This window comes from Hyperolius riggenbachi, chromosome 11 (genome assembly GCF_040937935.1).
Source record: "Hyperolius riggenbachi isolate aHypRig1 chromosome 11, aHypRig1.pri, whole genome shotgun sequence".
Classification (NCBI taxonomy): Eukaryota; Metazoa; Chordata; class Amphibia; order Anura; family Hyperoliidae; genus Hyperolius; species Hyperolius riggenbachi.
In genome coordinates, this window is record NC_090656.1 from 241,676,391 (window position 1) to 241,820,569 (window position 144,179).

Consider the following 144,179-nt stretch of genomic DNA (forward strand, 5'->3'; position numbering starts at 1 on the left):
GGGCCTCTTAGTGTAATAGCAATCAGTGTGTGACGGCTGGGGTGGGAGAGATGGGTGAGGGGTCTCTTAGTGTAATAGCAATCAGTGTGCGACGGCTGGGGTGGGAGGGATGGGGGAGGGGCCTCTTAGTGTAATAGCAATCAGTGTGTGACGGCTGGGGTGGGAGGGATGGAGGGGCCTCTTAGTGTAATAGCAAGTAGTGTGTGACGGCTGGGGTGGGAGGGATGGGAGGGGCCTCTTAGTGTAATAGCAATCAGTGTGTGACGGCTGGGGTGGGAGGGATGGGAGGGGCCTCTTAGTGTAATAGCAATCAGTGTGTGACGGCTGGGGTGGGAGGGATGGGGAGGAGCCTCTTAGTGTAATAGCAATCAGTGTGTGACGGCTGGGGTGGGAGGGATGAGGGAGGGGCCTCTTAGTGTAATAGCAATCAGTGTGTGACGGCTGGGGTGGGAGGGATGGGGAGGGACCTCTTAGTGTAATAGCAATCAGTGTGTGACGGCTGGGGTGGGAGGGATGGGGAGGCGCCTCTTAGTGTAATAGCAATCAGTGTGTGACGGTGGGGGTGGGAGGGATGGAGGGGCCTCTTAGTGTAATAGCAATCAGTGTGTGACGGCTGGGGTGGGAGGGATGGAGGGGCCTCTTAGTGTAATAGCAAACAGTGTGTGACGGCTGGAGTGGGAGAGATGGGTGAGGGGTCTCTTAGTGTAATAGCAATCAGTGTGCGACGGCTGGGGTGGGAGGGATGGGGGAGGGGCCTCTTAGTGTAATAGCAATCAGTGTGTGACGGCTGGGGTGGGAGGGATGGAGGGGCCTCTTAGTGTAATAGCAAGTAGTGTGTGACGGCTGGGGTGGGAGGGATGGGAGGGGCCTCTTAGTGTAATAGCAATCAGTGTGTGACGGCTGGGGTGGGAGGGATGGGAGGGGCCTCTTAGTGTAATAGCAATCAGTGTGTGACGGCTGGGGTGGGAGGGATGGGGAGGAGCCTCTTAGTGTAATAGCAATCAGTGTGTGACGGCTGGGGTGGGAGGGATGAGGGAGGGGCCTCTTAGTGTAATAGCAATCAGTGTGTGATGGCTGGGGTGGGAGGGATGGGGAGGGGCCTCTTAGTGTAATAGTAATCAGTGTGTGACGGCTGGGGTGGGAGGGATGGAGGAGGGGCCTCTTAGTGTAATAGCAATCAGTGTGTGACAGCTGGGGTGGGGAGGGATGGGGGAGGGGCCTCTTAGTGTAATAGCAATCAGTGTGTGACGGCTGGGGTGGGAGGGATGGAGGAGGGGCCTCTTAGTCTAATAGCAATCAGTGTGTGATGGCTGGGGTGGGAGGGATGGAGGGGCGCACTTTGGTGTCTCAGCCTTGGGTGCTGGAGGACCTTGTCCCGGCTCTGGTAGCCACAATATCCTTGCCTGTGAAGCCATGTGTATGCAACGCAATGATGGCTGCATACGTTTCTTTGCTGGTCACTATGGTTAACAATGGAAGATCAATGATTTCAAGCATCACCCTCCTTTTAACATGTCAAGACTACCATTTAAACCCAATCAGCCTGACACAATGATCTCCAGCCTTGTGCTCATCAACATTCTCACCTGAGTTAACAAGACGATTACTGAAATGAACTCAGCAGGTCCTTTAATGACACCAATGAAATGCAGTGGAAAGGTTTTTTGGGATTCAGTTAATTTTCACGGCAAAGAAGGACTATGCCATTCATCTGAACACTTCATAACATTCTGGAGTATATGCAAATTGCTATTATAAAACTTAAGCACCAACTTTTCTCATTTCCAATATACAGTCTCAAAACTTTTGGCCAGGACTGAATATATATATATATATATATATATATATATACTGTGGGGAGGGGCTTGTGTAATGATGCATGGGACACTGTGGGGAGGGGCTTGTGTGTAATGATGCATGGGACACTGTGGGGAGGGGCTTGTGTAATGATGCACGGCATACTGTGGGGCGGGGCTTGTGTGTAATGATGCATGGGACACTGTGGGGAGGAGGGGCTTGTGTGTAATGATGCATGGGACACTGTGGGGAGGAGGGGCTTGTGTGTAATGATGCATGGGACACTGTGGGGAGGAGGGGCTTGTGTGTAATGATGCATGGGACACTGTGGGGAGGAGGGGCTTGTGTGTAATGATGCATGGGACACTGTGTGGAGGGGCTTGTGTAATGATGCATGGGATACTGTGGGGAGGAGGGGCTTGTGTGTAATGATGCATGGGACACTGTGGGGAGGAGGGGCTTGTGTGTAATGATGCATGGGACACTGTGGGGAGGAGGGGCTTGTGTGTAATGATGCATGGGACACTGCGGGGAGGAGGGGCTTGTGTGTAATGATGCATGGGACAATGCGGGGAGGAGGGGCTTGTGTGTAATGATGCATGAGACACTGTGGGGAGGAGGGGCTTGTGTGTAATGATGCATGGAACACTGTGGGGAGGAGGGGCTTGTGTGTAATGATGCATGGGACAATGCGGGGAGGAGGGGCTTGTGTGTAATGATGCATGGGACACTGTGGGGAGGAGGGGCTTGTGTGTAATGATGTGCAGGATAGTGTGGGGTGGGGCTTGTAATGAGAGACTCCTAGAGAGTTTTGTCACAAGCCACACCTCCGGCTAGAAACAGCACGGTGCAACCAAGGTGATATAACACACAACACCAGAAGCATCTTACCTACCTTCATTACTCGTGGGCTCCAGATGAATCTGCAGGATAAAATGCAAGAATAATAATCAGTAATTCTATGGAAATAAAATCTCACAAACAAGGACAATCAATCTATTCCGCAGTAAGGAGGATGGAAGATGAAGCATGTGACTGAAATGATCATGTGACTGATCCATAAAACTGCCCATACGTTCATATCAGGTGTCTCTCAGGCATTGCCGACAGTATGAACATCGTTAATGTAGTATAAGCCCCCTTGTAGGACTCGTGTCTAGGGCCGCCTTCAGGGCATCACAGGTGGGACTGCAGTATGGGGCCCGAGTGAGTCTGGGGCCTGGAAAACAATGCCACAAACATTGGCCCAGCCCCCAAGTCTGTCACAGAATCTACAGACAGTCAGTGGGTTGGCTGATTTTGCATTGGGATTTTTTTGTGTGATTTTGCCACGCTTGTGTTTTGCCATTGATTTCAGTGAATGAGCATCGCCTCGCAATGGGGGTTCACTTTAAACATGGGGGGGGGGGAGAGGGTGGCCTAGCAGGTTTTCCCAGGACAGAGCCCAGAAATTTCTGATGGCAGTTCTGCTTGTGTCCACTAGGGGTGATTTACAGCACTTCAGATGGGGAATGGCAGTTTACTGAAATCGATAGGATACCTCTAAATTCACGTGCGGGGAAAAAAGCGGACTGTCGGCATGCATGCCAATCCCCATAGCCCTGCAGGACATACATAAATTCTGCATCAATCTGCTTTATTGGTATGCAACTGATTGAATTTCCTGGCTGTATGCTTAAAATCTAAATTCTGCATCAATCTGCTTAATTATAAGTGTTAATAATTGGGGCTTCTTCCTGTGTTACCATTTGCCTACTTCATTTCATTAGTCACAATTTGCATATCTTTAGACTGGCCCTGCCCCTGTGTGGCTAGAGACTAGTGTCTAGTATATTCACAGCTGCAATCAGTCTGCTTGTTAGCATCAATCTAGTCAGGGATATATTAGTAGATCATATAGTCAGCATGACCTTGGTCAGCAGGGTATAAATTTAAAGGGTACTTTAGACAAACCGAATTATACCAGAATTGAGCCAGAAGGGAACAGAAGTGAACTAGCACAGAACTCTGGGCTGTTGTTCATCTGCTGACTTTCTACACCCTGCATAGAAGTACCTTCAATACCACATTGAATATACACCAGCTAAATTTAAGCACTGCACACCCGCTTACCAAACTACTAATGGTTTCACCGTGCCTCACCAACCACACTACTGCTGATCTTCGCTAACTGCTCCACTGCTGAACTCCCTATCAGCTGATCCATCGCCGACCTCCAGACAAGCTACGTCATTACCAACCAGACACCCCATCTACCAATCACACACAGCTGGATTTGTTTTTGTTTTTTTGCCATCATTGATGTTCTGCCAACTTCACTGCTGATCTCCTGTGGACTACTCCTTACCAGATTGATTATTGATGCAACTTTGCTGAACCCCTTCAGCCACATCATTGGTGACATTTATCTCATCTTGGTCTAACTGCTGTCCCCCTGTCTATGCTTCCACTCTCCACACCCCATCCTACCTTATCCCATCAGTACAAAATGTTCCCTCCTACTCACTCCCTTACCCCTCCACCATTTCCAAGCTATCTCCCTCCCCATCTCGCTCTCCCCCATCACCACATGCTCTACCTCCACCTCCTTCTACACCTTGTCCCACTTCTGTTTCCCCGCACCCTCTCCCCTTTTGTCCTTAGACTCCCTTTTGGCCCTCAACCCCCATGCACCTCCCTTCCCTCCCCCCCAAACTCTACCCACACACCCCCTCGGCATAACCTTATTCCTATCCATCCTACCCCTAGGCATTCGCTCCGTGTTTCCTGTGGCCTCTGGAATGCCAGGTCCACCCGCAATAAGCTGCTCTCTGGAACTCGCTCCCTCCAGCCACCTTTAATACCTTCACACAAGCTCTCAAGACTCACCCTTTCATGCTTGCATACCCCCCTACACCAGCACCATAATATGTTCTGTTAGACACCCTCTTGCAGACACACCTATTGTCTCCACCCCACCCTTTAGATTGTAAGCCTCTGGCAGGGCCCTCTCTTTAGTGTTTCCAGCTTGATTATGCAATCTTACTGACAATCACCCCTCTTGTGGACTAGAACAGTCTCTAATTTGACCTATGACACTGTATTATCAAATCATTTGCATGATCTTGTTTTGTTGTGAGTTTCCTGTATGTCCTACCTTGTATGTTAACCCTTTTATCTATTGTGCAGCGCTGCGTAATATGTTGGCGCTATATAAATACAATAAATAATAATAATAATGCGTCGCGTCCTTCCCTCAGAGCGATTGCCTGAGACGCATGCAGGCTACAGTGGAAACGGGCCCTCCCTCAGTCATAACACAATTTACACACCATCTGTTAATTCGCATTTCGCATAACAATAGCTGAGCTATGGCAACGCAGCTTACATAGCCGTCTGTGGCAGTGCCCGGTGTACCCATCATGCTGTGCACCCTTCCACACACTGCGCTCCATCAGGTAACACAATCCATCTCGCCTCAATGGTGGTCGTTTACTGACATTATTGTCACGCACCACCAAAGATCCGATTGGATTTCAGTCAAGTTCAGATTAATATTTTCATCCAAAACAAATGGAGAGAAACTTTTTTTTTTTTTTTTACAGATTAAATCACATCTGTGATGTTTTTTCCTAGGTGATATTATTTAAGTTGCAGACTTGCAAAAGTTGTTTTGAACAGAAAATGAAAATTATCTCCTAAGAGAAAACTCAGGAAAAAAAAGTGAATTGTATCAGGCCCAATAGCCTCAATTCTAGGAGGGTTTTCAAACAAATTACCTCATGTGAGGTAATTTACCTCATGCGGTAATGACATTTAGCAATTCTGGTAGACTTTAGTGGAAGCGGGAAAAAAGGGCGCAGGCAGCTAGTGGACAAAAAGGGCGCCGCCATTCACTCTCATAATAAATAACGTTTAATGGGTGCCGAGCAGGAAAAAAGGGCGCCGGAGTTAAATAAAGTTTACAAACGGCGCCCGGAGATTTTTAATGATTTATAACTGAACTTGTGGTGATTTAAGTTTATAAAATGCACCAGTGCCGAATAACGTTTATAAAAATACTAAACCTATTTATCTTATTTAACTAATTAAAACATTATTTAAAGTTTTATCCCTTACTGTTTGTAAAACATTATTATCCACATAATAAAGCGATCAGTAAGGGGGGTCTTAGGGTTAGGCACCACCAGGGGGGTCTTAGGTTTAGGCACTATCAGGGGGGGTCTTAGGGTTAGGCACCACCAGGGGGGTCTTAGGGTTAGGCACCACCAGGGGGGTCTTAGGGTTAGGCACCACCAGGGGGGTCTTAGGGTTAGGCACCACCAGGGAGGTCTTAGGTTTAGGCACCACCAGGGGGTCTTAGGGTTAGGCAACCCCAGGGGGGTCTTAGGTTTAGGCACCACCAGGGGGGTCTTAGGGTTAGGCACCACCAGGGGGGTCTTAGGGTTAGGCACCACCAGGGGGGTCTAGGGGTTAGGGATAGGTACAGGGAGGGTTCTGTTTGAGAGTAGGCTTAGGTATAGTTTTAGTAAAATTTTAGTAATACTTACTAATGTTTTACAACACTTATTACGAACGTAGTTATATTTATATCATCGTTATAAATATTATTTTCAGATATTATTATAAGAACAAACCATAAATGAAGGTTATTCACAATAATATATAATTATAACAATTAAACATATATTATCGTTTTTTTTAATAAACGTAATTATAAGTTTCACTTTTGAAACAGGGAAGATTAACGTTTTCACAATTGCCGATTTCATAAACATTATTTAATGATTTATAATTTTGTAAAACATTATTTGTAAACGAAATATAGCACACTATTTTTATAAACGCTATTAATGATTAATTATTAATTAGCGTTTACACCCCGCCCTTTTTGTCCAGGCGCCCTTTTTGTACGTACGCGATTTTAGTCATGTTTTACCTCATGCGGTAAATTATGAGGTAATTTGCATTAATTTTATCGAAAATAGCTATTCTCATGGAAATTAGGGGGCATATTAGCACATAATTTACAGATCTGCGTAAGACCTGCCTGTTCCTGGAGGTAAAGTCAATTTGTATGCATTTTACAGTTTTTAGTGGAGTTCCTATTCAGGCTGTGTATTAGAAAAGAACAGTAGAAATAAAAGTCCAAATATTTACTGGATTTTTTTTTATAGGGGATGCCTATAAATACATTTTTCATAGGTTGCTTCATAATTAAATACACCTCCTCCCCCCCCCCCCCCCCCCCCCAACAAAACAAAAAAAAAACCTACAAATCTTCCAAAGACTATCCTAACTTATGGAAGACAATTAACCATTTCAGCCCGCGGGTATTTTTCACTTTATGCATCCGAGCAATTTTCACCTCCTATTCATTCGCCAATAACTTTATCACTAATTATCACAATGGTTTGATCTATATCTTCTTTTTTCCGCCACCAATCAGGCTTTATTTGGGTGTTACATTTTGCTAAGAATTTTTTTTTTCTAAATGTAATTTCACAGGAATATTTTGAAAAAATTGAAAAAAATCATTATTTCTCAGTTTAGGCCATTATAGCTTTAAAATAATACACGCTACCATAATTAAAACCTATGTATTTTATTTGCCCATTTGTCCAGGTTATTACACCATTTCAATTATGTCCCTATCACAATGTATGGCGCCAATATTTTATTTGGAAATAAAGGTGCATTTTTTCAGTTTTGCGTCCATCACTATTTAAAAGCTAATAATTAAAAAAATTATTGTAATATCCCCTAGTCCACATGCATATTAAAAAAAGTTCAGACCCTTAGGTAACTATGAGCCTGATTCACAAAGCGGTGCAAACTGTTTGCACACCAGTGAAAAGCCCTTTATCACGCCTAAACTCAGTTTAGGCGTGATAAGAAGAAACTCGCGTGAAATTCCCGCGCAATGCGCCCATTAAACCCTATGGGTGCTGTGCGCGGAATTGCGCAAAACTTTGCGCGCGGGACTTTGCGCGCGATCACCAGCACAAAGCGGTGCTAACTCAGTGGTGCAAAGGTTATCACTCCTTGGGCTTGATTCACAAAGCGGTGCTAACCCAGTTAGAGACTTTAGGCATGATAACCATTGCACCACGCTGGTGAAAAGCCAGTTTAGGTGTGATAAGTTTAGGCATGATAAGTTTAGGTGTGATAAGTTTAGGCATGATAAGTTTAGATAAGTTTAGATCGCTTGCAAAGTCCCGCACGCAAAGCAGCGCCATTAAACTTTATACAAAGTGCACCAGACTTTGCTAGCGTAAAACTTTTGATCAGCTGTGCATTGCGGTGCTAACGCAGTTGGCGCTTAAACTTATCACGCCTAAACTTATCACACCTAAACTTATCATGCCTAAACTTATCACGCCTAAACTTATCACGCCTAAACTTATCACACCTAAACTTATCACGCCTAAACTTATCACACCTAAACTTATCACGCCTAAACTTATCACACCTAAACTTATCATGCCTAAACTTATCATACCTAAACTTATCACGCCTAAACTTATCACACCTAAACTTATCACACCTAAACTTATCATGCCTAAACTGAGTTTAGGCATGATAAAGGGCTTTTCACCAGGGTGCTAACTGTTAGCACCGCTTTGTGAATCAGGCCCCTAAAGTCTTTTAGGCGTGATAACTTGGTTATCACCGCTTTGTGAATCAGGCCCTATTTGTTTGTTTGTTCTTTTGTTTTTTTTTATTGTAATTTTTTTTTTCATAAAAAAAAATTATTTGGGTAATTTTTGGTGTGAGAGGTAAACAGTTGAATTCAAATGTACTAATGTGTGTTTATTTCATTAAAAAATGTATATAGATGCAGTTTTACTATTTGGCCACAAGATGGTCACAGTCCCCAAAACATTTTTTAGTCCTGGAAGCGAACGCTCTCGCTTCCAGAAGCATAAGGAGGATGGGAAACTTTTTTTTTATCAGAAATATGGTGGCTTCTGATAAGAAGCTGTCAGTCTTTCTACCGGTGACTTAGATCAATGAATGAGAACCATGTTCCCATTCATTGATCACCGGGCTAACGGAGGGCAACACGGGTGCGCGCGGGAGCACAAGCGATTGCACATGGGAGTGCGCAGCAGCACTACTGCAGCCGCCTGGACGTGGCAATCACATCCACGCGGCATAAATGGTTAAAGACTACTATTATTTATTTACTGCATGCTTACCGCTGAAATACCTCATGTTTTACCTCATGTTCGGAAATGGAGAAAAATCTTTCAGAATTGCTATATGAACAGGAAAATACCTCATGAGGTATTTTACCTACAAAAAAATATTTACCTCACATAGCTACCAGGATTAAGATCATGTATTATCTATTATTACCATCAATAGTGTTAGAGGTGGAAGAAGACGCGAGACATGATGAATCGCAACAAGCTGCTCTGACATTTAGTAGATTTGATTGAAGGACCATTATCGCGAAAAAAAGTAGGCAGTTAAAATCTGACAGAACCGACAGGCTTTGGGTCAGTCCATTTTCTCATGGGGGATTCTCAGGGCTTTCTTTGTTTTCAACAGCATTTCCTGAACAGCAGTGGCACAGTCTCTAACTGACAAAATAGTGTGCAAGTGATTAGGGAGGCTGGCTGGTATCTATTTTGGCAGTTAGGCCCCCTGCACACTGCATGTGATTCTGATTCTGATTTTTAGTCGTTTTTTACATCCGATTCCGATTTTTAATCGTTACTGCATGCTGCATTTTTTTCTGTCTTTTTCTGTTGATGGCATTCAGGGAAAATAGGAATCAGATTTTGAAAATCGGAATCTGATTCGCTAATCAGATTTGCAGTGTGCTGGGAGCCTTAAAGAGAATCTGTATTGTTAAAATCGCACAAAAGTAAACATACCAGTGCGTTAGGGGACATCTCCTATTACCCTCTGTCACAATTTCGCCGCTCCTCGCCGCATTAAAAGTGGTTAAAAACAGTTTTAAAAAGTTTGTTTATAAACAAACAAAATGGCCACCAAAACAGGAAGTAGGTTGATGTACAGTATGTCCACACATAGAAAATACATTCATACACAAGCAGGCTGTATACACCCTTCCTTTTGAATCTCAAGAGATCATTTGTGTGTTTCTTTCCCCCATGCACTGAAGTTTCAGGCTGCTCGTTTCTTCCTGCAAACAGCTTTGCCCTTGTCTGTAATTCCTCAATATGTGAAAGCCCAGCCAGCTCAGAGGACGATTTATCCAGCTTGTAAAAGATAAGAGAGAAGAGAGAAGCTGCCCTAATCTAAATAATACACAGGCAGTGTGCATAGAGGGGCCTGGAAGGGGGAGTTCATAGCAGAACCACAACATTGAAGAACTTGGCAGCCTTCCAGACACAGGCTGACAAGTCTGACAGGGGAAAGATACATTGATTTATTACAGAGACTGTGATAGCAGAAAATGCTGCAGTAAGCCAGAACACATTAGAATATCGTTTGGAACGTGTAGGATGATAAAAAACAGGATGCAATTTTTGTTACGGAGTCTCTTTAAACTGCTATTCTGGAAATGCTGTTGAAAACAAAGAAAACCCAAAGAATCCCCCATGAGGAGATGGACTGGCTCAAAACCTGTCGGTTCCGTCAGATTTTACCTGCCTACTTTTTTCGTGATAATGGTCCTTTCATAAAACCACAATACTGACAGAGGTAATATACCACTCTGATTCATTGTGATATCGCTGCAATTCTCCAGACACTTATCATCATACTTCTAATAACTGAGCAATTATCTCTAGTCCACATACAAACATGAGAGGATGCTTAGATGCAGAGATGGATTAGGATGTAATGTGGCCCTGGGCAAGCTAGTAGAGTTTGGGCCCCTCTTGTGGTCCTTTTGGTGAGCTGAAGTGGAGAGAGGTCAGAGAAGGTAGCGGGTGGGCCCCTGACACCTGCTACACCCTGAGCACCTGCCTAGCTTGCCTGGTGGACGATCCTGCTCTACCTAAATGTACAGCAGTCCAGAAATATATCTACAAGGCAAAGTATTGGCAAGTGAGAAGGAACACACAATTCTATCACGCCTTTGCCATAGCCCTGAAAATGACTTAGCTTCTCCCAACTGCAAGAGGCACTGGAGCTGATTCCACAAGACAGGTGAGAAGCGGAGCCAATCCCAAGAGCACAAAACAAAATAGAAAGTTTCTATGAGGGGACAAAAAGGGAACCAGAGGGGAGAGGTATATGGAGGCTGCCATATTTATTTCCTTTTAAGCAATACCAGTTGCCTGGCAGCCCTGCTGGTCTATTTGGCTGCAGTAGTGTCTGAATCTCACCAGCAACAAGCATGCAGCTAATCTTGTCAGATCTGACAATAATGTCAGAAACACCCGATCTGCTGCACGCTTGTTGTTTTTGCAGTTGAAACAAAATCTACTATAGTAGTCAATGTAATGAGCCCTAAACTATGTTCTGGGCTGCAGATGCAAGCTTCAGTGGAAACTGTTTACAGATAGGAGCTTTAGTTTCTATAAGTTCTTCATAGAATCTGCCTATCATCTACGAAAATACATTTTATAGATGACACTAGATCTCCTCCATGTATCCAGGGCCGGCGCTACCATAGAGGCAAAGGAGGCAGCTGCCCCAGGGCCCCAGAGCTTGTAGGGGCCCCCAGTGGCTACAAGAGGAAAAAAAACATTTTTCAAATCGGCCTTATAGTTTTTGAGAAAATCGATTTTTAAAGTTTCAAAGAAAAAAAAATACACATTTAAAAACCTGCCGACTTTAATGGTTAATAGCAAATCCACCTTAAATGCTAGAAACCCTAAATTTGCAGGATATGTTAAGGAGATCATTAGGAATAAGAGGAAAAAACAATTTTTCAAAAATACCTTATAGTTTTTGAGAAAATCGATTTTAAAGTTTCGAAGGAAAAAAGTATACTTTTAAATGCGGTAAATGTCACTTTTAGTAGCAACGGTAGTGTCATTTTACATGCATCAAACGAAAGCGCAATAAATTTCCTGACGGGGTTTCCAGGGGGTCTATACGCAGCCGCAACGCTTTGGCCAGGGATCGCCATACAGCCGCAATATAGCTGTATGAAGATCCCTGGCATTTTTTTCTATTTTCCCAATTTTTTTTTTATGTTTAGAGTGTGGGAATTTTTTTTTTTTTAATTATGTGGGGTCCCCCCTCCTGAAACTTTTTAACCCCTTGTCCCCCATGCAGGCTGGGATAGCCAGAATGTGGAGCTCCGACCGATTGGGACTTCACACCCTGACTATACCAGCTGCAAAAAAGGTCCCCTAATGCCGATTTTTGTTCCGGGGGAAAATGTTGGGGGGACCCCTAGGTTTATTTTGCCCTGGGGCCCCATTGTTGCTTAAACCGGCCCTGCATGTATCAGAGGAAGCAACGTCGGGGGGTTCCCCTTTCCACACGTGGAGGACTTGACCGAAAGTTACCAATTTAATGAGCAGATTGATAAAAAATGTACTACAGACTATGAATATGGGCCCAAAGGCGCTACTACTGGGTATAACATCTGATAAAGTACCACATGCAAAACAATAGCTAACGCTTTGACGCACATCACTGGCTGTGAAGTGCCTGAGTTTGGAGCCGCTATGGCACTAGTGCTATAGTCCGTGGCATGCATGATGGGTAATACGGGTGCCGGCGATCACTGGACCCCGAGTTGTTACGACTCGGAGAGGAAATAGTATTTAAAGGCACCAGGAATTTGAGTGGCAGCTGAGTCAGCCTTGTCTTAATAGCCAATTAACTAGCCTTAAATTTATATAAAAAAGGATGGGAGGGGGCCTTTACAAAGTCCATCTGACACCCTTTTGGTCCACCTATGCAATGTAATATTTTGGGCATTCTGCCTTGGGCCTGGTACTGGAGTATGACCTGTACCCCCCGATGGTTGCCCTGCAAAGTACAATGATGCCAAGACAGCTCTGATCTCTACTTACCTGTACAGGAACCCCAACACAAGCATGGACCAGAGCAGCCAACAGAACTAAAGAGATTCTTCTCGTGGCCATCCTGATGGAGATACAGTGGCCTGCGGTATGATACGCTCTATCTACACTGGGCACAGCCTGCTCTCCTATGACAGACTCAACACCTATGGCCACGTTTATATCCCCGGCTTAGACAGGATCCAATCAGCTTGTAGGACAGTCCTGCTATGCTTCAGGGTACGTCCGGGGCAGGTGCTATCAGATGAGGAGGCTGAGCTGAGAACGTCGGCTGTAATCATGGCTGGTGGCCCTTTATCTTCTAAACGTGGAACAAATTTCCATTTTCCACCACTGATGATAATTGCCACTTCCATTGGTAGACACATCACGGCCTTCATCACAATAAATGATAGCCTTTGAGTTTTAGATTCATATCTGTACTAATTTGGATTTGTAATTTATTGTACGATTGTTTATGTATAAATATTCTGTGTCTTAATTTAAGTTGTTAAGATGATTGTTAATAATACTAGCATAATTCTGAGTGAGTAGTCTTTCCTCTGAAGGGCAGCTACACATTTAGACGCACCAGCATGGCATGGAAGAATGGCATATTAAGAGTGGCATGGAAGAGTGGCATGGAAGAACGGCAGGGCATGGGTTACAGCACTGTGCACCCTTTTATGCTTTGCGCTTGCCCCACCCATCATGTGACATCACGTATGCGCCCCTCCGTCAGTTCTCTGCCCCCCTGCATAGCGACAGAACGCATCGTCCGCCTGTTGGCTGGCTACGCATCTGTACAGCCTTGTCCCAGAGATGGCTCTTGAGGGATCGGTTTTCGATATCTCTTGGGTGACATCCATCCTGCGCGTGTACAGGCCTTAACTCTCACTGATAATTAATTACAGTCTAAATGTAGCCATGCATCTAGCAATGATGGGAAGATTCAACTAAGAGACAGATCTCTCTGTGATCGAATCTGATTAGACAGAGATCAGGCCGATTCCCGATCAATTTCATTTTGAAATTGATCCAGAATCAGCCCTGTGAGGCCTTATCTGCAACCTGGTCGGCCCGACGCTGTCCCCTAATGTTCATTGTGCTCCGCTCCCCCTGGTGCAGTATACATTACCTGTCCGTGTCCGCTGCTTGTTCCCAGCTCTGTCCGCCATCCATACGCGCACCTCACATACACACGTGCCCACGTTACTGCGGCAACCACATGGGGCACTTGTATGGGCGGAAGATGGAGCTCGGAACAAGCAGTGGAGCCAGTAGCAGCCACTGACTAGTGTTGTCCGGATCATGAACGATTCGGATCTTTGATCCGAATCTATATTGTGAGTCGAATCATCCGAATCATCAAAATGAGTGATTCGGATCCGAAAAGGGGCGGGCCAGGAGCGACACGCCCCCTCTCAGCGGGCAGCGGGGTCCTGGAAGCAGAGCAGAGATGGATCGCTCTGTTGGAGGGAAGCCAGCCTTGCAGGGACAGGTAGAGGAGAGAGAGGGGACATGGGTGCCACTGCCAGATATGTGTAGAGCACACATACTGGCTGCAATGTGCTGCTCATTATAGGCTGTCTGTTCCGTAGTTGTGCACAGTGATCACATGGGAAGCTTTTGGCTCAGCTCAGCACAGCTCAGTAACTTTGCAGGCACTGTGATTGAAAGGCAATATGATCCTCCTGCACTCAGCACTAATCAGCTGCACTTCACTTCTGGGAATGCTTTGCGGAATGCTTTCTTTCACTGCGAGGTTTGCTTTCAAAGTACACAGATGAACATATAGGTGAAATACATGTAAAGCATGATTGCAGCATGTGGGTGTTGTGTGCAAACATTTCTGCTCTCTGCTCGTCCCTCCTCCCTTCTCTGTCCACTCCCTGCCCTCTGTCCATCTTCTCCCCTTCTCTCTGTGTGTCCACCCCCTCCCCTTCTCCTGTCCACAGCAGGGAAAGACCTGTCCTGCTAGTCATCTCACCCCCGAATGCTTCGGTAGTAAAATGATCCGAGATTCGGATCAAAGATCCGGATCTCTTCAATGATCCGATTCGAATCATCCGGATCATTGAAAAGATCCGAACTTCCCATCTCTACCACTGACAGGTAATGTATAGGGCACTGGAGGGCACATTGAACATTACGGGGGACAGCGTCAGGGCAGGGTTTTGTTTCATTCTTGTCTCGATATCGTTTCACGTTACCGACGCGCACCCGACCGACAACGACGGCCCTACATCTCGCAGTAGGTCCGAGCGATATCGACATGCTGCAAGACGGCGGGCACATCTTGCCAGCAACTGTTGACTAAACAAATGAGGAGGAGTCTTGACCTTCCCTGTCCTGTCAATAAATGGATGGCTTATGATGCACATCAGCTTAGAGTGTTGGAAACATCAAAATATAACCCACCAGCTCCTTGTAAACGGTGTCTGGTCAGTCTGTGAGGTAAAATCCCATTCTGGATCAGAGAAAGTGCAAAGCTCTTGCCTGTAGGGCCTCCATGGTTGAGTTCTCAGCCGGTTCCCAATACATTTATATCTTGCTTTGTTTTCTGTGGTGGTTCATGTCGGTTAGAGCTGGACCCATAGCAGCGCTTTCAGACGCTCTTTGGAATCGCCAGTGACTACTAGAGCGCGAGGCTAATGAAAAGCAATCAGGAAGACAGGAGGGATTACCCCAAATCACAACAGCGGGTCCTGCAGCATTTCTGTGATTTCCTCAAAGCGATCACATTCAATCGAAATTATGGGCAAAATCGCAATCACTCCGGGAATCACTCTTATGCCTCATTAACTTTGCGTTCCGATTGTGTAAGCGTTCGCGTCGGACGTTTTTTGAAGCAATTCTTTTCTCTTCCTGGTGATCTCTGTGCGTTGGACATTTTTGGTAAGCATTTTTGTAGGCATTTTTGCAGCGCGATTATGTTTTTTTTGCTTCCTGACCTTTATCAGGAAGTGAACTCTTTGATCCGGAAAAGAATAAATACAATGGGCTCGATTCAGTAAATGGTGCTAACCCAGTTAGCACGCCTAAAGCCTAAAGGCTTTGGGCGTGCTAACTAGGGTGCTAAGTAGTTAGCACAAACGAACTACTTAGCACCGTAGTTAGCACATGCAGTTAGCACATGCAAACGACTTAGCACCGTAGTTAGGACATGCAAACTACTACTTAGCACCGTGCTAACTAGGGTGCTAAGCTCCATGGTTAGATACCCCTGGTCTTGCTAATTATGATCTTGTAAAAAATAGAATATTTGGAAATGTAAATTCAATCTGAGCTCTATATATTATGTGACAATCATTATATTATTGTTAACATTACCTCTCATCTTCCACAGTGATAATTGATGCTGAAGCTACTGTTGGAAAAGTTAGGAGGCGCACTGCTACACTGCATATTCTGTCTAGAGTTGGGCCGAAACGGTTCGCCGGCGAACGTGGTTCGCGCGAACGTAGGTGGTTCGCGTGCGGGTACCGCACGCGAACCTTTTGCGGAAGAAGTTCGGTTCGCCCTATAATGCACTGAGGGTCAACTTTGACCCTCTACATCACAGTCAGCAGGCCCAGTGTAGCCAATTAGGCTACACTAGCCCCTGGAGCCCCACCCCCCCCCCCCCCCCCCTTATATAAGGCAGGCAGCGGCGGCCATTACGGCCACTCGTGTGCCTGCATTAGTGAGAGTAGGGCGAGCTGCTGCAGACTGTCTCTCATAGGGAAAGATTAGTTAGGCTTAACTTCTTCCTGGCTGCATACCTGTTCTGTTCAGTGAGCCCTCAGCCCACTGCATATCTGTACTGTGATCCTGCCACTGCATACCTGTTCAGTGATCCTGCCACTGCATACCTGTTCAGTGATCCTGCCACTGCATACCTGTTCTGTTCAGTGAGCCCTCAGCCCACTGCATACCTGTACTGTGATCCTGCCACTGCATACCTGTTCAGTGATCCTGCCACTGCATACCTGTTCTGTTCAGTGAGCCCTCAGCCCACTGCATACCTGTACTGTGATCCTGCCACTCCATACCTGTTCAGTGATCCTGCCACTGCATACCTGTTCTGTGAACCCGCCACTGTATACCTGTTCTGTTCAGTGGACCCGCCACTGTATACCTGTTCTGTTCAGTGGACCCGCCACTGTATACCTGTTCTGTTCAGTGGACCCGCCACTGTATACCTGTTCAGTGAACCCGCCACTGCATACCTGTTGTGTTCAGTGAACCTGCCACTGCATACCTGTTCTGTGAACCCGCCACTGTATACCTGTTCTGTTCAGTGGACCCGAGACTGTATACCTGTTCAGTGAACCCGCCACTGTATACCTGTTCTGTTCAGTGGACCCGCCACTGTATACCTGTTCTGTTCAGTGGACCCGCCACTGTACACCTGTTCTGTTCAGTGGACCCGCCACTGTATACCTGTTTAGTGAACCCGCCACTGCATACCTGTTCTGTTCAGTGGACCCGCCACTGTATACCTGTTTAGTGAACACGCCACTGCATACCTATTGTGTTCAGTGATCCTGCCACTGCATACCTGTTCTGTGAACCCGCCACTGTATACCTGTTCTGTTCAGTGGACCCGCCACTGTATACCTGTTCTGTTCAGTGGACCCGCCACTGTATACCTGTTCTGTTCAGTGGACCCGCCACTGTATACCTGTTTAGTGAACACGCCACTGCATACCTATTGTGTTCAGTGATCCTGCCACTGCATACCTGTTCTGTGAACCCGCCACTGTATACCTGTTCTGTTCAGTGGACCCGCCACTGTATACCTGTTCTGTGAACCCGCCACTGTATACCTGTTCTGTTCAGTGAACCCGCCACTGTATACCTGTTCTGTTCAGTGGACCCGCCACTGTATACCTGTTCTGTTCAGTGGACCCGCCACTGTATACCTGTTCTGTTCAGTGGACCCGCCACTGTATACCTGTTCAGTGAACCCGCCACTGTATACCTGTTCTGTTCAGTGGACCCGCCACTGTATACCTGTTTAGTGAACACGCCACTGCATACCTATTGTGTTCAGTGATTCTGCCACTGCATACCTGTTCTGTGAACCCGCCACTGTATACCTGTTCTGTTCAGTGGACCCGCCACTGTATACCTGTTCAGTGAACCCGCCACTGTATACCTGTTCTGTTCAGTGGACCCGCCACTGTATACCTGTTTAGTGAACACGCCACTGCATACCTATTGTGTTCAGTGATCCTGCCACTGCATACCTGTTCTGTGAACCCGCCACTGTATACCTGTTCTGTTCAGTGGACCCGCCACTGTATACCTGATCTGTGAACCCGCCACTGTATACCTGTTCTGTTCAGTGGACCCGCCACTGTATACCTGTTCTGTTCAGTGGACCCGCCACTGTACACCTGTTCTGTTCAGTGGACCCGCCACTGTATACCTGTTTAGTGAACACGCCACTGCATACCTATTGTGTTCAGTGATCCTGCCACTGCATACCTGTTCTGTGAACCCGCCACTGTATACCTGTTCTGTTCAGTGGACCCGCCACTGTATACCTGTTCTGTTCAGTGGACCCGCCACTGTATACCTGTTCTGTTCAGTGGACCCGCCACTGTATACCTGTTCAGTGAACCCGCCACTGCATACCTGTTGTGTTCAGTGAACCCGCCACTGCATACCTGTTGTGTTCAGTGAACCCGCCACTGTATACCTGTTCTGTGAACCCGCCACTGTATACCTGTTCTGTTCAGTGGACCCGCCACTGTATACCTGTTCTGTTCAGTGGACCCGCCACTGTATACCTGTTTAGTGAACACGCCACTGCATACCTATTGTGTTCAGTGATCCTGCCACTGCATACCTGTTCTGTGAACCCGCCACTGTATACCTGTTCTGTTCAGTGGACCCGCCACTGTATACCTGTTCAGTGAACCCGCCACTGCATACCTGTTGTGTTCAGTGAACCTGCCACTGTATACCTGTACTGTTCAGTGAACCCACCGCATCAGTGCGCATACCTGTGCAGTTAAGTGAACCCACCTACCTACGTGAGTGCACGCAGTGTGATATACCACTCCGTGCATACCCGATATGGACAAAACAGGTAGAGGAAGAGGAAGAGGTAGTGGCAGAGGCAGAGGAAGGCCACCCGGCAGGTCTGCGCGAGGTCGTGTAAATGTAATTTCGTGTGGACCTGGCCCACAGTACAGTGCTCGGAAGAAGGCACGTCCCATCACCTCCCAAGATTGTCAGGACGTGGTTGAGTATTTAGCGACACAGAACACCTCATCTTGCTCAGCCACCAGCGCTACTACTAGCACCACTTCCGCTGCATTTGACACTTCGCAAGAATTATTTAGTGTTGAAATCACTGATGCACAGCCATTGTTGTTACAGCCAGATGAATTTTCACCAGCTAATATGTCTGAGTTACGCGGCAACACTATGGATGTAACGTGTCAGGAGGATGAAGGACCTACTGATGGTGCAAGTTTGGATTTGTCTGAGGCAAGCGAAGCTGGGCAGGATGACTACGATGATGACGGTAATAGGGATCCTCTGTATGTTCCCAATAGAGGAGATGAAGAGGGGGACAGTTCAGAGGGGGAGTCAGAGAGTAGTAGGAGGAGAGAAGTTGCTGAAAGAAGCTGGGGCAGCTCTTCGTCAGAAACAGCTGGTGGCAGAGTCCGGCACCATGTATCGCCACCTATGTACAGCCAGCCAACTTGCCCTTCAGCATCAGCTGCTGAGGTCCCCATAGTGCCCACATCCCAGGGTGGCTCAGCGGTGTGGAAATTTTTTAATGTGTGTGCCTCAGATCGGACCAAAGCCATCTGTTCGCTCTGCCAACAAAAATTGAGCCGTGGAAAGGCCAACACTCACGTAGGGACAAGTGCCTTACGAAGGAACCTGGAGAAAAGGCACAAACAGCAATGGGATGGCCACCTGAGCAAAAGCAGCAGCAGCACACAAAAGAAAAGTCACCCTCCTTCTCCTCTTCCTCCTTCAGGTGCATCATCTGCTTCTGCCGCTTTCTCCCTTGCACCTTCACAGGCACCCTCCTCCACTCCGCCTCTGCCCTTGAGCGGTTCCTGCTCCTCTGCCCACAGCAGCAGTCAGGTGTCCGTGAAGGAAATGTTTGAGCGGAAGAAGCCACTTTTGGCCAGTCACCCCCTTGCCCGGCGTCTGACAGCTGGCGTGGCGGAACTGTTAGCTCGCCAGCTGTTACCATACCGGCTGGTGGACTCTGAGGCCTTCCGTAAATTTGTGGCCATCAGAACACCGCAGTGGAAGATGCCAGGCCGCACTTATTTTTCGAGAAAGGCCATACCCCAACTGCAGAGGCAAGTGGTGTCATCTCTTGCGAAGAGCGTTGGGTCAAGGGTACACCTGACCACGGATGGCTGGTCTGCCAAGCACGGGCAGGGCCGCTACATTACCTACACAGCCCATTGGGTGAACCTGGTGGTGAACGATGGCAAGCAGAAAGCGGCGGACCAAATTGTGACACCTCCACGGCTTGCAGGCAGGCCTCCTGCCACCTCCTCTCCTCCTGCTACATGCTCTTCGCTGTCCTCCTCCTCCTCCTTGGCTGAGTGGCAGTTCTCCTCTCCAGCTACACAGCCCCAGCTCCGCAGGGCCTATGCTGCATGCCAGGTACGACGGTGTCACGCCATCTTAGACATGGCTTGTCTCAAAGCGGAGAGTCACACTGGAGCAGCTCTCCTGGCTGCTCTTAAGAAACAGGTGGATGAGTGGCTGACCCCGCACCACCTGGAGATAGGCAACGTGGTGTGCGACAACGGCAGCAATCTGCTTGCCGCTTTGCATATGGGGAAGCTGACACACATACCCTGCATGGCACATGTCATGAATCTAGTGGTTCAAAGATTTGTGGCAAAGTACCCTGGCTTAGCGGATGTCCTGAAGCAGGCCAGGAAGTTCTGTGGGCATTTGAGGCGCTCTTACACAGCCATGGCACGATTTGCAGAAATTCAGCGTAAAAACAACATGCCGGTGAGACGCCTCATTTGCGATAGCCCCACTCGCTGGAACTCGACCCTGCTCATGTTCTCCCGCCTGCTAGAACAGAAGAAAGCCGTCACCCAGTACCTCTACAACTGGAGTAGAACGAAACAGTCTGGGAAGATGGGGATGTTCTGGCCCGACAACTGGACACTGATGAAAAATGCATGCAGGCTCATGCGGCCGTTTGAGGAGGTGACCAACCTGGTGAGCCGCAGTGAGGGCACCATCAGCGACTTAATTCCCTACGCGTACTTCTTGGAGCGTGCTGTGCGTAGAGTGGTGGATGAAGCTGCGAATGAGCGTGACCAGGAACCGTTACGGCAGGAACAGGCATGGGACCAATTTTCATCAGACCCAGCTGTTTCCTCAACACCTGCGGCAGCACAGAGGGGGGAGGAGGAGGAAGAAGAGAGGTCGTGTGCAGAAGACGAGTCAGACTCAGAGGATGATGAGCAAGGTGTTTCTTTGGGGGAGGAGGAGGAGGAGGAGGAGGGGACAGCGGCAGGAGAACAACCGCAGCAGGCGTCGCAGGGGGCTTGTGCTGCTCAACCTTCCCGTGGTATTGTTCGCGGCTGGGGGGAGGAGGTTGACTTACCTGAGTCACTGAGGAAGAGCAAGAGGAGATGGAGGGTACTGGATCCGACTTTGTGCAGATGTCGTCTTTTATGCTGTCCTGCCTGTTGAGGGACCCCCGTATAAAAAACCTCAAGGGGAATGAGCTGTACTGGGTGTCCACACTACTAGACCCTCGGTACAGGCACAAAGTGGCGGACCTGTTACCAACTCACCGGAAGGTGGAAAGGATGCAGCACATGCAGAACCAGCTGTCAACTATGCTTTACAATGCCTTTAAGGGTGATGTGACAGCACAACGCCAGCAAGGTACCACTGCCACTAATCCTCCTCCCGTGTCCACGCAGTCAAAGACAGGACGCTCCAGCGATCTCATGGTGATGTCGGACATGCGGACGTTCTTTAGTCCAACGCCTCGCCGTAGCCCTTCCGGATCCACCCTCCACCAACGCCTGGAACGGCAGGTAGCCGACTACCTGGCCTTAAGTGTGGATGTAGACACTGCTGTGAACAGCGATGAGGAACCCTTGAACTACTGGGTGCGCAGGCTTGACCTGTGGCCAGAGCTGTCCCAATTTGCCATCCAACTTCTCTCCTGCCCTGCCGCAAGCGTCCTGTCAGAAAGGACCTTCAGCGCAGCTGGAGGCATTGTCACAGAGAAGAGAAGTCGCCTAAGTCACAAAAGTGTTAAGTACCTCACCTTTATCAAAATGAATGAGGCATGGATCCCGGAGGGCTGCTGCCCGCCCCAAGACTAAGTCAGTCCCCGCACACACAGCATCTCTGCCTGCACACCGTGTGACTGGCTGCCTGGCCTGCCCCAAAAAGACTAAGTCGCTCCCAGTCCCTCCACACAGCATGTCTGCCTGCAGGCCGCTTCACTACCTTCTCCGCCACCACCAACAGGGTCCGGGACTCCAGGCGGATTGCTGAATTTTTTAGGCCGCTGCTAGCAGCGGCCGCTGTAATAATTTTTATGGTGCGTGTACATGACTGCCTAATTTTTCTGGCTGCACTGAGGGCAGCTGCAACAACAAAAGAAAAGGCATGTACATGCACCCATTCCCCTTCGTGATCATTACCTTGCCGTGGTGAAGGGGCTTGCGTATCACAATGAAGCAATGACCGGCGCCTAGATGAGTGTCTCGGGGGGCACACAAAAGATAATAAGGTGGTTGCTTCATTGTGGTCAGACCAAATTTGATCAGCTGGACAGTCACTGTTCTGTCATTCAGCTACATCAGCCAGGCCGACCATATGGGCTGTAAAGCCACCAAAACCTGCACTCTCGCCATGGTGCGCACCAGTCCAGCACGGCCGTCACTAGTACAAACAGCTGTTTGCGGTGCGTTACACGGTGAGTTTGGTGTGTCAGTGTGAAGCAGTACCTTAATTACACTACCTGATTGATGTATACACATGCAAGATGTTTTAAAGCACTTTAGGCCTGTCATTTAGCATTCAATGTGATTTCTGCCCTTAAAACGCTGCTTTGCGTCAAATCCAGATTTTTCCCGGGGACTTTTGGCGTGTATCCCACTCCGCCATGCCCCCCTCCAGGTGTTAGACCCCTTGAAACATCTTTTCCATCACTTTTGTGGCCAGCATAATTATTTTTTTTTTTCAAAGTTCGCATCCCCATTGAAGTCTATTGCGGTTCGCGAACTTTAACGCGAACCGAACGTTCCGCGAAAGTTCGCGAACCCGGTTCGCGAACCTAAAATCGGAGGTTCGGCCCAACTCTAATTCTGTCATATGTTCCTTTTCTTTGTTGAATAAACACTGATTTTTTTAAAAAAAACTAGGGTGCTAAGTAGTTTACATGTGCTAACTACGGTGCTAAGTAATTTACATGTGCTAACTACGGTGCTAAGTAGTTTGCATGTGCTAACTACTTAGCTATGTGCTAACTACTTAACTATTTTTCAAAATCGCAGGCGCTTAAAAAAATCCAGAAATGCCTCCATTGTGAATGAGCCCAAACTGCAGATAAAATGTATCTCAACGGCATTGCCTAGTATTTCCCATTTTCTGAAAAATTGCATCTGGAAATTTTCTGCATTTGAAATTTGGACGGCAGATCTCCTTATTTTCAATGTGTGCAATTCGTGTTTCGATGGATTATTTGTACGAAAATGTTCCTTTTGCATGAACTATGCGAAGTTGAAGTGAATCCGACTTCTGATTTTTCTTGCATTTTTGCATTTTTGATTACACACATCAAAGGGTTGATTGACTAAACCGTGCTATGACAAATAGCACGCCTTATCAGAGACAGCATGCCTTATCAATGATAACACACCTTATAAAAGTTAACATGCCTTATCAGAGTAGCATAGCGAGCGCTACGAACTTATGCCTGCTAATTGGCAATGGCATTCGTCCTGCCCTTAGACCCTGTGGATTTGTAGCGCTCGCTATACTACTCTGATAAGGCATGTTGTCCTTGATAAGATGTGCTATCTCTGATAAGGTGGGAAGTCCTGATTGTAAAAAATGGACTCTAGGGCAGAGTGTTGTGCCAGTAGGCCTAGACCTTTGGCTTGAGTCCTCCAAACCCAAAGAGAGTTAGCTATTATAGGCAAGCTAGAAATGTTCGGGAGTAGAGGGTTCTTTGTCCACATGAGGGCTGAGATGGGAAAAGGGCTAATCAGGGCAGCTTCTAGATCTACCAAGCGTACAGATCCCCGCTGGGCTTACCACTGTGTAATCTGAGCTGACCTAGCTGTGTGGTGATAGTGCATTAGCTGTGCTGCCCCAAACCCCTCTTGTGATATGTCTCTGGCCAGGAATTTATAACTAAACCTCGGAGGCCTCTCGTTCCAGATAAATCTGGTTTTATGAGATTGTATGGAATTTACGTCTGCAGGGAGAACACAGATAGGGAGGGATTGATATAAGTGTAGTATCTTAGGGAGAAGTCATTTCCATTGCTGCTATATGACTAGACATACAAATGTTTGAGTGCACCAGCTGTCCAATAGTTTGTGCAGCGAAGTAAACATTGGGAAGTAGTTGGCTTTGTATAATTGACAAGAAGTTTTAAATCAGGATGATACCATTTATAATTGACTTATAGATGGCATCGCCTTAACCATTTGACCACTACAGGTGGTGTTCTCCTTATGGGCCAGAGCAATTTACACATTTCAGGGCTCCTCCCATTAATTTACCAATAACGATATCACTACTTATCACACCAAAATGATCTATATCTTGTTTTTTTGCCACCGATTAGGTTTTCTTTGGGTGGTCATTTTTTATAAAAATTATTTTATCCTATATGCATCTTAACAGGATTAATAAGAAAAAATGTAAAAGAAAAAAAAATACATTATTTTTCAGGTTTCAGCCATTATAGTTTTAAAATAAATAATGCTACATAATTAAAATCCACACATTTCATTTGCCCATTTGTCCCGGCTATTGCAACATTTAAATTATATCCCTAGTACAATGTGTGGCAACAATATTTTATTTGGAAATAAAGGTGTATTTTTTCATTTTTTATTTCGTTTATGCTATAACACTAACTCTATGCCCTTATATAGAAAAGTAACAGCAATATATCCTCATGACATACATAATAAAAAAAAGTGAGTCCCTACGGTAACTATTTATTCATTTTCTTGAATGCCACTTTTTTCCCCATTGTTTTACTTTGGTAACTATGGGGGGAGGGGTGTAAGGGGTTAATTAATGTAGGATTTATTTCTTTCCATGTAGGTAGTATGTATGTAGTGTGGCTTTTTATTTTTTGGCCACTAGATGTCCCCCGACTATATTCCGGTGTACTGGGAACTGAGTACAGCAGCGAGGTCCGTATATCTACGCCCCTATGGAGCTAAGATGAAGTCTCAAGGGGCGCAGATGTACTGTACCCAAATGCATAAGTGCTTCTTTTAAATATTTTTATCTGGACTGTTTGAATTTAAATCCAAATGAAGAGGAAAGGGCCCGTTGCTGGGATGCAGTCATATGGAACGAGAGGGCCTCCGACATCAGATGGATTTTCATGTAAATCAACTTTATTGGTATTCATGGAAAACATTGCAGTGCAAAATTTTACATATGAGCATATATAAAAAATTGCAAAAAGTGCATGAAAGTTAATTCAAAAAGAATGCAGAAAACGCAAATCCAGAATCGTGCATGCGAAAAATCGCATAGATAAAATGCAACAAATGTGAATAGCCCACTACTCTTGCTTTGCAGATTTTATTGCTGTAGTGCTGCCTCTTATCTCGTGAGGCTTTCGTAGATGAGCTGGAGTGACTGTTGTGTGTACCAGAATCCTGAGAATAGATACAGGTTATAAATGTTTGTTACAGTTTGTGCAATATTCTGCCATTTGGAACTACTTCTGTTGTATTTGTGACAGCCAATGTTATTATGATGTTACTGTTATTTACGAGCAAAAAACAAAGAAAGAAAATAACTAAATAAGGCCCGGTTCACATTAGCGTTCCCTGTCCGGATGTTCCTGATCTGATCCGGACCGTATACTGTACAAACGGAACGTACGTTCCGCATAGTAATGCAAAGTCTATGCGGACGTTCACACGTGTCCGTTCCGTACAGTACGGAGCCGGACCGGATCCGGACTCCGGACACTTTTCCAACATGTGCTATTTTTTGGGTCCGGATCTCCGGCCCACGCACCCGGACCGGAGCCGGACCTGAGCCTGACAGCACCATCCGGAACACAGAAACCAATGGGGAACGGAAGGCACAGAACACACTGCCTACAAACACCTGACGTTCTACCCCACTTCCTATGCGTATCCAAGCGGACATTTCGGATGGGGACACATGGGCCAAGCATGTCTGGAGTGGAGCAGCAGTGACAGACGTGCTGGAGCTGTTTGGCAGTATGTCGAGAGGTGGAGGTGAGGCCTACAGCGGAGGAACCTGATTCTTCAGGTGCACCAGGTGCACCTTCTGCTGACCCCAACATTTTTTTATTTAAATTTCACTATTTTTTGCCCACGGATCCGGATGGCAGCCTGATGCATGCCTGATACAAACGGACCGGATCCGGATCGGAACCGTACGGTTCTGATCAGGTCCTGGTCCGATCAGGATCCGGTCCGTTTACTTGCCAAAACGCAAGTGTGAACGGGGCCTAAAAGAAATAACTATGAAAGCAACAACAAACTAATAACGTAAAAGGCAGTAATGACCTTATAAATAACGACCTTATTTAACAAGGCCTGCGGAAGAACTAAGGCTATAGGAAACATGCAATTTAAACGCAGGAGAAGGAGGAGAAGATTATGGAGAAAGTTACATAGAATGAGTGGAGTTAGTTTGGCTGATTACAGAGGCCACACCAAATGCATGACAACAATAATAGTAAATATAGTAATAATAATAATAAGGTGGCTGGTGTGAGATGAGCGTTCAGTAGTAGGATCAGCCATGGTAATAGCTCAGCACATGTATTATATACACTGATCCCATTCACCACGCAGCTAGACAGGGAGGGGACAGATAGGCGGGTTCAAATGATGAGATTGCTGAGACAGGTGCACAAACGCCTGACCTGTCCAGTCACCTGTGCACACGGCTACATTCTATTCAATACCCCCGCAGGTCTAAACTGATTGCACATAACAATAAGGATGAGAACAGATGTCATATTTCCTTTTGTGTAAAGATTATCCCTGAATTTACTCTTGGGCCAGTTCACACTGTACAGTTGGCCTCAGGTCTGGAACCCACTAGCAGCACTTTTCTGATCGCTTTGTGATGTGAAAAGCTCTTGCTAATGTAATGCTTTGGGCAGAGCTGGGACACCAAAGTGCGCCCCTCCATCCCTCCAACCCCAGCCGTCACACACTGATTGCTATTAGACTAAGAGGAGCCCCAGGGGCCCCAACACCTTAATCTCTAGTTATCTGGCTTGCAGTCACTGCCATGTATCCCCTTCTCTTATTTCTCTCTGCTTCAGACGCAATAGGGAAATGATAGAGGGTCTTAGGGTTAGGCAACACTGCAGGGAGAGTCTTAGGGTTAGGCAACACCTTGGGGAGGGTCTTAGGGTTAGCCACCACCGCGGGGAAGGTCTTAGGGTTTGGCAACACCATGGGGAGGGTCTTGGGGTTAGGCAACACCTCAGGGAGGGTCTTAGGGTTAGCCACCACCGCGGGGAAGGTCTTAGGGTTTGGCAACACTATGGGGAGGGTCTTGGGGTTAGGCAACACCTCGGGGAGGGTCTTAGGGTTAGGCACTACCACGGGAAAGGTCTTAAAGTTAGGCACCACCGCAGGGAGGGTCGTAGGGTTAGGCACCACCACGGGGAGGGTTCTGTGTGAGAGAAGGGGGGTTTGGTTTAGGTATAGTAAAATATTGGTAAACATTACTGATCTTTTACTATCGGAATCGTGCAGTAGAATATCGCTAATTGTAGTGTTATTCTACTGCCTGCAATCCTCTGCACCTTTTTTTTTCCAGGCACCTTTATTTCAAGTATGCACCATTGTCTGAGTTTTGGAGGCTCAAGTGGTTTTAATGTTTAGGCTGATCAGTGTCTCTTCCTGGAATAGGATGATTCAGCCCTGGGCAGCTCTGCAGTGTTTGCAGGGAGAGGGGAAGCCCATGGCAGGCAGGAAGTGATGATGCAGGCTCTGGGGGGATCTGTTGCACTCTGAGGTGTCCCCCCCCCCCCCTGTAGGGCCATGTCTGGCTGCTGTACTAGATGGGGATCAGCTCTGCAGTGTTTGCAGGGAGAGTAGAAGCCCATTGCAGGCAGGAAGTGATGATCCAGGCTCTGGGGGGATCTACTGCTCTCCGGGGTCCCCCTCCCCAGGGCCATGTCTGGCTGCAGTACTGGATGGGGATCAGCTCTGCAGTGTTTTGCAGGGAAAGTGAAAGCAGTCAGTGCACATGGCAGGCAGGAAGTGATGATCTGTATGGAGTAGGTGCCAGGCTGGCTGGGGGGATCTGCTGCTCTCTGCATCCCCCCTGTAGGGCAGAGTCTGTCTGGCTGATGCAGAGTGTGTGGTGTTTGCACTTTGCAGGGGGAGTGGAAGCACATGGCAGGCAGGAAGTGATGATGTGTATGGAGGAGGTGCCAGGCTGGCTGGGGAATGCACAGCCTAGGAAGTGTCCCCATGATGTCACAGCCTGTCCCTCTTGTGTCTGTCTATCAGCAATCACACAGCTCCTGCTGTTCCCCTGCCTGTCCTGCTGCTGCCACCATGGGCAGGAAGGTGACACTGGCCACCTGCACCCTCAACCAGTGGGCTCTGGACTATGAGGGCAACCTGCAGAGAATATTGCACAGTAAGTCACAGAGTGCCCAGCAAGCTCCTGGTGAACCACAACTCCCAGCGTGTCTCCTGTCACCTTGTCCTGACATCTGATACTGTGTTTACTTCTCCCTCCTGTGTTACAACCTTGTGTCAGTTCATTATTTTTATTGAAACATTGTATTTATGTTGCAGACTTTCCCACTGCTATATAAATAGACTATGACTATGGTAGGATTAGATTGTGAGCTCCTCTGAGGACAGTCAGTGACATGACTATGTACTCTGTAATGTGCTGCAGAAGATGTCAGTGCTATATAAATACATAATAATAATATGGTAGGACATTAGACTAGGACTATGGTAGGATTAGATTGTGAGCTCCTCTGAGGACAGTCAGTGACATGACTATGTACTCTGTAATGAGCTGCAGAAGATGCCAGTGCTATATAAATACATAATAATAATAATATGGTAGGACATTAGACTAGGACTATGGTAGGATTAGATTGTGAGCTCCTCTGAGGACAGTCAGTGACATGACTATGTACTCTGTAATGTGCTGCAGAAGATGTCAGTGCTATATAAATACATAATAATAATATGGTAGGGCATTAGACTATGACTATGGTAGGAATAGAGTGTGAGCTCCTCTGAGGACAGTCAGTGACATGGCTATGTACTCTGTAATGTGCAGCAATAAATGTCAGTGCTATATAAATACATAATAATAATATGGTAGGACATTAGACTATGAGTATGGTGGGATTAGAGTGTGAGCTCCTCTGAGGACAGTCAGTGACATGACTATGTACTCTGTAATGTGCTGCAGAAGATGTCAGTGCTATATAAATACACAATAATAATATGGTAGGACATTAGACTATGACTATGGTAGGATTAGATTGTGAGCTCCTCTGAGGACAGTCAGTGACATGACTATGTACTCTGTAATGTGCTGCAGAAGATGTCAGTGCTATATAAATACATAATAATAATATGGTAGGACATTAGACTAGGACTATGGTAGGATTAGATTGTGTGCCCTTCTGAGGACAGTCAGTGACATGACTATGTACTCTGTAATGAGCTGCAGAAGATGTCAGTGCTATATAAATACATAATAATAATATGGTAGGACATTAGACTAGGACTATGGTAGGATTAGATTGTGTGCTCCTCTGAGGACAGTCAGTGACATGACTATGTACTCTGTAATGTGCTGCAGGAGATGTCAGTGCTATATAAATACATAATAATAATATGGTAGGACATTAGACTATGACTATGGTAGGATTAGATTGTGAGCTCCTCTGAGGACAGTCAGTGACATTGCTATGTACTCTGTAATGTGCTGCAGAAGATGTCAGTGCTATATAAATACATAATAATAATATGGTAGGACATTAGACTATGACTATGGTAGGATTAGATTGTGAGGTTCCTCTGAGGACAGTCAGTGACATGACTATGTACTCTGTAATGTGCTGCAGAAGATGTCAGTGCTATATAAATACATAATAATAATATGGTAGGGCATTAGACTATGACTATGGTAGGATTAGAGTGTGAGCTCCTCTGAGGACAGTCAGTGACATGGCTATGTACTCTGTAATGTGCAGCAATAAATGTCAGTGCTATATAAATACATAATAATAATATGGTAGGACATTAGACTATGAGTATGGTGGGATTAGAGTGTGAGCTCCTCTGAGGACAGTCAGTGACATGACTATGTACTCTGTAATGTGCTGCAGAAGATGTCAGTGCTATATAAATACATAATAATAATATGGTAGGGCATTAGACTATGACTATGGTAGGATTAGAGTGTAAGCTCCTCTGAGGACAGTCAGTGACATGACTATGTACTCTGTAATGTGCTGCAGAAGATGTCAGTGCCATATAAATACATAATAATAATATGGTAGGACATTAGACTATGACTATGGTAGGATTAGATTGTGAGCTCCTGTCAGGACAGTCAGTGACATGACTATGTACTCTGTAATGTGGTGCAGAAGATGTCAGTGCTATATAAATACATAATAATAATATGGTAGTGCATTAGACTATGACTATGGTAGGATTAGAGTGTAAGCTCCTCTGAGGACAGTCAGTGACATGACTATGTACTCTGTAATGTGCTGCAGGAGATGTCAGTGCTGTATAAATACACAATAATAATATGGTAGGACGTTAGACTATGACTATGGTAGGATTAGAGTGTGAGCTCCTCTGAGGACAGTCAGTGACATGACTATGTACTCTGTAATGTGCTGCAGAAGATGTCAGTGCCATATAAATACATAATAATAATATGGTAGGACATTAGACTAAGACTATGGTAGAATTAGAGTGTGAGCTCCTCTGAGGACAGTCAGTGACATGACTATGTACTCTGTAATGTGCTGCAGAAGATGTCAGTGCTATATAAATACATAATTATAATAATATGGTAGGACATTAGACTATGACTATGGTAGGATTAGAGTGTGAGCTCCTCTGAGGACAGTCAGTGGCATGACTATGTACTCAGTAATGTGCTGCAGGAGATGTCAGTGCTATATAAATACATAATAATAATATGGTAGGACATTAGACTATGACTATGGTAGGATTAGAGTGTGAGCTCCTCTGAGGACAGTCAGTGACATGACTATGTACTCTGTAATGTGCTGCAGAAGATGTCAGTGCTATATAAATACATAATAATAATATGGTAGGACATTAGACTATGACTATGGTAGGATTAGACTGTGAGCTCCTCTGAGGACAGTCAGTGACATGACTATGTGCTCTGTAATGTGCTGCAGGAGATGTCAGTGCTATATAAATACATAATAATAATATGGTAGGACATTACACTATGACTATGGTAGGATTAGAGTGTGAGCTCCTCTGAGGACAGTCAGTGACATGACTATGTACTCTGTAATGTGCTGCAGAAGATATCAGTGCTATATAAATACATAATAATAATATGGTATAATATGGTAGGACATTAGACTATGACTATGGTAGGATTAGAGTGTGAGCTCCTCTGAGGACAGTCAGTGACATGACTATGTACTCTGTAATGTGCTGCAGAAGATGTCAGTGCTATATAAATACATAATAATAATAATATGGTAGGACGTTATACTATGACTATGGTAGGATTAGAGTGAGAGCTCCTCTGAGGACAGTCAGTAACATGACTATGTGCTCTGTACAGTGCTACAGAGGATGTCAGTGCTATATAAATACATAATAATAATATGGTAGGACATTACACTATGACTATGGTAGGATTAGAGTGTGAGCTCCTCTGAGGACAGTCAGTGACATGACTATGTACTCTGTAATGTGCTGCAGGAGATGTCAGTGCTATATAAATACATAATAATAATATGGTAGGACATTAGACTATGACTATGGTGGGATTAGAGTGTGAGCTCCTCTGAGGACAGCCAGTGACATGACTATGTACTCTGTACAGTGCTGCAGAAGATGTCAGTCCTATATAAATACATAATAATAATAATATGGTAGGACGTTATACTATGACTATGGTAGGATTAGAGTGAGAGCTCCTCTGAGGACAGTCAGTAACATGACTATGTACTCTGTACAGTGCTACAGAGGATGTCAGTGCTATATAAATACATAATAATAATATGGTAGGACATTACACTATGACTATGGTAGGATTAGAGTGTGAGCTCCTCTGAGGACAGTCAGTGACATGACTATGTACTCTGTAATGTGCTGCAGGAGATGTCATGTGCTATATAAATACATAATAATAATATGGTAGGACATTACACTATGACTATGGTAGGATTAGAGTGTGAGCTCCTCTAAGGACAGTCAGTGACATGACTATGTACTCTGTAATGTGCTGCAGGAGATGTCAGTGCTATATAAATACATAATAATAATATGGTAGGACATTAGACTATGACTATGGTAGGATTAGAGTGTGAGCTCCTCTGAGGACAGTCAGTGACATGACTATGTACTCTGTAATGTGCTGCAGAAGATGTCAGTGCTATATAAATACATAATAATAATATGGTGGGACATTAGACTATAACTATGGTAGGATTAGAGTGTGAGCTCCTCTGAGGACAGTTAGTGACATGACTAAGTACTCTGTAATGTGCTGCAGAAGATGTCAGTGCTATATAAATACATAATAATAATATGGTAGGACATTAGACTATGACTATGGTAGGATTAGATTGTGAGCTCCTCTGAGGACAGTCAGTGACATGACTATGTACTCTGTAATGTGCTGCAGAAGATGTCAGTGCTATATAAATACATAATAATAATATGGTAGGACATTACACTATGACTATGGTAGGATTAGAGTGTGAGCTCCTCTGAGGACAGTCAGTGACATGACTATGTACTCTGTAATGTGCTGCAGAAGATGTCAGTGCTATATAAATACATAATAATAATATGGTAGGACATTAGACTATGACTATGGTAGGATTAGAGTGTGAGCTCCTCTGAGGACAGTCAGTGACAGGACTATGTACTCTGTAATGTGCTACAGAGGATGTCAGTGCTATATAAATACATAATAATAATATGGTAGGACATTACACTATGACTATGGTAGGATTAGAGTGTGAGCTCCTCTGAGGACAGTCAGTGACATGACTATGTACTCTGTAATGTGCTGCAGGAGATGTCATGTGCTATATAAATACATAATAATAATATGGTAGGACATTACACTATGACTATGGTAGGATTAGAGTGTGAGCTCCTCTGAGGACAGTCAGTGACATGACTATGTACTCTGTAATGTGCTGCAGGAGATGTCATGTGCTATATAAATACATAATAATAATATGGTAGGACATTACACTATGACTATGGTAGGATTAGAGTGTGAGCTCCTCTAAGGACAGTCAGTGACATGACTATGTACTCTGTAATGTGCTGCAGGAGATGTCAGTGCTATATAAATACATAATAATAATATGGTAGGACATTAGACTATGACTATGGTAGGATTAGAGTGTGAGCTCCTCTGAGGACAGTCAGTGACATGACTATGTACTCTGTAATGTGCTGCAGAAGATGTCAGTGCTATATAAATACATAATAATAATATGGTGGGACATTAGACTATGACTATGGTAGGATTAGAGTGTGAGCTCCTCTGAGGACAGTTAGTGACATGACTAAGTACTCTGTAATGTGCTGCAGAAGATGTCAGTGCTATATAAATACATAATAATAATATGGTAGGACATTAGACTATGACTATGGTAGGATTAGAGTGTGAGCTCCTCTGAGGACAGTCAGTGACAGGACTATGTACTCTGTAATGTGCTACAGAGGATGTCAGTGCTATATAAATACATAATAATAATATGGTAGGACATTACACTATGACTATGGTAGGATTAGAGTGTGAGCTCCTCTGAGGACAGTCAGTGACATGACTATGTACTCTGTAATGTGCTGCAGGAGATGTCATGTGCTATATAAATACATAATAATAATATGGTAGGACATTACACTATGACTATGGTAGGATTAGAGTGTGAGCTCCTCTGAGGACAGTCAGTGACATGACTATGTACTCTGTAATGTGCTGCAGGAGATGTCATGTGCTATATAAATACATAATAATAATATGGTAGGACATTACACTATGACTATGGTAGGATTAGAGTGTGAGCTCCTCTAAGGACAGTCAGTGACATGACTATGTACTCTGTAATGTGCTGCAGGAGATGTCAGTGCTATATAAATACATAATAATAATATGGTAGGACATTAGACTATGACTATGGTAGGATTAGAGTGTGAGCTCCTCTGAGGACAGTCAGTGACATGACTATGTACTCTGTAATGTGCTGCAGAAGATGTCAGTGCTATATAAATACATAATAATAATATGGTGGGACATTAGACTATGACTATGGTAGGATTAGAGTGTGAGCTCCTCTGAGGACAGTTAGTGACATGACTAAGTACTCTGTAATGTGCTGCAGAAGATGTCAGTGCTATATAAATACATAATAATAATATGGTAGGACATTAGACTATGACTATGGTAGGATTAGATTGTGAGCTCCTCTGAGGACAGTCAGTGACATGACTATGTACTCTGTAATGTGCTGCAGAAGATGTCAGTGCTATATAAATACATAATAATAATATGGTAGGACATTACACTATGACTATGGTAGGATTAGAGTGTGAGCTCCTCTGAGGACAGTCAGTGACATGACTATGTACTCTGTAATGTGCTGCAGAAGATGTCAGTGCTATATAAATACATAATAATAATATGGTAGGACATTAGACTATGACTATGGTAGGATTAGAGTGTGAGCTCCTCTGAGGACAGTCAGTGACAGGACTATGTACTCTGTAATGTGCTACAGAGGATGTCAGTGCTATATAAATACATAATAATAATATGGTAGGACATTACACTATGACTATGGTAGGATTAGAGTGTGAGCTCCTCTGAGGACAGTCAGTGACATGACTATGTACTCTGTAATGTGCTGCAGGAGATGTCATGTGCTATATAAATACATAATAATAATATGGTAGGACATTACACTATGACTATGGTAGGATTAGAGTGTGAGCTCCTCTAAGGACAGTCAGTGACATGACTATGTTCTCTGTAATGTGCTGCAGGAGATGTCAGTGCTATATAAATACATAATAATAATATGGTAGGACATTAGACTATGACTATGGTAGGATTAGAGTGTGAGCTCCTCTGAGGACAGTCAGTGACATGACTATGTACTCTGTAATGTGCTGCAGAAGATGTCAGTGCTATATAAATACATAATAATAATATGGTGGGACATTAGACTATGACTATGGTAGGATTAGAGTGTGAGCTCCTCTGAGGACAGTTAGTGACATGACTAAGTACTCTGTAATGTGCTGCAGAAGATGTCAGTGCTATATAAATACATAATAATAATATGGTAGGACATTAGACTATGACTATGGTAGGATTAGAGTGTGAGCTCCTCTGAGGACAGTCAGTGACAGGACTATGTACTCTGTAATGTGCTGCAGGAGATGTCATGTGCTATATAAATACATAATAATAATATGGTAGGACATTACACTATGACTATGGTAGGATTAGAGTGTGAGCTCCTCTAAGGACAGTCAGTGACATGACTATGTACTCTGTAATGTGCTGCAGGAGATGTCAGTGCTATATAAATACATAATAATAATATGGTAGGACATTAGACTATGACTATGGTAGGATTAGAGTGTGAGCTCCTCTGAGTACAGTCAGTGACATGACTATGTACTCTGTAATGTGCTGCAGAAGATGTCAGTGCTATATAAATACATAATAATAATATGGTAGGACATTAGGCTATGACTATGGTAGGATTAGATTGTGAGCTCCTCTGAGGACAGTCAGTGACATGACTATGTACTCTGTAATGTGCTGCAGAAGATGTCAGTGCTATATAAATACATAATAATAATATGGTAGGACATTAGACTATGGCTATGGTAGGATTAGAGTGTGAGCTCCTCTGAGGACAGTCAGTGACATGACTATGTACTCTGTAATGTGCTGCAGAAGATGTCAGTGCTATATAAATACATAATAATAATATGGTAGGACATTAGACTATGACTATGGTAGGATTAGATTGTGAGCTCCTCTGAGTACAGTCAGTGACATGACTATGTACTCTGTAATGTGCTGCAGAAGATGTCAGTGCTATATAAATACATAATAATAATATGGTAGGACATTAGGCTATGACTATGGTAGGATTAGATTGTGAGCTCCTCTGAGGACAGTCAGTGACATGACTATGTACTCTGTAATGTGCTGCAGAAGATGTCAGTGCTATATAAATACTAAAATAAATAAATATCAACCTACGGGAATCCTAGTGATATACTTCTTGAGCAGTAACTGGGGGCGGGGCTATGCATATGACTCTGTCGCCACACCGTGGGTCATATCATGAAGCCTCATTTCTGTGGTGCGGTGATCGCATTGCAAACATCCAGTGTTAAACGGCCTCAAGGGAAACAACCATCGTCTGTGTGTTGGAGGCTCGGGTAGTTTTAATGATTTGGCTGATGGGTGTATCTTCACCTAACGTGTCTTATTTATCCCTTTGTATTTCCTGGTGTTCTGCTCTCATTCTTGTAGCAGGTGCTGCACTAGTAATGTGGATGTGAAAGGCTGTAAATATGTATAATATACACACACAGTATATCTGTTTATATACAGGTCAGTCCAACACACAGTAAGGCCCGGTTCACACTTGCGGTTCTCTGCCAAACGGACCGGATGACCTGACCGGATCCGGACCGGATCGGAACCGTACGGTTCTGATCCGGATCCGATCCGGATCCGGTCAGGTTGCATCAGGTGTTCATCAGGATGCGATCCAGATCCGTTTGGCAAAAGATAGTAGAAATAGAATAAAAATGTTGGGGTCTGGGAGGGGAGCAGAAGGTGGACCTGTGGAATCATGCCCTCCGCTGTTTAGCACTCACCTCCACCTCCGACATGCTGCCAACATCTCCAGCACGTTAAAAGTCACTGCTGCTCCACTCCAAAATGCTTGCCCATGTGTCCCCATCCAAAATCGCCGCTACAATACGCATAGGAAGTGGGGTAGAACATCCGGATTTTATAGCCAGTGTGTTGTGCGCTCTCCGGTTCTCATTGGTTTGTATTGGCCGGATGGTGCAGTCCGGCTCCGCCCCGGATACGGCTGCCGGAGGAGCCAGACCAAAAAATAGCACATGTTGGGTCTTATGCCGGAGTCCGGATCCGGTCCGGACGAAACGGACGCATGTGAACGGACGCATAGGCTTTCATTGCTATGCCGTGCGTCCGTTCCATCCGTTCTGCATGCGGTCCGGCTCCGGCACGGCGATTCCGGATGGAAACCGCTAATGTGAACCGGGCCTAATACACACACACTCTTTCATTATTCTGTCCTTTCTGTTGTTTATACAAACGCCAAATAAAGTTTGCTATGCTCTGCATATTTATTTTTTCTGAATATTTATTTATTTTTCTGAATATGTATGTATTTATTTATTCTGGCTGAATACAATTGGAGAATCCGTCACACACCAGACAATTCTTGGTAAAGTTGGGATGAATTTTCCAACACATCCAATCTCAAAAACAACAACAACAAAACCCCAGTAAATTAGATCAGATTTCTCGATCGTAAACAAACATTTTTTTTTCAGTACAGCCATATTGAATTGGGGTAAAATCATAAGAGTTGTATCTGACATACAATTTATGTCTTTCCATTCCCAGGTATCGGGATTGCCAAAGAGAAGGGCGCTCGCTATCGCCTCGGTCCCGAGTTAGAAATATGGTAAGATATCAGATACTTGCGTTTCTCACACTTCCCATCTGTGTAAAAATAACCCCACAAAGATACAACTATTCCAGACGGGACAAAAGGCTACCATACACCATCAGATCACCATCATGTCAGGTGATCAATCGATAGCTGACCGATATTGGTCATTATTCCATCATCCATGACTCAGCATTTTGTTAGATTATGGATTGCAGTGCAGTTGGCACTGTTAGCTTTGTACCTTTTGATGAAGCATAAAGCTATGCGGGTGTCAATTATGTGCTGCTAATCCCCCTCCCCCATCTGAACCCCCTCCGTCCACAAGAACCTCAGGCCTTTCCCAATCAATGCTCAATCAAGATAGCAATGTCGAATCAATAATTAAAATGCTTCGTTCAATTTGACACCTGAAGTGACAGCGATATTGAGGCTGCTATGATTATTTCCTGTTAAACAATGCCAGTTTCCTGGCAGCCCTGCTGATCCCTTTGGCTGCAGTAGTGTCTGAATCACACATGAGAAACAAGCATGCAGCTAATCTTGTCAGATCTGATCTGCATATGCTTGTTCAGGGTCTATGGCTATGCTGGGAATACAGGATGAGGTTTTTTTTGGCAGATAGATGGCTTCATAGATCATTTCCAACAGGTCCGATCTGATTTTGATAGTTTTTCTGATCGATTTTCTCATAGAAGTGAATGGAAATTGATCAGAAAAATGATTGGAAGATCAATCGGCCTGTAAATTTGCCGAAAAAACTCATTGTGTATTTTTCGAGTGGCAGAGGATCAGCAGGGCTGCCAGGCAACTGGTATTGCTTTGAAGGAAATAAATAGACCAGCCTCCATATCACTCTCAGTTCAGATGTCCTCCTTTAATGGATACCTGAGGTGACGTGTGACATGATGAGATAGACATGTGCATGTACAGTGCCTAGCACACAAATAACTAGGCTGTGTTACTTCTTTTCTTTCTCTGCCTGAAAGAGTTAAATATCAGGTATGTAAGTGGCTGACTCAGTCCTGACTCAGACAGGAAGTGACAGTGTGACCCTCACTCATAAGAAATTCCACTTTCTATCTCTTTCTTGCTCTCAGAAACCATTTTCTGCTAGGAAAGTGTTTTATAATTGGAATTTCTTATCAGTGAAGGTCACACTGTAGTCACTTCCTGTCTGAGTCAGGACTGAGTCAGCCATTTACATACCTGATATTTACCTCTTTCAGGCAGAGAAAGAACAAAAGGAACACAGCATAGTTATTTGTGTGCTAGGCACTGTACATACCCATGTCTATCTCATCATGTCACATGTCAGTTGTGGTATCCTTTAATGGTTTTACTGATTGAACGTCTGATCCATTATTATTTCCTGACAGTGTGTGGCCATAACCACATCACAACTGTTCCTGATCGCTTCGGCTGACAGTCTGATGTCTGTTTGTACTTCTCCCATTTTCTGCGCCCCGCAGAGGATGTCAACAAGAAATTGGTTGTATAAGAATGTTGAAGCTAATCTCTTTGTTCTTGTGTGTGGTTGGAGAATGCTGCTTCTCCTCCTGCCCCCCCCCCCCCCCCGCATCTTCCCCCATCCCCACCGCCCCCTCCTCCTAGGCACAGCATACATGACTGTCTTTGCTCCCGGGTGTCTGAGCTTTGCTGGCGTTGGGTCAAAGTTTCCCAGAGCTGAAGATAAGGCAGTTTGTTCTGGACGTTGTTGCCAGCTTGCAAATGTTTGACTCGCAGTTATAAAGCAAGCGTAACATATTGACAGAGGTCTCCAGTGTCTAAAGTCAGAAAAACATACTGTTATCAGTATTCCTTTTTGTAGGAGGAGACCTGGTCGCTTTGTAATCTTTTCACCACTGATCTAATCTACTGGTAATCAATGCCCAAACATACCCACCCGATTGTAATTTACATCGATTTTAAGCCAAAATTGATAAAGGTAATTGATCAGACTAGACATCAAATTTTGATTGATCAGGGATGGGGGAGGGGGAGTAGTGGCGGTAGAGCAACAAACTGTAGTGTTGCATTGCGTCGAGCAGTAGAACGCTTGAAGCTCAATAGATATTCAATAGATTCCATCTGAAATTCATTGAATGTCTATGAGCTGCGTCTGGAGGGAATATATCCTTCTCTAACCAGATTCTGCCGCGCACACGTTCATGTTGCCGGGTGCCTGAGAAGAGTTGACCGGTGGGGATGAAGATGGGAGCACGAGACCGAAGGAGCAGTTCTGGCCGGACAGGTAAGTTTACCCCGGGGGGACCTTTTTCCCCGCAATGTCCCACGAGGTCACCGGGCTGTGAATAAGCCCATCTGAACTGAGCATGCTCTTCTTTTCCCCCATTTCCTTATCTTCTCCCTTCCCCTTTTCCAGATTTCTCTCGTATGCTGGGCAATTCTCCCGCTCAATCGATTCCCTGTTCGATTCTGCAGGCGGTTCTCTTATCTTCCGCTTGTTTTTCTTATCTTTTTCCATTGTCCTCAATGCAGAATCGAGTGGGGAAACGTGGCCATCTAAATGACTCAGAATTGAGTTGTGTATTCCCCGCATTACTCACCTATTCCCCCCCCCCCCCCCGTCTTCCCCTCCCCCCCCCCCCCCCGTCTTCCCCTCCCATTTGTCTTTCCTTCCTCCCCTCCCTTTCCCTTCCCTTTATTCCCCCCTCTTTTACTCCCTTTCCCATTGCTCTTCCCTCTCCTCATTTCCTCTCTCCCTTTCCTTCTCTATTTCCTCCCTTCCTCTGCTTTCTCTCCCTTCCTTTCTCCCTCCCATCCAGCTTCCTCTCCACCACTCCCTTCCTCCTTCCCCATTCTTTCTAGCTCCTCTCCCCTCCTCCTCTCTGCTATATGAAACAAAGTGTTAAAGGAGTACATATATGTAGAGAGTATGACATTTTGGGAGGTTTACAGGTACTGGCCTCTGACAGGATGTGTGTCTGGATGTGACTCTGTTTCTGTCTGAATTCCTTTCCATGCAGTGGCTATGGATGTTCGGACCATTTCTTCGAGTCAGACACCATTCTGCATTCATTTCAAGTTCTGGAGAAGTTGCTGGAGTCCTCCGAGACCACCGACATCATCTGCGATGTGGGGATGTAAGTATGTAGTATGGAGTCCACTGTTTCCCCAAAACCTTCCTGATTTGTGTTATTACCAAACACCACAATGTGAGAAGCCCTAAGCTGTGTAAATATTAGAGGATGGCCGTACTTAGAGAATAAAAGCCACCAGAAAGCAAAGCTGTCATTTACTGTATACATATTTGAGGTTTGAAACTCTCTTTCCCTGGTTGTTAGCGCTCTCAAGCTCGTAAGCAGTGAACCGCCTGCTGTGGGTCCGTCTGACTGCTGTGTACAGATTCCAGGAAGTGATCAGGGAAGCCTATCTGGCCACAGCTCTGTGATTGAGAAGCCATGCACAGAAGTTTGGGTTGAGTTGAGAAATCATTAGTGAAGTCTACCCAGCAACAAGTGATGCATTGCACTTGATTTGATAGAAAGTAACCCTGCAACTGACAAAAAATAGCTTGTGTATCAGTGCTTCTCTACTGTGTATGCGCAGATCACATCTGATGAGTATACATACTGTCCAACTCTTGGAGCCAGGAAAGAAGGGACACTAAGACACGCCCCTGTATGTGTCGCGGCCCCTCCCCTATGCAGTTCCCTGGTTTCTAGTGGTCCTCCCACCCACCCAAAACAGTTCCCTGGTTTTTAGTGGTTCCCCCTCCGCATTTGGCTTCCCTGGTGTCTACTGATTCCCCCTCCCCATGTGGCTTCCCTGGTGTTTAGTGGTTCCCCTCCCCATATGGGTTCCCTGGTGTCTAGTGGTTCCCCCTCCCCATTTGGCTTCCCTGGTGTCTACTGATTCCCCCTCCCCATGTGGCTTCCCTGGTGTTTAGTGGTTCCCCTCCCCATATGGGTTCCCTGGTGTCTAGTGGTTCCCCCTCCCCATTTGGCTTCCCTGGTGTCTAGTGGTTCCCCACTTTCCATACTCTGCGTATAACTTGAATGAACCCTACAGTTTGAAAGAATCCTCAAAATATCTTTATGTTTGACTTTATTCTTCTCTTGTCTGTTTCATTTGCTTTGCAGGCCAGTGCTGCACAAGAACGTCCGATACAATTGCCGGGTGATCTTCCTCAACAAGTAAGTCATTTTGCTTTTTTTTACTCATTGGCCGTTACTCAAATAACTTTTTCTCCTAGGAAATAGAGTGGGATTGTCACCATAAAAATCAAGTTTCAACAGCAACTGAGTATATACAGTGATAAAGAGGCTAACCCTTCTTTCAAAACTTTCAAAACTTTTTCTGCTGTTATGGTTTGGAGTTATACTGGCCCTTTAATTGCCATTGCCAAACAGTTGCATGCTGGGGGGTCTTTTTATCTACAATATATTCATTCTCTTCCCTTTATTTCCCCTCCTTCTTATGACATAAGAATGCATTTCCTAGTATAAACATCAGTGGGAGTGTCTGAAGACTCTGGGAGGAGGGCGGTAACAAATACACAATTAGCAAGAGGAGAAAAAAGAGTGAAGGAGGAAATGATGTCAGGATTAGCTTCATTCAAAGGTAACCAAGATGGAAACTGCCTAGAATATGATTCTCTGCTTTTCCTTTATAACATTCACAGGAATCATAATGTGGACAGTGCAATACATCTGTTATGTAAATAGAACTAGTATGCATCTACTTATATATGTGGTTTTTATTTCTAGCTAAGTATGGGTGTCACGTCTTCTTTAACATCTAATCAATAAAATGGCTTTTAGGCCACCAGAAAGCAAGAAAATATTCAGATCGCTGAAAAGTTATTTAAAAGGAAATCTGTAGGGAAAAAGTGGCCAATTAGGGTCTTTACCTTAATCAAGGAAAGCCATAAGCTTCCTCTACCCTCCGCTGTGCCTTCCCAGCACTGCTCCCCCCCCCCCATCCCCCTCCACAACACTGTTCATGCATGCGCAGCAGCACAGACCTGCTCGGAGTTCAGCAGAATGAGCTGAGCCGCGTGACTCCGTACTGCGCAGGCCGGTGCGGCGAGCTTCAGTAGGAGACGGCGCTGGATCGGTTAGGCAGAGGGAGACGGGGGGAGCTTCTGGGCGATCTCCAGAGGTAAGTATCTTCTTTCTGAACAACAGATCTTTCTATCAATGATATACACCTGCAGAGCAACAGACATGCGAAGACTCGAGAAGTGCTTTTGTAGTCTATTTATTGCCTTCTTTTTCAAACATGCGCTGCACACGGAGGTAAAAAATATCTCACAATCTCATACAGACTTTGCTTAAAGGGAACCTGAACAGGACAGTAAATGACCAAATAAACTTACCTGGGGATTCCTCCTCTAGCTCCTCGTAGTCTGTGCGCTCCCTCCGCTCTTCCCCCAGGTGCGCATGCACAGTTGCGCACTACTTCACTAACAGTCCTCACTCTATCGGAACCGCCGGGGAAAGGACGAAGGGAGCCTGGAGAACGCCAAGGGAGCTCACAGACGCTCTTTCACTCTGTAGGCGTTTTCGGCGTTTTTTATATATGCGGGCGATTTTTAAAATCGACCACCAACGTTTGTGCAATGAATGTCTATGACAAGGTTGATATTAGCGCGGATCGTGCGCTGTGCGGTCGGCAAAGCGATGCATTGCCCAGTTTGGCCGCCTCAATGGAAAGTATAGGAGAAACCTAAAAGGCTCACAAAATCGCTTTGTTCACTGATTGCGTTCTTAAGAATAAATACATTGTATTTATTGTTTTCCGGGTCAGAGAGTTCACTTCTGTTCCTGACTAATGTCAGGGAGTGAATTACAATACCGCTCGGGGAAAACCGCTTAGAAAACCGCTTAGCACAAAAACGAATCGCCCACCCAAGCGCCAGAAATCGTAAAAAAAAGACGCGTCAAAAATCACCCAGCGCTAACGGCCACGCGAACGGAAAGCAATGTGACCAAGGCCTAAGAGGGGCTGGAGGAAGCCCCAGGTAAGCTCATTTGCCCATTTTACTGTCCTGCTCAGGACATTGACAGACGATCTGCCGGGATGGATTTGAACGTTTGAGACGAATATCTTTCATCGCTATCGTTATAGGCCTATTTTATAATGATTATCCGCAGCTCAGTCACTGATCTCTCATTTCCAAAGGGTTTTATCTCATGTGTTTACGCGGTATTCCAACGACATCTGCAGACTCCGAGGTCTCTATATGTAGCGTTATATCTACAGACAGTTCTATCAATAAGCATGGAAGTATAACTAGAATATTTTGGCAGATTTATAAAATTGTATTTCTTCAATGGCTACGGTAAATGAATTGTACATTCAAATGCTATTTTTTTTGTTTTTAAAGGAAAATTCTTCTGATCCGGCCAAAAACGGTGATGGCGAATGCCGGTAATTACCGTGAGTTGCGTTGGTTCACGCCGTGGACTAAACTGAGGTATGAGGGTATTTTTTGATGACTCCATTTACACTATTTAGAGTACGTGCTGAATTGCACCACAACATTTCAGAAAAGTCGCATTGCAACCCTGTGGTGAAGCATTTAGTACTGAAAAGTGTGCCTCACTGCCAACGTAAGCATGCATATTACCCTGTTAATGCAAGGGGTCTACTGTGTTATCCCGACGGACCCCGATTCACCACGAGGTGCCATGTCGCCCCACCGTTTCTTATCTAAGTAATGCGACTGAACGACAGCATTTGTAAACACGTGTTTGAGTGGGCGGCACCCGGCGCAGTTAAAGGACAACTGAGGCGAGAGGGATATGGAGGCCGCCATATTTATTTCCTTTTTAAAGAAAACCTGTAACTAAAAAAAACCTTCCCTGGGCGGGTACTCACCTCGGGTGCAGGAAGCCTCCGGATCCTATCAAGGCTCCCCCCCCCCCGTCCTCCTGTGTCCCACGCCGGTCTCGCTGTGCCCCTCCGAACAGAGGGATGTAAATATTTACTTTCCCGGCTCCAGCGCAGGCGCAGTATCGGCTCTCCGCTCGGAGATAGGCGGAAATAGCCGATCGCTGTCGGGCCGCTCTACTGCACAGGCACAAGTCTCCTGCAAGTCTCCTTCGCCTGCATAGTAGAGCGGACCCGACAGAGATCGGGTATGTTCACCCATCTCCGTGCGGAGAGCCTCAATAGCGCCCCCGCTGGAGCCAGGAAAGGTAAATAAATCAGCGCTTGCCAGGCTTGTCGAGGGAAGATTCCGGGACACTTCGGGGGAGCCAGCACTGGACTGCCTGCAGCTACAGGGGAGGGGGAAGCCTCATTTGGACCCCTCCCAAGGTGAGTACCCCCCAGGGGAACTTTTTTTGTTACAGAGTCTCTTTAAGCAATACCAGTTGCCTGGCCATCCTGCTGATCCTCTGCCTCTAATACTTTTAGCCACAGCCCCTGAACATGCATGCAGCAGATCAGGTGCTTCTGACATTATTGACAAGATTAGCTGCATGCTTGTTTCAGGTGTGTGATTCAGACACTACTGCAGCCAGAGAGACCAGCAGGGCTGCCAGGCAACTGGTATTGCTTAATAGGAAATAAATATGGCAGCCTCCATATCCCTTTCACTTCAGGTGTCCTTTAAGCCTTCTAGAAACCGCTGCAGACCATGTTTGGTAGGCAGCGGTCACACAGCTAGATGTTCAATCCAGGAGACCACCCACACCAAACGCTTACAGCTGCCTAAGACCGCCCAGAAGGTACAATGCCACAGCTGAGGGTGTGAATCATCCATCTACCCACATGACCGTGACGTAATATGCAGAGTAACGACCCCGCAGTCCACAGTGTGTGCTAGTTTGTTGTTAAAGTGAACCTTCAGACTAAAAAACTACTCGGCAGCACTGGAAAGGCCTGGTGTTTCTTTAACAGTTTACAGCATCAGAACTTTGTTTTTCTCACCCAAGCCTCATTTTTAGCTGCACAGAAGAAAACTGCCTGGGGCATTTTTCCCCTGATGCTGTGCAAAGCATGATGGGATTTCTGATGTTATTGTTCTCATTAACTGGGAGGGGTGGTCAGCACACAGGACAGTTGGAACTGTGTCTCATGCTCCCTGTCACCTCCTTTCAAACAAAAAGATGGCTGCCCCCATGAAATCACAAACATTTGCCTGTTCTTTTAAAACAGGGTGGACAAGAAATTATATTATCTATCTATCTATCTATCTATCTATCTATCTATCTATCTATCTATCTATCTATCTTAATTAACATAACTAATGTAACTTAATGACAGTATGTTTGTTTAGGCTGACGTTCCCCTTTAATGTTCTGCTTACAAATTAAAAACTGTTATAAAGACTAATCTGTGCTGCTCTCCCCACATAGAGAAGTCGAGGAACACTTTCTCCCAAGAACTATTCAGGAAATCACCGGACAGGTGGGAGTGTTTTCTATGTATCTGTTTGTTTTTAGGAATGACGGCTATAGTGGTGCTCAGCGAGTAATTTGGATGCCGTCAAAAGACAGAGCAAAAATTATGATAAAAACTGCATAATTCCACCACCAGCAATCGCTGGAAGCCCAATTACATCTTTCCCCCACTATCCATGGCAGCCTGGAGGGGGAATAGTAAGTAACGCCACCAGGACTTGTGCAGGAGCAGGATAAGCCTTATATCGGCTGTATCCTGCACCCAAGACTCCCGGCGGCTGTCTAATAGGTTTGTGTCCTTCTTCCCTCCCTGCATGTAAGTGATCCATCTCCGCTCCTTATCCCCCCTGCGCGGATACTGTCAGCACTTCAGTATGTGCTGAGTCCTGGCTAGTGATGAGTCATTTAGTAATGTAAACAAGAGGAGTGACAACAGAACTATTATCAGAGCTATAATGCATGATTGATCAGAGACACAGTTTAATGTGGAATGAAATCCAGCATTTCTTCTTTGCTCTAAAAGATTATTTACAGCATAAAACTTACTACCAAAAAAAAAAAATTATCTTTTCTTATCAGCCACAATTAGTACACTTTTGTGGCAGTGCTTCACCTGGCAAGGTTAGCAAAAGGAAAAGAACAGGAGAGAAATCTCACTAGACACATTATAATATATAAATACAGCAGCTATGCAATAAAATGTAATAGTAGCTTTCAGAACAGATAAACTGTATTGTGGGAACTTGTAATTTGTAAGTGGACAATAATATAGATTGGAAAAATTAGAATATCATTCAAAAGTTAATTTATTCTGAACCAGACTGAGAGACCATTTAAAGCAGGGGTCTCAAACTCAATTTACCTGGGGACCGCAGGAGGCAAAGTCAGGATGAGGCTGGGCCGCATAACGGATTTCACAAAAAAAGTCAATCAGCAAAAACTGACTTCAATCGCGGCGCATCACCGCCTCTCCCCGCCCCTCTCTGTGAAGGAAGAATGAGAGGGGCGGGCAGAGCCAGCGATGCGCCGCGATTGACGTTAGGAGGGGCAGAGCTGAAGCTGAAAGCTCTGCCCCTTCCAGGAAATGCCGACGGATTGCCCCCCGGGCGATTTGGGGGCTCTGCAGCCCTCGTTTAGCGGCGGGGATGCGGTGAATTACTTGGGAGCACCGAAGCGAACTATAAGGAAGCTTTTGCCGGCGCGGGCCACAAAATATTGTATCGAGGGCCGCAAATGGCCCGCGGGCCGCGAGTTTGAGACCCCTGATTTAAAGACTCAGGATCCCTTTGTAGGTGTTTGGGATGAATTAGCTGAGTAGAGTCGGACACTTTGAGTCTAGAATATTGAACATTTCACAATATTCTAATGGGCTGAGATTCTGGGGTTCTCATAAGCTGTAACCATAATCATCAAAATTATAACAAGTAAAGGCTTGAAATATCTCGCTTTGCATGTACTGTAATGTGTCTTTCATGTATTAGTTTCACGTTGAATTACTGAAATACATTGACTTTTGCACGATATTCTAATTTTTCGAGTTTCACCTGTGTTTGTGCACAAAAGCAGATATGGTAACTGTATGGGATCTAAAAAGTAGGATAACACATTTTATTGAATATTATGTCAGAGTGTAATACCGCTGTAAGTTATTGTAAGCACTCTCTTCTCAGTGAAATAACATTTTCAGCACATATAGGCTCTCTAGGGCATTGCAGGACATTTCATCCAAATACTCATACGTTTTGGGCATTTTCCTCTGCAGGAAACAGTACCATTTGGCGATGCAGTTCTGGCAACAAGAGACACCTGCCTGGGATCCGAAATCTGTGAAGAGCTGTGGGCACCAAACAGGTAACGGGAAATGTAGTTAAATCTGAACAGTTGCAATTTGAGGAACTTTCTATAAAGCTGGCCACTAACGGTCCAATTTCTAGCAAAAAATCGTTGAAGCGATCAGAAATTCTGATCGGACGAAAAATCGTTCACTACACCATCAACTATCCAATCATTGCTTCCTATGTATCACGACCAACAAGAAAATCCAAATTTTGGTTTGACGAAAATTCAGTCGGACGATTGTTTTTATAATCGTTCATTATCGATTGTGCCCATCAACTGAGATTATTTACAACCAATCCGATCAGAATTTCTGATCGCTCAAACGATTTTTCGCTAGAAATTGGACCGTTAGTGGCCATCTTAAGGTAAATAGGTCTGCCTATAACGAAGGTTCGATTCTCTCTAATTCAGCTTTCCTGTTACTGCCACGCCCCTATTCCACCCTCAGGTTCCTTCACCATCTGCTGCAGCTGCCTGTATTGAGTTCCTAGTCTTTGGTCAGGATTTGGAAAAAAAGCAGCAGATATTTAGTAGCAGATAGTAGTATAGTATGGGGGTTTGGCTACAGCGGGAAGTGGTTTGGCAGTTACAATGGCTAGAATATGGCTGAGTGCCGGGGGGTGGGTTACCTATAACTGGCTACAGTGGGTGGTGGTTTACCAGTGACAATGGGCTCTTGGGGGTGGAGTGGGGGTTACTTACGGTTCAGGGGGTACAGGCACAGCAGGCGGTGGTTTGGCAGTAACAGTGTAGGCGGGGTAGGTGTTGGTTGGGGGGTTGTTAGTGTTAGTCATAGGTAGGGGTAAAGTAAGGGGTTAGTGAAGTTGATAGTAGACTGTCAATAACATACAGTACCTGTTATAGTCTACTATCAGCTTCATCCAGTGCTGAAATTACCAGACGCCCATTTTCCATGTCCGCTTGTGAGGAAGCTACATAATGCTATTCTTTGATCTGTGCATTAACCTCCTTAGTGGTAACCCCGTGCTGGACACTGGGTAAGCCGCCGCGGAGGATTTCTCAGGCTCTGCTGGGCCGATTTGCATAATTTTTTTTTTCACTTTGCTAGCTGCGTGTTTAGTCCAATCGCCACCGATCCGCCACTACCCGCCGCAATACAGGGCCCCCCCCCCGCATACCCCTTGCGCAGCCTGGCCAATCGCCGCCAGGCTACGCTATGGGGTGGATCGGGACTCCCTGTGACATCACGACATCGATGACGTCACTCCGTTCGTCGCCATGGCGACGGGGGGGGAGCCCTCTAAGAAATCCCGTTTAGACTGGGATTTCCTTATGGGCAGCGGCGCCGGCGGCGATCAGATGGTACGGTGGGGACGCCGCAGGGAGGGAGGAAGCATTTAGCTAGCGCTACGCTAGCTACATGCTTAAAACAAAGTTAAAAAAACCTTGCGGCCGCGGGAATCATACCGCCAGGAAGGTTAATAACCCGGCCTGTCTTGCAGCCCCCACATTGACATGGGCCTGGATGGTGTGGAGATCTTCACCAACGCCTCTGGGAGTCATCATGAGCTGAGGAAGGCCTACCTGCGAGTAGATCTGGTCAAATCCACAACTACCAAAGTAAGTTGCAGAAAAAGCCCCGCTGTTTATAAAGAATATATGTTTTGTTTGGTTATGGGTCTGCCGCTAGATCAATCAGAAAGGAGAAAGTATATTCCCTTTAAAAAAGCACCACTGTTATATCATAAATCAATGATTTACAACAATTCAATACAAATGTTTTCAAAATATGCAAAGGTGTATTCATAGCCAGTAGCAACTCTCAACCGTAAAAAACATTAGAAACATTACAAGGACCAGTGGCCCATACCAACCAGAATAAGGGGTAATTACAAAAATAGTAGCAAGGCAACAGCCTCTCCAGCAGGGGCTTAAGTGGATGCGAGATGAACTTTTTAGGTGGCCATACACTGGTCGATTTGCCATCAGATTTCGACCAACAGATAGATCCCTCTCTGATCGAATCTGATCAGAGCGGGATCGTATGGCTGCCTTTACTGCAAACAGATTGTGAACCGATTTCAGCCTGAAACCGTTCACAATCTGTTGTGGTGGTGGTGCTGCCGCCGCTCCCCCCGTCCGCCCGCATACATTACCTGCTCCGCTGGCGTGACTGCCCCCGGTCACCGCTGCTCCGTCTCCGCTCTGGTCTCCGGCCCCGGCATGCTTTACTTCTTCCTGCCCGGCAGGAAGTTTAAACAGTAGAGCGCCCTCTACTGTTTAAACTTCCTGCCGGGCAGGAGGAACTGAAGCATGCCGGAGACCAGCGCGGACACGGAGCAGCGGTGACAGCGGGGGTAGTCGCGCCGGCAGAGCAGGTAATGTATTGCCTCTCTATTGCGTCGGTCGTCGGGCACTTGAACGCCGCTAGCGACGCGCTCCCTACCCGCGGGCGATCGACGGTAATTTTCTGCACGGAGCGATCGACAAGATCGGACGAAATGGATCGAAATTCGGCGTGTAGCACGATCGATTGGCAGCAGATTCGATCCCAGTGATCGAATCTGCTGTCGAAACGGCGGCAAATCGGGCCAGTGTAAGGCCAGCTTTACTCATTGCATAATTGTGTTCCTTTCCTATTATTTATAGGGCATTCCTCAAACCAAATACTTTTTTGTTTTTGTTTTAATACTCTAATTCCCTATAAACTAAATAAACCACTCCCACATGTTTTCAGAGAGCCAAGGCACTTTCAGACAGTAGCAAGGGCTTATGGGAGCTCAGTCTGGGCAGGAGGAGGTATTACTAGCCAGAGATTTCAGAGGCAGAGGGGAGGAGTGAGGAGGGTTAGTTTTCTTTGCTCAAGATACAGATAAGCCTGCCTGTGTGTAATGTTTACAAACAACATGGCTGCTGTCATTGTATCACAGGAACTTATTCTATTAAAGCTGTTTGCAGCTAGATTTGCTGTGTAAACTATCTAAACTTTAAGATATATAGACAAGATACTTGTTATAGTTAGTTTTCCATCTCGGATCCGCTTTAAAGCCCATACAGGAGTATGACCCGGGTCATACTGTGTACATGCAGGGTAAATATATATATATTGCTGTGATCTAAAAAAATTACATTAAGTATCAAGGTAATAAAGTGCAATTATAAACAGTGTTACCAATATGTGTAAGTGAATAAGCCCCGATGCAATGGCAGTGGAACCCAAAGAGGAGTGATATCACCTGCTATGGCACCTTATATTATAAACCCAGGGGAATAAGGAGCTGGAGTGGGAGTCCAGGCAATATTGTCACCCTTAGGCTGGAGGTCATCAAAGATCAATAATTCCTGCAGAACGGCTGTAGATTTACTCAAACTCATCTGCTGTTATCTTCCAGTAGAGGGAGACCGCTGGATAATCCAGATGTTTCTCCCATCCCCCTCCATCTTGCTGTTCCAGCGCTGGGAACCCTCCATAGCTCCTCAGTAAGGGTTTGCTGTTAGAATAGCTCATGCCTGCCCAGTACGGAGATGAGACTCAGCTTCTTCCCCTGAGGCTGAGAAGCTCCATGGTGTTGCGCAGGCGTGAGCCGTCCGGCACCAGATTATACACGCGAGGATAGTTGTTTTCAGATGATGATTCCTCCACCTGGTTGTACTATTGTTTTGTTGTGTTATTATCATGTTTTACAGAACGGTGGGATCTATCTGCTCTCCAACCTCCGAGGCTGTGACAGCGACCGGTTGTACTTTGACGGCTGTGCCATGATATCCATCAACGGAGAAATTGTGGCACAAGGCGCCCAGTTCTCTCTGGAGAGTGTGGTAAGGCCACTTTAACCAACATTAATAATGTGCTTCCTCTGAGAAGGCTACATGATGCCGGTATGTCGGCACATTGGTGGGTAGAGCAGGACTCACCAGGTAAAGGATCACCAGTTCTCTCTGCAGAGTGTGGTAAGGCCACTTTTACTAATGAGCTCCCTCTGATCATGCTCCATTACACTGATATGTCGGCACATTGCCAGGCGGAGAAGGACTCACCAGGTAAAGGTTGACCATGTTGACCTTTGATGAGCTTATGTAGTCACTGCAGTAAATGTATCTAAATAAGAATCTCTGTTTTTGAACAGATGTCTTCAGGCAGTTCCTATTTTTATGCAGAGCCATTTCTGTAGCAAAAGCCAACAGTCCCTATTTTTGTGCTGGATTAGTCTCTATTTCTATGCAGAGACAGCTGTCATCTATAACATGTCTATAATCTGACATGAGGATTAATTTACTTGAAGGCCCCAATGGTATTCCTCTATGTGGCTATCAGGGCCGTGTTCACCTCGGCATTGGGGGTTGGTGCAGGTGCTCCCAAGGCATGGAGTCTTAAGTGATCACAGGTCTTCACAAGAGCAGCCCACAAGGCATAATAGGGTCTCACCTCCTAGTCACGGGCTACTTTACTGCTTAGTGACCACCAGGTTACGACCTCACAGGACCGCCCCATCATGTCGGGAAGAACGGGAGGGCAAACCCTGCATTGAGGGAAGAAGAGACAGGAAGAGGAAATGAGAGGGCGGACTGGAGAGAATGACTATAGACTGGATGGACTGGTTGAACGAGATATATGGGACAGGACTGGCTGGACAGGACAGAAGTAGATGGTCACAAGACTGACTGGACAGGAAGGACTATGCTGGACAGGATGGACTGTGCTCTACAGGATGGACTATACTGGACAGGATGGACTGACTGCTTGGATAGGACGGACTGGAACAGGACAGACTAGACTGACAGGACTGCGCTGGACTGAGACTGACAGGACTGGGCTGGCTGGACAATACTGATTGAGGCTAACAGGACTGACTGAAACTTTGATTGAAGTAATAGAGAACAGTGTGGTAGCACCCCATGGCTGCATCACGATGAAGCAGCACTGGGCGCTGTTTGGCCTTAGGGCCAGTGTTGAAGTTCTGCACAAGTAATATTGTCTGTTTACAAATTACAAGGTTCCAAAGTGTAGTTTATCGTACCCTGAAAGCTGCCATTGCATTTTATTCAAACTGCTTTTTATTATATATTAACATCTTCTAATGAGCTTTTCTGAACTGTGTGTGTGTCTGGAGCACAGAGAGCTCCTTCACTTGTTAGACTGTGTGTACACACATTGTAACAACATTGGAATGTAAACAAAGATACTGTTATCTACAGTTTGGATGTGGATTGAAGCTGAATAGCAGGACAAAGTGCTTTCGTTTAACCATTTCAGTGATGTTCTGCTAAAAAAAAGAATTCTGTGATAGTAGCTTTCAAGCTGTGAGGAATTTTTTGGAGCAAAGTAGAAATGCTGGCTTTCAGAGCACTTTAAGGTAAAATGTAGATAAGTATGTTTGCTTCCCCAAGTAACATTTCTAATCTGTTTTATGTTTTCACAGGAAGTCCTCACGGCCACGTTAGACCTGGAAGATGTCCGTAGTTACAGAGCCCACATATCCTCACGGTGTATATCGGTAAGGAATCGGTGACATTCACTGCTTTTTGTCTTAGCTGGTTTGACATTCCTGACCTAAGACACTGTAAGGTGTTTTTTACACTGAAAATTATGATTGCAATCGCAAAGTGATGCATTTGTGTTTTTCTATTTTATGCCACATGCATTTTGCCACAATTTTCATTTAGTCAATGATTTGCCAATCATAATTGAAAGTGTGTATCAGGCTGAATTCTCGTTTGCATGCAAACTTGTTACAAAGTATAGGCAAATCTACAGAAAGTGCATTTGTTTCATTCACACCCAATTAAGTGCACTTACTATCAGTTTTGATTGACCCAATTCCGAACTGCATACAAATTGCATTCCGCTGACGTGTTTTGCAGGCCAGCCGAGTGACGCCCTATCACAGAGTTCGGGTGGATTTCTCCCTCTCCTCCTTTGATGACGTGTACACGCCCACCTCTGAGCCAATCCTGTGGAGTTACCACACCCCCGAGGAGGAGATCAGGTACAGCCTATTCTAGCCGGCAGAACAGAGCTGTAGAGAGGACTTGTCAAGGTTGGGATACATTGGAGAGAAGAGGAGGTCCAACAAAACAAAGCTGATATTTGGCGGGAAAAGTCAGTGACTCTCTCCTGAAACCGAATGCCGGCGCGTCCAGCTGCTACTAAACTTCCTGGCGGTGTTAAATATTATTCCCCCTCCGAGTGTGTAATTTGGGGTCTGGCAATCGCTGATCCCCACATTTTTCCTGTGCGGGGATGGAAGCATAGCACTAGTGCCCAGCTTCGGCGCTGCGCGTCGGGTGCCGAAATAACCTGCTTCGCTTAACCCAACCCACACACTCTTCCTGATGCCTAGCCTTTAACTGTTTCCTTCCCCAGCAAAAAAATAAAAATAAAGCACCAAAAATAATGTTAAGGCTACGTACAGTAGTGTGACATTTTCGTGTCCATAAAATCGTAAAACATTTTTTTTGATTGGTGAAAATTCGCATGTAAATTTGTACGCATTTTCACATGAAAATTTGCATCCGTTAAATTTAACATAATCTGCCTAGTAACAGCTTAGCATCAAAAAGAAAAAAAGACTGTTGAACCAGGCACTGCAGTTAATTCTGTTTCAATGAAATCACCAATTCTGTTTAATGAAATCACCATCTTGCATTCAAAGAGGTAGGTACAAAAAATCATGTGCAAACATCTTGTGCATTCCAAAAACTGCATAAGGGGGATGTCCTACCATATCAGAGGGTGGCGGTGGTGGGTGCAGGGCAAAAACGATAGCCTAACCGCCGTTTCGCGCGGCGGTGCATCTTCTGAGGCTGATCCACGCCATTACACAAGAAAACACCGGTTTTTATTTCCTGTGTCATCTATTGGTGGCGGGTACGCAATGACGTACGCATTTCCGGCCGCATGCGTAAAGACGTACGCGTCAACCAGACGTTCACGTGTCCAAAAAGGAGTCGTGTTTCCGTATGCGTAATAAGTGATGCGTCAGCGTAGACCATGTGTACCGGTATGGGGCGCACGCGGACGCGTAACTATATACGCATGCAATCTAAAAGGAGGCGTATTCACCTTCTTAAAGGAGTATATAACTCCTAATTGCAAAAAAGTCGCATAGAAGGCCGTTTGAATTGGCCCTGAAATACAGTGACTCAAACGTGCATGTGGACATAAAGATCGCATAAAAACGATAAAAAAGCGAAAGGGGCTGAAGGTCCTGGAGGCAGATATTGTAGGAATCCTCAATTATCATAACATATTTGTTTCCATACATTTGCAATACATTGTCACTAATATATTTTATCAAAAAATTTTTTTTTTACATATTCAGACCTGAAAAAATCTCAAATGCAATAATGGCTACAGTTATGGATTTAAAAAACATGCTAGGTCATTATGGTCGTTAAAACCTTATGGGCCAAGGGCTTCGCTTTTGATAATCCCCCCCCCCCCCCCCCCCCCCCGTTTGGGAATCATGACTTGTGCTAACCCACAAAATTTCAATACGTTAGGGTTGCTTTCATGTACTTGTCAAACATGCTCTATTATTCTTGTAGCACCTTTTTCCATTATCAATGGAACGCCAGTGTTCCTGTATTCTCTCTTTTAGGGGGCGGGTGGTTTTGCCGATATAAAATGCTTTTTGATAACATTTCTGACAGTATTGGCTATTTGAGTACAATTAAATGTAAAAGCACTTGCGGCCGATTTTATATTTATTATACCTAATTTCTGAAAAGATTGTAGCTTCTTACTGGCTATAAGCTGATATGTTTCTGCTTTCCCTCCAGCCTTGGACCGGCATGTTGGCTGTGGGACTACTTGCGGCGCAGTAAGCAGGTGAGACAGAGAGGTGCCACGCCCTTTCTTCACACCTCTGACACATGCGCACAGCTAGCACACCTCTCACATGCGCGGAGCTAGCACACCTCTGACACATGCGCACAGCTAGCACACCTCTCACACATGCTCGCAGCTAGCACACCTCTCACACATGCGCACAGCTAGCACACCTCTCACACATAGGCGGAGCTAGCACACCTCACACACATGCGCACAGCTAGCACACCTCTCACACATGTGCACAGGTAGCACACCTCTGACACATGCGCACAGCTAGCACACCTCTCACACATGCGTACAGCTAGCACACCTCACACACATGCGCACACAGCTAGCACACCTCTCACACATGCGCACAGCTAGCACACCTCACACACATGCGCGCAGCTAGCACACCTCACACATGCGCGCAGCTAGCACACCTCTCACATGCGCACAGCTAGCACACCTCTCACACATGCGCACAGCTAGCACACCTCTCACACATGCGCACAGCTAACACACCTCTCACATGCGCACAGCTAGCACACCTCTCACATGCGCACAGCTAGCACACTCTCACACATGGGCGGAGCTAGCACACCTCTGACACATGCGTACAGCTAGCACACCTCACACACATGCTCGCAGCTAGCACACCTTACACACATGCGTACAGCTAGCACACCTCACACACATGCGCACACAGCTAGCACACCTCTCACACATGCGCGCAGCTAGCACACCTCTCACACATGCGCGGAGCTAGCACACCTCTCACACATAGGCGGAGCTAGCACACCTCACACACATGCGCACAGCTAGCACACCTCTCACACATGCGCTCAGCTAGCACACCTCTCACACATGCGCTCAGCTAGCACACCTCTCACACATTCGCACAGCTAGCAGACCTCTCACACATGCGCGCAACTAGCAGACCTCTCACACATTCGCACAGCTAACAGACCTCTGACACATGCGTGCAGCTAGCACACCTCTAACACATGCGCAAAGCTAGCACACCTTTGACATATGCGCGCAGCTAGCACACCTCTCACACATGCGCGGAGCTAGCACACTCTCACACATGGGCGGAGCTAGCACACCTCTGACACATGCGTACAGCTAGCACACCTCACACACATGCGCGCAGCTAGCACACCTCACACACATGCGTACAGCTAGCACACCTCACACACATGCGCACAGCTAGCACACCTCTCACACATGCGCACAGCTAGCACACTCTCACACATGGGCGGAGCTAGCACACCTCTGACACATGCGTACAGCTAGCACACCTCTCACACATGCGCGCAGCTAGCACACCTCTCACACATGCGTACAGCTAGCACACCTCACACACATGCGCACAGCTAGCACACCTCTCACACATGCGCACAGCTAGCACACTCTCACACATGGGCGGAGCTAGCACACCTCTGACACATGCATACAGCTAGCACACCTCACACACATGCGTACAGCTAGCACACCTCACACACATGCCCGCAGCTAGCACACCTCACACACATGCGCACAGCTAGCACACTCTCACACATGGGCGGAGCTAGCACACCTCTGACACATGCGTACAGCTAGCACACCTCACACACATGCCCGCAGCTAGCACACCTCACACACATGCGTACAGCTAGCACACCTCACACACATGCGCACAGCTAGCACACCTCACACACATGCGCACAGCTAGCACACTCTCACACATGGGCGGAGCTAGCACACCTCTGACACATGCGTACAGCTAGCACACCTCACACACATGCTCGCAGCTAGCACACCTTACACACATGCGTACAGCTAGCACACCTCACACACATGCGCACAGCTAGCACACCTCACACACATGCGTACAGCTAGCAAACCTCACACACATGCGCACAGCTAGCACACCTCTCACACATGCGCACAGCTAGCACACTCTCACACATGGGAGGAGCTAGCACACTTCTGACACATGCGCACAGCTAGCACACTCTCACACATGGGCGGAGCTAGCACACCTCTGACACATGCGTACAGCTAGCACACCTCTCATACATGCACACAGCTAGCAAGAAATACTCAGATTAACAGTGATAATACCTTTTATTTTCACTTTTAGCATTTTTACATTATAGTACTTTTTCAGATGTCAGGTGGCGAAAAGCTTAAAGGACATCCGAGGTGAAAATAAACTAATGAGAAAAACAATTGTATTTATCCTCCTCCTCCTAAAAATGACTTTTCTAGATATCCCACTGTGTTATTTTATATTTAGATCTAGTTTTTAAGTTTTTACAGTTTCATTGTCTCTGCTCAATGACACCTTCATTGACGTATGCCAGAGCTAAAATCTATGAACTATTTACCATTTTTATCTCTTTCCTGCTCTCAGAAGCCAATTACTGACATGAAAGTGTTTTATGACTGTAATTACTTATCAGCGGGGGTTATGCTATAGTCTGACTCAGTACGACCCAGATAGAAGCTGTCACTTGCATACCTGATGTTTAACTCTTTCAGGCAGAGAAAGAAAAAAAAGTCTAGTTATTTGTGTGCTTGGCACTGTACATACACATGTCTATCTCATCATGTCACATGTCACCTCGGGTATCCTTTAAGAGAAAAGATGAAAAATTGTTTTCCGAGGAGAACTCTGACTCCTCAGTTTATGAAACCTCCGACTCCAACTCTGACTCCTCAGTTTATGAAACCTCTGACTCCAACTCTGACTCCTCAGTTTATGAAACCTCCAACTCCAACTCTGACTCCTCAGTTTATGAAACCTCGGACTCCAACTCTGACTCCTCAGTTTATGAAACCTCCAACTCCAACTCTGACTCCTCAGTTTATGAAACCTCTGACTCCAACTCTGACTCCTCAGTTTATGAAACCTCCAACTCCAACTCTGACTCCTCAGTTTATGAAACCTCGGACTCCAACTCTGACTCCTCAGTTTATGAAACCTCCAACTCCAACTCTGACTTCTCAGTTTATGAAACCTCTGACTCCAACTCTGACTCCTCAGTTTAGGAAACCTCCAACTCTGACTCCTCAGTTTATGAAACCTCCAACTCTGACTTCTCAGTTTATGAAACCTCCAACTCTGACTCCTCAGTGTATGAAACCTCCGACTCCAACTCCGACTCCTCAGTTTATGAAACCTCCAACTCTGACTCCTCAGTGTATGAAACCTCCGACTCCAACTCTGACTCCTCAGTGTATGAAACCTCCGACTCCAACTCTGACTTCTCAGTTTATGAAACCTCTGACTCCTCAGTTTAGGAAACCTCCAACTCTGACTCCTCAGTTTATGAAACCTCTGACTCCTCAGTTTAGGAAACCTCCAACTCTGACTCTGACTCCTCAGTTTATGAAACCTCCGACTCCAGGTACCCAAAATTGCTCCGACTCCAACTCCACAGCCCTGCGTGTGTTACCACAGTAACATGCCAGATGCTATATAGGGTAATGTCCGCTACCCGCGTTGCTATTTATTATTTTTTTGTTATTATTATTATTTATTATATAGTGCTGACATAGTCTGCATCGCTGTAGGAAGTATATTGTCACTTAACTGTCCCTCAGAGGGGCTGACATTCAATCATATATCTATGCACAGCACGTATGGTGCAATGTGTGTATCGGTAGTCTTGGGCCAATTTAGGGGAAGCCAATTACTTTATCTGCATGTTTTTGGGACCATGCAGGTTAACAAAAACATGCATGCCTTTAAAGGGTTAATGGCTGGCGCTGCCCCTGCGCTGGCAACGGTAAGATTGCTGTGTGCTCCCTGCACACGGTATATTTACCGTACTTTAGTGCTGTCCGGCCCCAATGGCCCTTATACAATTCACTAAGGCCCGGTTCACATTAGCGGTCGCCGTCCGGAATCGCCGTGCCGGAGCCGGACCGCATGCAGAAGGGACGGAACGGACGCACGGCATAGCAATGAAAGCCTATGCATCCGTTCACATGCGTCCGTTTCGTCCGGATCCGGACTCCGGCGTAAGACCCAACATGCGCTATTTTTTGGTCCGGCTCCTCCGGCAGCCGTATCCGGAGTGGAGCCGGACTGCACCATCCGGCCAATACAAACCAATGAGAACCGGAGAGCGCACAACACACTGGCTATAAAATCCGGATGTTCTACCCCACTTCCTATGCGTATTGAAGCGGCGATTTTGGATGGGGACACATGGGCAAGCATTTTGGAGTGGAGCAGCAGTGACTTTAAACGTGCTGGAGATGTTGGCAGTATGTCGGAGGTGGAGGTGAGTGCTAAACAGCGTAGGGCCTGATTCCACAGGTCCACCTTCTGCTGACCTCCCAGACCCCAACATTTTTATTCGGTTTCTACTATCTTTTGCCAAACGGATCCGGATCGCATCCTGATGAACACCTGATGCAACCTGACCGGATCCGGATCGGATCCGGATCAGAACCTTACGGTTCCGATCCGGTCCGGATCCGGTCAGGTCATCCGGTCCGTTTGGCAGAGAACCGCAAGTGTGAACCGGGCCTTATTCACCTGTTTTCTCCTAGGAGGTTTTTTTTCATCTTCTGAGTTAAATAACTTTTCAGCACTCTGCAACTGAAAATGTGCCAAAAAGTAAGAGAAAAAGTACTGCCAAATTATGAGAATTGTCTTGCTTGCTGGTGACTTAAAGAGAACCAGAGATGAAGCACCCTCTTGTATTTTACCTTATAAATCAGTGGGAACATGACAGTAAACACCTAATCTGCTCTTTGTTTCATTGTTCTCTGTGTAATCTGACTGTTAGCACCTCTGATAAGAATCCCCGACTGAGCACTCAGTCTAGCTTTGCTACGGAAAGATTATAGCGGAGTCTGTCTTCTCTGGTGTCTTTTCAAGCCCAAGCCTGCCCCCTTGTGGCTCTGCTATAATGACTCAGCTATAATCATTCCCTGCAAAGCCAGACTGAATGCTCAGTCCGGGATTCTTATCACAGCTGATAACAGACACTTTTAAGCAGTGAGGATGAAACAGAGAGCATGGTAAGTGTTTTCTCTAATGTTCTTACTGATATATATGGTAAAATACACAAGGGTGCTTTGTCTCTGGTTCCCTATAAAGGCATTTTATTGCCAATTTTGAAAATATCACCTAGGAGAAAACGTTAATTGCATATGGGCCCTTATCTGTTCATCTCATTAATTATCTGTTCTTGGGCCTGACGCACAAATGGATGGTAAATTTGTGTTGCACCACCCATTCTGCTATTAGTGCCACGCCCCTGGTAACGTGATGCTTAGAGTGTAATGGCCGCTGGGGGAGGCAGAAGGTGCCTTGCAAGGGGCACTGAAGTGGCCACAAACAGCCTTGTATAGAGATCCTTAGCTCCTCTAACACTTGTCTCTGTCTCCTGTAGGGGGGATTCCTGCTTCCTCTCAGTGGCGGGGTGGACAGCTCTGCCGTGGCCTGCATTGTCTTCTCCACGTGTCGCCTCGTATGCCAGGCTGTGGACGCGGGAAGTAAGAGCACCTGTCAGATTTCCCTTGTCATAAGGCGTGTGAACAGTGAATAAGTCATGTATTGCTCTTCGCAGATGACGAGGTGTTGAGGGATGTGCGTCAGATAGTCGGCGATGAGTCCTACAGACCTGCCCAACCCCAGGAACTCTGCCGCCGCCTCCTGACCACCTGCTACATGGCCACTGAGAACTCCTCTGACGAAACCAGGGGGCGGGCCAGCCTACTCTCACAGCAAATAGGCAGGTACTCAGGAAGACCTTGTTTAAAGAGAACCTGTTATAATTGAGCTTTTTTTGGTCATTTGAATATTAAAGTTTTACTGTATGGAGACTTAGACAGCCTTTTAATGTCTAATGGGGCCTTGATCAATAACAAAAAGTACATTTGCATTATCACTTTGTAAAATAGCGTCATTTCAGCCTCAATGTGTGTACGATATACTACCGCTATATATCTTCTCATTGCAGTTATCACCTGACCCCGACCATTGACACGGCTGTAACGGCTGTTATTGGAGTTTTCACCGCAGTGACCGGCCAAGTGCCGCGGTTCCGAGCTCACGGAGGTAGCAGGCGGGAGAATCTGGCGCTGCAGAACGTTCAGGTATTCTTCTGCATTATACAAAGCGGCAAATGGTTGGCAAAGGGCCGAGACCATCAGAAAGGAGGAACTCCGATTCTAAAATCATTAAAAAAAAATCACGTCAGCTTCGATTAAAATGTATATAATTCATTCCCCCTCCAATAATGAATAATTGCACATTCAGGAGTATGTAGTTGTTTGCACCTGCAGTCCCTTCGTTCAGTCCCCACTATAGAGGCTGTGCGATCTACCACATCTGAAAACTGACAGTCAACGGATCCTATTCTATAAACATGATCCGTTGTTGTCAGGCTGCAGTGGCACAGTAAGCGGAGGGCACTCTTGTGTGGTCTGCGAGTCTTTCTATATAGACTATGGTGGAAACGTATCTGCTCCAGGCACTAACTGGACCACAATGGACCATCAAAGTGGCCACTACATTCTCCACTCCCGCTGGCCATTGGAGGTCCAGCTCAAGCAGCAGGATGTCAATATTTCGGTGTTTTTCCTGAGTTTGCTATATGTTAGTCGGAAGGACTTTCAGATTGCAAAATTCAGATTCAGAATTCCACGGAATCTGTTCACTCACCCATAATGACGAGACTGGTGGCTTCTTTTTAATTACTCACTTTGGTCGTCACATTTATAACGTATTGCTCTTGACCTTGTTATGCTTAGGGATGGTCCATGAGATTCTAGTACAGTAATTCCTAATTGATGCAAATTTTATGAAAATGTTTGCAGCTTGGAAATGGGCCAGTCAAATGCAACAAGAACCTTGTCTTTGATTGGTCGACGTCCAGAGGATCAATTTCACACTCTTAACCCTAACCTACAAAGATCTCCACAATCTCTCTCCCCGGTACATCTCCTCACTAATTTCCAGATACAAACCCAACCGCAATCTCTGATCTGCACAGGAGCTTCTTCTGTCCTCCTCTAGAACCACCTCCTTACATTCTTGTATACAAGACTTCTCACATGCTTCACCCCTCATCTGGAATCTCCTGCCACAGTATATCTGTCACTCTCCAACCTTTGATGTCTTTAAACGTGCCCTCAAAACTCACCTTCTCCGCATACGCTCTACCTTAGGCCAGCTCACCTTTGACCTCTGGTCCAGTTGTACTCCTACTAGATACCCTAAAACACACTGCAACTGAGTAGGATTATTGTAAAGTACCCTCTTCTTTCCTCCCCCCCCCCCCCCACATTCCTTTAAATTGTAAACTTATAAGGGCAGGGCTCTCTCCCCTTTTGTGTCTTGGAATTCATTTCACATTTTATCCATCGTGTTACTTTTGTCACTGTCATTACCAATTCTGTATTTTGTACCAATTCTGTATTTTGCATGTTGTTATATAGCATTGTCTGTATTATTATGTACCCCATTTTTGTTTCTTACTTTGTACAGCGCCACGGAATATGTTGGCGCTTTATAAAACATTAATAATACTAACTTCCAAGCTGCATATATTTCGGTAAAATTTGCATCAACTACGAATTTGCACCTGATTTAGAAATCCCTCCGTGTGACTCTACACGCATTTACAATGTCTTTATGGCGGATTTTTGATGATGTTGTTTTGTGTTCTGTTGTTAAAGAGAACCCGAGGTGGGTTTGAAGAATATTATCTGCATACAGAGGCTGGATCTGCCTATACAGCCCAGCCTCTGTTGCTATCCCAAACCCCCCTAAGGTCCCCCTGCACTCTGCAATCCCTCATAAATCACAGCCGTGTTGCTGACAAACAGCTTGTCAGAGCTGGCTGTGTTTATCTCTATAGTTTCAGTCTGCTGCTCTCCCCGCCTCCTGCAGAACTCCAGTCCCCACCTGCATCCCTACCCTCCCTGCTGATTGGAGGGAAGGGAAGGGGGCAGGGACCGGAGCTATGCAGGAGGCGGGGGAGCAGCTGAGACTGACACTACAGATGTAAACACAGCCTCACAGCACAGCTGTGATTTATGAGGGATTGCAGAGTGCAGGGGGACCTTAGGGGGGTTTGGGATAGCAACAGAGGCTGGGCTGTATAGGCAGATCCAGCCTCTGTATGCAGATAACATTCTTTAAACACACCTCGGGTTCTCTTTAAACTTTATACTCTTTTGCATTATATTGTTGAGACATTACATAAAACAAACCTCATACAATATAAAGGGTATTGGGTTTCCCTTGAAATGTCTTCCCCATCTCCCCCTGCAGGCCAGACTGAGGATGGTCATCGCTTACCTATTCGCCCAGCTGAGTCTGTGGACCCGTGGCTTGCCTGGAGGACTTCTCGTTCTGGGTTCTGCTAATGTGGATGAAAGGTGACATTATCATCAGTGAATGTTCCGTAGGAAAGGGTATAATATTACACAATAAGGAAGATATAAAATATCACAGGGAATATTACGCAGTAAGGAAGATATCAAATAACAGTTTTTGCTATTTTCATGCACAAGTATGCTCAGAATTGCATAGATGTGTGCGGTTGAGCTCAGATCATCAAACTTAGGAATCAGAAGACTTTTACATCTGTTTTTCTCCCACAGCCTTCGAGGGTACCTGACGAAGTATGACTGCTCCAGCGCCGATATAAATCCTATTGGGGGCATCAGTAAAACCGATCTGAGAAGGTTCATCATGTATGCCATTGAGAAGTTCCAGCTGAGCGCACTAACCAGGTGGGTAGAAGTCAGTGGCTTGGCAGGCGCTCCCAGTCCATGCATGCAGCTGCATAAGACACTGTATGGCAGACCTGAGGAAGGGGGAACGTCCCACGAAACGCGTCGGCTTTTCCTGTTTCCAATAAAATGTTCTTCAAACCCCCACATGAGTTAAGATTGTTTCAACACCCAAGTTTAGCCATTGCATACTACATTGGGGCACTCCTCCCAGTTTGTGTACAGTCCCCCCCCCCCCCCCTATCGATTGGATACCCCTCATCACAATATTTGCCTTTAAGCCCCATACATACACTTAACAGCGGTCTTTAAAGGTGCGTACACGTCGGATGTGCGCAAACGACTCGTCGTTTGGACGTCCAAATGACCGGTTGTTTGGACAGCCAAACGATGGGTCGTTTGTGAAAATCTGACATGTGTATGTACCTTTAGGCTCTCACAACTTTTCTTGTGAAACACCTGAAAAAATCTCTTGCTATTGTTCAAGCAGCTGATAGGACTGTTAGGGCCGGTTCACACGGACGCTTGGCGGCGTCTACCGTCAAGCGTTCGGGACCCATCGGCTAAACTCTCCTATTCAAGTGAATAGGAGCGTTTAGCATTGCGCGGTTACCGTCGATTGCATAAACGCGGCGTTCTGATCCCGATTTAACACATCGTTTCGGCCGTCCCTAGAAGCCGGATGCAACGTCCAGGGACGGCTAGCCAGCGCGGCTTCATGTCCCCCTGCTGGGACGTGAAACGCCGATGGCAACGATCTCCGTACTGCCGCCACCGAACGGGACGTCACAGGACGACGCAACTTCCTGGCCGCCCCAACGCTGCCTGCCGCCCGTGTGAACCGGCCCATAAGAAGTCAATCCAAATGTTGAATTGCCTTCTCATGTGTCTTATCAGCTGCTTGAACAATAGCAAGAGATTTTTTTTTTAGGTGTTTCACAGGAAAAGTTGTGAAAGACCGCTGTTGAGTGTGTGTATGGCTTTAAGGTAGCCATACACTGGTCGATTTGCCATCAGATTCGACCAACAGATAGATCCCTCTCTGATCGAATCTGATCAGAGCGGGATCGTATGGCTGCCTTTACTGCAAACAGATTGTGAACCGATTTCAGCCTGAAACCGTTCACAATCTGTTGTGGTGGTAGTGGTGCTGCAGCCGCTCCCCCCCCCCCCCCCCCCCGCATACATTACCTGCTCCGCCGGCACGACTCCAGTCCCCAGGTCTCCGCTGTCTTCTCCGCTCTGGTCTCCAGGTCTGGCAGGCTTTACTTCTTCCTGCCCGGCAGGAAGTTTAAACAGTAGAGCGCCCTCTACTGTTTAAACTTCCTGCTGGGCAGGAGGAACTGAAGGATGCCGGAGACCAGAGCGGAGACGGAGCAGCGGTGACCGAGGGTTGTCGCACCGGCGGAGCAGGTAATGTATTGCCGCTGTATTGCGTCGGTCGTCGGTCACTCGAACGCCACTAGCGACGCGCTCCCTACCCGCGGGCGATCGACGGTAAGTTTCCGCACGGCGTGATCATCGGGATTGAAATTTGGCGTGTAGCATGAACGATTGGCAGCAGATTCGATCCCAGTGATCGAATCTGCTGTCGAAACGGCGGCAAATCGGGAAAGTGTATGGCCAGCTTTACTCCTTTTGAAAATATCAGGTTGAGGCCCTGCTAGAGTGACCCCTGATTATTATATCTCTGATCTAAACAACATCCCCAGACTCTTATCTGCTGCACCCATGATAAGTCCTGTCTGTCAGCTGCTAGGAGGACAGAGGACACTCCCAGACAGACATTTTCTGACCTCTGCAAAGATCATATTTTGTCGGAACCAAAACAAAATAAAGACAATTGCTTTTATTTATGTCAATTGTACCATTTGCCATTGGAAGTGGGGCAGGACAGCAAAGCCAGAAATATATGGGGAAATGTTCCTCTGCATCTAATGCTCTGATACTTGTGTGTGTGTTTTGCAGCATCCTGTCAGCTCCGCCCACAGCAGAACTGGAGCCCCTCACAGACGGACAGATATCCCAGACCGATGAGGTGAGATGATCGCTGAATGCTTATTGCACGCTGTTTGCAAGGCTGGTGATGCTAGTGTTATGTGGGGGGAGGCTGAGGAAGGCCTGGTGTGGCCTGAAACGTTGTGCCGGTCGGACTGCCTGTATGTTCTGCTGCTGAACCTTAGAAAATAAATGGTATAACCCCTGAAGGTTAAAGTGATGTGAAAAATCATTTACAGCCTTAAACTTACTACCTCAAAAACATTTGTAGCAGAACAACATTCAGTTAAACACAGCGCTTGGTTCTGTAGTAGGAAGATCCTTCAGCCTGCATGTCCAGCACATTTATCTTCAAATAAAGATCAGACTTTTTATGCGAGAAGAAGCGGATCTTCCTTCTCTTTTTCTACTGTTTGTGGGGGCTGTCTGCCCGTGGTTCTGCTCCCGGCAATATTGGTAGGGTGGTGAGCGGTGTTCATTTCCTTCAGCTTATGATCCGCTTCCAAAGAGGTGATAACATTATCTTTTGTTTACATTCCTCTGTTTGCTACATTCCCATATGTGCTGAAAATGAGCTCTCTCTGCTTCGAGCATGCACACAGCTGAGAAGTGATCACTAGAAGAATTTAATAAATAATGATAGCAGCTTGAATAAAATGCAATGGCAGCTTTCAGAGCAGATAAACTGTATTTTGGGAACTTGTAATTTGTAAACAGACAGTATTACTTGTGCACAAAAGCAAATATGATAACTGGATGGGTAATAAAAAGTAGGAAAATACATTTTTATTGACTGTTACTGAGTTTTATCCCACTTTAAGCCCTGGTCTAGCCTGTGCCATGTATGCCGGGATCAGGTGGCCAAGGCAGCAGCTGCACACTATGCTTGTTCTGACTTGGTTCACACCAGACGGCAGCCAGAATAAGGACAGTCACAATGCCTCCTGTGTACTGATCAGAATAGCGGCCCCCACCTGTGCAGTACCACGGAGCGGCTCATGCGTGGCTTCTTCCTCCGTGCTACTGTGCAGGCATGGGCGGTACTTGTGCAGTGCAGCCACGCTCCCGTCCATGTACCGCCCCCACCTGTGCAGTACCACGGAACGGCTCATGCGTGGCTTCTTCCTCCGTGCTACTGCGCAGGCATGGGCAGTACTTGTGCAGAGCAGCCACGCCCCGTCCATGTACGGCCCCCACCTGTGCAGTACCACGGAGCACCTCGTACGTGGCTTCTTCCCCCGTGCTACTGCGCAGGCATGAGCCGTACTTGTGCAGTGCAGCCACACCCCATCCATGTACGGCCCCCACCTGTGCAGCACCACGGAGCGGCTCATGCGTGGCTTCTTCCTCCGTGCTCCTGTGCAGGCATGGGCCGTACTTGTGCAGTGCAGCCACGCCCCGTCCATGTACGGCCCCCACCTGTGCAGTACCACAGAGCAGCTCATGCGTGGCTTCTTCCTCCATGCTCCTGTGCAGGCATGGGTGGTACTTGTGCAGTGCAGCCATGCTCCCATCCATGTACGGCCTCCACCTGTGCAGGACCACAGAGCAGCTCATGCGTGGCTTCTTCCTCCATGCTCCTGTGCAGGCATGGGTGGTACTTGTGCAGTGCAGCCACGCCCCATCCATGTACGGCCTCCACCTGTGCAGTACCACGGAGCACCTCGTACGTGGCTTCTTCCTCCGTGCTACTGTGCAGGCATGGGTGGTACTTGTGCAGTGCAGCCATGCTCCCATCCATGTACAGCCTCCACCTGTGCAGTACCACGGAGCGGCTCATGCGTGGCTTCTTCCTCCGTGCTACTGTGCAGGCATGGGTGGTACTTGTGCAGTGCAGCCACGCCCCATCCATGTACGGCCCCCACCTGTGCAGTACCACGGAGCACCTCGTACGTGGCTTCTTCCTCCGTGCTACTGTGCAGGCATGAGCCGTACTTGTGCAGTGCAGCCACGCCCCGTCCATGTACCGCCCCCACCTGTGCAGTACCACGGAGCGGCTTATGCGTGGCTTCTTCCCCCGTGCTACTGCGCAGGCATGGGCCGTACTTGTGCAGTGCAGCCACGCCCCGTCCATGTACAGCTCCCACCTGTGCAGTACCATGGAGCAGCTCATGCGTGGCTTCTTCCTCCGTGCTACTGTGCAGGCATGAGCGGTACTTGTGCAGCGCAGCCACGCCCCGTCCATGTACAGCCCCCACCTGTGCAGTACCACGGAGCAGCTCGTGCGTGGCTTCTTCCTCCGTGCTACTGTGCAGGCATGGGCGGTACTTGTGCAGTGCAGCCACGCCCCGTCCATGTACAGCCCCCACCTGTGCAGTACCACGGAGCAGCTCATGCGTGGCTTCTTCCTCCGTGCTACTGTGCAGGCATGGGCGGTACTTGTGCAGTGCAGCCACGCTCCCGTCCATGTACGGCCCCCACCTGTGCAGTACCACGGAGCGGCTCATGCGTGGCTTCTTCCTCCGTGCTATTGTGCAGGCATGGGCGGTACTTGTGCAGTGCAGCCATGCTCCCATCCATGTACGGCCCCCACCTGTGCAGTACCGCGAAGCGGCTCATACGTGGCTTCTTCCCCCGTGCAACTGTGCAGGCATGGGCGGTACTTGTGCAGTGCAGCCACGCCCCGTCCATGTACAGCCCCCACCTGTGCAGTACCACGGAGCGGCTCATGCGTGGCTTCTTCCCCCGTGCAACTGTGCAGGCATGGGCGGTACTTGTGCAGTGCAGCCACGCCCCGTCCATGTACAGCCCCCACCTGTGCAGTACCACGGAGCGGCTCATGCGTTGCTTCTTCCTCCGTGCTATTGTGCAGGCATGGGCGGTACTTGTGCAGTGCAGCCACGCCCCATCCATGTACGGCCCCCACCTGTGCAGTACCACCGAGCGGCTCATGCGTGGCTTCTTCCTCCGTGCTATTGTGCAGGCATGGGCGGTACTTGTGCAGTGCAGCCACGCCCCATCCATGTACGGCCCCCACCTGTGCAGTACCACGGAGCACCTCATACGTGGCTTCTTCCTCCGTGCTACTGTGCAGGCATGGGTGGTACTTGTGCAGTGCAGCCATGCTCCCATCCATGTACGGCCTCCACCTGTGCAGTACCACGGAGCGGCTCATGCGTGGCTTCTTCCTCCGTGCTACTGTGCAGGCATGGGTGGTACTTGTGCAGTGCAGCCACGCCCCATCGATGTACGGCCCCCACCTGTGCAGTACCACGGAGCGGCTTATGCATGGCTTTTCCCCCGTGCTACTGCACAGGCATGGGCGGTACTTGTGCAGTGCAGCCACGCCCCGTCCATGTACAGCCCCCACCTGTGCAGTACCACGGAGCAGCTCATGCGTGGCTTCTTCCTCCGTGCTACTGTGTAGGCATGGGCCGTACTTGTGCAGTGCAGCCACGCTCCCGTCCATGTACGGCCCCCACTTGTACAGTACCACGGAGCGGCTCATGCGTGGCTTCTTCCTCCGTGCTCCTGTGCAGGCATGGGTGGTACTTGTGCAGTGCAGCCACACCCCATCCATGTACGGCCCCCACCTGTGCAGTACCACGGAGCACCTCGTACGTGGCTTCTTCCTCCGTGCTACTGTGCAGGCATGGGTGGTACTTGTGCAGTGCAGCCATGCTCCCATCCATGTACGGCCTCCACCTGTGCAGTACCACGGAGCGGCTCATGCGTGGCTTCTTCCCCCGTGCTACTGTGCAGGCATGGGCCGTACTTGTGCAGAGCAGCCACGCCCCGTCCATGTACGGCCCCCACTTGTGCAGTACCACGGAGCGGCTCATGCATGGCTTCTTCCTCCGTGCTCCTGTGCAGGCATGGGCCGTACTTGTGCAGTACAGCCACGCCCCGTCCATGTACTGCCCCCACCTGTGCAGTACCACGGAGCGGCTCATGCGTGGCTTCTTCCCCATGCTACTGTGCCGGCATGAGCCGTACTTGTGCAGTACAGCCACGCCCCATCCATGTACGGCCCCCACCTGTGCAGTACCATGGAGCGGCTCATGCGTGGCTTCTTCCTCCGTGCTACTGTGCAGGCATGGGCGGTACTTGTGCAGTACAGCCACGCCCCGTCCATGTACTGCCCCCACCTGTGCAGTACCACGGAGCAGCTCATGCGTGGCTTCTTCCTCCGTGCTACTGTGCAGGCATGGGCGGTACTTGTGCAGAGCAGCCACGCCCCGTCCATGTACGGCCCCCACCTGTGCAGTACCACGGAGCGGCTCATGCGTGGCTTCTTCCTCCGTGCTATTGTGCAGGCATGGGCGGTACTTGTGCAGTGCAGCCATGCTCCCATCCATGTATGGCCCCCACCTGTGCAGTACCACGGAGCGGCTCATACGTGGCTTCTTCCCCCGTGCAACTGTGCAGGCATGGGCGGTACTTGTGCAGTGCAGCCACGCCCCGTCCATGTACAGCCCCCACCTGTGCAGTACCACGGAGCGGCTCATGTGTGGCTTCTTCCCCCGTGCAACTGTGCAGGCATGGGCGGTACTTGTGCAGTGCAGCCACGCCCCGTCCATGTACAGCCCCCACCTGTGCAGTACCACGGAGCGGCTCATGCGTGGCTTCTTCCTTCGTGCTATTGTGCAGGCATGGGCGGTACTTGTGCAGTGCAGCCACGCCCCATCCATGTACGGCCCCCACCTGTGCAGTACCACCGAGCGGCTCATGCGTGGCTTCTTCCTCCGTGCTATTGTGCAGGCATGGGCGGTACTTGTGCAGGGCAGCCACGCCCCATCCATGTACGGCCCCCACCTGTGCAGTACCACGGAGCACCTCGTACGTGGCTTCTTCCTCCGTGCTACTGTGCAGGCATGGGCGTACTTGTGCAGAGCAGCCACGCCCCGTCCATGTACAGCCCCCACCTGTGCAGTACCACGGAGCGGCTTATGCATGGCTTTTCCCCCGTGCTACTGCACAGGCATGGGCGGTACTTGTGCAGTGCAGCCACGCCCCGTCCATGTACAGCCCCCACCTGTGCAGTACCACGGAGCAGCTCATGCGTGGCTTCTTCCTCCGTGCTACTGTGCAGGCATGGGTGGTACTTGTGCAGTGCAGCCACACCCCATCCATGTACGGCCCCCACCTGTGCAGTACCACGGAGCACCTCGTACGTGGCTTCTTCCTCCGTGCTACTGTGCAGGCATGGGCGGTACTTGTGCAGTGCAGCCATGCTCCCATCCATGTACGGCCTCCACCTGTGCAGTACCACGGAGCGGCTCATGCGTGGCTTCTTCCCCCGTGCTACTGTGCAGGCATGGGCCGTACTTGTGCAGAGCAGCCACGCCCCGTCCATGTACGGTCCCCACTTGTGCAGTACCACGGAGCGGCTCATGCATGGCTTCTTCCTCCGTGCTCCTGTGCAGGCATGGGCGGTACTTGTGCAGTGCAGCCATGCTCCCATCCATGTACGGCCTCCACCTGTGCAGTACCACGGAGCGGCTCATGCGTGGCTTCTTCCCCCGTGCTACTGTGCAGGCATGGGTGGTACTTGTGCAGTGCAGCCATGCTCCCATCCATGTACGGCCTCCACCTGTGCAGTACCACGGAGCGGCTCATGCGTGGCTTCTTCCCCCGTGCTACTGTGCAGGCATGGGCCGTACTTGTGCAGAGCAGCCACGCCCCGTCCATGTACGGTCCCCACTTGTGCAGTACCACGGAGCGGCTCATGCATGGCTTCTTCCTCCGTGCTCCTGTGCAGGCATGGGCGGTACTTGTGCAGTGCAGCCATGCTCCCATCCATGTACGGCCTCCACCTGTGCAGTACCACGGAGCGGCTCATGCGTGGCTTCTTCCCCCGTGCTACTGTGCAGGCATGGGTGGTACTTGTGCAGTGCAGCCATGCTCCCATCCATGTACGGCCTCCACCTGTGCAGTACCACGGAGCGGCTCATGCGTGGCTTCTTCCCCCGTGCTACTGTGCAGGCACGGGCCGTACTTGTGCAGAGCAGCCACGCCCCGTCTATGTACGGTCCCCACTTGTGCAGTACCACGGAGCGGCTCATGCATGGCTTCTTCCTCCATGCTCCTGTGCAGGCATGGGCGGTACTTGTGCAGTGCAGCCATGCTCCCATCCATGTACGGCCTCCACCTGTGCAGTACCACGGAGCGGCTCATGCGTGGCTTCTTCCCCCGTGCTACTGTGCAGGCATGGGTGGTACTTGTGCAGTGCAGCCATGCTCCCATCCATGTACGGCCTCCACCTGTGCAGTACCATGGAGCGGCTCATGCGTGGCTTCTTCCCCCGTGCTACTGTGCAGGCATGGGCCGTACTTGTGCAGTACAGCCACGCCCCGTCCATGTACTGCCCCCACCTGTGCAGTACCATGGAGCGGCTTATGCGTGGCTTCTTCCCCCGTGCTACTGTGCAGGCATGGGCCGTACTTGTGCAGTACAGCCACGCCCCGTCCATGTACAGCCCCCACCTGTGCAGTACCACAGAGCGGCTCATGCGTGGCTTCTTCCCCATGCTACTGTGCAGGCATGAGCCGTACTTGTGCAGTACAGCCACGCCCCATCCATGTACGGCCCCCACCTGTGCAGTACCAAGGAGCGGCTCATGCGTGGCTTCTTCCTCCGTGCTACTGTGCAGGCATGGGCGGTACTTGTGCAGTACAGCCACGCCCCGTCCATGTACTGCCCCCACCTGTGCAGTACCACGGAGCAGCTCATGCGTGGCTTCTTCCTCCGTGCTACTGTGCAGGCATGGGCGGTACTTGTGCAGAGCAGCCATGCCCCGTCCATGTACGGCCCCCACCTGTGCAGTACCACGGAGCGGCTCATGCGTGGCTTCTTCCCCCATGCTACTGTGCAGGCATGGGCGGTACTTGTGCAGTACAGCCATGCCCCGTCCATGTACGGCCCCCACCTGTGCAGTACCACGGAGCGGCTTATGCGTGGCTTCTTCCCCCGTGCTACTGCGCAGGCATGGGCGGTACTTGTGCAGTGCAGCCACGCTCCGTCCATGTACCGCCCCCACCTGTGCAGTACCACGGAGCGGCTTATGCGTGGCTTCTTCCTCTGTGCTACTGTGCAGGCATGAGCCGTACTTGTGCAGTGCAGCCACGCCCCGTCCATGTACAGCCCCCACCTGTGCAGTACCACGGAGCAGCTCATGCGTGGCTTCTTCCCCCGTGCTACTGTGCAGGCATGGGTGGTACTTGTGCAGTGCAGCCATGCTCCCATCCATGTACGGCCTCCACCTGTGCAGTACCACGGAGCGGCTCATGCGTGGCTTCTTCCCCCGTGCTACTGTGCAGGCATGGGCCGTACTTGTGCAGAGCAGCCACGCCCCGTCCATGTACGGTCCCCACTTGTGCAGTACCACGGAGCGGCTCATGCATGGCTTCTTCCTCCGTGCTCCTGTGCAGGCATGGGCGGTACTTGTGCAGTGCAGCCATGCTCCCATCCATGTACGGCCTCCACCTGTGCAGTACCACGGAGCGGCTCATGCGTGGCTTCTTCCCCCGTGCTACTGTGCAGGCATGGGTGGTACTTGTGCAGTGCAGCCATGCTCCCATCCATGTACGGCCTCCACCTGTGCAGTACCACGGAGCGGCTCATGCGTGGCTTCTTCCCCCGTGCTACTGTGCAGGCACGGGCCGTACTTGTGCAGAGCAGCCACGCCCCGTCCATGTACGGTCCCCACTTGTGCAGTACCACGGAGCGGCTCATGCATGGCTTCTTCCTCCGTGCTCCTGTGCAGGCATGGGCGGTACTTGTGCAGTGCAGCCATGCTCCCATCCATGTACGGCCTCCACCTGTGCAGTACCACGGAGCGGCTCATGCGTGGCTTCTTCCCCCGTGCTACTGTGCAGGCATGGGTGGTACTTGTGCAGTGCAGCCATGCTCCCATCCATGTACGGCCTCCACCTGTGCAGTACCACGGAGCGGCTCATGCGTGGCTTCTTCCCCCGTGCTACTGTGCAGGCATGGGCCGTACTTGTGCAGTACAGCCACGCCCCGTCCATGTACTGCCCCCACCTGTGCAGTACCATGGAGCGGCTTATGCGTGGCTTCTTCCCCCGTGCTACTGTGCAGGCATGGGCCGTACTTGTGCAGTACAGCCACGCCCCGTCCATGTACAGCCCCCACCTGTGCAGTACCACAGAGCGGCTCATGCGTGGCTTCTTCCCCATGCTACTGTGCAGGCATGAGCTGTACTTGTGCAGTACAGCCACGCCCCATCCATGTACGGCCCCCACCTGTGCAGTACCAAGGAGCGGCTCATGCGTGGCTTCTTCCTCCGTGCTACTGTGCAGGCATGGGCGGTACTTGTGCAGTACAGCCACGCCCCGTCCATGTACTGCCCCCACCTGTGCAGTACCACGGAGCAGCTCATGCGTGGCTTCTTCCTCCGTGCTACTGTGCAGGCATGGGCGGTACTTGTGCAGAGCAGCCACGCCCCGTCCATGTACGGCCCCCACCTGTGCAGTACCACGGAGCGGCTCATGCGTGGCTTCTTCCCCCATGCTACTGTGCAGGCATGGGCGGTACTTGTGCAGTACAGCCACGCCCCGTCCATGTACGGCCCCCACCTGTGCAGTACCACGGAGCGGCTTATGCGTGGCTTCTTCCCCCGTGCTACTGCGCAGGCATGGGCGGTACTTGTGCAGTGCAGCCACGCTCCGTCCATGTACCGCCCCCACCTGTGCAGTACCACGGAGCGGCTTATGCGTGGCTTCTTCCTCTGTGCTACTGTGCAGGCATGAGCCGTACTTGTGCAGTGCAGCCACGCCCCGTCCATGTACAGCCCCCACCTGTGCAGTACCACGGAGCAGCTCATGCGTGGCTTCTTCCTCCGTGCTACTGCGCAGGCATGGGCGGTACTTGTGCAGTGCAGCCAGGCTTGTACACAGACAGAAGAAGAGTGGTGGGGTGGAGGTGATCGGAGAAGCCGCGGGATCATCCAGAGACTTCTCTACTGAGGTAAGTATCTGACTTTTCCCCACACAGATTTGCTTTAACATTCTTTGTACTCATCTTAGTGGCGGGATAGTGTACTGGATAAGGGCTCTGCCTCTGACACAGGAGACCTGGGTTCAACTCTCGGCTCTGCCTGGTCAGTAAGCCAGCACCTATTTCAGTAAGGAGTTTCTTGGGCAAGTCTCCTTAACACTGCTACTGCCTACTGAGTGCGCTCTAGTGGCTGCCTCGCAAGTGCTTTGAGTCCGACAGGAGAAAGGTGCTATACAAATACTGCAATTATTATTATTATTAGTGGGATTTGCCTTCTTAAAACAGAAGGAATTTGCAATAATTCAGCTTAAAGTGAAAATCTGTGGTTCCCCACAATGCACCACTACTGAATATGCAAAGTATCTCTTTATGTCCCTGAAGCCTTATTAGTAGGAGGGATTTTTGGTCTCTCTTAGTCCCCTATACATTCCTTTTGGTTTTGAGTCACCCACTTTGGTTACTGTGTTATACTCATCATGTAACGCTATGGCATGTTGCCTCTTTTTCATGCTGCCCCCTGCAGGATGACATGGGAATGACGTACGATGAGCTGTCTGTGTATGGGAAGCTTCGGAAGGTGGTGAAGACTGGACCCTACAGCATGTTCTGCAAACTCCTTCTAATGTGGCGAACAATCTCGCCGAGACAGGTACCGAGACATAAAGTGTACCGCCTGTAAGAGAATCATCATCTCTACCTGGACTGCATATCTGTCACCAGGGCCGGTTCTATCACCAGGGCCCTGAGGCAAAGAACAACAAGGGGCCCCCTACTTGACAGTCCAGTTAAAAAAAAAAAAAAACACACACACTACATTAATACTGTTAAAAAATAAATAAATAAAGCAAGTTACGTTACACACTCTGGATGTGAAGGCGGACCTGGATCCCCCATTCTCAGAGAGAGGCGGGATGGGGCTAGATAAGATTTATCCTGGCCTGCCCTCACATCCAGAGTGTGTCACATAACTTGCTTTATTTAGTATTATTAAAGTACGTCCGACTGTGACATGCGATCCACCTGCGGTGACAGCTGGGCACCTTCTCCCTCCTCGTAGGCATGGACGTACTGATGTGACGTCACATGCCTGTGTCACGTAGGAAGGAAGGGTGCAAGGGAAGATGGAAGGAAACCATGGAAACCGGACCAATACTGACGAATCAGGTGACGTATACCCAGCCCCGCAGCCAGGGGCGTAACTAGGCCCCACCGGGCCCCCCTGCAGATTTTCTGAGCGGGCCCCCCCCCCCCCCGGGGCCCGCTCGCGGCCGTTTTGTGGGTGCTGGAGGGGTGGCAGCATGAGGGGAAAGCCTTGCCCACAGTCGGCGGGGAGAGGGGTAGTTCCCCCCCTCTCCCTCACCTCGGGGCTCTCCCCTCTGCGCTCCCCTCCAGCTCGTAAGTGTCTGTGGGGCTGTGGTGGGCAGCGAGCGGCGGGCAGATACATACCTGCTTCCGTGTGTTCCATCGGAGACTTCTCCCTCTAGCGGCTGACGTCACTTCCGGAAGTGACGTCAGCCGCTAGAGGGAGAAGTCTCCGATGGAACGCACGGAAGCAGGTATGTATCTGCCCGCCGCTCGCTGCCCGCCACAGCCCCACAGACACTTACGAGCTGGAGGGGGGCGCAGAGGGGAGAGCCCCGAGGTGAGGGAGAGGGGGGAACTACCCCTCTCCCCGCCGACTGTGGGAAAGGCTTTCCCCTCATGCTGCCACCCCTCCAGCACCCACAAAACGGCCCCAGGGGGGGGGCCGGGCCCCCCCGCGGGCGCAGGGGCTGCAGGGCCTATTCCTACGCCCCTGCCCGCAGCCCTCCTTGCCTGCCACTCGGTTCACCAGCACCCTGACCACCGCACCACCGTGCTACGACACGCCAGCAGCCCGATCACTCCAGACACATTACATTTTTAAAGGGCAGACAGCTTGGGGCCCCTATAGACTCGGGCCCTGGGGGCAATTGCCCCCTTTGCCTTAATTGAAGCGCCGGCCCTGTCTATCACCAGACCACACTGATCACATGCTTCGCCATGACTTCTCCTAGAAACTACCAGACTTACATATCTATCACCTGACCACACTGATCACATGCTTCTCCATGACTCCTCCTAGACACAACCATCACTAATCAGAGACTTACATATCTATCACCTGACCAGACTGATCACATGCTTCGCCATGACTTCTCCTAGAAACTACCAGACTTACATATCTATCACCTGACCACACTGATCACATGCTTCGCCATGACTCCTCCTAGACACAACCATCACTAATCAGAGACTTACATATCTATCACCTGACCAGACTGATCACATGCTTCTCCATGACTTCTCCTAGACACGATCATCACTAATCAGAGACTTACATATCTATCACCTGACCACACTGATCACATGCTTCTCAATGACTTCTCCTAGACACGATCATCACTAATCAGAGACTTACATATCTATCACCTGACCAGACTGATCACATGCTTCTCCATGACTTCTCCTAGACACGGCCATCACTAATCAGAGACTTACATATCTATCACCTGACCACACTGATCACATGCTTCTCCATGACTTCTCCTAGACACGACCATCACTAATCAGAGACTTACATATCTATCACCTGACCACACTGATCACATGCTTCTCCATGACTCCTCCTAGACACGACCATCACTAATCAGAGACTTACATATCTGTCACCTGACCACACTGATCACATGCTTCTCCATGACTTCTCCAAGACACGACCATCACTAATCAGAGACTTACATATCTAACACTTGACCAGACTGATCACATGCTTCTCCATGACTCCTCCTAGACACAACCATCACTAATCAGAGACTTACATATCTGTCACCTGACCACACTGATCACATGCTCTTCCCTGACTTCTCCTAGACATGACCATCACTAATCAGAGACTTACATATCTAACACCTGACCAGACTGATCACATGCTTCTTCATAACTTCTCCTAGACACCACCATCACTAATCAGAGATTTACATATCTATCACCTGACCACACTGATCACATGCTTCTCCATGACTTCTCCTAGACATCACCATCACTAATCAGATGCTTACATATCTATCACCTGACCACACTGATCACATGCTTCCGCATGACTTCTCCTAAACACGGCCATCACTAATCAGAGACTTACATATCTATCACCTGACTAAACTGATCACATGCTTCCCCATAACTTCTCCTAGACATGACCATCACTAATAAGAGACTTACATATCTATCACCTGACCACACTGGTCACATGCTTCTCCATGACTTCTCCTAGACAAGACCATCACTAATCAGAGACTTACAAATCTGTCACCTGACCAGACTGATCACATGCTTCTTCATAACTTCTCCTAGACACAACCATCACTAATCAGAGACTTACATATCTGTCACCTGACCACACTGATCACATGCTCTTCCATGACTTCTCCTAGACATGACCATCACTAATCAGAGACTTACATATCTGTCACCTGACCAGACTGATCACATGCTTCTTCATAACTTCTCCTACACACCACCATCACTAATCAGAGATTTACATACCTATCACCTGACCAGACTGATCACATGCTTCTCCATGACTTCTCCTAGACACGGCTATCACTAATCAGAGATTTACATATCTATCACCTGACCAGACTGATCACATGCTTCTCCATGACTCCTCCTAGACACGACCATCACTAATCAGAGACTTACATATCTATCACCTGACCACACTGATCACATGCTTCTCCATGACTTCTCCTAGACACGACCATCACTAGTGAGAGACTTACATATCTATCACCTGACCACACTGATCACATGCTTCTCCATGACTCCTCCTAGACACGACCATCACTAATCAGAGACTTACATATCTGTCACCTGACCACACTGATCACATGCTTCTCCATGACTTCTCCAAGACACGACCATCACTAATCAGAGACTTACATATCTAACACTTGACCAGACTGATCACATGCTTCTCCATGACTTCTCCTAGACAGACTTCTCCAAGATACGACCATCACTAATCAGAGACTTACATATCTAACACTTGACCAGACTGATCACATGCTTCTCCATGACTTCTCCTAGACAAGACCATCACTAATCAGAGATTTACATATCTATCACCTGACCAGACTGATCACATGCTTCTCCATGACTCCTCCTAGACACAACCATCACTAATCAGAGACTTACATATCTGTCACCTGACCACACTGATCACATGCTCTTCCCTGACTTCTCCTAGACATGACCATCACTAATCAGAGACTTACATATCTAACACCTGACCAGACTGATCACATGCTTCTTCATAACTTCTCCTAGACACCACCATCACTAATCAGAGATTTACATATCTATCACCTGACCACACTGATCACATGCTTCTCCATGACTTCTCCTAGACATGACCATCACTAATCAGATGCTTACATATCTGATTAGTGATGACCACACTGATCACATGCTTCCGCATGACTTCTCCTAAACACGGCCATCACTAATCAGAGACTTACATATCTATCACCTGACTAAACTGATCACATGCTTCCCCATAACTTCTCCTAGACATGACCATCACTAATCAGAGACTTACATATCTATCACCTGACCACACTGGTCACATGCTTCTCCATGACTTCTCCTAGACATGACCATCACTAATCAGAGACTTACATATCTATCACCTGACTACCCTGATCACATGCTTCCGCATGACGTCTCCTAGACACGGCCATCACTAATCAGAGACTTACATATCTATCACCTAACCACACTGGTCACATGCTTCTCCATGACTCCTCCTAGAAACTACATTCACTAATCAGAGATTTGCATCTCTATCACCTGACCAGACTGATCACATGCTTCCGCATGACTTCTCCTAGACACGCCCATCACTAATCAGTGCCTTACATATCTATCACCTGACCAGACTGATCACATGCTTCTCCATGACTTCTCCTGGACATGACCATCACTAATCAGAGACTTACATCTCTATCACCTGACCACACTGATCACATGCTTCTCCATTACTTCTCCTAGACATGGCCATCACTAATCAGAGACTTACATATCGATCACCTGACCACACTGATCACATGCTTCTCCATGACTTCTCCTGGACATAACCATCACTAATCAGAGACTTACATATCTATCACCTGACCACACTGATCACATGCTTCTCCATGACATCTCCTAGACACGACCATCACTAATCAGAGACTTGCATATCTATCACCTGACCACACTGATAACATGCTTCTCCATGACTTCTCCTAGACAGGACCATCACTAATCAGAGACTTACATACCTATCACCTGACCAGACTGATCACATGCTTCTCCATGACTTCTAGACACGCCCATCACTAATCAGAGACTTACATATCGATCACCTGACCACACTGATCACATGCTTCTCCATGACTTCTCCTGGACATGCCCATCACTAATCAGAGACTTACATATCTATCACCTGACCACACTGATCACATGCTTCCACATGACTTCTCCTAGACATGACCATCACTATTCAGAGACTTACATATCTATCACCTGACCAGACTGATCACTTGCTTCCCCATGACTTCTCCTAGACACGCCCATCACTAATCAGAGACTTACATACCTATCACCTGACCAGACTGATCACATGCTTCTCCATGACTTCTCCTAGACACGCCCATCACTAATCAGAGACTTACATATCGATCACCTGACCACACTGATCACATGCTTCTCCATGACTTCTCCTGGACATGCCCATCACTAATCAGAGACTTACATATCTATCACCTGACCACACTGATCACATGCTTCCACATGACTTCTCCTAGACATGACCATCACTAATCAGAGACTTACATATCTATCACCTGACCACACTGATCACTTGCTTCCCCATGACTTCTCCTAGACATGACCATCACTAATCAGAGACTTACATATCTATCACCTGACCACACTGATCACATGCTTCTCCATGACTTCTCCTAGACATGACCATCACTAATCAGAGACTTACATATCTATCACCTGACCACACTGATCACTTGCTTCCCCATGACTTCTCCTAGACATGACCATCACTAATCAGAGACTTACATATCTATCACCTGACCACACTGATCACATGCTTCTCCATGACTTCTCCTAGACACGACCATCACTAATCAGAGACTTACATATCTATCACCTGACCACACTGATCACATGCTTCCACATGACTTCTCCTAGACACAACCATCACTAATCAGAGACTTACATATCTGTCACCTGACCAGACTGATCACATGCTTCTCCATGACTTCTCCTAGACACAACCATCACTAATCAGAGACTTACATATCTATCACCCGCCCACACTGATCACATGCTTCTCCATGACTTCTCCTAGACACGGCCATCACTAATCAGAGACTTACATATCTGTCACCTGACCAGACTGATCACATGCTTCTTCATAACTTCTCCTAGACACGCCCATCACTAATCAGAGTCTTACATATCTATCACCTGACTACCCTGATCACATGCTTCCGCATGACTTCTCCTAGACACAATCATCACTAATCAGAGACTTACATATCTATCGCCTGACCACACTGATCACATGCTTCTCCATGACTTCTCCTAGACACGACCATCACTAATCAGAGGCTTACATATCTATCACCTGACCACACTGATCACATGCTTCTCCATGACTTCTCCTAGACACGACCATCACTAATCAGAGACTTACATATCTATCGCCTGACCACACTGATCACATGCTTCTCCGTGACTTCTCCTAGACACGACCATCACTAATCAGAGACTTACATATCTGTCACCTGACCACACTGATCACATGCTTCTCCATGACTTCTCCTAGACATGACCATCACTAATCAGAGACTGACATATCTGTCACCTGACCAAACTGATCACATGCTTCCACATGACTTCTCCTAGACACAACCATCACTAATCAGAGACTTACATATCTATCACCTGACCACACTGATCACATGCTTCTCCATGACTTCTAGACATGACCATCACTAATCAGAGACTTACACATCTATCACCTGACCACACTGATCACATGCTTCTCCATGACTTCTCCTAGACACGTCCATCACTAATCAGAGACTTACATATCTATCACCTGACCAGACTGATCACATGCTTCTCCATGACTTCTCCTGGACATGACCATCACTAATCAGAGACTTACATATCTATCACCTGACCACACTGATCACATGCTTCTCCATGACTTCTCCTAGACATGACATCACTAATCAGAGACTTACATATCTGTCACCTGACCACACTGATCACATGCTCCTCCATGACTTCTCCTAGACATGACCATCACTAATCAGAGACTTACACATCTATCACCTGACCACACTGATCACATGCTTCTCCATGACTTCTCCTAGACATAACCATCGCTAATCAGAGACTTACATATCTATCACCTGACCAGACTGATCACATGCTTCTCCATGACTTCTCCTAGACATGACCATCACTAATCAGAGGCTTCCATATCTGTCACCTGACCAGACTGATCACATGCTTCTCCATGACTTCTCCTAGGCATGACCATCACTAATCAGAGGCTTCCATATCTGTCACCTGACCAGACTGATCACATGCTGCTCCATGACTTCTCCTAGACACGCCCATCACTAATCAGAGACTTACATATCTATCACCTGACCACACTGATCACATGCTTCTCCATGACTTCTCCTAGACATGACATCACTAATCAAAGACTTACATATCTGTCACCTGACCACACTGATCACATGCTCCTCCATGACTTCTCCTAGACATGACCATCACTAATCAGAGACTTACACATCTATCACCTGACCACACTGATCACATGCTTCTCCATGACTTCTCCTAGACATAACCATCGCTAATCAGAGACTTACATATCTATCACCTGACCAGACTGATCACATGCTTCTCCATGACTTCTCCTAGACATGACCATCACTAATCAGAGGCTTCCATATCTGTCACCTGACCATACTGATCACATGCTTCTCCATGACTTCTCCTAGACACAACCATCACTAATCAGAGACTTACATATCTATCACCTGACCAGACTGATCACATGCTTCTCCATGACTTCTCCTAGACACACCATCACTAATCAGAGACTTACATATCTATCACCTGACCACACTGATCACATGCTTCTCCATGACTTCTCCTAGACACGACCATCACTAATCAGAGACTTACATATCTGTCACCTGACCACACTGATCACATGCTTCTCCATGACTTCTCCTAGACACGACCATCACTAATCAGAGGCTTACATATCTATCGCCTGACCACACTGATCACATGCTTCTCCATGACTTCTCCTAGACACGACCATCACTAATCAGAGGCTTACATATCTATCACCTGACCACACTGATCACATGCTTCTCCATGACTTCTCCTAGACACGACCATCACTAATCAGAGACTTACATATCTATCGCCTGACCACACTGATCACATGCTTCTCCGTGACTTCTCCTAGACACGACCATCACTAATCAGAGACTTACATATCTATCACCTGACCACACTGATCACATGCTTCTCCATGACTTCTCCTAGACATGACCATCACTAATCAGAGACTGACATATCTGTCACCTGACCACACTGATCACATGCTTCCACATGACTTCTCCTAGACACAACCATCACTAATCAGAGACTTACATATCTATCACCTGACCACACTGATCACATGCTTCTCCATGACTTCTCCTAGACATGACCATCACTAATCAGAGACTTACATATCTGTCACCTGACCACACTGATCACATGCTTCTCCATGACTTCTCCTAGACATGACCATCACTAATCAGAGACTGACATATCTGTCACCTGACCAAACTGATCACATGCTTCCACATGACTTCTCCTAGACACGACCATCATTAATCAGAGACTTGCATATCTATCACCTGACCACACTGATCACATGCTTCTCCATGACTCCTCCTAGACACGACCATCACTAATCAGAGACTTACATATCTATCACCTGACCAGACTGATCACATGCTTCTCCATGACTTCTCCTAGACACGACCATCACTAATCAGAGACTTGCATATCTATCACCTGACCACACTGATCACATGCTTCTCCATGACTCCTCCTAGACACGACCATCACTAATCAGAGACTTACATATCTATCACCTGACCACACTGATCACATGCTTCTCCATGACTTCTCCTAGACACGACCATCACTAATCAGAGGCTTACATATCTATCACCTGACCACACTGATCACATGCTCCTCCATGACTTCTCCTAGACATGACCATCACTAATCAGAGACTTACACATCTATCACCTGACCACACTGATCACATGCTTCTCCATGACTTCTCCTAGACATAACCATCGCTAATCAGAGACTTACATATCTATCACCTGACCAGACTGATCACATGCTTCTCCATGACTTCTCCTAGACATGACCATCACTAATCAGAGGCTTCCATATCTGTCACCTGACCATACTGATCACATGCTTCTCCATGACTTCTCCTAGACACAACCATCACTAATCAGAGACTTACATATCTATCACCTGACCAGACTGATCACATGCTTCTCCATGACTTCTCCTAGACACACCATCACTAATCAGAGACTTACATATCTATCACCTGACCACACTGATCACATGCTTCTCCATGACTTCTAGACACGACCATCACTAATCAGAGACTTACATATCTATCACCTGACCAGACTGATCACATGCTTCTCCATGACTTCTCCTAGACATGACCATCACTAATCAGAGGCTTACATATCTGTCACCTGACCATACTGATCACATGCTTCTCCATGACTTCTCCTAGACATGACCATCACTAATCAGAGGCTTCCATATCTGTCACCTGACCAGACTGATCACATGCTGCTCCATGACTTCTCCTAGACACGCCCATCACTAATCAGAGACTTCCATATCTATCACCTGACCAGACTGATCACATGCTTCTCCATGACTTCTCCTAGACACGCCCATCACTAATCAGAGACTTACATATCTGTCACCTGACCACACTGATCACATGCTTCTCCATGACTTCTCCTAGACACGACCATCACTAATCAGAGACTTACATATCTGTCACCTGACCACACTGATCACATGCTTCTCCATGACTTCTCCTAGACACGACCATCACTAATCAGAGACTTGCATATCTATCACCTGACCACACTGATCACATGCTTCTCCATGACTCCTCCTAGACACGACCATCACTAATCAGAGACTTACATATCTATCACCTGACCAGACTGATCACATGCTTCTCCATGACTTCTCCTAGACACGACCATCACTAATCAGAGACTTACATATCTATCACCTGACCACACTGATCACATGCTTCTCCATGACTTCTCCTAGACATGAGATCACTAATCAGAGACTTCCATATCTATCACCTGACCACACTGATCACATGCTTCTCCATGACTTCTCCTAGACACGTCCATCACTAATCAGAGACTTACATATCTATCACCTGACCAGACTGATCACATGCTTCTCCATGACTTCTCCTGGACATGACCATCACTAATCAGAGACTTACATATCTATCACCTGACCACACTGATCACATGCTTCTCCATGACTTCTCCTAGACATGACATCACTAATCAGAGACTTACATATCTATCACCTGACCACACTGATCACATGCTTCTCCATGACTTCTCCTAGACATAACCATCGCTAATCAGAGACTTACATATCTATCACCTGACCACACTGATCACATGCTTCTCCATGACTTCTCCTAGACATGACCATCACTAATCAGAGGCTTCCATATCTGTCACCTGACCAGACTGATCACATGCTTCTCCATGACTTCTCCTAGGCATGACCATCACTAATCAGAGGCTTCCATATCTGTCACCTGACCAGACTGATCACATGCTGCTCCATGACTTCTCCTAGACACGCCCATCACTAATCAGAGACTTACATATCTATCACCTAACCACACTGATCACATGCTTCTCCATGACTTCTCCTAGACATGACATCACTAATCAGAGACTTACATATCTGTCACCTGACCACACTGATCACATGCTCCTCCATGACTTCTCCTAGACATGACCATCACTAATCAGAGACTTACACATCTATCACCTGACCACACTGATCACATGCTTCTCCATGACTTCTCCTAGACATAACCATCGCTAATCAGAGACTTACATATCTATCACCTGACCAGACTGATCACATGCTTCTCCATGACTTCTCCTAGACATGACCATCACTAATCAGAGGCTTCCATATCTGTCACCTGACCATACTGATCACATGCTTCTCCATGACTTCTCCTAGACACAACCATCACTAATCAGAGACTTACATATCTATCACCTGACCAGACTGATCACATGCTTCTCCATGACTTCTCCTAGACACACCATCACTAATCAGAGACTTACATATCTATCACCTGACCACACTGATCACATGCTTCTCCATGACTTCTAGACACGACCATCACTAATCAGAGACTTACATATCTATCACCTGACCAGACTGATCACATGCTTCTCCATGACTTCTCCTAGACATGACCATCACTAATCAGAGGCTTACATATCTGTCACCTGACCATACTGATCACATGCTTCTCCATGACTTCTCCTAGACATGACCATCACTAATCAGAGGCTTCCATATCTGTCACCTGACCAGACTGATCACATGCTGCTCCATGACTTCTCCTAGACACGCCCATCACTAATCAGAGACTTGCATATCTATCACCTGACCACACAGATCACATGCTTCTCCATGACTCCTCCTAGACACGACCATCACTAATCAGAGACTTACATATCTATCACCTGACCAGACTGATCACATGCTTCTCCATGACTTCTCCTAGACACGACCATCACTAATCAGAGACTTCCATATCTATCACCTGACCAGACTGATCACATGCTTCTCCATGACTTCTCCTAGACACGCCCATCACTAATCAGAGACTTACATATCTATCACCTGACCAGACTGATCACATGCTTCTCCATGACTTCTCCTAGACACGACCATCACTAATCAGAGACTTGCATATCTATCACCTGACCACACTGATCACATGCTTCTCCATGACTCCTCCTAGACACGACCATCACTAATCAGAGACTTACATATCTATCACCTGACCACACTGATCACATGCTTCTCCATGACTTCTCCTAGACACGACCATCACTAATCAGAGGCTTACATATCTATCACCTGACCACACTGATCACATGCTCCTCCATGACTTCTCCTAGACATGACCATCACTAATCAGAGACTTACACATCTATCACCTGACCACACTGATCACATGCTTCTCCATGACTTCTCCTAGACATATCCATCGCTAATCAGAGACTTACATATCTATCACCTGACCAGACTGATCACATGCTTCTCCATGACTTCTCCTAGACATGACCATCACTAATCAGAGGCTTCCATATCTGTCACCTGACCATACTGATCACATGCTTCTCCATGACTTCTCCTAGACACAACCATCACTAATCAGAGACTTACATATCTATCACCTGACCAGACTGATCACATGCTTCTCCATGACTTCTCCTAGACACACCATCACTAATCAGAGACTTACATATCTATCACCTGACCACACTGATCACATGCTTCTCCATGACTTCTAGACACGACCATCACTAATCAGAGACTTACATATCTATCACCTGACCAGACTGATCACATGCTTCTCCATGACTTCTCCTAGACATGACCATCACTAATCAGAGGCTTACATATCTGTCACCTGACCATACTGATCACATGCTTCTCCATGACTTCTCCTAGACATGACCATCACTAATCACAGGCTTCCATATCTGTCACCTGACCAGACTGATCACATGCTGCTCCATGACTTCTCCTAGACACGCCCATCACTAATCAGAGACTTCCATATCTATCACCTGACCAGACTGATCACATGCTTCTCCATGACTTCTCCTAGACACGCCCATCACTAATCAGAGACTTACATATCTGTCACCTGACCACACTGATCACATGCTTCTCCATGACTTCTCCTAGACACGACCATCACTAATCAGAGACTTACATATCTGTCACCTGACCACACTGATCACATGCTTCTCCATGACTTCTCCTAGACACGACCATCACTAATCAGAGACTTGCATATCTATCACCTGACCACACAGATCACATGCTTCTCCATGACTCCTCCTAGACACGACCATCACTAATCAGAGACTTACATATCTATCACCTGACCAGACTGATCACATGCTTCTCCATGACTTCTCCTAGACACGACCATCACTAATCAGAGACTTGCATATCTATCACCTGACCACACTGATCACATGCTTCTCCATGACTCCTCCTAGACACGACCATCACTAATCAGAGACTTACATATCTATCACCTGACCACACTGATCACATGCTTCTCCATGACTTCTCCTAGACACGACCACCACTAATCAGAGACTTACATATCTATCACCTGACCACACTGATCACATGCTTCTCCATGACTCCTCCTAGACACGACCATCACTAATCAGAGACTTACATATCTATCACCTGACCACACTGATCACATGCTTCTCCATGACTTCTCCTAGACACGACCATCACTAATCAGAGACTTACATATCTATCACCTGACCACACTGATCACATGCTTCTCCATGACTTCTCCTAGACACGACCATCACTAATCAGAGGCTTACATATCTATCACCTGACCACACTGATCACATGCTTCTCCATGACTTCTCCTAGACATGACCATCACTATGCAGTATACAGTATATGGGTCAGTCCTGACAGTGTGTGACTTCAAAGTCAGTTCTTATAATAACTTGAGAAATATTTTATTCCAGGTCGCTGAGAAGGTGAAACATTTCTTCAGGATGTACTCCATCAACAGGCACAAAATGACCACGCTGACCCCCGCGTACCACGCCGAGAGCTACAGCCCGGACGATAACCGCTTCGACCTCCGCCCCTTCCTGTACAATGCGGCGTGGACCTGGCAGTTCCGCTGCATTGATGAACAGGTGGGCGTCCATCTTGGCCGTATTTCATGTAATCGTAGTATTGTATTGTCTGCTTCTAGGAGTAAAGCCTCTCTTATGCTGGAGACTCCTGTCACCCTGGCTGGGATCGGGACATGGTCTCTCAGGCCACAGTTCGTGCCCTTTACAGACACGTTCTGTCACTGTGGCGGGACATGGTCTCTCAGGCCACAGTTTGCGCCCTTTACAGACACGTTCTGTCACTGTGGCGGGACAAGGTCTCTCAGGCCGCAGTTTGTGCCCTTTACAGACACGTTCTGTCACTGTGGCGGGACATGGTCTCTCAGGCCACAGTTTGTGCCCTTTACAGACATGTTCTGTCACTGTGGCGGGACATGGTCTCTCAGGCCACAGTTCGTGCCCTTTACAGACACGTTCTGTCACTGTGGCGGGACATGGTCTCTCAGGCCGCAGTTCGTGCCCTTTACAGACACGTTCTGTCACTGTGGAGGGACAAGGTCTCTCAGGCCACAGTTTGTGCCCTTTACAGACACGTTCTGTCACTGTGGAGGGACAAGGTCTCTCAGGCCACAGTTTGTGCCCTTTACAGACACGTTCTGTCACTGTGGAGGGACATGGTCTCTCAGGCCACAGTTTGTGCCCTTTACAGACACGTTCTGTCACTGTGGCGGGACATGGTCTCTCAGGCCACAGTTCGTGCCCTTTACAGACACGTTCTGTCACTGTGGCGGGACATGGTCTCTCAGGCCGCAGTTCGTGCCCTTTACAGACACGTTCTGTCACTGTGGAGGGACAAGGTCTCTCAGGCCACAGTTTGTGCCCTTTACAGACACGTTCTGTCACTGTGGAGGGACAAGGTCTCTCAGGCCACAGTTCGTGCCCTTTACAGACACATTCTGTCACTGTGGAGGGACAAGGTCTCTCAGGCCACAGTTTGTGCCCTTTACAGACACGTTCTGTCACTGTGGCGGGACATGGTCTCTCAGGCCGCAGTTTGTGCCCTTTACAGACACGTTCTGTCACTGTGGAGGGACATGGTCTCTCAGGCCGCAGTTCGTGCCCTTTAAAGACACGTTCTGTCACTGTGGCGGGACAAGGTCTCTCAGGCCGCAGTTCATGCCCTTTAAAGACACGTTCTGTCACTGTGGAGGGACAAGGTCTCTCAGGCCGCAGTCCGTGCCCTTTACAGACACGTTCTGTCACTGTGGAGGGACATGGTCTCTCAGGCCGCAGTTCGTGCCCTTTACAGACACGTTCTGTCACTGTGGAGGGACAAGGTCTCTCAGGCCACAGTTTGTGCCCTTTACAGACACGTTCTGTCACTGTGGAGGGACAAGGTCTCCCAGGCCACAGTTTGTGCCCTTTACAGACACGTTCTGTCACTGTGGAGGGACAAGGTGCTGCACAACACAGAGGGGGCAGTGCGATGGGGACAACAATTGCGGTGGGCAGCATTCGGCAGAGCTGGTGCAGCTTGCTGGGTCTCTGGCTAACATATGGGGGCTGCCACATACACCAGGGCATAACCACATTGGGCCAGGCCATCACGTGTGGGGGGGGGGGGGAGAGGTGGCAGAGCCAGATCATCCACAAGGCAGATTTGGCAGTTGCCTAGGGTCTAGAGAGAGACCAGGGGCCTGTTTGATGCTAGCCCCACTAAATCCTACCAAAAAAGACAGATGGTGGGCCCAAAGTTGTTACTTGCCTAGGGCCCGATTTCACCTTAATCCATCTCTGGGAGGCGTGCCTCGACCTAGTGGGGCCCGGTCCTGTACATAATGCTGAGTTATGCATTACCTGTTTCCTGTGGTGATACAGGTCCTCTTTATTTCCACTTTTCACTTCCACTCCAGTTTACAATCTCCATACAGCCAGCCAATCAGCATCTGGCTCCCGTCATGTGACAGGGACAGCAGCAGCATGGTGATTGGCTGGCTGCACTTGTAAACTGGAGAGGGAGTGAAGAGAACCTTTATCGCCACCAAGTCAAGGTAACGCCCTACTGGGACACCCCTGCGATGGCGGAGGTTGCAGGGCACCTGGTACACACATTATACTGAGGGGGCCGATGCCACCTCAATGTGTACAAACCTTAACCTATAGGCCGCCCCTGCTGTGTCTGAAATAAAACTAAGGCAACCATCTCTTGTATAAGTAGAAATGGTTAATGAGATTATAATTTTTTTCCACCTTACATGCAAATTTATTGGGAAATTTGCCAGTCAAATGCATTTCCTGTCAATTTTGATTGGCGGGATTTCACACTGCATTCAGCTCGCCCCATAGGCTCTCTCGGACTTGCCGTAATGTTTTCAGCACGATTGGCAGAATGCACAAATCTGCCTGTCTGATTTCTCATGGATTTTCTGGGCGTGTTTTTGCGATCGTCCTAGGCATTTGCATGCAAATTTTCTGTGCAAAAATGTTTTCTGTCCAATGAAATTAATGTACATGAAAAATACATCTCATTAACCCAAAAATTGCATGCAATTTATTCTGTGCAAAAACTTGATTTTTCTGGGCTCCTGCTGACCTGCACCGAAATGCAAATCGCACGCGAAAATTAGCAGACCTGCCGTCCAAATGAAAAATACAGAAAAATTGCAAATGCCCATCACATATGAATGCACAAAAATTGTGATGCCATTGAAATACATTACATGAGCAGCGTTTACATTTCCGGGGAAACAAATCGCATGTGTTTCCTAACAAGTGTGACCCCAGCCTTAAAGAGAACCTGTACTAAAAGAAAGCCTTCTGGGGGATACTTAAAGAGAACCCGAGGTGGGTTTAAAGAATATTATCTGCATACAGAGGCTGGATCTGCCTATACAGCCCAGCCTCTGTTGCTATCCCAAACCCCCCTAAGGTCCCCCTGCACTCTGCAATCCCTCATAAATCACAGCCACACTGCTGACAAACAGCTTGTCAGAGCTGGCTGTGTTTATCTCTATAGTGTCAGTCTGCTGCTCTCCCCGCCTCCTGCAGAACTCCAGTCCCCGCCTGCATCCCTTCCCTCCCTGCTGATTGGAGGGAAGGGACGGGGGCAGGGACCAGAGCTATGCAGGAGGCGGGGGAGTAGCTGAGACTGACACTACAGATGTAAACACAGCCTCACAGCACGGCTGTGATTTATGAGGGATTGCAGAGTGCAGGGGGACCTTAGTGGGGTTTGGGATAGCAACAGAGGCTGGGCTGTATAGGCAGATCCAGCCTCTGTATGCAGATAACATTCTTTAAACACACCTCGGGTTCTCTTTAAGGGTCCCAATGGGGCTTCCCCATCCTCTTTAGCTTGTGGGAATCCAGCGCTGGCTCCCCGGAAACCTCTCCTGACAAGCTTGACAAGGGTGCGCTATATTTACCTCTCCGCGATTCTGCGCTGCCGCACTATTGGCTCTTCGTTCTGGTAAGGCGGAAATACCCGAGCCCGATCCGCTCTACTGCGCAGGCACAAAGGACTCGCACCTGCACAGTAGAGCGTATCCGATCAGGTTCGGCTATTTCCACATTAACTGGAACGGAGAGCGTTTAGTAGGCCTAAAAGATAAATCGAATTTCAACCGAAATCGTGATCACCAAGATCACAATTTTGGAATGTGGAAGTTTGAAGAAGCGGCTTCAAACGTACCCAAAGTCCCGGCGCTTGCAGCCTGCAGCATTGGACATTCCTTCCGCACGAGTCCAACGCTGTCCGTCCTCCAGCTCTTGTGCTTGTCAAAGCTCCGGGTTCCTGTATGTTACATGACATACAGGAAGCATTCCGTGCATTAGAGCCTGCAGGAGGCGAAGTGGTTAGACGGCCATCGCTGGACTCGTGTTGGAAGAGAGACAGGGGGACAGAGGGGCAACAAACAGGCACAGACGGGGACAAAGCTTAATTTGAAGAAAATCGTGAATCGAATCGAAATCGCAATTTCGGACAGAAATCGCTCAATTCAATTTTTTCCTAAAATCGTTCAGGCCTAGCGTTTAGTGTGCTTGCACAGGATCGCGGTAGATAAATATTTACCTCGCCGCGGTTCAGGGGGCTACAGCGCTGGATTGCTGGAGGACGGGGGAAGCCTCGTTAGGATCCAGAAGCTTCCCCCTCCCAAGTAAGTATCCCCCAGAGGGTTTTTTTTTTATTACAGGTTTTCTTAAACTACTTTCGCCTCCTGGACGTAGAAGCTACGTCCAGGAGGCCATGTGCGCTCCCACGGCTGATCGCGCGCATGCACGCACGCTCCCGGCCTGCGGTTCATTAGCCAGGGAATCAGTGAATCGGGCCATGGTGCCCGATCACTGATTCCTCTCCCCCGCAGAAAAAGCAACAGCTTCTCTCAGAAGCCTCGCTTTTTCTGCCTCCTACCTCCCCCCTACATCCCTCTAAGCGTACACTACGCTTAGAGTGACATCATGTAAACAAACCTATGGTTGCCATCTTGTTGCCAAAAAGTAAAAGTACATCTATATTAAAAATAAAATAAAACAAACATATATTTACATTACAAAAATTACTATTTATACCCCACCCTCACAAAAATACCCAAATAAAATGTTTAATAATAAAAAAAATAAAAAAATTACAATAAAAAAAAACACATAAATATTTACCTAAGGGTCTAAACTTTTTAAATATCTATGTAAAGGGCTGAAGTGGTTAAAGGATACATCTGGCATATTTTTAAAAAAAATCAGATTTGCGCACCTTGGGTCTTCCTCAGGCACGTGTGACATACAATAGTTACCTGTACAGACATTTCGGTAGTGAGACATTGGCTATCATAATACCGGTGACTTTACCGAACACTCAGCATAATCCCCATTCATGAAGGCTCTTTCCGCATGAAAAGCTGACAGAGCGATACATTTCCGCCTTGTGCAGAGTTTTTCTAGATTTATCTAGAAAAAGTTACAAACACGTCCATTCATAAAGATTAGAGCAAGCGGTATGCGGAAGGAAAATACCGCTTGCTCGACAGTAGCGATAGGCGGGCGGATTACATGTAAATGAATGGGACGGACCTCCCAAGCAGCATCAGGCAGAGGAGCGCAGGGAGGGAATCGGGCAGCTTTTATGTTTCCGCATGTCTTCCGCCACGCTACCGCCAGCTTCCTCCAGAAAACCTCCGCACTTCTCCCGCAACAGGCAACTTCTTTATGAATGACCACCCAGAAGTCTTAAGTACCGGTTGCGGAGAAGAACGGTGTTTTCCCGCACTACCGACTGCACCTTTATGAATTATAGCCATTGTCTTCCTCAGGCCCCTGGAAGCCTATTTGTCCCTCGCTGCAGCTCCACTCCATGCTGGTCTCCTGGACTGGATAGCATTGTGGATCAGTGTATGCAATCGCTGCAAGTGGAAAAGGGTCCTTAGTGTCCATGCGAGATGGAATCTTTGCATCTCACTGACCTCTATTTATAAAGTTCGGGGCTGTATGGAGGGGAGGGGGTACAACAGCGTAGCGCAGGACGGAGAGGCTTTCAGCTGAACAGGTAAGGAGGAGAGTGATGCACTCCTTCTGCATTTGGTCGAGATGATCTGGTAGTCTTGATCTCTCAGCAATGCATCAGGGCCACACACAGTAGAATCTCGGCAAAGATGCCCCCGACCTGCCGCCTCTGCCCTGAACCCTCTGGTGTGTGTACAGCAGGGATCAACCTGCTGATTATTTATTCTGTGTTTAATGTTTTAGGTGTCTTGTCTGGAAGAACTGAAGAAGGGTGAAGTCTCAGAAGAGGTGGATTAAAGGCAGCCGGTCCTGTCCGTACATCTGGTTCTATTTGCAGGTTTCTCAGTTTATGACAGATGAACTCATTTCATGGAAAATATCTGTATGTTTTGGAAGATGCTGGAAGCTGAATGCCCAGGAGGCGGAGAGCGAATAACTGAGCAGATAAGTGATAGGCAGAGAGGTGATTGCTATCCGGGAATACATTCCTCAACCACCGGAGCTCCAGAAGAGGAAGACACAGGCCTAAGCTCGGCCGCAGTGTTATACAGCGTCAAATATTATTAAAATAGTTTTTATTCTATAATCAAAACTTTTGTTCCACTGATTACTGTGTCCTCTAACCTCCTGCCGGACTGTTTTTACTGTTATCACCATGGGGATAAATACGTTAGTATTCACTATCATTTTACATCATGCAATCCTTAGATTAAGGATTCTGTACTTAAGTAAAGGATTGATTCCGAAAGTTTAGGATTCAGTGATTAAGTTAAATCCTTAAATTAATCACTGAATCCTAAACTTAAAGAGACTCTGTAACTTTAAAAAGATCCCCTGGGGGTACTCACCTCGGGTGGGGGAAGCCTCCGGATCCTAATGAGGCTTCCCACGCCGTCCTCTGTCCCACGGGGGTCTCGCTGCAGCCCTCCGAACAGCCGCCGACAGACCCGACTGTAATTTCAATATTTACCTTTGCTGGCTCCAGCGGGGGCGCTGTGGCTGCATTCGGCTCGGAAATAGACGGAAATACCCGATCTCCGTCGGGTCCGCTCTACTGCGCAGGCGCCGGAAACTTGCGCCTGCGCAGTAGAGCAGACCCGACGGCGATCGGGTATTTCCGCCTACTTCAGAGCCGACAGCCGTCAGAGCGCCTGCGCAGGAGCCAGAAAGGTAAATATTACGTCACGGCTGTACGGAGAGCTGCAGCGAGACCCCCGAGGGACGCAGGACGGCGTGGGAAGCCTTATTAGGATCCGGAGGCTTCCCCCACCCGAGGTGAGTACCCCCCAGGGGACGTTTTGCCATTACAGTTCCTCTTTAAAGCCATGATGTTAAATCACAAAGAGGTATGCATGCAACTGTAATGTGCATGAGGAAGTATCACCTGGCCTCTGCTATTTGTTAAGTCTAGTGTTACTAGAGATTGCAATGAATAATAGAGGATTCTGAGCTGTCTGCTTTTAGTATTATATGCAGAAGGGGACTCTGTATATAGAGAAATACACAGCAGGCACACAGAGGGGGAGGAATAAAGAGACATCAAGCATATGTATAGACAGACACAGCCACTGTCTCTCCTTTCCTGGCTGCTAGACCCAGGATCCTCCTGCAGGCTGGCTGTAATCTCACTGGTAGAGGAGGCAGCAGGAGGGGCGGAGCTACATCCTACCTGCATGTGCTCCTCCCCTCCCTACTATGCTCTACTGCATGTAAGAATAATGATAAGTTAAGGACTGGAGTGATAAGATAACACTCTTATGCTGGTAATACACAATGAGATTTTTTTAGCAGATTTACTGTCCAATCATTTTTCCGATTGATTCTCCAATCGTTTTTATGATCGATTTCCATTCACTTCTATGAGAAATCAATCAGAAAAATGATTGAAAATCAGATTGGACATGCCAGAAATTATCGAACCATCTATCTGACTGACACAAAATCTCATGGTGTATTCCCAGCATGACAGTGACAACTTATCACTACATGTTAATAAGGCAAGCCTCTTTAGTGAATTAACACTTAGGGCCCGTTTCCACTGGCTAATGGGATCCGAAGGGATGCGATGCGGCTATGCAACCCTTTCACTCCCATTTGTGTCACTTCCGCATCGGGAGATGCAGCCGCCCAATGGGAGGAGATGGGAGGTAGATGCAGCCGTGCGAGAGTCTGTAGCATGCTGTAGATTCTCGGATCGCTCCACACCGCTCCGCATAACCAGCACACAATAAGAAACTGTTCCATTGCCGTGCCTTGGTTTTAGTTTGGCCATGGTGCAATGCGGCTATGTGGCGGAAACGGGCCCTTAGACTACCGATCGATGTGTGGTAATAAGTTTTCACTTATCACCACCAGCATGATCTTAGTGAATTGTGGACATTGTCAGTGGAAGGAACGATCATTTCCCTCTAGATTCAGCTGGATGAGTTATCTTCGGACTGAACAATTTCTCTTCGCTCCTTATCTCCCCTGAGTCGGACAAGTCCTCTGAGCTTGCTTGCATGAGTCTGACGTGCAACACTGCAGTGTGGAGGGGGCAATATGACGGACGGCAGAAATTCATCCAACTGGGGGAGCGACTGGGAGTTCAGAAGAACCTTGCTTGAACCACTTCCCTGCCCTGGTCGTTTTCACAGCTCAGCTCTGATTACTTTGGCAATAACTTTATCAATCATTATCACAACTAAATGATCTAAATATTGGGGTTTTTTTCAGGACAAATTAGGCTTTGTGTGGCTGATGTTTGTTTTTAATAATTACCTTATTTTCTATGCAATTTAAAAGGAAAATAAGGGAAAAAAAGTGAAAAATACACAATTTATCCACTTTCATACATTATATCTTTATAAAAAAATGACAAAAATAGTGCCCCAATAATAAATGTAATCCCCTTTTTTATAATAACAGAACGATTCCTATTTTGAATAAGATAAGGACACTATGACCAGAAGGTAATAGAATCCTACTTTGTAGAGTGTACACAGTGGTGTAAGCCTGTTTTCTAGGTGATCTTTGCTGTGGGAGGGGCGGTAAGCTGTGGTAGTAGGAAGGGAAAATTAACACTGAGCTGGGATGACAGAGAAAAGGGCAGAAGTGATGTCACTTTTGGCATCACAGAGAAACAGTAAAGATGGAAACCAGCAGAAATGTTATTTTATTTTTGTTTCATATCCTATTTCTCCTAAATCTGACACTAAAAACAGCAGACAATACAATACAGAGGCACCAACAGAGTGAAAGTATCAAGTTAGTTGTTTTTGGATTAAGAATAAATACCGTTTTCTTGATCATAAGATACAATAGTTGTGTTTTTGTCGGGGAGATAAGTCCACCCTTGCCCCTCATTTTATACCTTTTTAACTTGATACTTTTCCTCTGTTGGCGCCTCTGTATTGTGTTGTCTAAGGGCCTTTTTCCACTAGCCTGCGATTTGCGATTTGATTCTGATCGCAAATCGCAAGGTACATTAAACTAATGGAAAGTGCAGCAGCAATTTCCATTAGTGCGATTCGATTGCGATGCGGTTTTGGTCAAAGCGCAATCGTCATCCTGCCGCGTTTTGTATGCGATTGAGCTGTACTATAATGAGTATAGTAGCTCAATCGCAATCGCATGGTGGAAATTGAAACGCGATCGGAATCGCAATCGCATTTCATAGTGGAAAAGAGCTCTAAGTGATAATTATCCACCTGGTGGATGGGTGTGGCCATCCTTCTTTCTTGTTCTACGGAGAGCGACTTCTTAGCCTGAGTGGGGACAGGCCTAATCTCCCCTCTTGCTTGTTGAGCGGTTGCCTGGTCTTGGCAACACATACTTGTGAGTATTATTCACTACATACCATATATACATTGTATTATCAATATTACACGATTGGGGGCTTTCGATTATCTACCCACTTGTTTTACATATCTACTAAAAACAGCAGGTTAGGTAAACTAAAGTAACTACATTTGGGTGATTTTTTTTTTCAGTTAAAGAGGAACTCTAACCAAGAATTGAACTTCATCCCACTCAGTAGCTGATACTTCCTTTCCCAAAAGAAATCTTTACCTTTCCTCAAACAGATCATCAGGGGGCGCTGTATGGCTGATATTGTGGTGAAACCCCTCCCACAGTGTGATGTCATGACCATGGTGCTGAGATCACACTGTGGGAGCCTTGTTGCATTGTGGGAAATAACAGCTATTTCCAACTGCCAAAAAAGCAGTCTCTCCCACTGTGCGTACGTATATCTATAAACAAAAACAACGTTTTAGCCTATCACATTGTTAGGGGGTGTGGTTATAGATAATAGCGGGTGCTGTCTAGTTTTTTTTTATGTCTGCTAGTAGTAAAGATGAAAACCTGCAGGATGATTGTGGATCAAACAATATGAAAGAATCACACGGCGTATATCAATCATGTCTTGATCTCTCTTTTATTTTTTAACTTCTCACTTTGCAATATATTGGTTTATTGTTTTCCCCCTTTTCACTAAAGTTCCTCTTTAATTTGAAGTTTTATCCCTTTTTAAACACAAAGTCACACTAAGAAAAAAGAATTCTTCAAGAAAATCATACAAAATTTATTACAAAATACAACACAATATTTACAGTTTTTCTCACCAGATGGCGAGAAATCAGGCGAGCCTGGCAAAAGTTTATATATTTACATTTATACATATATACAGATGAAAGTAATGGCACCCATGTGGGCAGGCTGAAATCTAGTAGCCATAGTTCTGATAGGCGGGGCCCCTTTAAATCCTGTCGATTGTGTAAACCACAGGTGTGGAACTCCAGTCCACGGGGTCAGATCCATGCCAGGGATTAGGATGGACCGAGAAATGGAGAGATATCTTCTACTAGATAAGCCACGCCTCTCCTGATTCAGTCCTATCCAGTAATTTGAGCTGCGCCAAAAATGGTGAACCAACAGTGGCCCATCAGTTGGCCATGAACCGAAAGTGCAGCTGTTGCGCACCAAGTGGCCGAAACATTATCATTTCCAGATCTTCAGACCAGTGACTGCCATGTGATGAGTATGCACAGCATATCCAAACTGATCTCCGCCCATAGTGCGAAACCGGTCGGGTACAATTCTTGTTCTTAAAACCACCAGGGGGAAAAAACTGCCCTTCTGCCTCCCATATAGTTATTCATGTTAGAACAGAATATTGAGATCCATAATAAACCTTTGTGCCCAAAAAATCCTCAGAAATGCCACTTTTCAAGAACTGCCGCCTTTAGGGTTAATACGGTAAACTAATCTGTCATCCCCTCTTTATTTGGTCTCTTCCAGCAATTCTAAATGTCACTACTCTCTGCACACAGCATTTAACTGGCAGGCACTACGGTGAAATAATTACACTTGAACATCTTGTCAGTTGGAAGGGACAAAATGAAGAATAGATTTAGCTGACAGAAGGTATAAGACAAATAACATTTACATCTGGCTTTTCTCCTGGCAGACTCAAAGCGCCAGAGCTGCAGCCACTAGGGGGTGCTCTATAGGCAGTAGCAGCGTTAGGCCGGAGCTGCAGCCACTAGGACGCTCTATAGGCAGTAGCAGTGTTAGGCCGGAGCTGCAGCCACTAGGGGGTGCTCTATAGGCAGTAGCAGTGTTAGGCCAGAGCTGCAGCCACTAGGACGCGCTCTTTAGGCAGTAGCAGTGTTAGGCCAGAGCTGCAGCCACTAGGGGGCGCTCTATAGGCAGTAGCAGTGTTAGGCCAGAGCTGCAGCCACTAGGGGGCACTCTATAGGCAGTAGCTGTGTTAGGCCAGAGCTGCAGCCACTAGGGGCACTCTATAGGCAGTAGCAGTGTTAGGCTGGAGCTGCAGCCACTAGGGGGCGCTCTATAAGCAGCAGTGTTAGGCCAGAGCTGCAGCCACTAGGGGGCACTCTATAGGCAGTAGCAGTGTTAGGCCAGAGCTGCAGCCACTAGGGGGCACTCTGTAGGCAGTAGCAGTGTTAGGCTGGAGCAGCAGCCACTAGGTTGAGCTCTATAGGCAGTAGCAGTGTTAGGCCAGAGCTGCAGCCACTAGGGGGCACTCTATAGGCAGTAGCAGTGTTATGCCAGAGCTGCAGCCACTAGGGGGCACTCTATAGACAGTAGCAGTGTTAGGCCGGAGCTGCAGCCACTAGAGGAGCTCTATAGACAGTAGCAGTGTTAGGCCTGAGCTGCAGCCACTAGGGGGTGCTTTATAGGCAGTAGCAGTGTTAGGCCAGAGTTGCAGCCACTAGGGGGTGCTCTATAGGCAGTAGCAGTGTTAGGCCAGAGCTACAGCCACTAGGGGGTGCTCTATAGACAGTAGCAGTGTTAGGCCTGAGCTGCAGCCACTAGGGGGGCTCTATAGGCAGTAGCAGTGGTAGGCCAGAGCTGCAGCCACTAGGGGCGCTCTATAGGCAGTAGCAGTGTTAGGCCAGAGCTGCAGCCACTAGGGGGGCTCTATAGGCAGTAGCAGGGTTAGGCCAGAGCTGCAGCCACTAGGGGGCGCTCTATAGGCAGTAGCACTGTTAGGCCAGAGCTGCAGTCACTAGGGGGCGCTCTATAGGCAGTAGCAGTGTTAGGCCGGAGCTGCAGCCACTAGGGGGCACTCTATAGGCAGTAGCAGTGTTAGGCCAGAGCTGCAGCCACTAGGGGCGCTCTATAGGCAGTAGCAGTGTTAGGCCAGAGCTGCAGCCACTAGGGGCGCTCTATAGGCAGTAGCAGTGTTAGGCCTGAGCTGCAGCCACTAGGGGGCGCTCTATAGGCAGTGCCAGTGTTAGGCCAGAGCTGCAGCCACTGGGGGTCGCTCTATAGGCAGTAGCAGTGTTAGGCCAGAGCTGCAACCACTAGGGGGCGCTCTATAGGCAGTAGCAGTGTTAGGCCAGAGCTGCAGCCACTAGGGGATACTCTATAATCAGTAGCAGTGTTAGGCCAGAGCTGCAGCCACTGGGGGTCGCTCTATAGGCAGTATCAGTGTTAGGCCAGAGCTGCAGCTACTAGGGGGAGCTCTATAGGCAGTAGCAGTGTTAGGCCAGAGCTGCAGCCACTAGGGGTGCTCTATATACAGTAGCAGTGTTAGGCCTGAGCTGCAGCCACTAGGGGGCGCTCTATAGACAGTAGCAGTGTTAGGTCGGAGCTGCAGCCACTAGGGGGCGCTCTATAGACAGTAGCAGTGTTAGGGCGGAGCTTTAGCCACTAGAGAGTGCTCTATAGGCAGTATCAGTGTTAGGCCAGAGCTGCAGCCACTAGGGGGTGCTCTATAGGCAGTAGCAGTGTTAGGCCAGAGCTGCAGCCACTAGGGGTGCTCTATATACAGTAGCAGTGTTAGGCCTGAGCTGCAGCCACTAGAGGAGCTCTATAGACAGTAGCAGTGTTATGCCAGAGCTGCAGCCACTAGGGGGCGCTCTATAGGCAGTAGCAGTGTTAGGCCAGAGCTGCAGCCACTAGGGGGCGCTCTATATGCAGTAGCCGTGTTAGGGAGTCTTGCCCAAGGTCTCCTTACTCCTGTTGGATGAACTGTTGGATATTGGAAAATTGGAAAATGTTCTGAGCAATTTTGTGACACACTGTATATTGAAGATTTTTTTTTTATACCTACAGGGACAGCAGAACATCAACAACTGAAGGAGAACCTAACTCCTTACAGTAGATGTAAAAAGGATCTTTTTACCAACCAAGATGTTGTCACAAAGGCAGAGAAATGAAAACTTGAACTTTTCTGTACACCAAACTGTTACCATGGTTGCAAGGAAGCAGACGTTAAATCATCTGCTATATCTGCAGACTGAAATGCAAACATGAGTCTAAAATATTAGTGGTGTTATTCTTGGATGATGTTATCCCACGGAGTGAAATCTTTCCTCACCCAGATTTACATTCTGAAATGCATTACCGGTAACCACATCTTAAGTCCTGCCAGGTGCATCTCTGCGGAATGTTCCTTTCCTGAGAATTCTGAAGCTGGTGAAATTAATGCCTGGTCTCTCAGAATGCTCTGAGTGGAGAATTCCACATAGCTAAACAGCCTAGGCTACACATCACTGGTAGGGTGGGTGGGACTACTTATCAATAGACAACAACTTATTGATATTGGAAGTGTTCCTGTTTCTCAAACCAGGAAAGTTACAGTAAAAGTGAATATCCTGAATAGTTTACAGTATTCTCCTATATATGACTACAGGGCCTCTTTAGTATACAGCAGTTGCCCATATAGGCTTACAGTCAAGAAGGTTTTTGCAAAGTGCTCATATTCCATGAACTGTGGGGATGCCCACATGTCCATTTTTCATTATGTCAGTATGATGTCATGTCTCCACAGCTGTATGTGCAGATCCCCCATAAGTCTTGAATTATGGGCTCCATCTATGGATAGGTGGAGTCTCTCGTGTCTTAGTTACGTGGATTAGCTACTTGTGAGGACTTCCACATAATATGCACAGTTGGTGGGCCTTGAGGACAGTTTTAGTAAACACTGCTGTAGAGTGTCACAATGAGGCACTTTCCACCCCTCTCTTGTTTTTGTCAATGTCCGTTTTGCATCCCTCAAATATAGAGCACAGAGGCACTTGGCATAGTAACAGACCTGTTTTTGTATATGCTCCATCTTATTGCCTGAGGAAGCGGGTCCCTCCCATGAAACGCGTTGTATTTTACTGGAGTATGTAAATAAATTGTTTTGCTGAAAATTGATCAGCATTTTCTTGTGTCTGTCCGGAGGAGGTAAATCCACCACTACCTCCTCATTATTAAACGTTTTAGATCTTTTTATCCTTCTGGCGCCTCTGTATCCGTACTACACAAATATAGGTCCAACAGACTTGTAAGAAGATTCCCTGAACCAATGTCCAGCCCACTTTCTTCTTCAAAGCCTCTCAGACTGGGCCTATTTTAGCCTTTCCTTCAGGACTCTAATTTTGCAAAGGTTCTTGTTTTCGAGATAACATGCAAAGTTTACAAACAGTTTTCTCTCATCACTCACTGGCTGAACCTCCCCCCCCTCTCTTTCCCCCCCCCCCTCCTCCCCCTCTACTTTGTCCATGTCCAAAATTACAATTGAAAAGTGCTCCAATTTAAGATCTACACAGGGCCTGATCTTCATTATTCTCAGCTTGATCCCTTACCAGGAACTGTGAAAACAAGGTGAAAGGTCAATTGGGTTGTTAGTGAAAATAACACGATAATAAATACAAACAGCTGAAGGGTACCTGAGATGAAAGGAGGGAAAAGTTTTATACATACCTGGGGCTTCCTCCAGCTCCTTCACCGCAGGTTGCTCCCTCGCCGCCGTCCTCTGCCTCCTAGATGGTCCTGTAGATGCCACTTTATTTTCCAATAGTCGGCGCAATTGGCCGAAGATAATGGGGCTTCTATCGCAGGATCCAGGAGGCGGAGGATGGTGGACAGGGAGTGATCTGTGTGGAGGGGACTGGAGGAAGCCCCAGGTAAGTATAACACTTTTCCCTCCTTTTGTCTCAGGTTTATTTTAAAGGAAATGTTGTCCACTTACTGAACGTGTAAGTTAATGAGAAGCCAGGAGCCGTTGCAAAGTTGTCACTTACGAAGTGAAGAGCCATATTGTTTCCCGTGGAGATCGCGACAGGAGTCTCATCAATGTAGCTGCATAATTTGTAAAGCAGAGGTGCAGAGTAGTCACTGCCATCATACATGTCCAGGTGGTCACCAGATGTGTCACAATTGGGAACCACAGGTGTGAAGAAAATATAAAATTGCACTTTTACCTGGAATAGAGGGAACAAATGTGAGCAAATGCAAACATGCTGAGCACTCTTCAGTCAAGTCTTTCCTAGAGCTTGTTCCTGCCGTCTGTTTTGCCCGTTTACCAGTCAGGTAATATTAATCCAGTTACATTTCTAATCCGAAAGTAAAGATTATTATTTTTAGTCTAATTCTAACTATAACAGTAACCTTTAAGGAAATGCACCGTTTTAGTAGGAGAGTTACTTTGCTACTACAGAATTAAAGTGAATGTGAACTGACGTTAAAAAAAAAAGCCAGATGCTTACCTAAGGAAAGGGAAGGCTCTGAGTCCTATAGAGCCTTCCCTCTTCTCTCCCAGTCCCTGTTGTTGCGTTGGCTCTCCCATACCAGTATACAACCAATTTGGTCAAATGCTGATGTCTCCGCCGCCTGAAGGGAGTCTTTGGAAGTGTACGGGAGCCCGAGTCCTCCTGAAGTCGGGGAACTCCATACTGCGTACGTGTGAGCACCCTCTCTCGCGCACTCGCACGTGCTCAGTATGGAGTTCGGGAGGACTCGGCTCCCAAAGACTTCCGAAGTCCCCTGCGGCAAGGGATGTGAACAGTGGAGCTGCCGCCTGAACGAGAGCACCGGGAGAGGAGAAGGAAGGCACTATAGGACCCAGAGCCTTCCCTCTCCTTAGGTAAGTATTTGGTTTCTTTTTTTTAAACAAAGATCCCATTAGCTTTAACTAGCTATGTGCCCCCAGATAAATCATTTAGGGAGCCATGTGCCACCAGATGTCAGAGAAAAGTAGCTATTTTGCCTTCAAATAAAAGAATAAAGTAGCCATGTGCCTCCTGATCATGAGTCAAGCCCACAGGGCACTAGGGAGGAGCGCACAGATTTGGCAAAATTCGGATGCGAAATCTATCCAGAATTCTTCTGGCAATGGTTGCATATATCTTCTTTGAGCAAATTCAGTAGACATTTTTGCATAATGGGGGGAGGGGGGTATATTTTAGAGATGTGAATTTGAAGAATTCTAGAAAAAAAATGAGAAAATTCTAAGCAAAAAAGTGAAATCTCTATGCATAGTTGTAGCCCTATTGTAAGTATATTTCCCAGATTCACACTAAACAAATTTAACCTGGTTAGTGCAAAAAATATATTCACAGTAAAATGTACAATTTCATGTTTTCACAATGGAATGGATTTACCAGTTCCAACCATCCCTACAGGACACATGGCAATTGCTTTGGTTGCCTTGGAGGTAATCTGTCCGTGCATATGAATGAGAAGACTATTCGTTTCAGTGGTAGCAATCTTGGACTCCTACGAGATCTTCACTGCCGGGGCAGTGGCACTCTAGAGACAACAGCCATGGAAGATAGGAGAACCAGATGTGGTGGGGCTGGTGGTCATCATATTGGAAAGGTGGCAGGGGACAAAGGATCTCGTTAAAAAGGAAGTGGATGACCATAGGGTAGACACAGTTGTTTTGAGGAGGTAAGTATTATTTTTACTCCTCACATGTAAGATTTTAGGTGTGTTCCTGGAATTGTTTTGATCACCGCAGGGTATATAAGGGTGTGTGCGTTGAAACTGAGCATTAGGCTGTGGATGGAGCAATAAAGCTCCCACAAACGCTCTGAAGCCCTCTCCTCACCGGCTTTGGGACATAATTGGCCTCAATTCTGGTATTTATGTGAGGTAAATCTTTTTTTGTAGGTAAAATACCTCATGAGGTATTTACCTCTTTATATAGCAATTCTGAAAGATTTTTCTCAATTTCCGAACATGAGGTAAAACATGCGGTAAAACATGAGGTAAATGCATAAAGTGAGGTAAAACGTGAGGTATTTCAGCGGTAAGCATGCAGTAAATAAAGAATAGTAGCCTTTAATTGTCTTCCATAAGTTCGGATTTAGATTTGTCTTCCATAAGTTTGGAAGATTTTTTTTTTGAGGGATGAAGGTGTATTAAAAAAATCAGTAAATATTTGTGCTTTTATTTCCACAATTCTTTTCTATTACTCAGCCTGAATAGGAACGACACTAAAACGGCAATAGGAACTTCACTAAAAACTGCAAAATGCATGCAAATTTACTTTACCTCCAGGTGCAGGCAGGTCTTAAACTGATTGGTAAATTATGTGCTAACATGCCCCCTAATTTCCATGAGAATAGCTATTTTTGGTAAATTACCTCATGAATTACCTCATAATTTACCTCATGAGGTAAAACATGACTAAAACCTACCAGAATTGCTAAATGTCATTACCTCATGAGGTAAATTACCACACATGAGGTAATTTGTTTGATAACCCTACCAGAATTGAGGCTAACATGACCTACTTAGTAGCAGCGCCGGTTGTAGCTACAAAAAGGACTTTAAGAAAAATTAACATTGAGGCCTCCCCTAACCGACCCCCAACACACCTGAACCCCTCCCCCCAAGCATCATTACGGCTTCTTTGTTGGTGTCAAATTCCAGAGCCAACCCTTAGGCTCCATTAGCCAGCTGCTGCTCTCCCAGTATCCCCTCAACCTTACTGTTTTTGGCAGTGTAGCGACTCACCTGTCCAGGCTGGAACATTCCTCCATTAGTCTGTGTCTCTATGTGTGCGTGTTATATCACTCCCCCGGCCAGCAGGGCTGGAGACAGGAACACACAGAGCCTCGGACTAATGGTGGAGCGTGCCAGCCAGGACAGGTGAGCCACTACACTGCCGAAAAACTGTCAGGAGCTCCGGGGACCACACTAAAGTTGAGGGAAGACCTGGGGGGGGGGGAGGGGGGCTGGGACTGGCTGCCCCTATGGTAGCACCCTGTCCAATGGCCCTCTATAATGACAAATGACAACCCATGGCCCCACTCCACAGCACTTTTCCTGCTTTTCACTCGGTCTCTTCCCCCTGACAAATCTATTTTTAAACTATTTATGCTAATAAATAAGCAAATAAATAAAACAAACAGCCACTAGGGCGTGCCCTTTAAGGAGGTTAGCATTAGGCAGATGAGGAAAGCAGTATGCAGAGGAGGTTAGCATTATGCAGATGAGGTTAGCATTATTCAGAGGAGGTTAGCATTATGCAGATGATATTAGCATTATGCAGATGAGCTTTATAGTATGCAGATGAGGTTAGCATTATGCAGATGAGGTTGGCATTATGCAGATGAAGTTAGCATTATGCAGAGGTGGTTAGCATTATGCAGATGATGTTAGCATTATACAGATGAGGTGAGGTTAGCATTATGCAGATGAGGTTAGCATTATGCAGATGATGTGAGCATTATGCAGATGAGGTTAGCATTATGCAGATGAGGTGAGGTTAGCATTATGCAGATGAGGTTAGCATTATGCAGAGGAGGTTAGCATGATGTTAGTATTATGCAGATGAGGTTAGCATTATGAAGATGATGTTAGCATTATGCAGATGAGGTTAGCATTATGCAGATGAGGTGAGGTTAGCATTATGCAGATGAGGGTTGCAGTATGCAGATGAGGGTTGCAGTATGCAGATGAGGGTTGCAGTATGCAGATGAGGTTAGCATTATGCACATGATGTTAGTATTATGCAGATAAGGTTAGCAGTATGCAGATGAAGTTAGCATTATGCAGATGAGGTTAGCATTATGCAAATGAGGTTTGCGGTATGCATAGAAGGTTAGCATTATGCAGATGAGGTTTGCAGTATGCAGATGAGGTTAGCATTATGCAGATGAGGATGGCATTATGCAGAGCAGATGATGTTAGCATTATGCAGATGAAGCTGACATTATGCAGATTAGCTCAGCATTATGCAGATTAGGTCATCAGCTCTCACCTTGTACCCAGGCGGGGCTATGATTCTGTAAAAGCAGTTCATGTTGTTTGGATAGTATACGGGGTAAGATGGGGAGGTGACACTGAGGCCGCTTCTGCTGTATATCCCTCCACACGTAACTGCAAAAAGGAAAACACATGTATCGCGTCCATGAAAAAAGGGCCCAGCTGGATAACTAAGTCTGATAATGATAAACATTATTGTCAAACTTGGTTAATGATAAATACCGTTGTAAAAAGAGACGGGAAATAATAATGAAAATATATTAACGTTAAAAATCATTACGTAATTCAACAATACAGCTTAACCAAACCCTACTGTCACACAGAGCCCTCCCCTGGCTGGTGGTGTCTAGCCCTAAACACTCCCCGGTGGTGCCTAACCCTAACCACCCCCCCTGGTTGTGCCTAACCCTAACCACCCCCCCCTGGTTGTGCCTAACCCTAACCACCCCCCCCCCTGGTTGTGCCTAACCCCCCTGGTGGTGCCTAACCCTAACCCCCCCCGATGGTGCCTAACCCTAACCACCCCCCAGTGGTGCCCAACCCTAACCACCCCCCTGATCTAACCCCCCCCCCCCGGTGGTGCCTAACCCTAACCCCCCCTGGTGGTGCCTAACCACGTCCCCCATCGGTGCCTAACCCTAACCACCCGCCCTGGTGGTGCCTAACCCTAACCACCCCTGGTGGTGCCTAACCCTAACCACCCCTGGTGGTGCCTAACCCTAACCACCTCCCCTGGTGATGCCTAACCCTAACCACCCCCCCCTGGTTGTGCCTAACCCTAACCACCCCCCCCCCCCCTGGTTGTGCCTAACCCCCCCTGGTGGTGCCTAACCCTAACCCCCCCGATGGTGCCTAACCCTAACCACCGCCCCAGTGGTGCCAAACCCTAACCACCCCCCTTGGTGGTGCCCAACCCTAACCACCCCCCTGATCTAACCCCCCCCCCTGGTGGTGCCTAACCCTAACCACGTCCCCCATTGGTGCCTAACCCTAACCACCCGCCCTGGTGGTGCCTAACCCTAACCACCCCTGGTGGTGCCTAACCCTAACCACCTCCCCTGGTGATGCCTAACCCAAACCACCCCCCTGGTGGTGCCTAACCCTAACCACCCCCCTGGTGCTGCCTAACCCTAACCACTCCCCTGGTGGTGCCTAACCCTCCTGGGTGGTGCCTCACCCTAACCACTCCCCTGGTGGTGCCTAACCCTCCTGGGTGGTGCCTCACCCTAACCACTCCCCTGGTGGTGCCTCACCCTAACCACCCCCCTGGTGGTGCCTAACCCTAAAACCTCCCTGGTGGTGCCTAACCCTAACCACCCCCCTGGTGGTGCCTAACCCTAAAACCTCCCTGGTGGTGCCTAACCCTAAAACCTCCCTGGTGGTGCCTAACCCTAACCACTCCCCTGGTGGTGCCTAACCCTAACCACCCCCAAGTGTTGCCTAACCCTAACCACTCTCTCTGCAGAAACACCCTTTTCCACATAGAAATAATATTATATCTTTGATAACATAAAATTTGTACATACAAACGAAATAATATGACAAAAACTATAACGCTGCAAGCTTCTAAAACGATAACATACTTCAAAAACTGTAATGTTCTAATGTTGTTAACAATATTTATTGCGGCACCGTTTTTGCTGCTTTTTTTTTGCCCTATTAATGATAATTGCATTAGAGTCTATGGTGGCGCCATTTTTGGCCACCCTCAGCCGAAAGCCCTTTTTTCCTGTTACCAATGTATTACTTCATTCACAGGACTGCCGCTTACTGAAAACAGAACTAAAGTCCAGTGAAAAATGCAGCTATTCATATAGCAAAATCAACATAGCAATATTTAAAGTGTACCGGAAGCGACATGTGACATGATGAAATAAACGTGTATGTACAGTACAAAACATATCAATAACCAGACTGGTTGTATTTTTTTTTTGTTTGCTGCCTGAAGCAGTTAATTTTCAGGCATGGAAGTGACAGCTTCTGTCTTGTCTGTACCTTGTCGGGAATGCAGTAAATATCAGTGATAAGCCAATGCCAGCCATAAAAGTGTTCCTGGCAGAATACAGCTTCTGAGGGCAAGAAGGGATAAAATACATGAACTATTGACCTCTTTCTAACTCTGGGACACTTATTAGGCTGCCACTGAGCAGAGACAACAAAACATTTGTAGATGTTTAAAAATAATATAAAGCCATGGGATATCTAAAAAAGTCATTTTTAGGAGCAGGAGGATAAATACAATAGTTTATCTCATCCGTTTATTTTCACCTCAGGTGTCCTTTAAGGCCCCTTTCACTTCATACATGGAGCAGTATCGCGCCTTGCGGTACTCTCCCCGCTGCAGATTGTTGCGAGGGCAGTGTAAGTCTATGGGGACCTGTATAGTATGGTGACGCAGTGTGACAGAAGCAGAGAAATTAAACTCTGTCCTGTCTGCTCACTCTGCCAGCAGGAAGCATGTCACTGAGCGGGGCGGAGCTATGCATAATACCCTGTCTGTGCACTCTGCCCAGCAGGAAGCTCGTCACTGAGCGGGGGCGGTGCTATGCATATTACCCTGTCTGCTCACTCTGCCAGCAGGAAGCATGTCACTGAGCGGGGCGGAGCTATGCATAATACCCTGTCTGTGCACTCTGTCCAGCAGGAAGCATGTCACTGAGCGGGGGCGGAGCTACCCTGTCTGTGCACTCTGTGCAGCAGGAAGCATGTCACTAAGCGGGGGCGGAGCTATGCATATTACCCTGTCTGCCCACTCTGCCCAGCAGAAAGCACGTCACTGAGCGGGGGCGGTGCTATGCATATTACCCTGTCTGCTCACTCTGCCAGCAGGAAGCATGTCACTGAGCGGGGGCGGAGCTATGCATAATACCCTGTCTGTGCACTCTGTCCAGCAGGAAGCATGTCACTGAGCGGGGGCGGAGCTATGCATATTACCCAGTCTGCGCACTCTGCCCAGCAGGAAGCTCGTCACTGAGCGGGGGCGGTGCTATGCATATTACCCTGTCTGCTCACTCTGCCAACAGGAAGCATGTCACTGAGCGGGGGCGGAGCTATGCATAATACCCTGTCTGTGCACTCTGTCCAGCAGGAAGCATGTCACTGAGCGGGGGCGGAGCTACCCTGTCTGTGCACTCTGTGCAGCAGGAAGCATGTCACTAAGCGGGAGCGGAGCTATGCATATTACCCTGTCTGCCCACTCTGCCCAGCAGAAAGCACGTCACTGAGCTGGGGCAGAGCTATGAATATTACCCTGTCTGCGCACTCTGTGCAGCAGGGAATACGTCACTGAGTGGGGGTGGAGCTATGCATATTACCCTGTCAGCGCACACTCTGTCCAGCAAAGAGCACATCACTGAGCGGGAGCAGAGCTATGCATATTACCCTGTCTGCGCACTCTTTCCAGCAAGGAATACGTCACTGAGCAGGGTGTGGAGCTATGCATTTTACCCTGTCAGTGCACTTTACCCAGCAGAGAGCATGTCACTGAGCGGGTGGCAGAGCTATGCATATTACCCTGTCTGCGCATGCTGCCCAGCAGGGAGCACGTCACTGATTGGGGGTAGAACTATGCATATTATCCTGTCTGCGCACTCTGCCCAGCAGGGAGCACGTCACTGTCACTGAGCGAGGGTGGAGCTATGCATATTACCCTGTCTGTGCACTCTGTCCAGCATAGAGCACGTCACTGAGCGGGGGCAGAGCTATACATATTACCCTGTCTGTGCACTCTGTCCAGCAGGAAGCATGTCACTGAGCAAGGGCGGAGCTATGCATATTGCTCTGTCTGCGCAATCTGCCCAGCAGAGTGCATGTCACTGAATGGGGGTAGAACTATGCATATTATCCTGTCTGCGCACTCTGCCCAGCAGGGAGCATGTCACTGAGCGAGGGTGGAGCTATGCATATTACCCTGTCTGTGCACTCTGTCCAGCATAGAGCACGTCACTGAGCGGGGGCAGAGCTATACATATTACCCTGTCTGTGCACTCTGTCCAGCAGGAAGCACGTCACTGAGCGGGGCGGAGCTATGCATATTACCCTGTCTGCGCCTACCTCTCTGACACTGCAGCTGACACCTCCCATGCTTACATCTCTATGACATTACAGCTGTCCCGTCCCCTGCTTACACCTCCCTGACACTGTGGCTGTACCCTCCCCTGCTTACACCTTTCTGACACTGCTGCTGTCCCCTCCCCAGCCTACACCTCTCTGATACTGCAGCTGTCCCCTCCCCTGCTTAGACCTATCTGATGCTGCAGCTGTCCCTTCACTTGCTTACACTTTTCTGACACTGCAGCCGTCCCCTCCTCTACTTACATCTCTCTAACACTGAAGCTACTCCCTTCTTTGCTTACACCAAACTGATGCTGTAGCTGTCCCCTCCCCTGCTTACACCTCTCTGACACTATAGCTGTCCCCTCCCCTGCTTACACCTCTCTGACACTTCAGCTGTCCCCTCCCCTGCTTACACCTCTCTGACACTGCAGCTGTCCCCTCCGTTGCTTACACCTCTCTGACATTGCAGCTGCCCTTTCCCTGCTTACACCTCTCTTACACTACATATGTCCTATGTAGATTTGGGTGCTCCATATCAATTAGTGCTTGAGGGGATACATTGTAAAATTCTCACTGGGGCCAATAGCTTCACAAAGCATCACTGATCTTTAAAGTGAACCAGAGCCAAAGCTCAGGTCAAAAAGGAAATACTTTCCAAAGAACAAGGAAGCCTCCGGATCCTGTAGAGGTTTCTCACAAAAGCCCTCCGGCCCCCCGTTACCCCCAAACGATTTCCCACGAGGGTTTGTGGGAAATCTGGGCCGTCCTCTTTGAGCATGAGCATGTGTGAGCTGTGCCAGTGCTTCTGCACAGGTGCTTGAAGGAGAGCATAGTCCAGATCTTCCAGAAGGTCCCGGTGAGCGGGGGCGAGAGTGAGGAGGACCCGCAAAATCTCTATATGACTCAGAGGATTCCTGCTTCGCAGGTAATTATGTCATTTTTGACCCAAGCATGAACTCAGGGTTCACGCTAAAGATAACCCGAGGTGGGCGCATAAAAGTAAAAAAAAAAGTATGCTACTTGACCCGGGGGGCTGAGCGGATCAAGTAGCCTAAAAAACCATCGCTCCCCGCTGCTCCTGTGGGCCACAATGGCCCACTTTCACTCTTGTGACCTCTGGGTCATGACGCTGGAATGAGAGATTCATTCTCTCACCAGCGTGAAAGGGGAGTGGCAGGAGGCGTGGCTGGGGAGAGAGAGCTGCCCAATGGCAGCTCTGGAACCCTGCAGGAATGCCCCTGGTGGGCATTTTGAACAGGGAATTCCTCTCCCCTGTGTTTACCTCTGAGATGGTGACAAATAATGTTGCTAATCTCGGGGAGTTATAGTGCGGCCCCCCCGGGAGGGGAAGGGGGGCAGAGAGCGGCGGTGGGGGGACATAGAGGCATGCCATGAGGCAGAGAACATGCCTCTGGGTCCCCCCCCCCCCCATGGAACCGCCTCGGGTTCTCTTTATATGTTAGCAAAGTCCCAAGTGATCTCCTGTGAGCCATGTGTTGCTCCACGGTCCCGAGTGATCTCCTGTGAGCCATGTGTTGCTCCACGGTCCCGAGTGATCTCCTGTGAGCCATGTGTTGCTCCACGGTCCCGAGTGATCTCCTGTGAGCCATGTGTTGCTCCACGGTCCCGAGTGATCTCCTGTGAGCCATGTGTTGCTCCACGGTCCCGAGTGATCTCCTGTGAGCCATGTGTTGCTCCACGGTTCCGAGTGATCTCCTGTGAGCCATGAGTTGCTCCACGGTCCCAAGTGATCTCCTGTGAGCCATGTGTTGCCCCACGGTCCCAAGTGATCTCCTGTGAGCCATGTGTTGCTCCACGGTCCCAAGTGATCTCCTGTGAGCCATGTGTTGTTCCACGGTCTCAAGTGATCTCCTGTGAGCCATGTGTTGCTCCACGGTCCCAAGTGATCTCCTGTGAGCCATGTGTTGCTCCACGGTCCCAAGTGATCTCCTGTGAGCCATGTGTTGCTCCACGGTCCCAAGTGATCTCCTGTGAGCCATGTGTTGCTCCACGGTCCCAAGTGATCTCCTGTGAGCCATGTGTTGCTCCACGGTCCCAAGTGATCTCCTGTGAGCCATGTGTTGCTCCACGGTCCCAAGTGATCTCCTGTGAGCCATGTGTTGCTCCACGGTCCCAAGTGATCTCCTGTGAGCCATGTGTTGCTCCACGGTCCCGAGTGATTTCCTGTGGAGCCATGTGTTGCTCCACGGTCCCAAGTGATCTCCTGTGAGCCATGTGTTGCTCCACGGTCCCAAGTGATCTCCTGTGAGCCATGTGTTACTCCACGGTCCCAAGTGATCTCCTGTGAGCCATGTGTTGCTCCACGGTCCCAAGTGATCTCCTGTGCTGTGAGCCATGTGTTGCTCCACGCTGTACTATGGGGCAGTTGATCACCTGCCACCCCTCCCCCACCCTCGCTCCATGAAAAGCCCCTACCAATCTCTCAATCGATAAATTGTAGGAAGTCGGTTGTTGACCTACCAGTAGTATAGGAAGCCTGGAATCCAGCCCCAGCCTTGTTACTGACAAACTCGAATAACATGAAATTGCTGGATGACATCAGAGGGTAGGGCAGAGACCTTCCACAAGCTCTGTCCAGAATTACGGGGGAGGACGTGGTGAGCCCATCGTACACCTGCAGATAGTCTGAGCTGCAGTTGGTGGAATTTGCTAGGTCAAATGCTTGAAATGTCAACAGGATCTGCCGAAGAGAAAATGGTAAGGTTATATTCTAATCACTGACCGGGGCTGCACATTTTAAGTCTGTCTTTTGTATGATAATGCAGGGATGCTGTAAAATGTAGCCTGACATCTACTCTACTTTGTACTTTTGATATCACCTGGTCACACCTGACTAACCCGCCCACCCGCTGAATACAGGGAGGAGAGAAAGCAAACTGTCTCTGTTTGGCACTTTTCTTCTATAAACTTTAAGCCTGGTACATCCAGCTGTACCTGACAAATGTTACCACCTCCATGTAATATGAGGGTTTACTTACACCATCTGTTCATAGGATTCAGTAATATGTTGGAAGTAGTCAATCATAAGTGGATGTGTGTACCATGCTTAACCCCCCTGGCGTTACAATAAATTCGCCAGGGGGGCTGCGCAGCACTATTGTTTAATTTTTTTTTTTTTAATCATGTAGCTAGCCTAGCAGCATCCCCCCACCCCCTCTGTTCGCCTCCGGCGATCAGGCCCATCAGGAAATCCTGTTCTGAACGGGATTTCCTGTAGGGCTTCCCCCGTCGCCATGGCAACAGGCGCGATGACGTCACCGACATCATCGACATCGTGACGTCAGAGGGAGTCCCGATCCACTCCTCAGTGCTGCCTGGCACTGATTGGCCAGGCAGTGCACGGGGTCTTGGGGCGGGGCACCCTCTAACGCAGCGGGTAGCGGCGAATCGGCGTGGATCAGCGGCGATCGAATGCTACACGCAGCTAGCAAAGTGCTAGCTGCGTGTAATGAAAAAAAATTATACAAATCGGCCGAGCGGGGCCTGAGCAATCCTCTGCAGCGGCTTACCCCAAGCTCAGCTCGGGATTACCGCTAAGGAGGTTAAAGGGACACTATCGATTACCATGTTTTTTTTTATCCTGGGATTGAGAGAGTCCATAAAGTGCTGGTAAATAATGATGTATACATTTCACTTGCTTATTTCTTTTGTTTACTGTATCACTCTCAACTGATGGCAGTCTGCTCTTATCTGACTGCAGAGTGATCCATGAGGGGAGGGGATTTCCTCACACTACATCTGTTAACCCTGTGTGTGTGTGAGAAAGCTCTCACTGCAGCTGCCTGTCTCTGACTGAAGTGTTTGCAGAGAGCAGAGGAAAGGTAACTTGTTATAAACATTTGTAGTTGTCTGTGACACCACAGCTTTTCATACTTTTTTTTTTTGCTTTCAGAGAAAAATACTCTGTAGTCTGATATATGTAAAAAAAAACAACTCTGGCTGTGCATTGAAGCAGACACCCCCTTCTGAGAATGTTTTGTTCCGATACACACAATTGTACATTGTCATTTTACAACACTTGGGTATTGATAGTGTTGCTTTAATCCTACTACACAGTTTCAAGTATGATTAGCCAATCAATTGCCAATGTTACCACTTCCCTGTACTATGACAGCTTACCTATACAATCTGCTCATAGTGTTCACTGTCTGTTGGCCCTCATAGTACATCGAGGGGGTAAAATTGTCCAGTTATTGGCCAATCGAAATTGGATGTGTGTACTATGCTTTTGTACTCGCTTAGCATCCTGATTGTAAACAGAATTAACCTCTTTAATGTTTAGGGTTTTGTTGGGCTGCCTGTTGCAGTCATTGTCACCTGCGTGTGGACTGCAGCCTCTTTCTAGTGAACTGGCTCAGCAAGATCACTGATATCTCTGGCCTGGTGCTATTCCCAGCTGATATGCCCAGCCCTTGTTTTACCAGCCACACCCCCGTGGCCCTAGGCAAGGCTTCAGGCAGGGAACACACTTGACTGATTTCGTGTGCGTTTTCTGCACAGAAAAACTGAGAACTCTCGTGTCCCTACCTCTCCCTCTAGATTGTAAGCCTTTGGGCAGGGTCCTCACTCCTTTTGTGTCCTACCTGATCATGCACCTCTATTACTGTGCACCCATGCTATGCATTTGAGTGAACCTAACTTGCCTAACTCCATGCTCCCATCCAGTGACTGACTAAGCATTACCTTGTACTCATACTGTGCTGTGTGATCTGGTTTTCTTGTATTCCTGTATTGTCATATTGCTGTTTGTCACCCCTAAACATTGTCTGTAACCTAAATTAATGTCCAGCGCTGCGTAATATGTTGGCGCTTTATAAATACAACAAATAAATAATAAATAAAATATAAACTCATGTTAATCAATGGGCTAGTACACACTTACTGTGTTGTTCGCGCGCAGAAAAAAAACTGACATTCTGCATCCTGATTCTGCACATTTTGTCAGTTTTCTCTATCAACTACATCAGCTGCTGTGAAAAAAACGCGCGCGTTTTCCTGCATAGAAACACACTTGGTGTGCAGAAAAAGTATGCAGGAAAACGCGCGCAGAAAACTGAAAGACAAGAGTGATCCCTGCCTCAAGTCTTTTAGACACTGAAGCAAAAAAAAGTATGATATACTGATTTGTATGCAGGGGTGCTCGGATATCCCTTTTCAAAATCCGGATTGGATTAGGATCCGGATACCCAGATATCCGATCTGGGTCGGATATCCGAGTTCAACATTTTCTAATCCGAATCGGATATCCGACCACAGTGACCGGGGTATCTGGATAGAAAAAAAAACGGAAGTGGCCTTTAAATTGCTTTAAAAACGTTTTTTTAGGGTAAATGAGGCATGTAGCATCATTATTTATTTTAAAGGGAAACACTAATTGGTGATGTGAGGACTTAACACCCCCCCCCCCCCCAAAAAAACAAGTGGCTGTCAATTAACATCAGGCCTAGGTTCCAGACAGCGGTCGTGCAGCCCACAAATTGTGTCCAAAGTCCAACCGCACAACTGGGACATGACAGTTTTCAGCCCAGACACCTCCAAAAAAATGACACAGCAATTGTGTTTTGGGATAAATAAAGGTGGTATCAGCACAGCAGCAGTGGCCTGTGGCACCCTGGCGGTGGGAGCAGCAAAGGCAGCAGGAGCAGGGCAAGGGCAATGCAGCAGCAGCAGGTGTAACGTCTGTCAGGAGCATGCCGGACGTGGCACTTGGCACTTTGCACGTGGCACTTTGCACATGGCACTTTTTACGTGGCACTTTGCACATGGCACTTTGCCCGTGCCACATGACACGTGCAAAGTGCCACCTGCCACGTGCAGTGTCAAGTGCAAAGTGCCACGTGCCAAGTGCAAAGTGCCACCTGCCACGTGCAGTGTCACGTGCAAAATGCCACGTGCCAGGTGCAAAGTGCCACGTGCAAAGTGCCACGTGCAAAGTTCAAAGTACCAAGTGCAATGTGCCACTTGCCAAGTGCAAAGTGCCAAATGCAAAGTGCCACATGCCAAGTGCAAAGTGCCACGTGCCAAGTACCAAGGGCCACGTGCCAAGTGCTGAGAGACAGACAGCAGAGGAGAAGACACTAACTGTCACACTGGCACTGCTCAGCAGCACAGCAGTTCTGTAGTAAGCTAACACAGTAGTTCTACTACTCTAACAACTACTAGCACTGACTGCAGTACTACAGTACTAACTACACAATAACACAGTAATCCTATTCCCTAATCCCTAATCTAACCTATACTGTAGCTAGCTAAGGCTAATAGCAGGCCAGCAGGCAGCAGCTGGCCTGGTCTGTGCACAGCACACACACAGACACATAGCAGCTGCAGCAGCCCTGCAGCACACACTCTGACTGTCACGCAATGAAATCAAGCTAAATAACAATATAACAATAGTGTAGTGATAGTGAAGGGGTTAATCACTGAACAGCTTTAGGTTTATACTGTATACATGCCTTGCTAGGCCAGCAGCACTGGAGCATGTCTCTCAGTGAGCAGTCACAAGCAAGGACGAGATTTCTCATCATGGCATCCCTCCTTATTATACAGGGGGGGCTGGCCAGGGTTCCTTTCTATGATTGAGTGCCAGGGCTTAGGCTGGGAACCCTCTGATTGGCTCAATGATGTCCTGGACGTCATCTACTTAGTTACAGTATCTCAATAGTCTGATTTCTGCAGATATCCGCGGATATCCGGATTGCCTGCCAACTATCCGTTGATAGCTATCCGGATTTCCACAGAATCTAGATGAGCAGCACTGTTTGTATGTGTAGTATAGGCTAAGAAATAAAACATTAAGAGCAGAGACATAAGTCTAATACTGTTTCCAGTACAGAGAGAGTTAAGAAACTCCAGTTGTTATCTATGTAAAAGAGCCATTGAGCTCCACAACTTTCAAAGTTGCAGAGAGCTCTGTCTTCTGAAGCTTATTATCTCAAGTGTCTGGCTCAGTATTGCTTTTTCTTCTGCAGAGGACAGGTCAATAGTTCTCTGGCCTGCTCTGTAAAATCATTTAGAATGCTGAGTAGTGTGTAAACTGCAAATATTAGAGAATGATGCAATGTTATAAAAAACACTATATAACTGAAAATAAACATATAAGAATATTTTCTGTGCTACAAATGTTTTAGTAATTATCCGTACTACACAACCAATTCATTATATCATAATTTTTTTTCGCTTCAGTGTCTCTTTAAATAAAATCTGTACTGTCCGATTTGTTCAATAAAAAGCATACCAATCGAGTCACTGTGATCTCCTGGATCGCCAGTTTTAGCCAGTGTTTACAAACAAAAACATGGCCGCTAACCAGGAAGTGATATCTCTGTGTGTATATATATATATATATATATATATATATATATATATATATCATGCTACAGTATATTACTACAAGTTTTCATTACATAGTGAGTTATCTGCACTCCAGTCAGGGATTCTCACAGTAAACCATAGAAGAAAAGATATCCCTCACAAATGGAGTCCTATGTCAGTATAAGGCCCGGTTCACATTAGCGGTCGCCGTCCGGAATCGCCGTGCCGAAAACCGGACCGCATGCGGAACGGACGGAACGGACGCACGGCATAGCAATGAAAGTCTATGCGTCCGTTCACATGCGATCCGGACTCCGGCGTAAGACCCAACATGCGCTATTTTTTGGTCCGGCTCCTCCGGCAGACGTATCCGGAGCGGAGCCGGACTGCACCATCCGGCCAATACAAACCAATGAGAACTGGAGAGCGCACAACACACTGGCTGAGAAATCCGGATGTTCTACCCCACTTCCTATGCGTATTGTAGCGGCGATTTTGGATGGGGACACATGGGCAAGCATTTTGGAGTGGAGCAGCAGTGATTTTAAACGTGCTGGAGATGTTGGCAGTATGTCGGAGGTGGAGGTGAGTGCTAAACAGCGGAGGGCCTGATTCCACAGGTCCACCTTCTGCCGCCCTCCCAGACCCCAACATTTTTATTCGGTTTCTACTATCTTTTGCCAAACGGATCCGGATCGCATCCTGATGAACACCTGATGCAACCTGACCGGATCGGATCCGGATCAGAACCGTACGGCCTCAATGGAAGCGGAGAGTTAGTCCTGCGAGCGCGTAAGGCTACCTACCCCCACGCCAGGATCATCCCATTCACATGTAAGCATTCTTCCAGCAGCAGCACTCTGATGCACTTTATTGTATAGCTTGCACAAAATTGTATTGTATTGAGTTTATTATATGCACTGGATTGTTAATATAAAGGTTTTTTTTTTTGTTCAAGATTGTGATCTGGGACTCATATCCGGATTTCTGGATGTGTGTTGCAGTTCACGGTCCATATTGGGTTGATAATATCCCTCTTTTTATGCACTTGAGCACTTTGTTACAGAGGTAGTTTTTGCTGGCTGTATATGGTTATGTAGTGATTCTGCATGTAATTTGATATATGTGATAATGTATTTTCCTTCTGGCGGTCCACGTATTGTAGGACACATGGGGGCATTTTATCGATTTTAAATGTTTGTGATTGTGTCAGGATACAATAAAGATTTTTCATTTTTGATACATGATTTTGGATCATTTATACTGACATAGGACTCCATTTGTGAGGGATATCTTTTCTTCTATGGTTTACAACATTCCTTTATCCCTAGAATGGAGAAACCATGAATAGAATTTTGGTAGTGCTCGCTATATGGGTTAAGTTTAGGGATTCTCACAGTTTCTCAGCATGGGCAGCTCCCTCCCCCTCAAACAAGCTGAAATGTAGAGCAGAGATGCTGTCTGTGACTAATAAGCAAAGCACACACACAGAGCCTGCAAGGGGCGTGGAGGGGGCATGCATAACTTCTCGCTATCACAGCAGAGGCAGTGCATTCCTCTGTGGGTCAACAAAGCTTGACAAAGAAAAGAAGATTAGATATATTACAGAGACAGTGCAACTAGAAAAGGCTGCAGCAATCCAGACCACATTAGAACAGGTATAGGAACTTATATGATAGAAGAAATAAGGCTGAAAACTTTGTTACAGTGTCTCATTAAGTGGAGTTATTGCTGTTTTGTTGGTCATCATTATGCTGTTCACATTGCAGAGGGTAAGGGAGTGGCAGACAGGGCTTTCAGAAGCCTATACTTTCCGGGGGGAGGGGTGTATGGCTGAACTAGGGGCCCCTGGCCATGTATTCAGACATATTTGTGTCTGGTGATGGGATTACAAAGTGGAAAGTTCCAGTTTATGCTGAAGGATCACTTATGTGTATCACAAGGTGTGCACTACATCTCCACTCACTCACATTGTCCGTAGCTGCCCGGATCAGGTAGAGGCAGCTGGAATTCTTGGGGTTACTCGTGGAACTTATGAAGCCATTGTTACCCGTTATCAGCTTTCTGCAGAGATCTGAAATGTGAGAATTGAACAATCACTATTATCATATATTTATTCAGCACTGACATCTTCTGCAGCACTTTACAGAGTACATAGTCATGTCACTGACTGTCCTCAGAGGAGCTCACAATCTAATCCTACCATAGTCATAGTCTAATGCCCTACCATATTATTATTATGTATTTATATAGCACTGACATCTCCTACAGCACATTACAGAGTACATAGTCACATCCCTGACTGTCCTCAGAGGAGCTCACACTCTAATCCTATCATAGTCATAGTCTAATGCCCTACCATATTATTATTATGTATTTATATAGCACTGACATCTTCTGCAGCACTTTACAGAGTACATAGTCATGTCACTGACTGTCCTCAGAGGAGCTCACAATCTAATCCTACCATAGTCATAGTCTAATGCCCTACCATATTATTATTATGTATTTATATAGCACTGACATCTCCTACAGCACATTACAGAGTACATAGTCACATCCCTGACTGTCCTCAGAGGAGCTCACACTCTAATCCTATCATAGTCATAGTCTAATGTCCTATCATATTATTATGTATTTATATAGCACTGACATCTTCTGCAGCACATTACAGAGTACATAGTCATGTCACTGACTGTCCTCAGAGGAGCTCACACTCTAATCCTACCATAGTCATAGTCTAATGCCCTACCATATTATTATTATGTATTTATATAGCACTGACATCTACTGCAGCACATTACAGAGTACATAGTCATGTCACTGACTGTCCTCAGAGGAGCTCACAATCTAATCCTACCATAGTCATAGTCTAATGTCCTACCATATTATTATTATGTATTTATATAGCACTGACCTCTTCTGCAGCACATTACAGAGTACATAGTCATGTCACTGACTGTCCTCAGAGGAGCTCACACTCTAATCCTACCATAGTCATAGTCTAATGTCCTACCATATTATTATTATGTATTTATGTAGCACTGACATCTCCTGCAGCACATTACAGAGTACATAGTCATGTCACTGACTGTCCTCAGAGGAGCTCACAATCTAATCCTACCATAGTCATAGTCTAATGTCCTACCATATTAATATTATGTATTTATGTAGCCCTGACATCTCCTGCAGCACTGTACAGAGTACATCGTCATGTCACTGACTGTCCTCAGAGGATCTCACAATCTAATCCTACCATAGTCATAGTGTAATGTCCTACCATATTATTATTATGTATTTATATAGCACTGACATCTTCTGCAGCACTTTACAGATTACATAGTCATGTCACTGACTGTCCTCAGAGGAGCTCACAATCTAATCCTACCATAGTCATAGTCTAATTTCCTACCATATTATTATTATGTATTTATGTAGCACTGACATCTCCTGCAGCACATTACAGAGTACATAGTCATGTCACTGACTGTCCTCAGAGGAGCTCACAATCCAATCCTACCATAGTCACTGTCTAATGTCCTACCATATTATTATTATGTATTTATATAGCACTGACATCTTCTGCAGCACATTACAGAGTACATAGTCATGACACTGACTGTCCTCAGAGGATCTCACACTCTAATCCTACCATAGTCATAGTCTAATGTCCTACCATATTATTATTATGTATTTATATAGCACTGACACCTTCTGCAGCACATGACAGAGTACATAGTCATGTCACTGACTGTCCTCAGAGGAGCTCACACTCTAATCCCATCATAGTCATAGTCTAATGTCCTACCATATGATCATTATGTATTTAAATAGCACTGACATCTTCTGCAGCACATTACAGAGTACATAGACATGTCACTGACTACTCTAAAGAGCTCACACTCCAATCCTACCATAGTCATAGTCTAATGTCCTACCATATTATTATTATGTATTTATATAGCACTGACATCTCCTACAGCACATTACAGAGTACATAGTCACATCACTGACTGTCCTCGGAGGAGCTCACCAGTGGCGTCCCTTCCATAGTGCGCAGGGGGGCGGGGCGCACCGGGTGTCAGACACCCAGGGGGGTGTCACCACGACCCCCCACAGCAGCACAGCAGGAGGGAGAAGCAGGGCTGGAAGGAGGGGCAGTGGGGGCAGCGGTGGGGAGGGGGGAAATATCCCCCCCCCTCCCTCACCTGGGACCCCTCCTTCTGCCTCTCTCCCCCTCCAGAATAGCGGCGACAAGTGCGGGGCGGCCGGAGGCGTATGAACAATTACTCACCTGATTTCCGCGTTCCAAGAGTGGAGCGCAGCGTCATGACGTCACAGGTCTCTGTCTTCAATGCCGCCCACTGTGCTTCCTGATTAGTGGAAGCACAGTGGGCGGCATTGGAGGCGGAGACCTGTAACGTCATGGCGCTGGGAACGCGGAAATCAGGTGAGTAATTGTCTATACGCCTCCGGCCGCCCCGCACTTGTCGCAGCTATTCTGGAGGGGGAGAGAGAGGCAGAAGGAGGGGTCCCAGGTGAGGGAGGGGGAGGATATTTCCCCCCTCCCCACCGCTGCCCCCACTGCCCCTTCTTCTAGCGCTGCTTCTCCCCCTCCTGGGCATCTTTACTGGGGGGGGGGGGGGAACTGTACTAGCTATACTGGGGGCAACTATACCAGCTATACTGGGGGCAGCTATACTAGCTATACTGGGGGCAACTATACCAGCTATACTGGGGGCAACTATACCAGCTATACTGGGGGCAACTATACCAGCTATACTGGGGGCAACTATACCAGCTATACTGGGGGCAACTATACTGGGGGCAACTATACTGGATGCAACTATACTGGGGGCAGCTATACTGGGGGCAACTAAACTAGCTATACTGGGGGGGGGGGGCAACTAAACTAGCTATACTGGGGGCAACTATACTAGCTATACTGGGGGCAACTATACCAGCTATACTGGGGGCAACTATACCAGCTATACTGGGGGCAACTATACCAGCTATACTGGGGGCAACTATACCAGCTATACTGGGGGCAACTATACCAGCTATACTGGGGGCAACTATACTGGGGGCAACTATACTGGAGGCAACTATACTGGGGGCAGCTATACTGGGGGCAGCTAAACTAGCTATACTGGGGGGGGGGGAACTGTACTAGCTATACTGGGGGCAACTATACCAGCTATACTGGGGGCAGCTATACTAGCTATACTGGGGGCAACTATACCAGCTATACTGGGGGCAACTATACCAGCTATACTGGGGGCAACTATAGCAGCTATACTGGGGGCAACTATACCAGCTATACTGGGGGCAACTATACTGGGGGCAACTATACTGGATGCAACTATACTGGGGGCAGCTATACTGGGGGCAACTAAACTAGCTATACTGGGGGGGGGGCAACTAAACTAGCTATACTGGGGGCAACTATACTAGCTATACTGGGGGCAACTATACCAGCTATACTGGGGGCAACTATACCAGCTATACTGGGGGCAACTATACCAGCTATACTGGGGGCAACTATACCAGCTATACTGGGGGCAACTATACCAGCTATACTGGGGGCAACTATACTGGGGGCAACTATACTGGAGGCAACTATACTGGGGGCAGCTATACTGGGGGCAGCTAAACTAGCTATACTGGGGGGCAACTATACTAGCTATACTGGGGGCAACTAAACTAGCTATACGCCTAAACTCCTAAACAAAGGACTGTGTTTCCAAATCCATGCTGTCCATCCATACATCTCTGTGTAAGGACAATTCAGTCTATACAGGCCCTTTGATCTCTGCAGGATACCAGCCACAGCTGACAAACTTCACACCTTGACTTTAAATAGGGCCTTTCTTAGCAGGAGCCCTGAGCTGTCTCTTGTCCATCCTAATGTGTAAACATCAATATTCAGCACAGACACTTCTAGCTGTATACCAACCAAGAAATATATATCCAATTGACAAATCAACAATAATTCTACTTAAGTCTGTTGGAATCTACAGAAAGACAAAGAGAGGATCCAGGGGACGTGGGAAAAGACGTTATTCACTGCAGAACCAAAATAACTCTGTGACAAAATCTACAGAGTACACCCAGCCAACAACCCTAATAGCTCCAGCACAATCCAGCAGAGATGACAGCCACACATCTGGAGACTGTTCCCTCCTGGAGTCCTCAATCTCAGACCTCAGCTCCCAGGGTAGCCCCATCAAGGCTGTCCTCTGCAACGTCAGATCAATAAACAACAAAACAGCAATCATACATGATCTAATAGAGTCTTCTGATCTGGCCTGCCTGACTGAAACCTGGCTTTCTGAACCTGTTGGCCCCACCCTGGGGGCAGCTGTGCCAACAAACTATTCCGTGATATACTGCAACAGGAAAGAACGCAGGGGAGGAGGGGTTGCACTTTGCTTTAGATCAGCTTTGAAAATCAGACCACTTACTGTAGGACCTACCAACTCGTTTGAATGCTTGGGGGTGCAACTTTCAGCTGAGGAAAACATTAACATATTGCTGATCTACCGCCCACCAGAAAAATACTCAGACTTCCTTGAGGAACTTGTAGACCTCCTGTGCAACCTAACACTGGCACACCCCAGATGGATTGTTCTTGGAGATTTCAATACATGGGTGGACGACTCCTCTTCACAATTTGGAAAAGAGCTACCTCGTGCCTTACATGAAGTGGGCTTCCTCCAATCAATCAGCTCTGCTACTCACAGGAAAGGTCACACTCTGGACCTTATATTCCATACTGGGCTGTCAATAGCCAATGTGGAAATTAATCCTGTTGCCTGGTCAGACCATCACACTATCCACTTCTCCCTCTCAATACCAGCCGTCAAACACCAGGTCAAGAATCAAATAAAATATCGCCGCTTAAAAGGGCTAACACCTCAACATATCCGAGATAACCTTAGCTTTGATGAATTGACTGACTCCAGCTTGGACCCTGATACTCTGGTGTTTAAATACAACAAATGTGTGTCCTGCACCTTTGAGACCATTGCTCCTCTGCGCACCAAATATCTTACTCCACACCATCATGCACAGTGGTTTGATAACGCTATAAAAGAGCTGAAAAGACAAGGCCGAAAACTTGAGAGGCTGTGGCGCAAATCTCAGTCCCCAGAAGACAAACATGCCTTAAACTTCCACTTGAAGAGCTACCAAAAGGTAATCACGGGAAAAAAAATCATCCTTTCTATCACAAGAGATTGCAAATGCAGTTAACAAGCCAGCCCAACTGTTCCGCACAGTGGAAAAACTCTGCAACCCAGCATGTCAAAAACTTAATATCGAGTCTTCAAAGGACCTCTGTGACCAATTTGCCCATTTCTTCACAGACAAAGTCTCCGCTATAAGGTCCGCCATCCAACTTACAGCATCTGAGCCTAATATAGCGCCGAAGACCATTAGCAGAGACAACGTAACACCTTGGTCAAACTTCAAAGAAATTGATGAAGAAGTCACATCAAGCATCCTCCTTCACGTCCGCCTAACTACCTGTGACCTGGATCCTGGCCCAACACAGTTCATGTTGAACTGCCCCGACCTGTTCGTACCGGTATTCCTCAAAATTGTTAACTGTTCCTTACAATCAGGGATATTTCCTGCTTTACTGAAGGAAGCAATCATCAGGCCTCTCCTCAAAAAACCCTCCCTGGACCCAGATGCAATGACCAGCTACAGACCTGTCTCTAACCTCCCCTTTCTGGGCAAGCTAATTGAAAAAGCTGTATACCTCCAGCTAGAAGCCAGAATCCTACAAAATAACAGTTATGAACCATTCCAGTCTGGCTTCAGGAAACACCACAGCACTGAAACTGCCCTCATCCAAATATGCAACCACCTGCTCATGGCAAGAGACAGAGGAGAGTGCTCGATCCTCATACTGCTAGACCTTTCTGCAGCCTTTGACACAGTTGACCATGACATCTTGATAAACAGGCTACAGGAATACTGCGGCATTGATGGCATAGTACTTCAGTGGTTCCAATCCTTCTTGAGTGGCAGAACCCACAAAGTGTCTATGGGGCCCTTCCTGTCCACCCCTGTAACACTTAAGTATGGGGTGCCCCAGGGCTCAATCCTCTCTCCCCTGCTTTTCACGATTTACATGCTACCATTGGGAAAACTAATCCAAAAACATGGCCTGACATACCACTGCTACGCAGACGACACCCAACTATATCTTTCCTTCAAGCCTGGTGTGACAGACCCAACTCTAACTATAAACGCCTGCTTACGTGAACTACAGCAATGGATGAATGACAACTGGCTGAAACTAAATGCAGACAAAACTGAAGCCCTTCTGATTGGAGGGCAGAGCATGATAACAAAACAACTTAACTTGCAGTCTTCCCCACTGGGAATAGGAGGCACGGATCTACGCAGCTCTGATCATGTGCGTAGCCTGGGAGTAGTGTTGGGCGAACAGTGTTCGCCACTGTTCGGGTTCTGCAGAACATCACCCTGTTCGGGTGATGTTCGAGTTCGGCCGAACACCTGACGGTGCTCGGCCAAACCGTTCGGCCATATGGCCGAACTAAGAGCGCATGGCCGAACGTTCCCCGAACGTTCGGCTAGCGCTGTGATTGGCCGAACGGGTCACGTGGTTCGGACCCGAACGCGCTCTGATTGGCCGAACTGTCACGTGGTTCGGGTAAATAAATACCCGAACCACGTCATATCTCCGCCATTTGTCTGTGGGTTTAGCTTTGGGTAGGCAGGCAGGGTAGTTCGCGCTCCAGCCACGCTAGCCAGGGTCCCCCCCAGTCATTGTGTGTCACTGCTGGGAACAGTAGTACACCGCTCGTTCAGCCACACTATATAGCATTCTGTGTACTGTTCTGTGTCTGCTGGGAACAGTAGTACACCGCTCGTTCAGCCACACTATATAGCATTCTGTGTACTGTTCTGTGTCTGCTGGGAACAGTAGTACACCGCTCGTTCAGCCACACTATATAGCATTCTGTGTACTGTTCTGTGTCTGCTGGGAACAGTAGTACACCGCTCGTTCAGCCACACTATATAGCATTCTGTGTACTGTTCTGTGTCTGCTGGGAACAGTGGTACACCGCTCGTTCAGCCACACTATATAGCATTCTGTGTACTGTTCTGTGTCTGCTGGGAACAGTAGTACACCGCTCGTTCAGCCACACTATATAGCATTCTGTGTACTGTTCTGTGTCTGCTGGGAACAGTAGTACACCGCTCGTTCAGCCACACTATATAGCATTCTGTGTACTGTTCTGTGTCTGCTGGGAACAGTAGTACACCGCTCGTTCAGCCACACTATATAGCATTCTGTGTACTGTTCTGTGTCTGCTGGGAACAGTAGTACACCGCTCGTTCAGCCACACTATATAGCATTCTGTGTACTGTTCTGTGTCTGCTGGGAACAGTAGTACACCGCTCGTTCAGCCACACTATATAGCATTCTGTGTACTGTTCTGTGTCTGCTGGGAATAGTGGTACACCGCTCGTTCAGCCACACTATATAGCATTCTGTGTACTGTTCTGTGTCTGCTGGGAACAGTAGTACACCGCTCGTTCAGCCACACTATATAGCATTCTGTGTACTGTTCTGTGTCTGCTGGGAATAGTGGTACACCGCTCGTTCAGCCACACTATATAGCATTCTGTGTACTGTTCTGTGTCTGCTGGGAACAGTAGTACACCGCTCGTTCAGCCACACTATATAGCATTCTGTGTACTGTTCTGTGTCTGCTGGGAACAGTAGTACACCGCTCGTTCAGCCACACTATATAGCATTCTGTGTACTGTTCTGTGTCTGCTGGGAACAGTAGTACACCGCTCGTTCAGCCACACTATATAGCATTCTGTGTACTGTTCTGTGTCTGCTGGGAACAGTAGTACACCGCTCGTTCAGCCACACTATATAGCATTCTGTGTACTGTTCTGTGTCTGCTGGGAATAGTGGTACACCGCTCGTTCAGCCACACTATATAGCATTCTGTGTACTGTTCTGTGTCTGCTGGGAACAGTAGTACACCGCTCGTTCAGCCACACTATATAGCATTCTGTGTACTGTTCTGTGTCTGCTGGGAACAGTAGTACACCGCTCGTTCAGCCACACTATATAGCATTCTGTGTACTGTTCTGTGTCTGCTGGGAATAGTGGTACACCGCTCGTTCAGCCACACTATATAGCATTCTGTGTACTGTTCTGTGTCTGCTGGGAACAGTGGTACACCGCTCGTTCAGCCACACTATATAGCATTCTGTGTACTGTTCTGTGTCTGCTGGGAACAGTAGTACACCGCTCGTTCAGCCACACTATATAGCATTCTGTGTACTGTTCTGTGTCTGCTGGGAACAGTAGTACACCGCTCGTTCAGCCACACTATATAGCATTCTGTGTACTGTTCTGTGTCTGCTGGGAACAGTAGTACACCGCTCGTTCAGCCACACTATATAGCATTCTGTGTACTGTTCTGTGTCTGCTGGGAATAGTGGTACACCGCTCGTTCAGCCACACTATATAGCATTCTGTGTACTGTTCTGTGTCTGCTGGGAATAGTGGTACACCGCTCGTTCGCCACTGTATAGCATTGTGCTCTGTGTCGCTGCTGGGAATAGTGGTACACCGCTCACCCGTCACTGTATAGCATTGTGCTCTGTGTCGCTGCTGGGAATAGTGGTACACCGCTCACCCGTCACTGTATAGCATTGTGCTCTGTGTCGCTGCTGGGAATAGTGGTACTGTATAGCATTTCTGTACTGCCACTGTACTGCTGCCAGTCAGCGTGTACTGTAAGGATAAGTGAAATGAGGAAGAAATCCGGTGAAAGAGGGAGGGGCAAGGGAAGAGGTGTTTCCCCTGACGGTTCACGTACAGGCCACAGGGGAGCACCCAAGAAAACCCACTCAATACCGCCCATGTTGTCCAGGACAACAACCCTCACAAATCCAAAAGAACAGGACCAGATAATTACTTGGATGACCTCTCAAGCGTCCAGCAGTGGGTTAAGCAGCACCAGCACATCACGCACGAGGTCCGAGTCCTCAGCCAGTTACAAGGAGCCAGTGGGCACAAAGCTGACACAACCGGCAGCGACACCACGCACACAACTGCCAGATAACCAGTCCGATGAATTACCTCAGGACACAATGGGGTATTCGCAGGAGCTATTCCCAGCCCAACAAACTTCCACCTTTCAAAGGTCAATGGAGGAACAGCCAGAAATGTTGTGCCTGGATTCACAACCGTTAACTGTGGGAAATGCACCGCGCACTGAAATACAAGGCGAGTCCGAAGAGGACTCGGAAACCCAAATCCCAGAGCAATTTGGGCAGGAGGGGTTGCAATTGCAGGAGGTCGGCCGACAAGATCTGGAAGACGACGTTGGAGTGTGCTGCGCAGAGGTTGTTGTGGGGAGCTCTACTCCACGGCGGTGGCCCACAATGACATATGACGAGTTTGAGGAGATGGAAGAGGAGGGTATGGACAATGTGGACAGAGACCCAGATTTTGTTTGTGAACGAGAACATCGCCGTCGTAGCAGCAGCACAGATGAGTCTGTTGAAGAACACACTGCTGCACGAGTTCGCCTTGTGCCACAAGGTAGGCGGCGCGCAATTTCAGGCACCACAAGCGTGGAAGTTCAAGTGAGAGGCAAAAGAGGAGCAAACAGAAATCGCCAGCAAGGAGGCAGGTGCTCCAAAGTCTGGGCTTTCTTTGAAGACTGCACTGAGGATGTTACCATGGCGATTTGCAAGGTGTGCAAGACCCGCCTGAGCAGGGGGAAAAATATTAACAACCTCTCCACCACCAGCATGAGCCGTCACATGCTATCCAAACATCCCACTCTTTGGGCAAACGCGTCAGGACAGGGTACCAGAAACAACACTGCCTCCCTTGGGTTCACCAGACTCACCACCAGACCCGCCTCAGCAGCAGCAGTAGCCCAGCCATTGCGTGGTTCACAACATTCACAAACATCAGACGACGCTGACACTGTCACTTTCCGGAGTAGTGCTCTTGAGGTCTCCCAGTGTTCATCAAACACAACAACCAACAGCCCTTCCGTGTGCAGCGCTACGGTTCAGTTGTCTGTGTCGGAGATGTTTGAGCGCAAGAGGAAATTGCCAGCAAATGACCCCCGGGCCGTGGCAGTAACAGCCAGCATAGCCAAGCTTCTGGCCTGCGAAATGCTGCCATATCGATTGGTGGAGACAAACAGCTTCAAGGGCATGATGTCAGTGGCCATCCCACGTTACGTGGTTCCCAGCCGCTACCACTTTGCACGCTCTGCAGTGCCTGAGTTGCATGAGCACGTGGTCAGCAAAATAACCCGAAGCTTGAAGAATGCCGTTGCCTGCAAGGTTCACCTCACCACTGACACCTGGACGAGTGCGTTCGGCCAGGGTCGATACATCTCCCTTACCGCGCACTGGGTGAACCTTGTGGAGCCTGGCAGCGATTCCTCACCTGCTACGGCACGGGTGTTGCCCACGCCACAAACAGCTGCACCGCCGTCCCTCCCACTGGATAACAGCAGCACCTACCTCTCTGACTCCTTCTCCTCCAACGCATCTCAAAGCTGTACCTCATCCGGAAACGCTAACCCAGCAGCAGTAGGATCGTGGAAGCAGTGCAGCACAGCTGTTGGCATGCGTCAGCAAGCGTTGCTGAAGCTAATCTGCCTTGGGGATAAGCAGCACACAGGGGAGGAAATTTGGAGGGGAATAAAGGAACAGACGGATTTGTGGCTGGCACCGCTGGACCTGAAACCGGGCATGGTTGTGTGTGATAATGGGAGTAATCTCATTCGCGCTTTAAGGTTGGCTAAGCTGACACACATCCCTTGCCTGGCGCACGTGATGAACCTAGTAGTTCAGCGGTTCCTGAGGACATACCCAGGCGTGCCCGATCTGCTGTTGAAGGTGCGTCGAGTGTCCAAACATTGTCGAAATTCCAGTACTGCTTCGGGGGCACTCGCCAAGATGCAGGAGCGCTTCAATCTCCCCCACCATCGCTTGCTGTGTGATGTCCCTACGCGCTGGAATTCTACGCTGCACATGCTAGCACGCTTTTGCGAGCAGAAGAGTGCAGTGGTCCAGTACATGACGGCGCAGTACCGAGGCGCATCCGGACAGCTGCCAAGCTTCTGTGGATCCGATTGGGCCAACATGTTGGATCTCTGCCAAGTCCTCCAAAATTTTGAGCAATCCACGTTGCTTGTGAGCAGTGACAACTCTTCAGTCAGCATTACCATACCACTGCTGTGTTTACTGAAGAGGTCGATGTTAAAAATCAAGGAAACAGCTGTCATGATGCAACTGGGGGAATCTGAAGGAGAAAACGATCAGCGTGATGGTACCAACATCAGGCCATCCGCCTCAGGGAACGCTGGCCCCAGCAGCTATGACGAAGAAGAGGAGGAGGAACAGCTGGAGTTGGAGCAGGAATTTCATGCCACCACTGACGAGGGCCAGAGCGGTGCACGTTGGACTTCCACAATTCAACGCGAATGGTCAGCAGAAGCAGACCAGGAGGAAGGTGACGACTATGATGCATCACAACAACTATCACAACGCTCACAAGAGGATGATGAGGATTCTGGTAGGACTCTGGCACACATGGCTCAATTCATGCTAGACTGCATTGAACGTGACCCACGCATTGTGCGCATTCTGGACAACACCAATTACTGGGTTTATACCCTTCTGGATCCACGGTACAAACACAATGTTCCAAAACTGCTTGAAGAAAGAGTCAGACAGGTCAAAATGGAAGAATACCAGCAGGCCCTTGTGGAGACTTTAGAGAGGAGATTGACATCCTCCCCCTCCTCTAGCCAGTTGTACGCAGACAGACTGACTTCCGCAAACCCAGGACGACCAGGAGGGCAGCAAACAACGCAAGCCGCAGCTAGTACCCAAAAGGGAATGGTATCGGCAGTGTCCTTGGAGTGGGAAAATTTTCTGACACCCATGCAGCCGCAGCCCACTGAACAGCAAGCGTGCAGATCCACCTCCAACACCGATCGCCTGGAGAAGATGGTCAAGGACTACATGTCAGATGGCGTAGCTGTGTCGAACCATCCATCTGCACCCTTCAACTATTGGGTATCGAAGCTAGACACCTGGCACGAACTGGCAATGTACGCAATAGAGGTGCTGGCTTGCCCGGCAGCCAGCGTTATGTCGGAACGCTGTTTCAGTGCTGCCGGAGGCATCGTCACAGATCGGCGTATCCGCCTCTCTACAGAAAATGCAGACCGTCTGACTCAAATTAAAATGAATCAATCCTGGATTGGAAATGACTACGCAACACTCCAGGACCCCAACCAAGTAACATGACCAATGAACATCTGGGATGGTGTTGCGTTTCCGGGCCCTGTTTATTGAACCTCTCATCTGTATTACATTTATGACTGCATGGCGGCAAAAAGCATTGCTGCTATATCCGCACGCTTTTTGTCCACATGCAAGGCCTGGGTTGTTGTGTCTCACAAAGCGTGGCCTTCTCCTCCTGCGCCTGCTCCTGTTCCATCACGTCTGCTGCTGCTGGGTTAGCGTTGCCGCGTGGTCCCTGTTTATTGAACCACTTATCTTTATTACATTTATGACTGCATGGCGGTACAAAGCATGCTATCCGCACGCTTCTTGCCCTCATGCAAGGCCTGGGTTGTTGTGTCTCACAAAGCGTGGCCTTCTCCTCCTGCGCCTGCTCCTGTTCCATCACGTCTGCTGCTGCTGGGTTAGCGTTGCCGCGTGGTCCCTGTTTATTGAACCACTTATCTTTATTACATTTATGACTGCATGGCGGTACAAAGCATGCTATCCGCACGCTTCTTGCCCTCATGCAAGGCCTGGGTTGTTGTGTCTCACAAAGCGTGGCCTTCTCCTCCTGCGCCTGCTCCTGTTCCATCACGTCTGCTGCTGCTGGGTTAGCGTTGCCGCGTGGTCCCTGTTTATTGAACCACTTATCTTTATTACATTTATGACTGCATGGCGGTACAAAGCATGCTATCCGCACGCTTCTTGCCCTCATGCAAGGCCTGGGTTGTTGTGTCTCACAAAGCGTGGCCTTCTCCTTCTGCGCCTCCTCCTGTTCCATCACGTCTGCTGCTGCTGGGTTAGCGTTGCCGCGTGGTCCCTGTTTATTGAACCACTTATCTTTATTACATTTATGACTGCATGGCGGTACAAAGCATGCTATCCGCACGCTTCTTGCCCTCATGCAAGGCCTGGGTTGTTGTGTCTCACAAAGCGTGGCCTTCTCCTCCTCCTGCGCCACCCTCCTCCTGTTCCATCACGTGTGCTGCTGCTGGGTTAGCGTTACCGGTCCCTTTTCCTGGAACCTCTTATATGTATTACATTTATGACTGCATGCCGACAAAAAACATGTTACCTGTGCAAAGAAAACAGACATTTCCCGCATTTAAAAGACAGTTTTCCCTTTGAAACTTTAAAATCGATTTTCTCAAAAACTATAAGCTCTTTTTGCTAATTTTTTTTTCCTCTTGTACCCACTCCCAAGGTGCACATACCCTGTAAATTTGGGGTATGTAGCATGTAAGGAGGCTTTACAAACCACAAAAGTTCGGGTCCCCATTGACTTCCATTATGTTCGGAGTTCGGGTCGAACACCCGAACATCGCGGCCATGTTCGGCCTGTTCGGCCCGAACCCGAACATCTAGATGTTCGCCCAACACTACCTGGGAGTTCTAATTGATGGGGATTTAAACTTCAGAACTCAAATCTCTGCGGTGGTGAAATCATCCTATTTTCACCTGAAGAACATTGCAAAAATCAAGCACCTCATACCCCCAGAAGATCTGCCAACCTTAGTCCACGCCTTCATCACATCCCGACTGGACTACTGCAATGCTCTCTACACTGGCCTTCCAAAAAAGGTCTTGTACCGCCTACAGCTGATACAGAATACTGCTGCCAGACTGCTAACCAACCAACCCCGTCACTGCCACATAATGCCAGTCCTGCATTCCCTTCACTGGCTACCTATAGAATGGAGGGTCCTATTCAAGATCGGCCTACTGACATTTAAATCCCTGAATAATCTAGGCCCTGGATACTTGAAAGATATGTTACAGCTGCGTAGCAATCCCCGCATTCTCAGATCCACAGGTTCTAATAATCTAGTCATACCCAGAGTCCACTTGGAAACTTTTGGTCCCAGAGCCTTCTGTCATGCTGCCCCTATGTTTTGGAACTCCTTACCTCAACAGATCAGGACAGCCCCATCCCTGGATGTGTTTAAATCCAGACTGAAAACTCACCTGTTCAGTCTGGCATTTGCAGAAATATAACTTTTGTTGTGTGAATACTTCATCCTACTAACTACTGAATCTGAGAGAGCCTAAGCGCTTTGAGTCCTATGGGAGAAAAGCGCTATAGAAATGTTATTGTATTATTGTATTGTATTATTGTATTATACTGGGGGCAACTATACCAGCTATACTGGGGGCAACTATACCAGCTATACTGGGGGCAACTATACCAGCTATACTGGGGCAACTATACCAGCTATACTGGGGGCAACTATACCAGCTATACTGGGGGCAACTATACCAGCTATACTGGGGGCAGCTATACTGGGGGCAACTAAACTAGCTATACTGGGGGCAACTAAACTAGCTATACTGGGGGCAGGTATACTAGCTATACTGGGGGCAGCTATACTGGGGGCAGGTATACTAGCTATACTGGGGGCAGCTATACTGGGGGCAACTAAACTAGCTATACTGGGGGGCAACTAAACTAGCTATACTGGGGGGCAACTAAACTAGCTATACTGAGGGCAGGTATACTAGCTATACTGGGGGCAGCTATACTGGGGGCAACTATACTAGCTATACTGGGGGCAACTATACTAGCTATACTGGGGGCAACTATACTAGCTATACTGGGGGCAACTAAACTAGCTATACTGGGGCAACTAAACCAGCTATACTGGGGCAACTAAACCAGCTATACTGGGGGCAACTATACTAGCTATACTGGGGGCAACTATACTAGCTTCACTGGGGGCAACTATACTGGGGGAAACTACTAGCTATACTGGGGCAACTATACTAGCTAATACTTTAAATTACAGTTAGCTCCGCCCTCATCCGGTCATGACCACGCCCATTTTTTGCCGCGAAGCATGCCACAGGTTGTGGCCACGCCCATTTTTTAGGGGGGGGGGGTGTCTTTTAATACCCAGCACCGGGTGCCAAATGCCCTAGGTACGCCACTGGAGCTCACACTCTAATCCTATCATAGTCATAGTGTAATGTCCTACCATATTATTATTATGTACTTATATAGCACTGACATCCTCTGTAGCACTGTACAGAGTACATAGTCATGTCACTGACTGTCCTCAGAGGAGCTCACAATCTAATCCTATCATAGTCATAGTGTAATGTCCTACCATATTATTATTATGTATTTATATAGCACTGACATCTCCTGCAGCACCTTACAGAGTACATAGTCACATCACTGACTGTCCTCAGAGGAGCTCACACTCTAATCCTATCATAGTCATAGTGTAATGTCCTACCATATTATTATGTATTTATACAGCACTGGCATCTTCTGCAGCACATTACAGAGTACATAGTCATGTCACTGACTGTCCTCAGAGGAGCTCACACGCTAATCCTACCATAGTCATAGTCTAATGTCCTACCATATTATTATTATGTATTTATATAGCACTGACATCTTCTGCAGCACTTTACAGATTACATAGTCATGTCACTGACTGTCCTCAGAGGAGCTCACACTCTAATCCTATCATAGTCATAGTGTAATGTCCTACCATATTGTTATGTATTTATACAGCACTGACATCTTCTGCAGCACATTACAGAGTGCATAGTCATGTCACTGACTGTCCTCAGAGGAGCTCACACTCTAATCCTACCATAGTCATAGTCTAATGACCTACCATATTATTATTATGTATTTATATAGCACTGACATCTTTTGCAGCACATTACAGAGTAAATAGTCATGTCACTGACTGTCCTCAGAGGAGCTCACACACTAATCCTACCATAGTCATAGTCTAATGTCCTATCATATTATTATTCTGTATTTATATAGCACTGACATGTCCTGCAGCACATTACGGGGTACATAGTCATGTCACTGACTGTCCTCAGAGGAGCTCACACTCTAATCCTACCATAGTCATAGTCTAATGTCCTACCATATTATTATTATATATTTATATAGCACTGACATCTTCTGCAGCACATTACAGAGTACATAGTCATGTCACTGACTGTCCTCAGAGGAGCTTGTACGCTAATCCTACCATAGTCATAGTCTAATGTCCTACCATATTATTATTATATATTTATGTAGCACTGACATCTTCTGCAGCACATTACAGAGTACATAGTCATGTCACTGACTGTCCTCAGAGGTGCTCACACTCTAATCCTACCATAGTCATAGTCTAATGTCCTACCATATTATTATTGTGTATTTATATAGCAGTGACATCTTCTGCAGCACATTACAGAGTACATAGTCATGTCACTGACTGTCCTCAGAGGATCTCACAATCTAATCCTACCATAGTCATAGTGTAATGTCCTACTATATTATCATTATGTATTTATATAGCAGTGACATCTTCTGCAGCACATTACAGAGTACATAGTGATGTCACTGACTGTCCTCAGAGGAGCTCACACTCTAATCCTACCATAGTCATAGTCTAATGTCCTACCATATTATTATTATGTATTTATATAGCACTGACATCTTCTGCAGCACTTTACAGAGTATATAGTCATGTCACTGACTGTCCTCAGAGCTCTGGTGGATAAGGTGAGCATAGGTGCCTCCTGTACCTGAATGAGATGCCTGCGCAGTAGCATGGAGCCAATCGGGCTCTGCTTTTTCTGCCTAGCACAAGCAGCTCCGTGGAACTGCGTGGCACTGTGGCCGTTCAGGTCTAGGAGGAGCTGTGATTTTTCAGTGGATCTCCAGGTAGACATTTGAAAGGTCTGGAGGATCTTTAAGAGATTTGAAGGAAATGCTGAGCTGGGCGTGTCTCTGCGCTCTGCTACTTACTGCATTTGTAGTAGGTGTTCAGTTTCGCGATATCCATGGGGCTGACTCCATCTAGAGGCCCAACCGATACATCCGGATCTGGAGTGGGGACGATGGTGTCGCCTCCGTTTTTGGAGAAGGCGTTTCTGTTAAAAAGTGAGAATGGTTACAGAAATATATGAATAGCTTTAGTTTTGTTTTAAGTCTCTTATTAAGGTAGATTCCTCAGAAAAGGGAGCTAAACAAAAGAGGCTGCAATAAAATAAAATGCTTAAAGGGAACCAGAGACGAAGCACCCTCAAAACACCTACCCTGCTCTCTGTTTCATTCTTCACTGTTCATCCTGCTTGTTATCAACCCTGATAAAATCCCCGACTGAGCATTCAGTCTGGCTTTGCTCAGGATTCATTTCTCTTATGTCGTTTCAAGCCCAAGCCTGCCCCCTTCTGGCTCTGCTCAGGAATCATTATAGCTGAGTCATTATAGCAAAGCCAGACTGAATACTCAGTCGGGGATTTTATCAGGGCTGAAAGAAGCAGGCTGAGCAGTAAAGAATGAAACAGAAAGCAGGGAAGGCGGTTTCTCTAATGTTCCCACTGATATATATGGTAAAATACACGAGGGTGCTTCGTCTCTGGTTCACTTTAACCACACCTGTCATAATAAAGCAGCCATTTGTGATATTGCATATAATACAGAAGCCATATTTTTCATATTTCTGTCTGCTGTGTACTATTTCAGATGTGTATGTATGTTCAGAAGCCGTCTGGCTTTGGGGGAAATAATCTTCACCTGGCTGAAGGAAGCTGCTAATTTGATTGTCTGTATGGCAGTGTAAAGTACATTTGCATTCAGTTTCCTCTGGACACTGTGGCCTCCAGCAAGGATAACGACTCACTCTTTTGTCCTAAATCTGCTAAAAAGGTGTTGCATTGCTTTGAACTTTGTATGTATGTAAACAGCCCTGTTGACCCAATATACAAGTAGGACTTACTGAGTCTGGAAAGTTGGAAGCTAAAACAGGAACCTTTGAAGTTTGCATAACACAGCCAGCAAGGATATGAGTTCTGTGCAAACCTTCTGAGGAAATTCAATTATATCTGAACATGTACCCTCGGGATACGCTGCTGTGTGCTATAAAAGTCAACAGAGAACATTCAAAACTTGTAGTTCCCTGGAGATTGCAATGATGCTAGAACTGCCCTGGTCCAACCAGAAGCTGCGTGTTCCTTGCAAACAACACTTTGATCTGTATGCTGGTAACGTTTTATTCCCGTTTTTATTTTGTTTATGAGCAAACTGTCTTGTTGTGTATCTTTGTAATTTTTACTTTGTTTTATTAAATCTTTTGTATATTTACCTTTCTGCACTGTTCCACTTTTTTCTGGAATATTAAATATTTATTTAATAAGTTTGACTTCTGATGTACTAGCAAAGCTCATGTCCTAGAGGGAGACTGCAGTGTAATTTGCGTTACAAGTTCAGTGCCTGATTGTGCCTTTGTACTGTGTGATTGTATTGTGTGTGTGGCGGTTCTGTATTTTGGCCTAAGCGCAAAGCTGACCCAAATACGAAAACGCTGGACTGAGTGCAGGCCACTCGACAGCAGAGTGGGAATTTTTGGAGTGTCTAGCAGCAGCTAGTGGTGGCAGTGAGAAGTGTTTTTGAGGGGTGACAGCCTTGTGTTAGCTTGAATAAGGCTGCTTCCCCTCTCAAACCCCCAGTCGGGAACCGCTTCTGCAGACGTTGAGGCCGGTTCCTGACAACACCCACTTATAAAAAACACACCTTCTGCTACATACAACCCCACTCTTCCTGCTAATGTATAATTTTTACTTTAAAGGATCATTATCGTGAAAAAAGTAGGCAGTTAAAATCTATCAGGAAAGAAAAATTTAAAATAGTGCGCCCCTCACTGGTTACTCGTCTTATTGATTTTTTCCTATAGGTCTGGGGCGCTTTAATCAATTGAGGGGTGTATGCCCTCCAAGCAAGTCTATAATTGGAAGATATGAGCGCTCAACAGATATTTCAGAAGGTGCTTTCCAGCCCCAATAAAAGGTCCTATTGTTAGGGCCTCCACCACATTAACCATACATCTTAGGCATCAATTACATTTGACAGCATTTTATAACTCCACAAATAGTTTTTTGAAAAAGTCCTTGTGCAAAAGTCCTAATCCACAATACGGAAAGCAACAAAAGAGAGAATTGGCTCTTGGGTGCATGAAAAATTCATAAACAGCTTTATTAATGAGAAAATACAAAAAGACTAGACATGTACATACAATCTACATATATATAAACATTAAAAATATATATCACACAGCTCCGCCACGAAAAAAGCCACTGTGGACCCAAAATCTCCATACAAACTATGGGGCTGCAGTCCCCAGAAAAATTGATAAGATATTTTGGCTGATGTAAAAAGCATGCATGGGGCCTCAATAGACATAGTTCTCCATCACAAGGAAATAATGATAATGATGCAGCTGAGCCCCCCACTCGCAGGGGCTGGTGGTATAGCAGATGACACCAGTATGCTGATATGGTTGTTAATGCCAACACAGATACACTCCTCACTCACAGAAATGGAGATAAGTTGGTTAGTGATTGGTGAGCCAAGCAAACTGTCAGCAGGCTATTAGTAGATGTTATAGTTCCAAATAATGCAACACATGAGGAATGAAATCTGCAGCAAGATGATGAAAGCCATGCACAGGCAAGCAATGTGTCTAGTTCTCCATCACAAAGAAATGATGGTGATGATGCAGCTGAGCCCCCCACTCGCAGGGGCTGGTGGTATAGCAGATGACACCAGTATGCTGATATGGTTGTTGATGCCAACACAGATACACCCCTCACTCACAGACATAGAGATAGGTTGGTTAATGATTGGTGAGCCAAGCAAGTTGTCAGCAGGCTATTAGTAGATGTTATAGTTCCAAACAATGCAACACATGAGGAATGAAATCTGCAGCAAGATGATGAAAGCCATGCACAGGCAAGCAATGTGTCTGACAATATTTAGCAAAGGTCCAGCGCTAAGAAACCACTGTGATGTGGTGGGCCGTGCCCTATGCCTGTGTGCAGTGATATGTCATCAATCTCAGCAACTTAGCAAAAGTTCCAAAAAGATAGAGGTCCAGAATGTATCATGCATGTATGATGGTATAGTTACCAATCCAGCTGTCCTTTTAATGTCCAAAAGGGAGATATTATTGATGGAGAGAGGTCCAGGTGGCAGGGTGGCAGAGTTACCTCGCTGTAGTTATGCCTGACATGTTTCGCCGTTACCTAACGGCCTTTTCAAAGGCAAGCAGCGGAGAGCATACTGTTAGGACGCCATAGCGGCGTTCTTATACTGGCCGCATTGATCACCAGCCTCCGCCACGCCCCCCTTCCTCCCCACAACCGGACGTTCCGCGTGTGAGCGCGGAGACGTCCAGAATTGCGTCATTGGAGCGCAAAATGCGCTCCAGCCCGGCGAAGCGGAAGGGGATGCCGAGGCGGCAACCCGTTATGACGCATCAATAGGGGAGACATCAGGGGGCGGAGAGGGGCAGGGAGAAAGGCGGCGAACAATAAAAAATACAAAAATGTGTACCTTAAGAAAAAGAAAATTATTATATGCATATATATATATTGTAACATTTAGTTCAACCTATAATGACCAACACAGCAAAACTAAGTAAGCCCTGAATGGTTACACAGAAGCTGCTATGGCCGAATCTTAAAGAGACATACCATACATAATCTAACACACAGAAAAATATATGTGGACAGCCAACAGGTCAATAAATAGTCGATGGGCATGCACAAATACCATGTCCATCATACAAAGTGAGCAATATAAGTGTAACAGTAGGGACGAGATCAAAAGGGGAAGGGGGTTTAACCCTTCCAAAGCAGGTGAGGCGGGGAACGAGCAGATGGCACTATACGGAAACCAGGGGGGCAGGACCTAGATGAAGCTAGAGGACCTGCTCCCCCCACAGGCCTAGTTGGGGAGAAAGACCCGATAGTTAATGCTGTCATTAAGGCCTTTGTCTTTCGTAGCTCCAAGATTGAAAATCCAACGAGACTCCAATTGAAGTAGGGCTCTATCTATATTCCCCCCCCTGGGATGTCGATGAATCACATCGAGTCCTATAAATCTAACATAGTGGGCATCACCAGGGCCGGCCTTAGGTTTCACAGCGCCCTGAGCAGAACCAGATTTTGGTGCCCCCCCCCAAATTCATCCTCTTCGCGTGTGAGCGCACCACACACATACACTAATGGGGGGGGGGGATCTGCTGCCTAAATACACTAAAAGGGGATCTGCGACTGTAAGACTAGTAGCCTAAGCCTATAAACACTAAAGGGGGGATCTGCCTACAGTAAAGGTTAGATAGGTAGCTGCCCCCAGTATAGATTAGATAGGTAGCTGCCCCCCCCAGTATAGGTTAGATAGGTAGCTGCCCCCAGTATAGATTAGATAGGTAGCTGCCCCCCCCCCCCCAGTATAGGTTAGATAGGTAGCTGCCCCCCCCCCCAGTATAGGTTAGATAGGTAGGTTCCCTCAGTATAGTATAGATAGGTAGCTGCCCCCAGTATAGGTTAGATAGGTAGCTGCCCCCAGTATAGGTTAGATAGGAAGCTGCCCCCAGTATAGGTTAGATAGGTAGCTGCCCCCAGTATAGATTAGATAAGTAGCTGCCCCCAGCATAGGTTAGATAGGTAGCTGCCCCCAGCATAGGTTAGATAGGTAGCTGCCCCCAGTATAGATTAGATAGGTAGGTGCCCCCAGTATAGGTTAGATAGGTAGCTGCCCCCAGTATGTTAGATAGGTAGCTGCCCCTCCAGTATAGGTTAGATAGGTAGGTGCCCCCAGTATAGGTTAGATAGGTAGGTGCCCCCAGTATAGATTAGATAGGTAGCTGCCCCCCCCCCCCAGTATAGGTTAGATAGGTAGGTGCCCCCAGTATAGATTAGATAGGTAGCTGCCCC

At 47.3% G+C, this 144,179-nt stretch overlaps 1 protein-coding gene across 1 annotated transcript; it reads left to right on the plus strand.

Annotated features, from left to right (window-relative positions):
• Positions 1 to 28,386: 28,386 nt before the first annotated feature.
• NADSYN1 (NAD synthetase 1) lies at positions 28,387 to 95,835 on the plus strand. The gene is made up of 21 exons (XM_068261249.1): positions 28,387 to 28,586; positions 37,866 to 37,926; positions 40,902 to 41,018; positions 42,018 to 42,071; positions 44,267 to 44,356; positions 46,245 to 46,296; positions 48,052 to 48,140; positions 49,592 to 49,709; positions 51,777 to 51,908; positions 53,510 to 53,584; positions 53,952 to 54,076; positions 55,872 to 55,920; positions 61,302 to 61,404; positions 61,479 to 61,647; positions 61,872 to 62,007; positions 64,190 to 64,296; positions 64,522 to 64,653; positions 66,622 to 66,691; positions 76,133 to 76,258; positions 89,637 to 89,813; positions 95,472 to 95,835. Exons 1-21 carry the CDS (start codon positions 28,391 to 28,393, stop codon positions 95,523 to 95,525), a joined length of 2,232 nt encoding a protein of 743 aa, XP_068117350.1. The 5' UTR covers positions 28,387 to 28,390; the 3' UTR covers positions 95,526 to 95,835.
• The last annotated feature ends 48,344 nt before the right edge of the window (positions 95,836 to 144,179 follow it).

Bases quoted from the DNA above. Each gene is read 5' to 3' on its own strand.
- NADSYN1 (XM_068261249.1), top strand. From the start codon at position 28,391: ATGCACAGCCTAGGAAGTGTCCCCATGATGTCACAGCCTGTCCCTCTT. The intron at 51,909-53,509 runs GTAAGGCCACTT...ATGTTTTCACAG, and splicing joins AGTTCTCTCTGGAGAGTGTG to GAAGTCCTCACGGCCACGTT. The intron at 89,814-95,471 runs GTGGGCGTCCAT...TTAATGTTTTAG, and splicing joins TCCGCTGCATTGATGAACAG to GTGTCTTGTCTGGAAGAACT.